The 144,179-nt window shown below is 44.0% G+C and overlaps 2 protein-coding genes and 1 pseudogene across 2 annotated transcripts in view; 1 reads left to right on the top strand and 2 right to left on the bottom strand.

Annotated features, from left to right (window-relative positions):
* Positions 1-23,907: 23,907 nt before the first annotated feature.
* On the top strand, positions 23,908-95,239 carry REPTOR (repressed by TOR). The gene is made up of 9 exons (XM_080283808.1): positions 23,908-24,000; positions 30,102-30,162; positions 54,581-55,706; positions 58,724-58,828; positions 59,517-59,721; positions 76,376-76,466; positions 81,394-81,479; positions 81,801-82,069; positions 93,195-95,239. The coding sequence occupies exons 2-9, from the start codon at positions 30,160-30,162 to the stop codon at positions 93,362-93,364; spliced, it is 2,055 nt and encodes a 684-aa protein (XP_080139934.1). The 5' UTR covers positions 23,908-24,000; positions 30,102-30,159; the 3' UTR covers positions 93,365-95,239.
* LOC145414284 (5S ribosomal RNA) lies at positions 90,140-90,258 on the bottom strand (annotated as a pseudogene).
* A 46,354-nt stretch (positions 95,240-141,593) lies between the features above and the next one.
* LOC145414002 (general transcription factor II-I repeat domain-containing protein 2B-like) overlaps positions 141,594-144,179 on the bottom strand; it is a 19,339-nt gene continuing 16,753 nt past the window's right edge. Inside the window, exons 5-7 of the mRNA XM_080283571.1 lie at positions 143,598-144,179; positions 142,512-143,269; positions 141,594-141,801 (exon numbers count right to left, since the gene is read on the bottom strand). The exon at positions 143,598-144,179 is cut by the window's right edge and continues 254 nt beyond it. Of these exons, the coding sequence (XP_080139697.1) occupies positions 141,594-141,801; positions 142,512-143,269; positions 143,598-144,179 (1,548 nt within the window). The remainder of the gene's footprint in view (positions 141,802-142,511; positions 143,270-143,597) is intronic.

Here is a 144,179-nt window from a genome sequence, read left to right as displayed (position 1 = left end):
TCACGGAATCGATGGCAACAAGGTAGTTACACGACAATCAGTAGATATGTTTGTAATGAATTATTTAATAAAATTCAAGTCATTTTTGTGCCTTCAAACTGTGGGTGCCCTCTAAGATGCAGAGGCCCTAACACCACAACTGCACCTACCACCACCACGACCACCACCCCGCCTCGCCACCTCATCATCTTACACAATATTGCATCATATTATACACCATTCTTTATAAGTTTTATCCTTTCAGATGATATTAAAACGGTAGTAGATTATTAGCTAGCACTACTAGTGTCATTATAGATTTTATTTTAAATGAATCTGTCGGACATGTTAAACGAATCATCTAAGTTTTCATAAAAAGCATTATCCGAAAGATCCATAATACTGGTATAGCATTGATGTCAGATTAATCATCTGTCTATATAACATATCATCATTTTGTCTGTTTACATAACTCCTCCTCGCAGCATTACGAAACAAGGCGTAACAGCGTGGAATCATATGACAAAACCCTGCATGCTAACTCAACTTTATATAAGTTGGCTACAGAGGATACAAGAAACCATAGAGTAAGAGTCAGTGACCTACGATTCCATTGACTCAGAGCTTTATGTAAGAAGGGTGACAGAGAACACAAGAGTATAGCGCATCGAAGAGCAAGCTTTAGCTTTATGCTAGAAAGGTACCACAAGTGCACAGACATCCATGGCACTGGAGTAGGGTTATAACACTTCCCACTCAAGTATATATCTTATTCCGCCTCACTATTCTCTTAAAGGCTAATTATATTTTTTTTCACAGACGTAGATTTCTTAAAAATAAACAAGAGAATATTAATGTGACATATGGAGAAATAAGCGAGTAAGGAAGAGGTGCTGGAGAACCTTTTAAGCTGACGAGCATACCTGCCTGACTCAAGCTTTATGCAAGAAGGATAGCAAATTACACGGAAGTCAGCAGCCGTAGTGAACTGTAAAGCAAGGTTAAGAGGACTGGGATAATGCTGACTTGTAAGATGATGTTAAGGTGTAATATGCTGAATAAATCGCTAAGAAGCAAGCACTACGAAGTTACCCATGCCACTTAGAATGCAGCACCCTCAAAACTTTGAAGAACATAATTGACAGTACTAAAACCCATGACTCATTTTGTGTGTGTGTGTGTGTGTGTGTGTGTGTGTGTGTGTGTGTGTGTGTGTGTGTGTGCATGAAGGCGGTGGGTGTGAGTAAGTGTTTGTAAGTTTATTAGAATATGCGTGTGTATGTGTGTGTGTGGTAGAGAAAGGGAGAGTGTGAGTAAGTGTTTGTATGTTTATTAGAATGTGTGTGTGTGTGTGTGTGTGTGTGTGTGTGTGTGTGTGTGTGTGTGTGTGTGTGTGTCAAGGGAGGGGTGACACGAAGTGTTTGTTTATTAGAATATGTGTGTGTGTGTGTGTGTGTCTGTGTGTCTGTGTCTGTGTGTGAAGGGAAGGGTGTCAGGAAGTGTTTGTTAATTAGAATGTGTGTGTGTGTGTGTGTGTGTGTGTGTGTGTGTGTGTGTGTGTGTGTGTGTGTGTGTGTGTGTGTGTGGTGGGGCCTCAGCACGTCACAGCCAACCCTGTCCCCACACCACGTGACAAGTGAGTTACATAGCCCTGCATACTTTACCTCGTTATTTATATTGGCCTATTGGCATCACAAGAGCGTCACATCACGAGACAAGCACCACAGCCCAAACGTCACATTACAACACCACTCAGTAGATCACAACACTACATACATCCAGAGCTCCGTACAACACCACGACACACCACCAACTTCAGTACATTGTAACACCACACAACACCACAACTTAGTACATCACATCTACACATCACCAGAGCCCAGTACAGCATATCTTAGCTCAGTACATCACAACACCACAGCTTAGAACATCACAACACCATATATCACCAGAGCCCAGTACGGTATAGCACGTTTCAGTTCAGTACATCACACCACAGCACAGCATATCACAGCACCACAGCTCAACACATCACAGCGCCACAGGTCAGCACATCACTAGCCACAGCTCAGCACATCACAGCACCACAGCTCATTGCATGATATTACAATACCACATCCACATCATCACAAACACGACAGCAGCACAACGCAGTGAATCTCAAACTCACAACAGCACATCACGGCAGCTCATAATGGTAGGCCTCACAGCATCACACATCACGCCTGACCTTGAAATACAATACAGCTGAACACGACACCACACCACCGGATTAACCACTTCTGCCCCGAGACGCGTTTTGTATTGTATCCTCGCTATCTCCGGACGAGTTTATGGAGATTTTTTTTTTTTTCTGGAATGGTCAGATAGTCTTCATTAAGCCCCCCACTGCTAGGGAATTCTCTAGGTTGAATAAGTCGTCCGTAAGTAACAAGAACAAATAAATCGAGTCCTCTGATTGAAGGGGTTAACATTGACTTCTGAACCCCGCTACACCTTATGACTGCATCAAAGCGAACCCTTTAGCCCCGCCACAACACCACAGAACAACATCAAAACAAAACTCCCCAACCCACACGCTACCACAGAACAACATGAAAACAAACCCCCCCCAACCCCACCACACCACGGCCCCACTGACCCACTGCACCACACCGCCACATCAAAACAAACCCCAGTGCCACCACATGACCGTCGTGCGCAAGCCAGCCGCCACAGTACATGCCACACGACCACACCACCACATCAGAACAAACTTTCACTACATGGAGACAAAACCCCAGCCCACCACATAGCATCACCAAGAAGCATCACACACACTCGCAGGGGGGCGATGTGTGGTGGATGGGGGGTAACGGGGGTGAAGGGCGAGGAAGGGAAAGGAAGGTGGGGGGGCAGGCAAGCAAGCAGGGGTAGCGTGTATTGATCTGGTGTGACCTTCCCGCGCCCCCCTCCCCCCTAAAGTCCCCCCGTGCGCCTCAAGGGCACACGGGCAAGCACTGACACGTGGCTCAAACCTGTAAACATTAATACTGCACCGCTGCCCTGGCGTCTACAAGGAGATGAGAAGGCATGATATCTTTATTTTTGCGTTAGATATAGCCTACGCATCATTTTTCTCTATAATTACGCATATGAAATAAGATCATTACATGTTTTGCTAATCCTGAAATGGAAGACAGTATGGTGGCTTAAAAATGAAAGGCCTTGCAAATGAAATACAGTGTTATAATATAAACTAACTCTTTACATGTTACCTTAAAATGATCTGTTATTGTTAAGGAAAGTACATTATCGCATCTCACTGAAGCCTTTACTAATATTTCGAAAGCCTGAGTGATGAGTTAATGTATGCAGAAAGCCTTTTAAAAGGGGAAACAAAGGAAAATAAGCCTTTCAGTAGTATTTCGAAGATCTGAATGATGAGTTAGTGGATGCAGAAAGACTAAAAAAATCCGAAGAAAAACTAAGAAAAACATAAAGAAAACAGCAAGTAGAAAGAAGTACAATATAGTGTCAGTGAATATTATTGCGGTGTTGTATTACTGCACTAATCCCGTATTCACCATCATACTTAAAATGATCTCACTGTCGTCACTCTGTTTTGCCTTTACAGGACGAACAGGAGATATGGAAGGATTTGGCTTTCCCGTTTCTTTGTCCTTCCTAGAAAACGATTCTTGGAGGAAAACTTGCGTAACTGAAATTATTTTTGCAGGGAGAACTAGGAAAGGGAAGTGCATAATCTGCCCGTCATTTATTCCTCCTACTAAAGCATATCTTCAGTGAGTCAGCCTTATGACAACAAACACTTCATTGCTGTCATCACTGAGCCGAAAATCTCTAGGTATTAACTTCTATCCCATGACGTAGTTTTTCTTATTACTGTTGTCTCCAGGCGATTTTACTCAGTTGAAGTGAGACTTTTCTAACTGGTGAAATGAAAAACAGGCTCCATTGATATATATATATATATATATATATATATATATATATATATATATATATATATATATATATATATATATGACGTTCTCTAACTGAAGGTTTTAAATGTGGTTCAAATAAAGTGTAGAAGCCTTCCATGTCAAGGCGTGTGAAACAGCAGCTACCGTTCGTAAACAAGGCTAATGGAATAACAAACAATAGAAACCCAAACAAAATCGAATACCTAAATTCTCCAGAAAAGCCGTTAATCTATGAAAACGACTCACACCCGCTGAAGTCAACAGAATTATATCGTTGACACCACTACACACTGAGAATAGTACTGCGTTGCCCCCGTATATAAAAAGCCTTCAGTGCATCAACTTAAAATTACCGAAAAACGAAAAACTTACCATTTACAGTCGTGGTATGCTTAAGGTTTAAATAGATGAAGAAAGCCTAATATGTGACGGTCATTTAATGAACGCCTGTCCTTATGAGATTAGCCAGCATCCCGGAGGACAAAGTGCAGGTGACAACACAACAGGCAGGTCAGGCACGTTATAGCGCTGTCATGAGCATCAGAAAATATTGTGCCATCCCCGTCGTGATTGAAATTATAAACATACTGCCATTATCAAGGCAGTTCAGCATCATTTCAGATTAACACTAACAACATGAGGAGACGAAATCAACTTATGTAGCAAATAATTCAGAAAAAAATAGGATTGCCTGTAAGTATATCAAAAACAAGACTGTGTTTACAGATCTTAATACAGTCGACCAGTTATAGTGAAGGAAAAATAAAGAAAAATGGAAGACTTTTTTGTGAACATGAACAACTCAAAAAAATAATAATAATAACAAAACACTTAAAGCTTCAGCGCAGTACTAGCGTCACACAAAAGTAAAATGAAAAAAACTAGGCAGATTGTCAGAAGAATGGGAGATTATACAGCCAGTACTTAAAAAAAAAAAAAACGAAAATAATCAAATAAAAACGAACATGACAATCTTCAGCACACACACACACACACACACACACACACACACACACACACACACACACACACACACACACACACACACACACACACACACTTGAGTGGACTAGCAGGAAATACTTCAAAAGACTAAGAAGTTCCCATTAGGCAACCAGGATACTCTTAAAACAATTAATGTGGCGGCTGATAACAGGGAGGAAAGAGGCGTGTGTGTGTGTGTGTGTGTGTGTGTGTGTGTGTGTGTGTTTCTTTTATGTGTTCTGTGTGTGTGTGTGTGTGCGGAGGGTGTGTTTGTTTCTTTCTCTTATATGTTTTGTGTGTGTGTGTGTGTGTGTGTGTGTGTGGAGAGAGAGAGGGGGGGAGGACGTTATGCAAGAGCTGGGGAGATGAGGGGAGAGGGAGGCTGGTAAAGTGTTAGGCTTCCTCACTCCTTCCCTCCCTCCACAGCGCTCTCTTTCCACTCTCTCTCTCTCTCTCTCTCTCTCTCTCTCTCTCTCTCTCTCTCTCTCTCATCCCGTTTCCATTCCTCAGCCTCTGTCCCCCCCACCTTCTCTTTTCAACCTTCTCCCCACCTCTTACCTCTCATTACCCCTCCCATCACCTTACCTCGCTTTCCTTCCCCTTCTTTCCTGTCCCCTCCCTATTCTCACACACCCCTCCCCTCCCTTCCCCTCCTCTTCCCTTTACTCCCTCCCCTCCCCTCCCCTATCTGTTGGTCACGTGCAAGAATGGACTAAATTTATCACTCTTTCCCCTCCCCTTCCCTCCTCTCCCTTCTTCCCCTCCCCTCATCCTCTCCACCACGACACCCCTCTCCTCCCTTCTTTTATCCACTCATTCCTCCCCCCTCTCCTGCTCCTCATCCCTTCCCCTCTTCCGCCCCTTCTCGACACCTCTCTTTCCTCCCATCTCTACCCCACCCGTTCTTCCTCCCTACCCTTCTCCCCCCTCTTACATATCATAACAGGGCATAGCATGAGAGAGAGAGAGAGAGTGAGAGAGAGAGAGAGAGAGGTTGTGTGTGTGTGTGTGTGTGTGTGTGTGTGTCGATTTGACCTGAAATGCCTAGACAGACTCTTATGTAACTGCTAATATTGTTAAACGCACAAAAACATGCTCAGTTGTAAACAATGCCTCTTTGTAAGATACTGTATATTTATTGAGAGAAAGAGAGAAGGGAGCTGGAGGAGATGTAATGGAGAACAGATTGTTACAGGAATATTTCATGTGATGTAGATGGAAAAGAAGTCGTTACACTTTATAGGTGAATGGAAAATGAAAAGAAAGATGGACAACCTAGAGGTATAAAATGGCAGAACATGGTGACATGGGGAGAAAAGCTGACAGTATAAATGCAAATCTACTCCTTCCGAACAGTAGCAAATAGCCGGGTGGAAAAAGTGAGAAGGATTGCCGGATGCCTTAAAAGTACTGTCTTGGATGTGAAACAAGGAAGCATGAAAGTATACTGGCTTTATGACAGAAGTAAAGTAGCATAAACTGCGTTGCGGTCTTAGGCCTTTGTGAGATGCGGAGGGAAGGGTTGAGAATAAGTGAAGAAGGAGGGTAAATGGCGAGAGAAAAGAGGGTGAGAAGGATAGACACCGGCCACAGGACACCCCGGCGCCAGTCATGGGGGTTGGCGCCACCCACCCCACCCCAAACCACACCATACCACACCACACCATACCACACCACACCACACCACACCACACCACACCACACCATACCACGCTGTACCACACCACGCCACTCTACGACTATACCACACCACACCATCCTCTACCACCCCACCCTAAACCACACCGTACCTCCTCACACCATCCAGCACCACACCACAACATACTACACCACACCATACCACACTGCATCACCTCACATCATATCACACCACATTACCCCACCTCACACCATACCAAAACAAACCGCCCAACTTACACCCCAGCACCCCACCCAGCGTCAGTGCCTAACCCCTATCCTACCTCATTGAATTCAGGCCTTGATAAAACCACATTCTTGTCCAACCACAGCCCCCCACACTCACCCTCCCAACCCCACACCCTCAGTCACACCCACCCCACCCACTCTTCAGCCAAATCTATCTACGTACTGTCTCATTTAACCCATCCTCCCACCCACCTAACCTACTGTTTCGCTTAATTCATCTTCCCACCCATCCCACACAGTGTCCCATTCAATCTGTGCACCCATCTACCCCACCCACAGTCACCCTCAACCCATCTTCCCACCCACGCCATCCATTGTCTCACCCACTTCCAATCTGGCCCACCCACAGCCTCACCTTGCCCGCCCTGTCATCCCACATCACACATCCTATGCACCCCACCAGCTAACTGTCCAATCTCGCCCCGACCCACCCACCTTACCGCCTATTCTGTCTCATGCCTCACTACACCTACTTTTTTTTTTTTTCCTGGTATATCATTTCCTGGTATCATCTGCCCACCACATCCATCCTCACACTGTCCCATCCAGTCTCATATCACCACACCCATTCTAACACCACTACACCCAAACTCATACTACCATTCCCATCCTTACACCACACTTGTTCTTACACCACCACACACATCCTACCCATCCTTACACCACCACACCACATCACCACACCCTTCCTCACACCACACCACACCACACCCTTCCTCACACCACACCACACCCTTCCTCACACCACCACGCCCATCCTAACACCACCACGCCCATCCTCACACCACAACGCCCATCCTCACACCACCACACACATCCTCACACCACCACACCACACCCTTCTTCACACCACCACACCACACCCTTCCTCACACCACCACACTACACCCATCCTCACATCACACCCTTCCTCACACCACCACACTACACCCATCCTCACATCACACCCTTCCTTACACTACCACGCCCTTCCTCACACCGCCACACCCATCCTCAAACCACCACACTCGTCCTTACACCACCACACCCAGCCTCATACCACCACCCATCGTCGCACCACCCCAGCACACTCCAGCTCCCACAACCACACCACACCCATCCTCACACCCCCACACCCAACCTCATACGACCACACCCATCGTCACACCAACACAGCACACCCATCTTCACACCACACCCAGACACAATCACATCACCACACCACACCGATTCTCACACTACCACACCACACCCATCCCTGTCACCACAACACACCCATTTTTACACCACCACCACACCACAACACCCTCACACCGCCACACCACACGCACCTTTACACCACTACTCACTATCGATATGACTGGCCGGTGGAACTGCCCAGTTTTTCAAACGTCGCTCAGTCCCCTCATCCCTTGAATGAGGATGGAGGCTGCGAAAGAAGGGTACCTCTGGCCTGCAGTCTACCGGGTTTACGTTCAGATGAGCCTCCTCCTCCTCCTCCTCCTCCTCCTCCTACTACTACTACTACTACTACTACTACTACTACTACTACTAATAATAATAATAATAATAATAATAATAATAATACAACTACTACTACTACTACTACTACTACCAGCACCACTCATTACCACAACTCGTCTCACTTGCTCGTCACCAGTGTACCAAACTCACTGGGCAGCTTTCTCTACCATTCAGCATATTAACTCCCCACACCCTTTGGCGTGGGAAATTTGAGAAGAATTCGTCCTCCAGGGCTGTCATGGCCAGAGGATTTCGTTTTGCTGGGTGCCAGACCATGTCGGACTGCAAGGGATGAATGTGCGGATGAGACAGCAAGGACACAGCTACCTTTGATGCCTCTATCAGACCTCTTGCCTACAGGAATTACTTCCCTGTGATTAAGGCTGCCATCCGGGCCTCTTGGTAACGTTCATGAGATGCACTTCCTACTCCTACGGCAGGTGACAGCGGTAGTTATCTATGGGCCTCGTCACCGGGAAGTCGCCGTGACTCGCGTACTGATCGGTCATACACTCCTGACGTATTGTCATTTGCTGGAGGGAAGACCCCCTCTTTATTGTGATGACCGTCTTATCCGACCAACTGTCCGGCACTTGTTGCTTTAGTGTCCAATTCTGGGGAATGCCTACTGATGGGTCTTACCTGAGGTGTGTATGGTGGGAGGAGTCACCTTCTCGTTTGTTGAAGAAACAAGCTTCCTCAGTCAGCTTTAGTTGTTTAATGCATAGCTGCTAAATTTAACTGTTTTATGCATAGAGTTTTATGGTGTCATTCACATTTTACATGGATTTTAATGTGTGAGGATTATTTTTGTTTGTTTTATTTACTGTATTGTTATATATATATGTGTATTTATGTAAATATTTCATTCATATTCTGATTTTGGTCGTGCTTTACGGCGACAGTGGCCTCTGGTGTTACGCTACCGAGGTCCTTTATTTGTAATCAGTCACTCAACTCATTTACACCCCTGGCCACTAGTGATTGTGGGAATTTAATCATGGCAACATAACATCAGCTACCACCATCATATCTACCACCATCACAACACCACCACCATCACAACACCACCACCATCACAACACCACCACCATCACAACAACACCACCATCACAACAACACCACCATCACAACAACACCACCATCACAACACCACCACCATCACAACAACACCACCATCACAACACCACCACCATCACAACAACAACACCATCACAACAACACCATCACAACAACACCACCATCACAACAACACCACCATCACAACAACACCACCATCACAACACCACCACCATCACAACAACACCACCATCACAACAACACCACCATCACAACACCACCACCATCACAACAACACCACCATCACAACAACACCACCATCACAACAACACCACCATCACAACACCACCACCATCACAACAACACCACCATCACAACAACACCACCCCTACCACAACCATCGTCACCGATTCAACAATTGCCACCACCACATCCATAACCACTGCCACACCACAGCTACCAATACGACCACACCAACGAAAGTCTTTCTACACACACACACACACACACACATACACACACACACACACACACACACACACACACACACACACAATATATGAACAAGTCTCTCTCTCTCTCTCTCTCTCTCTCTCTCTCTCTCTCTCACACACACACACACACACACACACACACACACACACACACACACACACACACACACACACACACACACGCACACACACAACCGTATTAAGGTAATCAGGAAAATCACCTCGAAATCACCTCAACCGTTCACACACACACCAACCCAAACAACAACAAAAGTGCGTTGAGATTAACAGAAGATAAGATAAGAGATAGGGTAAAAACAGTGGAAAAAAGCAACAGCCACACAAGATAAGCCTAAACAGTGTGAACAACGAAACACAGATGTTCAACACACCTGGCTCATTCGATCCAGGTGTGTGTGTGTGTGTGTGTGTGTGTGTGAGAGAGAGAGAGAGAGAGAGAGAGAGAGAGAGAGGCGTTTGACTGATAAGTGGAAAGCAAGGAGAGAGCAGAGAGCGAGGGAGTGGAGTAGAGATGAAGGGGAGATGGGAGGGGACGAGGTACAAAGGGGGAAAGGGCGAGTAGGGACTGACGTGTCCAGAGTAAACCGGTTACCGTACCTCGGGTGGGAGGGACGTGGATGGAATGAGGAAGAAAGATTATATATATATATATATATATATATATATATATATATATATATATTTCATCCATCCATCCATCATCCAGTCCTACGTTGCTCCATGAGGAGCGTAGGAGCCCGGGGCTAGGCAGTTGGTCCGGACATTTAAGATGAGAGTGACCAGCCTCACTCATCCCTGAGTGACATTACATGAGCACTCAACCCCTACCACCCCTTGGATATAAACCTTCACCAGCTCAATCCGATTGGAGCGCAATAATTACCCACTAAACCACCAGGCGCCAAAATTTGATTATATGGCTACCACCCAGCGTAGTAAATGATTTCCTGGTGCACAGGAAACCATTTGGCTTGTCACTCAGTGTAGAGTCACCCATAGGCAGAAGGAAGAGGAAAGAATGCAGGAAAGAAAGAAACAGAAGAGGGAGTGTAAAGTCACCCACAGGCAGAAGGACAAGGAAAAAATGAAGGAAAGCAAGACAGAAGAGGATGGAAGGAAAGAAGGATGGAGGAGAGGAAAGGGTAGACACCCGACAGCAGCACTACATTGAGTGAGTGGATGGTGAACGCCCCCACCTACCGCAATAGAAGGCAGTTTTAATCATACTAATATACGACATTTTGTTTATTGTGGAGATTCAAGAGTTGAGGCCCAACGTGGATCCTCTTCAGTATAAGTTTTACTATTTGTACCATTCACGACTGAACTCGAGCCAAAAAGGGAGACTGGAGAGGAAGCATAGGGTTACTGTAAATAGGCTATCATCCGACTAGGAAGTGGTATCAAGCGAGGTCTTAAGGATATTTTCATGAGCTTCTGTTATTTCTTGTGTAGGTTACTTCTCTTTTTTGACGCCTTGGTGCATGATGGAAGATGCTTCAGGTTGGAGCAGACTCTGCGCTGACGCGCCACGGTTCAAATTCAAGAGAAGGTCGGAGGTTTTTGTGTAACATAAACGCTGCCAAGGACGTAGGGTTTCTGTGGACCATGAGAACCTAACTTTGGACCCACCTACCCCTGGCCCTACAGGCTCCGAAAGCATCAGTAATAACTGGCTGACTGCTGCATACATTTGTATTAATAACCGAGATTATGAGTTGCCTAAGACACCAAACCCTAAACCGCTATAAATAGATTCGAGTACACGGGGGGATCTGGATAAATTATTCAAGCAATTAGATAACTGGCAGTCGACGTATGAGATTTAATGTGGAGAAATCAAAACTACCCAGCATGGGTAGATTTGTTGGAGATGATAAGATATAAATTAAGACATCGGTAGTTTTGACCGTGAAGAGGGTGTTAGTGTTATGGTTAATAAGACCAGAAAGCTTCTGCAGAAGTTCATTACTGTAATAACAAAACAAGCAGGATTCCTGGGTGCAACACTGTAGTGTTATTAATACGACAGCCTGTGTGATTACTTAACTTTAACATGGGCTGATCAGACCACATTTGCACTGTGCTGTACAGTTTTGATCACCAGACTGTTAGATGGATATAAAATCTGTTGATAATGTTTAGAGAAGATTGGCGAAGATATTCTCCACATATTACACTGCTTCAAGTTTACACGTGGGGGATCGGAGACAGAGTTTTATAAAATGAGAAACATACCAAGCCTCTCTCAGCTTGGAAAAGTTAGCCAGCAGAGTGTAGTGTAAAGCATTATAGATGTGATGGAATATGAGACAGACTAATGTCCCTGACAATACATGGCATTATAAATCAACCTTACGAGGAGAGGCCTCAGCTATTCATTCTGCAGTCACTGAAGAGATGAAAATTCGGGGGAGTCTTGATAAATACCTTACCCCTTTGAATCAGGTGACTTATATTATGTGGATTTTTTCATGATGCCCCAAGAAGATTCATCTCAGTGCTGGATCCAGCAGTTTGAGGAAAAGAAATGGGTGGAGAGGGGGGACGAGTCCTAGCAGAATTACTACTTGGTGCATGTAATTAGTAATAAAGTAAAACTGCTTAAGTATTTGCTTGTTTTAATCATAGGCGTACAGCGATATTGGCAGTTGCAAATGCAGTAAGAAAATGATTGCATGTATTTTAGTAAATAACACTTTTCATTTATTATACGTAATCAATGGTCTGCCGATAATGGGGCGGTACACCCCACGCTCCTCCACCCTATATCCGTGCCAGCATCTTAGGGGAGACCTGTTGTAGTAAAAGGGTCAGTGAAGAGGTCTAATTCACCATTGTTCGAAACTCTCCTGAAATGTTTAAAATTGTCTGGCTTTAGGAAGAAAAAGACAAGGAATACGTCATCGGACTGAAGAGGCTGAATGTTTGAAGGGAGTAAGTAAAAAAAAATAATAATAATAGTAATTTGGTTTACGCCAAGTAAAGGGGATATTATTAGTCCTGACCATGTGTTGCCTGGTCGGGAGGCGTACTCACTGGCCCAGGTACACACAAAAATATAATCAATTTCCTGTCGTAACTGACATTTGTTTTCGCAGGAAGGACAAGGAAAACTGAGTGCAGAAACTACTCGTGTTTCATGTTCGTGTTTCAAAAAACTTATTCTCGTCATGGCAGTGAACTGATTAGAAGTTTGTGAATCTGCTCCACGAATATAAAAATGAGGTAACTTCAGTTCTAGAAAGCAAAAAAAAAAAAAAAAAAAAACTAGTTAAGCTGTGGTTATGACAAGTTTAGTGAAATAATGGAATAATCAACCTACATGCACATGAGGATCTATCCACGTTGAATGCTTTGCGATTAAGCTTGATAAATAAAGGAGTAATAAGTGCTGGTCGTAAAGTTTCGGTTCTACCCATGGTCAGGCTGTTAAATCGAAACCTCCAATAACATAAAAGATTTATAGCTGATTACTGTCAGTCGCTCCACCTATCAGGTTACTTCAGTAATAGATCTTCAGTTTCATTCTTTCCTGCAGTAATATCCACGTTTGTATTTTTGTAAAATATAGTGGTCTCGTCTGCACGGTGTGAGAGGTGACAGGTGTTTGCTTTGCTATACTTTTCCTCTTCATGTAGTTAGTTCCTCATCTTTATTTTTAGTAACAGACAGTGGCGGTTAGGGGAGAGGGGCACCTGGGTACGTGCCCCTCCGAGGTGATGATGATGATGGTCTATCTATCTATCTATCTATATCTATTGCCAGACGCCTTAATCCCTTACGGGGTGGCCACAAACAAATCGCCTCCACGTCGCCATGTCCCCCGCCATTTCGCTGCCCTGCTCCCAACTCACACCCCCCTCTGTCATATACCTCTCCACTCCATCTCTCCACCTCATCCTCGGCCTCCCCCTCCCTCCCCCCCCCCTCCACCTCACTCACATACACTCCTCGTCAGTCTCTCACCCTCCATCCTCTCCACATGGCCAAACCACCTCAGTGTGTTCCTCCTAACGCTTCGTCTCACATCCACACCACAACGCTCCTTTATATCCTCATTTGTCAGCCTGTCTCTCCATGTGACTCCACAGGCTCCTCTTGAATAACTCATTTCCACTGCTCTCACTCTTGACTTCTGTCCTTCCAACAACGTCCAAGCTTCACTTCCATAAGTGAGAGTTGGTATCACAATGCTGTCATATAGTAACTTTTTCACTTCCATGCTCACTTCCCTGTTCCTTATCACTGCTTTCAATGGACAAGCAACCTTCTTCCTTGTTGTACCCTTTCAAGCACTTCATCCTCCAAACTATCCATCCTTACTCATCACACTACCCAAGTACTTAAACGTACTCACATTTTCCATTTCCTCACCATCCAACCTCACTGTCCATTCACTGACTTCATCTTTCTCAAAGACCATCACTTTACTTTTCCCTACATTCACCTTTAGATTTCGTTTCTTACACACTCTCCCGAACTCATCCACCAAGCCTTGCAGCATGGTGGATGATGATGATGATGATGACGATGATGATATGGTGATGATGAGGATGTGGTGGTTGTTGTAATTTGTTATTATTGCTGCTGCTGTTGTTGTTACCATTAATAATAATAATAATATTATTATTATTATTATTATTATTATTATTATTATTTTATTATTATTGTTGTTGTTTTTATCATTATTACTAGTATTAGTATTATTAGTATCAGTATTATAACAACAAGAAGCGCCATGCGTGCAATGCCTGCACCCACCAACTTTTCTTAAGGCTGAATCTTTGACCATGCTTTGTGAATTGTGACCCTGATGTGCGACATATTACTTTCAAAATCGAATTACTTCATTCTTGCCTAAACCTCAACACTTCCACCAAATTTGGTTCAAATCAGTTCAAAACTGTTTGAATGGACTTTGCCTGGTGACCTTGACTTTACACCTTTCCCTGTGGTCTTGACTACTCATTGATTCTTCTCAAAATCTAATCTACTTGTCCTTGTATTGGCCTGAACCGTTCCACGAAGTTTAGTTGACATTGGATAAAAACTGTTTAAGTTGGCCATGCCATGTGACCTAGACCTTTGATCCACTGTTCTCAAAACCAAAATATCACGCTCTTGGCTGACCTGAACTCATCCACCAAGTTTGAATCAGATCAGTTCAAAACTGTTTTAGTTGTTTTGTTCATACTAAGACACACTGGCCAGACTTTGTCCTGCGACTCTGACCTTTGACTTCCAGGTTCTCAAAACCGAATCCCTTCTTTCTTGCTTGATTCTTGATCCACCAAGTTTGAGCCTTAAATTTGACCCTGGCTTTTGACCTTGCCTGTGACCTTGACCTGTGACTGTTCCAAAATCGAATACTTTTATTCTTGTCTCATTAACTCTTGCACCAAGACTGGCCGAAGGTGGTAAAAACCATTTAAGTCGACCTTTGTCCGGTAACACTGACCTCTGACCTATTGTTAGTCAAAAAAGAAAAAAAAAAGTGGCTGATCCCCTGCATTTCCAACAAGTTTTATTAAAATCGGATCAAAACTGAGTTATATTGTCAAGAACCAGACACAAACGTCGAACTTTGACCTTACCCAATAACCTTGACCTTTCCTTAAAACTGAATCACTTCATTCTCGCCATGTCCTCAGCCCTTCTTCCAAGTTTGGTGTATGTCACCGTTTGACTCAGCCCTGTGACATTGACGTATGACCTACTTTTTTTATTTTTTACGTAGGTTTTCTCAATGGCTGACCCTCCGTCTTTCCACTAGCTTTGATTAGAATCTTTAAAAGCTTTTTGCTATTATGTTCACACACGCACAGACAGACAGACACGTCGATCATAATTAAACACTCGCCGTTGCTTCCCAAGTGCGACTGCAAGTAGTAGTAGTAGCAGAAGTAAATACAAGATCATCATATGGCTAATAATAGTATAGTTTCCCCGTATTTCATAGAGAACAAAACTGCACGGCATGGTATATAATGTGAAATATCTCTGATAGGTGCCCCCCCCCTTTCCTCAAACAAAAAAATCTAAATCCAGCACAGGTGACAGGAGCTTCCTCGTGTGATCCAACAAGACTACTGTTGTTATCGTTTCATTTGCCCCGGTGGATATGTTCTTACGTCGTGTCTGGATTCTACGGTGTTGATTATTACAGTGGGAGAGTTATACTTGCATATTGATATTATGTCTGTTTTGAAGGTACAGAGGTTTTACATTCATTGGACACATTTTCAGTGTGTGATTTTGGAGGTAAATGGGGGTGCATGCCATCCATTCACTCGATGAATTGTATTGCTACCTTTGGATACCAGTAATTCTTCGTGGAGTGACAAACCAAAAGGTTTCCTGTAACCCAGGAAGCCAATTATCGTTTTGATGGTAACCACATAACCATATAGACGTCTGGTGGCCTAGTGGGTTTAGGATCTTCATATGTATGGGACCCGATGAGTTTACATGCGAGAGGTGCTTGAGGTTTATTCCTTCCGTAGTAGCAGTGAGGAGCGAGGGAGCAAGGTCAACCTAGCCTTAAATGTCGGGACTGAGTAATAAAAAATTAGGTAGATAAATACGTAGGTAAGGAGAGAGGGAGAGAGAGAGAGAGAGAGAGAGAGAATCTTCCATTATGATTTTAGGAAAAAGAATGGGAGGAGACGAAAGGTGAGGAAGAGGGAGAAAAGAGAATGAAGGAGAAGGGTAACGGAGAGAGAGAGAGAAGTGGAGAAAAGAGAAGGGAATGGAGGGAGAGGGGAGGGGGGGGGACATGCGGCAAGAACAGAGGGAGAGGAAGGGCTAGTACGAGAGAGAAAGGTGGTTTAGAGGAAGAGTAGAGGAGAGATGAAAGGGTAAGGCGGGGGGAAGAGGATAGAGATAGAAAGGGAGAAAAGGAGGAAGGAAGGGGGGTAAGGGGGAGGGGAGATGGAAGAGGTAGGAAGGAGTGAGAGAATGGTAACGGGGGGGGGGAGAGGTTCTGAAAATAAATCGTGAAAAAAACGCGATAGATGGATAAGATAGAGAGAGATGGTGGCAGGTGGACAGAGCCTGATAATGACAGATATGATGGATTGACGGGAAAATTATTATATATAGTGGGAAAGAGATCTACACTGATAATAAACAAATTCAGAGAGAGAGAGAGAGAGAGAGATAAGAAATGGGAATAAATATAAAGGCCAGTGCTGAGGTATATATATTTGATTCAGTTCGACTCTAATGTGATATATATTCGTGTAGTAAGGCCATTATTCTGTTCTGACATTTTTTCATCTTGTTTTATATCCCTAATGCTAAGACAACACGGCATTCTTTTATAACCCTTTGCTGATGCCTAAACGTCTCAAGGCTTAAACGTTGTCCACCCAAAAGGATTGTGGCCGAACAGTACCAAACTCGTCCACAAGGCAGCGTCCGTGGAATAAGTGTGTGTGTGTGTGTGTGAGAGAGAGAGAGAGAGAGAGAGAGAGAGAGAGAGAGAGAGAGAGAGAGAATATTACAACACACACACACACACACACACACACACACACATACAGATAGGGAGGGAGTGAGCGCGAGTGTCAGTAGTCACGTGGCAAGTCTCTCTCTCTCTCTCTCTCTCTCTTTACTTTTTTCCAGTCGTCTTCGTCTCTCTCCATTTTTTCCATCATTCTTTCCTTCCCTTACTTTACCACCGTCTTTCTCTCCCTTATTCCTCGTTCTTTCCCTTCCTTCCTCCATCCCTACCTTTTTCGCTCTCTTGTCCTCATCCTTTCTTTGTTGCTTCATTAGCCCCCCCCCCCCCGCGTCCTTACTTCATTATCATATTTTCTTTCCTTTCCTCTTCTTTCATCCCACCTTCTTCCTTCCTGCATTTTCCTTTACTTCCATCCCTCTTTTTCGCGTCCTTAATCATATTTCTCCTCTTTATCCTCCATCCTTCATCCCATCCTTTCCTTCTTTCCCTCCTTCCTTCCCTTCCTTCCTTTCTGTCAGCAGTTTTCTTTGTACTTCCTCCCTCCCTATTTCCTCCTCCCTCCCTCACCTGCACTCCCTACCATTCCCGCTCCTTCCTCCCCTCGCCTCCCCTTATCCCTCCCTCTCGCCACTGAAGTTCAGTAGCCTCATGTTTGTATCCTCTCTCTCTCTCTCTCTCTCTCTCTCTCTCTCTCTCTCTCTCTCCATTTGAAAGAGAGTTTAGTAACCTCTTGGTGTACCTAATACTGTAACTCACTTCATTCTTTCTCTCACATTTTCGTTATCAACTTTTCTCTATTGACGTTTTTCTTCTTTTAAGTTTTCAGCTTGTGTTTATGTTGTTCTATTATGCGTGTTTTGTGTGTGTGTGTGTGTGTGTGTGAAATAATGAGTATATATATACATTATATGTATAAATGTGTGTATGTTAGTGTGTGTGTGTGTGTGTGTGTGGTTCTTTGTTTTGGTATAGTGGCGTGAAGCAGGCGCGCTGCCCCCTCTCTAACCCCCTCCTTCCCTCGCTCCCTCCCCTCTCTTAAGCCCCTCCCTTCACATCCTTTGTCCCACCCTCCTCTCTTTCTCCTTCCTCCTTCTCTTCTTCCTCTCTTTCCTTGTCCCTCTCCCTCTTCTTTATCTTTTTCTTTATCACTTCATATTTTTTCAGTCATTTTTTTGTCACTATTCCTCTTCTTTTTCTCCCTTTGCCACCATCTTTTCCATTTGTCTCCTCCTCCTCCTCCTCCTCCTCCTCCTCCTCTCATTCCCTTAAATTTTCATCCTTTCTTCCCCTTCCCTTCTTTCTCTTCCTTCTCCCCTTTTCGTTCTTTCAACATCTCTCACTTGCTTTCTGCTTTTCTTATTCAGTTTGTCAATTCTCTGTTACTCCTTTCCATTCCCCTCTCACTTTTCCATCCTTTCTCCCTCTCACCCTTTTCTCTTCCTTTCCTTTTCCTTCCTTTTCCCTCCCTCCCTCCCTGCTGCCTTCCTTTCTTACTTCCTTTCGTCCATCCCTCCTTTTTTTCTGCCTTATTTTTTTCCTTTTCTTCTTCCTTCCTTTCTCCCTCCCTCCCCATCCCTTCCCATCCCTCCCCATCCCTTCCCTTCCCTTCCCTTCCCTTCCCTTCCCTCTTTCCCTCCTTTCTTGCTTTCTTCCATCCTTCTTTCTTCTCTTCCTTTTTAATTCACTGTCATTCTCCTTCCTTCCTCCTCCTACATCCTCACTCTTGCTACTCTCTCCTCACCTGTGTCTTATCTCGCAGCCTTGTATCTCCCCCCCCTCCCCCCCGCCTCATATTTATCCTCCTCCTCCTCCAGCACATATTCCCCCCTCTCCTCTCCCTTCCAGCCTCCCTTTTCTGTGTGTGTGTGTGTGTGTGTGTGTGTGTGTGTGTGTGTGCGCGCGCGCGTCCTTCCACATCTCCCCCTTCCACCCCCTCCCCTCCCCTCCCCTTGTGATTCTTTCTTCCTCCCCTCTCTCTTCCTCACTTTGCACTCTTTCTCTGCATCCTGTTTCTCTTTGCTCTTCCATCTTAAAGGATTTGTATTCACTTTCCGTCTTTCCTTTATCCTGTTTCTCGTCACCCTCCCATCTCCACCCTCTTAATCTTGCTGTCCCCCCACTCCCACTCATCCCTCTCATATTCTCTCTCTCTCTCTCTCTCTCTCTCTCTCTCTCTCTCTCTCACACACACACACACACACACACACACACACACACACACACACATTGCTTGCACTCCAGAAGACCGGTTTCCACAAGTTCTCGCTTCCGCAACCGTGATATCAGTGTCCTTTGTTCATTTTTGTTTTTTCCTAACACTTCGCTCTCTCCACATTAACTTCTCTTGATGGATCTGTTTATTTCTTCTGCCACGCGCCTTCCTTGATTCCTACTTGCCTTTATTTTTTGTCGATTCGTGTTAACTCTTTCGGTATTTCCAGCTTTTTTCATCTGGGGTTTTCCGGAAATGTTGTTTGCCCTGCTTAGTTTGGGGTTCGTTTTTTTTTTTATTTTTTTTACTTCATCCCAACTTCCTTGCATCCCTCCCTCTCTCCCTCCCTTTCTCCTTCCTTCCTCCTTTCCTTCCCTCCTTCCTTCCTTCTATCACTCTTGCTAACATCTTTCATCTGCTGCTGTTCGCCTCCCATCTCCATCAGTCCCTCTACGAGTATATGTGTGTGTCGCCCTTGAAGGGTTGTTGACCCTCACGTGCCATGAGAGAGAGAGAGAGAGAGAGAGAGAGAGTAGCTTCTTCTAGCTACGATGTAAACAGAAAGAGGAATTAACATTGTTGTTTCTTGTCTTCTGTCAGAAATCTCTCTCTCTCTCTCTCTCTCTCTCTCTCTCTCTCTCTCTCACACACACACACACACACACACACACACACACACACACACACACACACACACACACACACACACACACACACACACACTTGGAGACATCGACCCCACATACTCTTCACCTCCCCCATCCCGAATACTTTAGTGTTTGGAACATCATAAACATCAACAGGAACAATGCATGGAGCGCCACAGACAACATCGATATGAACAACGTAAACAGCACCACGAAGTACGCAAATAGCAACAACCATTTGAACTACAGGAACAGTGCAAACAACAGCTCGAACAATGACAGAAACTAAAAACATAAACAGCCTGGCGCATTTTTAACATACAGATTAAACAAATAGTAAAGAAAGAGACAGGGAACTTTTGAAAATAATGAGAGAAATGAAAAAAGCGAGGAACTATATCCCCAGTACGGTATTTTCTTTCTCTTAACATACCAGTACTGTAAAATTCTGAGACCAATTGGCACAGTATCACCCCTTCTTTTCCCATTCCTCTCTCTCTCTCTCTCTCTCATACCTGTATTCACGTAAGGTTTGGTGTCTACAGGAAGTGGTTGTAGTTGTGTTTACGGGATGTGCGTGATTATACTCGGGTATTCATAGGGTGTGGGTGTGTTTATGTTTTGGTGTTTAGAGAGATATGGGTGTGTTTATACTCTGGTTTTTAAAGGATGTGGTTGTAGTGTTTGTTCTCTGGTGTTTAGAGGATGTGGGTGTAGTGTTTGTTCTCTGGTGTTTGTAGATGTGAGTGTATTTATAATTATATGTTTACAAGAGGTGGTTGTGTTTTTACGTTGGTGTTTACAGGCTGTTGGTGAAGCGTTTATGCTTTTATATTTTCAGGATGTGGTCGTGGTGTTTATGATTTGGTGTTTACAAGTTGTGGTTGTGTTTACCCATTGGTGTTTTCAGGATGTGGGTTTATTTTCCACTGGTGTTTACAAGATGTGATTGTAGTGTTTATACTTTCATGTTTAAAGGCTGTAGCTTTAGTGTTTACATTTTTATAAACTGGTGTTTACAAAATCTGCGTGTAGTCTCACGTGTTTATTGGCTACTTTGGTGTTTACCAAGTGTACTTGTAGTGTTTACGAGTTTATTATTTGGTGCTGTTGGTGTTTGTGACATGTAGTGTGTTGTTGTTGATGTCATGGTGAAGCACGTGACCTTGTACTGGGGACCTCCACGTGGGCGTTGTGGCGTCATCGTTGCCATGGTTACCACGCCCTCCTCACCCCACCTGCCCACCCACCCTTACTCTCCTTTCATGTGTGATGTACGTCTCTCTTTCTCTCTCTCTCTCTCTCTCTCTCTCTCATTGTTCGAGCCATTACCGTTCTCTTTCTGCTGTGTATTCCTTTCTCTTCTCTACCCTTTACCATTCAGACTTTCTCAGTTGTCCTTTTATCGTCCCCCCCCCCCGTGTTTGTTTATTTTGTTACATTTTTTTCCCTAAATTTTTCCCCTTTCTGTACCCTTACTCACCCTGTATTCTTTGTTATGCCACTCCCTTTTTTTTTCCCTTTCATTCCTGGTTTTCTAGATGTCAACCTCATTCTGTCTTTAAGTGGGAAAAAAGTTCGTGATGATGATGATATGCCGTCTCGATTCTTTTTATTCCACTTTCATATTTTACTTGTTTTTGTTGCTTGTGGAAAAGTTAATAATGATGTTTTCTTTTCCTTTTTCTGCTGTCCTTTCCTTTGTTTGCTGTTTTGTTCCATTCTCGTTTCATTGTTAGTGTTCATCCCTTCATTATTATTTTAATTTCTTTACATTTATGGAGAGAGAGAGCAGTGGAAATGAGTTATTTAAGAGGAGCCTGTGGAGTCACATGGAGAGACAAGCTGACGAATGAAGATATAAAGGAGCGTTGTGGTGTGGATGTGGATGTGATAGGAAGCGTTATGTGGAACACGCTGAGGTGGTTTGGCCATGTAGAGAGGATGGAGGGTGAAAGACTGACGAAAAGAGTGTATGTGAGTGAGGTGGAGGGGGGAAGAGGGAGGGGGAGGCCGAGGATGAGATGGAGGGATGGGATGGAGAGGTATATGAGAGAGAGGGGTGTGAGTTGGGAGCAGGGCAATGCGGGGGACAAGGCGACTTGGAGGTGATTTGTTTGTGGCCACCTCAAACGGGATTGAGGCGTCTGGCAATAGATAGACGTGTGTGTGTGTGTTTGTGTGTGTGTGTGTGAGAGAGAGAGAGTATGAATGAAAGTCAGAAAATGGAATACCCTATGACAGTGACGCTAACTTACAGAAAATATAAAGGCAGTCCGTTTGGCAGCAGTATATAAAAAAAAAAATGGATGAGAATCAGAAGGTGGAGAGTTAGAAGAATGACAGCAAGAGAAAAGAAAATGGTTTAAAAGGGATGCAGGAAATAGTAATGAATGAAGGAATATGACACAGAAATACAAACAGTATAGTATCGCCAATGAGGAGATACATAGTCGTCGAAGATATGAAGGTTGAAGCAAAAGGGATGGCTATGAATGGTAAAAGAATTGAGGAATGGAAAAACTCCAGGTATAAGAGGACGAGAGAGAAAGGAAGAATATAAGCAGATATAAGATGGAGATAAGGCATTTCTCAGAACACTCACTACATCGCTTCAAGACTCTCTCTCTCTCTCTCTCTCTCTCTCTCTCTCCAGTATGACACTTGCTGTTTCCAATACTTGTTGATTTTCTCAGTCTTCTCGTTTTATGTGTCTCATTGCTGGTCTTTGCTATATTATTATGTGTAGCCTACTACTCACCGTTTTGTCTTTCCCATCCATTAGCATGATACATCGCAGCGCACCATTTCACCATACATGGAGTACTCTTGAACTTGTTATGATAACTTTCTCGGAAGAGATAGTTTATTGTATACAAGGAGGATAACGTGAGGGGTGTAAGGTGGGGGGTTGTTTATGCTGCAGTGCTTGTGTTTTTGTGGGCTACACGTGCCTCGGTCTGTGTTGTGGTCCAAGCTGATGCAATCCAGTTCGGCGGTGGTGTCAAATATACCTTGTAACATTACATGAATGCCATTTTATTCCGTCTTGATCAACGAAGAAGAGCTTCAGGTAGGTGTAGATGTAACGCCTATTTATACATTTTTCCATATGTGGATATTAGTTAGTTGAAATCTTTTAGATCTTTACAGGAATGACAGAGGGTAGGTTTGGCACCACAGCTCCCATGATTGTGTGTTCGTTTGTCCGGTGTAGGTGGCATTCTTGGAAGAGGGAATATTGAGTGGAGAACTTTACTTCATCTTTGTTTCTTTTCTGTCCGCCAGAGTTAATATTAAACGTTATAAATAAGTGCTGTCTTATTTTGCAATCAGCTTACTTTGGTATCGTTCAGCCGAAGTTAATAGGATGGCAAGAAAAAAATTTTAAACCTTACTCGTGTCTGCAGTTCGCACGTAAACACAACACACCCCCGTCAGCTGTGGTGTGATTGGCTCTTGGGATAGTGCGTCAGCGCCAGCCAATGGGAGCCCTCCTTGTTGCTTACGTCATGACCACCCGAGTCTCATGATCAAAACAAGAATTCGGAGTTGGTAGTGAAAGACAAACCTTGGTCGTAGTGGGTGTAGTGTAACGCCGCAGAAACCAGTGTACTTTATTGTATGCTTGATAGTTATACTGACACACGAAAACAATACCAGCGTTGCTTTGTGACTTGGATGGTGTATAGACTCTGAACGGATTTATATCTAGTCTCCAATCAGGAAATTGAATAAGGTGAGTAAGCGCAATGTGTTTAGATTGCCCAAGATGCGGTCGAACAGCTTGACTGCCAGCCGTATGAGTGGTTAGCACCGTAACGATATGTTTTTGTGCAGCAGCATTATGTATTGCTTTATTTTGTATTATGAGGGTGACGGAAATGTTTGTGCTCCGATTTTCGTATTCCCTCAGATGCACTTTGCGTTAGAATACAGCGGCCCTGACGCTGCAACCACTCCAGGAGTCACAGACCAGTTTTTCTGGTCTGAAGGAGAATGGAGGTGTGTGTGTGCGTGTGTGTGTTTTGGCGGAGGGGGGGGGGAGGTAGTAGTAGGTGCCTGTAAGAGGGAGGGGAACGAAGGAGGAAGATGTTATTAACTTGCCGGTATATCAGTCTTGGTGAAGGAGGGAGTGTGGGAGGAAATGCAAGGATTTTATGAAGGAAACAGTAACAGTGCAGTCAGCTATAATTGAAAACCAGAATGTACTCAGATTTATGAAAGGCACATGCGAATTTTCTGGAAATATTTAACCACCAAAAGTTTTTGCTGGTAGTAGAACGAATAATGCCTGGCAGATCTTAGCAGTGTGGAGAGGGTGTGCTTAACTAGGAGTGTATGTGAGTGAGGTGGAGGGGGGGAGATGGAGGAATGGAGTAGAGAAATATATGATAGGGGTTGGTGTAAGCTGTGGGGAGAGCAACGAAATGGCAGGGGACAGGTTGACATGGAGGCGATTTGTTGGTGGCCACCCCTTACGGGATTAAGGCGTTTGGCTATTGGTAGATTTTACCAAATGGAAGCGATTGGAGATGTCTTTCATGTTTTTATCATCTCCTGATGAATATAGACAGCTTAGGATAATTTTCAAACTGGATGGGTAGAAACAGCAATAATAGACCTCTTCAGTACCAGAGGCTTTTCCTAAACTGCAGTAATCATTATGTGGTTTGAGCAAGAATAAACTAAAAATGATATCACCCAGATTCAAGGGTTAACTGAAAACTTATTATTCCCTTGTTATGGTAATGCCCTTTCATGCCAAGATCTGATGCTCGTAGAACACACAGGTTCTGATTTTGGACATGGAAATTTGGAAGATACACCATCTCAGGATTACAAACAATAGATTAGGTAAGGAATTGACAGTGCCAGCCCAAATCCACTCCCAGCTCGTTGAACACACATTGTGATACTCCTAACAATAGTGCATTAAAGTGCTTCTTACATCACTAATGGATGTTCATATCCACAAACAGTACCTGTATAATACCAGCTAGACCTCTGAGTAAAATCATCCAGAGATAGTTCTGAAATACAGCAGAAAAAGTTTAGCTGGATGGATTTAGCTATGCAGTACTGCTGTGGACACCTCTGAGCCCTGTTGCCATACAGATTAAATAACCAAGATAACATGATCCATAGATTCTGTTCATTCTTATCCCTATCAGTGGCTAAAAGCAAGACATGACCAGGGTTTCACAGTGTTGTTGGTTCAGAACTTTTCTAGACTTCGTGAGTAACGTTGTCATTGTAAATTGTACTCCAACATTGTGTAGAGTAGCAAAGCTTCAAACCACCACTTCAGTACCAGATAACACACAGCAAGTCTTTGTTCAGTGTGAAAGCATGGCTATGACTCCTTTTACTTGGGGTAGGAGGAGATGGTGTGCAGAAGATGTGGCTCATGAGTATACATAGTAAGCACCCTACATCATACAACAGTGCCCATGTCTCAGGTCATCTCAGTGACTGGATCATGCAGTTATCCAATAACTGCTATGTAGAACTCTGTCCTTCTGTGTATGTAGGCTATATGTATTAATACTGGTATTAAAAATTGATTGTTATGGCATCAATGAGTGCAGTTTATAATTCCAAGTACAGTTCTGTAGCTACCGTACCGTTAGTTTTTACTTTGGCATTTCCCAAACCTAACCATAAGTACAGTATAAAGCTCATTTATTTCAGACGTAATGTACCTATCAAGGCTGGCATGGGAGAGAGATGAATTGGTTCTGAGTGCAGATAGCAAGGAGGATGCAAGTGAGATTGCCTGAGTCATCCAGTGTTGGAGGTTGCTGTAGAGAATGTAGCTCTTCAGTGTGTTGATGACATTTTATTACTTGGGATATTATTAGCATGGAACGTGCTGCAAGAGATTTTTTTTTTTTTTTATGCGAGGAAGAAGGAACCAAAGGCCATGAGCCCGCAGTAACAGTTCCCTCCAAGAGAAAAACAAAATACAATAGAGAGCCAAATTCAAGATCCGATCATTTTGAGATGCCTGGACACACTGCGTTTGAAAGACTGGAGATCATAGGCAGCAGGAAATACAGACAGAGGGGAGACAGTTCCAGAGCTGACCTGTTGCATAAATGAAAGACTGGGAGTAACGGTTAACTCTTGCATTAGAGAGTTGGACAGAAAAGGGATGAGAGTTTGCTGCCAGATGGGCGCTACGAGCCTGTCGTAGAGGTGGAGGAATGCAAGCAGACAGTTCAGAGGAGCAGTGACCATTAAAGTAGCGATAGAAAAGAGATAAAGATGCAACAGTGCGGCGAAGAGACAGAGGTTGAAGGGAGTCAGTAAGAGGAGGAGAGTTAATGAGACGAAAAGCCTTTGACTCCACCCTATTGAGAAGAGCTGTGTGTGGGGAGCCCCCCACACATGAGACTTGTACTCCACACAGGGGCGGATAAAACCCCTGTATAGAGTCAACAATTGTGTAGGGGTAAAGAAAGAGCGGAGTTGGCTTAGCACACCCAATCTCTTGGAAGCAGATTGTACAAGAGATGTAATATGATCTTTCCAAGATAAGTCCCGAGTAAATGAAACCCCAAGCATGTTCAAGGATGATGCAGGATTAAGCTGAATATTATTAAACATTAGTGGGTATACCTGTGGAAGATTTTGTCGGGTTGATAGGTGTAAGAACTGAGTCTTAGATGCATTAAAAACAACCATATTATTTTTACTCCAGTCAGAGATACGAGCCAAGTCAGACATTAGGTGTGCCATAGCCTCATCCCTTGTTTGTTGAAGTAACTGTTGAGATGGGCATTGCGGGAACCGAATGGAAAGGTGAAGGGTGGAGTCATCAGCGTATGAGTGGATAGGGTTAGATGTACAGCTTAGAAGATCATTGATGAATAAAAGGAAGAGAGTTGGTGATAGGACAGAGCCCTGAGGAACACCACTGTTGATAGATCTAGAAGAACGATGACCGTCTACAACAGCGGCTATAGAACGACCAGAAAGGAAGCTAGCGATGAAGGCACAGATAGAAGGATTGAAACCGTATGAGGGCAGTTTGGAAATTAAAGATTTATGCCAGACTCGATCGAAAGCCTTTGAGATGTCAAGTGCAATGGCAAAGCTTTCGCCAAAGTCCCGAAAGGAGGATGACCAGGAGTCTGAAAGGTAGGTGAGAAGATCGCCAGTGGAGCGTCCCTGACGGAACCCGTACTGACGATCGGAAAGAAGGTTGTGATAGGAAGGATGCCTTAAAATTTTTTATTGAGAATTGACTCGAAAACTTTTGAAATACAGGATGTTAAAGCAATTGGACGATAGTTGGAGGGTTGGGAGTGGTCACCCTTCATTGGGACTGGCTGAATGAGAGCAAACTTCCAGCAAGAAGGAAAGGTACAAGTTGACAGACAAAGGCAAAAGAGTTTGCCTAGGCAGGGTGTAAGCACAGAAGCAGTTCTTGAGAACAACAGGAGGGACCCCATCAGGCCCATATGCCTTGTTAGTACTGAGGCCAGTGATAGCAGAAAATACATCAACTGAAGAAATTTTAATGTCAGCCATGAGGAAGTCAGAGGGGGGAAGTGATGGAGGAACAGCACTGGAATCGTCTAAGGTGTAATTGGAGAAGAAAGTCTGTGCGAAAAGATCTGCTTTATCAGCTGAAGAAATAGCAACAGAACCATCAGAGTAGAAAAGAGGAGGGAAGGATGATGAGGTAAAGTTGTTAGAAAGATTTTTGGCAAGGTGCCAGAAGGAGCGGGAAGAATTCGAGTTGGAGAGTTGAGAGCATTTAGTATGGATGAAATTATTTTTAGTAGAGCGAAGAACAGACTTAGCACGATTCTGGGCAGAAACGTAAAGATGATGTGATTCAGGGGTGAGTTGGCTCCGGTACCTTTTGTAGGCCCTCTCCTTGTTGCGGACAGCATTAGAACAAGTGTGATTAAACCAAGGCTTTCTTGCATTAGTCAAAGGATATGAGAAAGGAATGTATGCTTCCATGCCCGAGAGAATAACCTCCGTAATGCGCAAGGCACACTCGGATGGCTCCCGGCCATGGAAGCAATAATCATTCCAGGGAAAATCATAGAAGTACTGCCTGAGGGCCTCCCAGTCCACGGCTCCAAAATGCCACAGACGACGTTTCCCTGGAGGGTCCACAGGCCGTACCGGAGTGATAGGACAGGTTAAGGTAATAAGGTTGTGATCGGAGGAGTCCAACGGAGAGAAAAGATTAACAGAGTAAGCAGAAGGATTAGTTGTGAGGAAGAGGTCAAGTATGTTGGAGCTCTCTCCAAGGCGGTCAGGGATACGGGTAGGGTGCTGTACAAGCTGCTCTAGGTCATTAAAGATAGAAAAGATGTAGGCTTGTTCAAAGATAGAAAAGATGTAGGCTTGTTCACCAGGTGGATCCGTGAAAGGAGAGGAGAGCCAAAGGTGGTGGTGAACATTGAAATCTCCTAGAATGGAGATTTCAGAGAAAGGAGAAATGGATAGAATGTGTTCCATCGTAGAAGTAAGATAGTCGAAGAATTTTTGATAGTAGAAATAGGGGATAAGTAAACAGCACAGATATATTTAGTCAGAGAATGACAGGAAAGCCGAAGCCAGAGTGTAGAGAATTCAGAAGAATCGAGTTCAGGAACACGAGAGCAAGATAAGTCGTTGCGTATATATACACAACAGCCACCTTTGGCTTTGAAATGAGTATAGAGAAAGTAGGAGGATACAGAAAAGGGTTTGCTGTCAGTTGCCTCTGACAGCTGAGTCTCCGTTAGAAAAAGAAGGTGAGGTTTAGAGGAGGAGAGGTGGTGCTCAACAGAGCGAAAGTTAGAGGAAAGGCCGCGAATGTTGCAGAAATGAAGAAGAGAGTCAGACAGTGGTTCCAGGCACCTCGAGTCATCACCGGGAGAGGGGCGGATGGTATGGGCATTTATGGTCCCCCCCCCCCCTGGGGACTCCGAGGCTTGGTGAAGAGACGCCATTTTAGTTAAATTTTGAATAGGAAATGTAGTGTGTACTGTGCATGTAGTTTGGTGTAGATAGTTAGAGAAATTTGTACTGGAGAGCATGCTGGCCTACTCTCTGTGTAACTGAGGCACTGAAAAAGTTCAGCAAAGGGGGATGGTCAGGAACTAGTCCTGAGGGCTGATGAAACGGGAGCTCCAGCACTCCCTGTCATCGGCTTTCCATCCACCTCGGGAGTACTGCCCTGCTCGACTGGTGCTACAGTCTACTCCCCATTACAGCCAGAAGTGCCTGCAAGTAGTATATATATATATATATATATATATATATATATATATATATATATATATATATTAAGTACTGTGTGTTTGAGAATGTGGCAGTGAAATGTAAATGTGGACAGTAAAGGAGGAAAGTGTTTTTAGATTGAGTATTCTGAAATTAGATACTGTAATGTGTACTGCCACACTGAGGGTCAGAACTATGCATTCTAATGCATATGAGAGGATGTTTATCCAAGAATATTAGTGAGGTCTTGCACTCGTGTAGGCCTACAGTGGTACAGTATATGCTATTTACTTTAGCATAGGGTGTGCTGCACTTTGGACTGGGACACCTTCCTGTGGTGATAACTGTAACTGGGTGGCTGTGTTACACGGTTACACAGTACTGTACTCTACAAATGCCCCTCATATTCTTTACCCTCTGAAAGGAAGATGTTGGGCAACAGAAGGGCAACTTCAGCCTGTATTCCACTGGGTTTGCATCCTAATGAGCTTAGGGTGCAACTACCTACTGCTGCTACTACTACTACACTGGTTTCTTTTTTACTAAATATAAGAGATTAGTTCAGGTATTTAACATGTTAGTTATTGAATATTGTTTTCTTTTCAGACTGCAAGATTGATAAGCATTCGACCATTTATCGGTACTGGTACATCACAGATTCAAAATGGTACGTATTTCTGTAATAAAATATAATATTAATACATTACTGTACTTTCACCATACTTGTACCATATCACTTAACTGATGTTGCCATATCTGGGTGAGGGTGTGATTAAGAGGGATAGGAATGGACAACCAACTGTCAGATCATGAAAGTGATCCCTTCCCGAGTAGAAACTCTGACAGAAGATTTGAAGTAAAGTAAGTGTTACTGGTGTTCATGGGCACACCAGGCAATACTGTACTTTACTCTCGAGGTACTGTTAATCAAAAGCTCAAGATAGGCAACTCAGTTGCCCTCAAAGCACTTAATGCCAGGTTGCCTTTCAAGGAAGGCTTCATATATATATATATATATATATATATATATATAAAATATATATATAAAATATATATATATATATATATATATATATATATATATATATAAAATATATATATAAAACATATATATATATATATATATATATATATATATATATATATATATACATATATATATATACAGTATATATATATATACAGTACCAGTATATATATATATATATATATATATATATCATGGTGCTTGAAGCCCTTTCATGTGACTTTAGAAACAGACTCCCGTGGGAATTGTTGTATGCTGATGATTTGGTGTTGATTGCAGAGAATGAAAGGGAGGCGGAGGAAAGGTTTAGGAAGTGGAGAGATGGTATGGGGCAAAGGGGTTTAAGGGTAAATGCAGATAAAACAAAAGTGATGATATCTAGGGTTGGTGGCGGTACTGTCAAAGATGAGGGAGAGTGGCCATGTGCAGTTTGCCACAAGGGCGTTGGGAGTAATTCCATCTTGTGCGGTGTGTGTGATAAATGGGTGCATAAGAGATGTAGTGGTATCAGAGGTAGACTGCGAGATAATGCTGATTTTATGTGTACGGCGTGCCGGGGTGAGCAGGTGGAGATTGTCAGACGTGAAAGGATTGAACTTGCTGGTGAATCTCTTGAGTGTGTGGAAGAGTTTTGTTATTTGGGAGACATGTTGTGTGCTGGAGGTGGGGCTGGAGCTAGCTCTGTGGCTAGGGTGAGAAGTGGTTGGAAGAAGTTCAGGGAGCTCTTGCCTCTCCTGACATTGAGAGGGCTCTCCCTACGTGCTAAGGGGTCTTTGTATGCAGTATGTGTTAGGAGTGTAATGCTGTATGGCAGTGAGACCCGGGCAGTGAAGGAGGAAGATATTCGCTGGCTCAGACGTACAGAAATGACAATGATTAGGTGGATGTGCAGTGCGTCCCTGCGTCCAAGGCCTGGAGGGGCTGGGTTTACAATGGAAGAGTTGAGAGGTAGGATGGGACTGGAGTGTATTGGTGTTGTGATGAGGAGAGGTAGATTGAGGTGGTTTGGACATGTGGAGAGGATGGGGGATGATAATTGGGTGAGGAAGGTGAGAAGTGTTAATATTGGGGGTGGGGTTATGAGGGGTAGACCGAGAAAGACATGGGACGAGGTCATTAAGTGTGACCTTAGGGTTAAGGGACTGAACAGGGAGGCTGCAATGGATCGTGCAGCATGGAGAGCCGCCATTAGGTGACCAAGGCCGACACATGCAAGCATGTTGGAGCCTTTAAAAACGAAAACGAATATATATACAGTACAGTAAGCCCTTAATTCACTCGAGGGTTACGTTCCCAGACCCTTCGCGTATGTGGTAAATTCGCGTATATGTTCTGCCCTTGTGTGCACATAATTACGCATGTCTGCTAAGTATATTACATCTGAATAATACTGTTTATGCCCTACATACACCTTACAAACTAGCATAAAGTATGAAAAACAACAAAAATGTAAGAAATTTAACACTGACACCTGACAAGCACAGGCGTAGATGGAGACACTTCAGCAGTCTGGTGCACAAGCCCTCACTGCGTCCCATATGCTACATTTTGCCTTCTTTATTGTCCAAACAGTTGACTCATTCACCCCAAACACACGGTTCCAAGCCAGTTCACAGGCGTGGGTGGAGACACTTCAGCACAGTCTAGTGCACTAGCCCTTACTGCCTCCTGTATGCTACGTTCTGCCTTCTTTATTGTAAGAACAGTTGACTCACCCCAAACACACGGTTCCAAGACAATTCACCACGAAGTCAATTCACCATCAAAACATGGACGATTTCCTGTCATTCTATAAATATACTTATTACTGATTAATTAATACTTTAATAACTAATTCTCATGGGGAGTTTATAACTCATATAAGTAAAAAACTAGTGTACTGTACTTGCTAAATAAACTGGGTATGTAAATAAATGATGGGGAATCCTCCTGACTGAGAATTGTCGCCGACATTCCTCCCGTAAGTTTGTCCAACACTTTAACTTTCTCTGTCAGCAACATCACTTTACTAGTCCGTTTTGGTGTGTTACCACATGCATCACTAGCACTATGCTTAGGCCCCATGTTAGCAGACAAGGCAAGCAATCACTGGAAGGCAGAAAAATAAGCCACAAATAACGATTCGCAAGTCACGCATGGTTCAACCGTCGGATTCAAACTGACTGTGTGGTGCATGGTAGACTGACCTCGCCCCCCCCCACACACACACACATACATACATATATGTATGCACACGGGCAGCAGGTAGGCATTGTTATATTTTATTTCTCTTGTATATTAAAATTATTTATTTGAATACTATAATTTTATGTTTTAATTATTATACGAAAAATTCGTGGATAACCGAAATCGCGTGAAAAAAGTTCGTGTGAATTAAGGGCTTACCTGTATATATATATATATATATATATATATATATATATATATATCTATATATATATATATATATATATATATATATATATATATATATATATATATATATATATTTAAGAGGAGCCTGAGGAGTCATGTGGAGAGACAGGCTGACGAATGAGGATATAAAGGAGCATTGTGGTGTGGATGTGGATGTGATAGGAAGTGTTATGAGGAACACACTTAGGTGGTTTGGCCATGTGGAGAGGATGGAGGGTGAAAGACTGACGAAGAGAGTGTATGTGAGTGAGGTGGAGGGGGGAAGAGGGAGGGGGAGGCAGAGGATGAGATGGAGGGATGGGGTGGAGAGGTATATGAGAGAGGGGGGTGTGAGTTGGGAGCAGGGCAGTGAAATGGCAGGGGACAGGGCGACTTGGAGGCGATTTGTTTGTGGCCACCCCAAAACGGGATTGAGGCGTCTGGCAATAGATAGATAGATAGATATATATACAGTATATATATATATATATATATATATATACAGTATATATATATATATATATATATATATATATATATATATATACAGTATATATATATACGGTACACACACACACATCCAGTAAAACCTCATTATAACAGACAAATTGGGGCCCAAGCCATTCCAAAAAAAAAAAAGTAAAAATCTGATAAAAGCAACATCTGGACTTCCATTTGCTAATCCAGACTTTCCGATATATCAGACATTAGTCTGGATCGCCCCAGTGACTTTTAAACTTTTGTCACTACCATTGCAGTGCTGTTCTGTATTATACATTCACTACAATAATCAAATGGTATATGTAATAATACTGTACTGTACACCAATAAACATGTCTTTTATTTACCTTATTGTGGTGGGCATAGCAGAAGTGGTCAGGCAGTCCGGACTGCTTCTGGCTTTATTGGCCTTTTTCTGATACAGGTATACCCTGGTTTAACGATGTAATTGGTTAGGTAAAACCTAGGTAAGGCAGGGTACTATATTTTGGGGTACTTGTAATGTGTAAAGTAATGGGAAGCATTTATCAGCCTTGGGTTTCCCCTCCAGCCAAGCCAAAACCAACCCAAATGAGCCCTTAAACATGTTTAAAGCCAATCTAAATGGCCTGACAGCTGTATCAAACACCTCTTATCGCTTACCGGTACTTCTTGTAAGCTCATGTCTGGTCATGGTCATCATCCTTGCTCCCCCCCCCCCCAAGGGTAGGGGACATGTGGTGCTCCCTACCATTCACTCATCCTCCTCAAAGCCCTGAAACCCCATCTCCATGGGAGGGTCAGAGGGGGGGAAGCCAGGCGAGGTGGGGTGGTCATAATGGTAGACTGATGCAATGGCTCTGGGGGCAGCGATGGGGCGCGATGCGATGGCTCAAGCAGTGGCGATGGGGTGCGATGCGATGGCTCTGGGTGTGGCAATGAAGTACGATGCGTTGACAGAGGAGGTGGTGAGGGAGACAGCTACGATGACCAGTGAGGTGGTGAAGGAGACTACTGTGATGAGTGGTGAAGTAGTGATGGAGTTAGATGCAGTGGCTCTCCTCATGGCAGGGGAGACAGAGACAGTGGCCAAAGTGGTGAGGGAGATGGAGGCTGGGACGAGGAAGGCAGCGATGAAGTGGCAGGGTGCATTAGTGGATACACAGGTGACACGGGAGATGGGGACTGGCTGGAGGTTAGGTCCAGCACTAGGGGCAGAGCACATCCTTGGTGGGAGGAGACCCTGGGTGTTTCTCTGCTGGTTGATGGTAGGGGAGATGCTCTACTGGTTGAAGGTTGGGGAGATGCTCTGTTGGTTGAAGGCTGGGGAGCTGCTCTGCTGGTTGAAGGCTGGGGAGATGCTCTGCTTATCGAGGGCTGGGGAGATCCTTTGTGGCTCGTTGGTGTGGTGGGGGCCTGTTTGAAGGAGGCAGTGATTGTAGTCTGCCTGGCCGCCCTCTTCTTTTCCTCCAGCATTTTCCTATGTACCTTCATCCCCTCCTCCAGGTGATTAGCTGTGTCCCTGCTTCGTCCGGGGAGAGGGTCATGTGTACACATCAGCACAATGATCTTGTCCATCTTGGTCAGCATCTCCCTCAGAATTGTAATATTGAGGGCATGCACTCCAGGGACGACCTTCTCCTCCTGTGCCTCCAAGTGCGCCCAGTGAGTCTCCATATTGAGGAGCTCCTCATTGCTGAGCTTCTCCCTGTGACATTCGAGGACCTCCTCCACATCCTCCTTGTCGACCTCCCTAAAGCCCGCCTTGTGCAACAGTTCCACAATTTCCTCCAACACACGCTGCACCAGCTCTCAGGGAAGCCAGTGAAGGTGTGCACGCACTCTGGCCACAGTTTCCACCACACACTGGTCATGGTGGGCTGGTTGACTTCCTACCATGCTGCAGTGATGTTCTCTGTGGCATTGCATATGTTATACCCTTTCCAGAACTTCTACACTGTCGTCATATTGTCGCTGTCACAGGCCCTCACCAACTGCTGCATAGTGCGGCAGAAGTAATACGCTTTAAAAGTAACAGTCACCCCTTGGTCCATGGGTTGCAACAACGATGTGGTGTTGGGGGGGCAGGAACACCACTTCAGTGTTGCTTGCCCATTCCTTCATCGCGGGAGGGTGGCTAGGTTCATTGTCTACCACCACGAGCAATCTGTTTGCCAAACTCTCCCTGGAGTCATACCACTTGAGGACAAGAGAGAGGTAAGAGTGGAAGTATGACGAACAGATGTAAGAAGTCAGCCAGGCCTTCTTTTTGGACTTCCAAATCACCCCAAGATTTTCTTTCACATACCCCACCAGAGCCCTGGGGTTCTCGGAGTGGTAGACAAGGAGTGGTTTCAGCTTGAGGTTGCCCTTGGTGTTGCTCTCCTAGCAGGAGTTTAAGCCAGTCCTTCGAGGCCTTGAATCCTGTTGTAGACTTTTCATTTGTTGTAAGATATGTCTTTGAGGACATTCTCTTCCAAACGAGCCCAGTCTCATCAGAATTCAAGACCTGCCCCGCACTGTAGTCACCCTCCACGATGATGCATTTCAACTCATCAAGAAACGCTGCCGCTGCCACCGTATCCACACACTGCCTCACTGTACATTTTCGCGTGATGGAGATTACCTTGCCTCTTGAAGCAGTCAAACCACCCATGGCTAGCCTTAAAGGTCTCGCAAGCATCAAGATCCTGCCTCACCTTGATTTCTTCCCATAGTGAGAGGGCCTTGGTGCAAAATAATTGCCTGGCTCGTGGGTGCCTTCCTCCTGTTCTGATCTCCACCCATGTGTGGATCATCCGCTCCAGCTCCTTCATCACAGGCTCTCTCTGGCGGGTGATATGGGAAGCAGATAAGTTAGCAACCTCCCCAGCAGCAGCCTTAATGGCCTCCCCGTTCTTGATGATGGTGGAGACAGTCTACTGGAGAGCCAAGGCAATAGCACATGCACCCTTGCCTTTTTCGTGGTGATTAAGAATATCTAGCTTGACTTCTAGAGACAGAGTTATATGCACACACTTCGCGGGAACATCACCAGCACCAACACTAGCACGTTGCTTACCACCTCGACTATGGCCTTCACTAGCATCCTTACCAGACATGATCACATTTATTTGGGCCAAAAATCACACAGAATTGCACTCCACACACATTTGTTTTCACTGCTCAACTCACAGCACTGCTCGTACTCAGTTACGATGCACTACGATAGCGGCTTGCGTAATGTTGGTGATGCAACACAATGTGTAGTGGGTGAGCATAAGAGAGGTCCTCACTCTGAGATGGCTGGTGCAAGAAGAACGATATGGGTGAGCACAGGGTGAGCGATGGCTGTGGGGGCTGCACAAGCATTTCTGCTCATCCTGGGAGGCGGGTGGGCTCAGCTGGCCATGGGAACGCGCATGATTCAAAATTTTGGCCTATTGCCTGTGGATGCAACGTAAGAGGGCTCATTAAACCAGGGCACGGCCATCTTCTAGTAGGGTGTAGTGGTATTTGTACCGCCATCGCTATGCCAGGGTATCTCATCTAGGGGTATTGTACTATATTTTTTTTTTTTTTTTTTTTTTTTTTTATGTGTCTGACTCTGGGCATAGGCTTCACAGCCTGCTATCAAGGCCCAGCAGTCCTCCTACATACCATACACCTCTACATGTCACCACTTCGGCGCTAACACCCACCGTCCATATTGAATACATGCTAGGGCTGTCTCATACAGGACTGGTGTATTGGTATTAGCGGGGGTATTTTTACGACATGTCGGCGGGTCTTCTGGTAGATCAGTAAAGCATGATTTAATGAAATTCAAATCCTTAAACTGTTCCCTGCCCCAGCCGGGATTCGAACCTGAGTCCGTTAGGACTACAGGCCACCTCTATACCGATTGAGCCACCGCCTCCCCAAGGCAATGCCGTCGGGTGAGAGTCGAACTCACGACCTTGAGATTATTCTCATGCGCTGCCAACTCCGCTACCGAGACGTTATATATCGGGGTATACCTGTATATATTATACATATATATATATATATATATATATATATATATATATATATACGGTATATATATATATATATATATATATATATTGTATGTATACATACATTTATACTGTATATACACTCTACACATAAGAAACTGGCCTCACTGCCTCAAAATACAGTGGCCAGGAGTGGCCTGTTTCATTTGCAGTGCATACCATACTATCAGCTTGATTTCCATCAAGGGACATCTAATCTTGCATTTCTCTAGGCATGCTTCAAGCACACTCTGTGTTTAAGCCTAATTCATTCACCCACTAGCTGAGCTGTGGGGATAGTACTGTAGATTTCACTCTAGCCAAAACCCTTGGATATTACTTCCTGTCGTATTTGATGTTGGTGGTGGCGACCATCATCCACTCACTTGATGTAGTCTTGCCTACTTCTTCCTTAACCTTTGACATTATTTTTCTGTACCTGCCCTCCTCTCTTCCTATTTCTCCTATCTTTCCTGTCACTTCTTATTGCTTTTCTTTCCCTTACAGGTGGCTTTACATTGAGCAACAAGCCAAATGGTTTCCTGTAAACCAAGATACCATTTACAGTGCTGGGTGGTAACCATATAACCACCATACATGCTCCCTACGTGTCAGCAAGTGGGTTGGTGGAGAGTTAGTGCCCCTTCCCGTAAAACAAATAACCCAAAGTCAAATGGCCACCCCTTACAGGATTATGGCGTTTGGCAATAGATAGATGGATAGTATTTGATGTTTTTGTGTGCACTCAAGTGGTTAGATATGGATGTTTCCAAACTAACTTATGAGGAAAAGGCTTGTGTTCTTGCCTGGAAGCAGGAGAACATCCCTACCAAAGAAACAGCACAACAGACTGGACTGGATGGTCAGAGCAGTTGGTAAGGAGAGTGCCTATGGCCTCCTGCCAAGAAAACCTCATCCAGAATGACAGTGAAGGCTACAGTCTCTTAGGGCATGAAGTACTTAAAACTCCTGATATTATGGCTGCGCATCTTGCATTTAATCATCCCATGCTCCTACAAGGTGTCTACCCACACCATCCAACACCAGCTGCAAAAGGAACTGAACCTGACATTACGTGCCAGTCAATAAATCACTTCTGATCAAACATGTGACTTTGCAAGAAAATACAAACATTGGACTTCAGAAGACTGGAAGAAGGTGATATTCTCAGATGAGAGCACCTACATGTGTTTTTGTCCTTATTTTATGTGGGCAAGGTGGCCTCGCAACGCTAGTCTAGCACAGTGGTAGCGTATTGGTATAGGGTTGTTTGAGTTGGGAAGTGGGCAGGGGAGGCCTCTACTTCCTTTTAAAAACACAAGGATGAATGTGTACTGTGGTATATCCAGGTGCGGACAACCTTCTCTTGCAATTTATTACATTCATGGTTGCACACATTTCATGCAGGACTCTGCTCAATGTCACAAGGCAAAAAGGGCTATGAAATTCCTCTTGGATCACAACATTGAATTGATGGATTATCCAGGTAACACCAGATTTGATTTCCATTGTAAATGCATAGAAGTACATGAAGGACAGGCATACAACATGCTAGATGTCATTGCCTCACCATATGAATGAGATTTAAAACATGTTACTCGTGAAGATGACAGCAGAATACTTCCAAAATTTAGCAAATAGCATGCCCAAATGCCCAAATTGTAATTGAGACCAAGGGCAAACATGACCAAGTTTTAGGATGCAGTTATGTTGTATAGTTTTGTCTATATCGTTAATTTATTCCCTGGAATATGGTTTTTGTTTTCATTAAGTCCTGTTTGAGTTCTTTTTCGAAATCTGTATAGCCTATACACATTTGCACCTGTATCCATACTGCCTTCTCCACCCCCCTTAAACACACACACACACACGCACGCTCGCACGCACCACGCACACGCGCACGCGCACACACACCCACACACACACACACACACACACACACACACACACACACACACACACACACACACACACACACACACACACACACCTGGTGGTGTAGTTGAGGATGTGACTCCCAGTCTAAGTGACCTGAGTTCAGGCCACGTAGCTTGCACGAGTGTGGTGAGCTCTCTCCTGTCAAGTGTAGCTCAAGGCGCACCATAGTGGAAGACCTACAAGGGTTCAAAACTCAGTGGGGTAAAGATTAGATGGTCTCTTTCGTTTTGCTTACGCTGCACTCCAGCCTTGGTAAGGCTTGGTCTTGTGTCCATGCTCGTAAAGGAGCATCCTGAGCCAGCCTGTTGACCCTTTTAGGTTAGGATACTTGACTAAGGACCTGTATATTTTCAGTCACTGGCTGCAATGAATAAGTAACTGAAAAATATATATATATCTATCTGTAGCCAGATGCCTTAATCCCATTAACGGTCGTCTCAGACAAATCACCTCCACTTTGCCCTGTCCCCTGCCATTTTGCTGCCCTCTCCCCAGCTCACACTCCCTCTGTCATATACCTCTCCACTCCATCTCACTTCTTATCCACGGTCTCCCCCTCCCTCAATCCCCGTCCACCTCACCCACATTCTCCTTGTTATTATTATCAGCAAATTTGATGGTATCTCGGGTTGCCACCACTGGCAGGGTAGGGCTGGCAACACAGGGTCCTCCTGGTCGCAATCAGGCAACCGTGCCAACAGTGGTTGTTGCAAACGCTGTTCTCTCATCATCTGAGAGGTGCAGGTTCAGCCTCATAGTTTACGGTCCTAACATCTGTGGTCTTAGTACCAGTCTGAATTCCTTTCACATTTTCCTCCAGTCAGTATCTCCTCTAGCCCTGTTCCTCACAGAATGCCAAATCTCACTCTCTGCTGACACATCCCCATTTTATTTTCGTGGTTACCCTCTTCTCACAAATTTCAGTAACAAGGGTGGCACCTGTTATTATATCAGATTTGAATTTGCACTTGACACTGTTTTGAACTTCTCTTCAGATAATTTTGATTTCACTTCCCCCCCCCCCCCCAATAAGGGCTAAGGCATTGCCTCTGGGTAGAGGACTCACGTTTGGAGCGTGTAGCATTTTACAACCTGATGTCTACCAATGACCTTTGGGTGGACTCAAACCTCCGACCCATTGGCCTGAGCAGAGCGCTCTAATCAATCGAGCCACGGCTGCTACACTGTATAAACTAAATTATCTAAACATTACCAAAAATATCTGTCTAGTTTATTGCTCCTCCAATGCTTCTTCAGAACCCTGCATATTTGCCTCTATATCCACACAGTTGACTTAACTGTAACCTCATCCTTACCACTGAAATTACCATTTTGGGAGATTTGTACATAATGTAGAATTGTTATTGCATTCTGCCAGGAATGACGATACTGGTCTAGTATGCCAACTGTGTGCAGAATCGTTTAATCTCACAGTTGGTAAAACAGTCAACCAAAATACCAGATAATCCTAACCATAATGCCTATCTCTTGGACCTATTCCTGACAAATAATCTAGGTCAGTGCAGGATAGAAGTACTGTCACCACTTGAATCCTCCAACCTCAATCTCATCAAAGCCTCATTGGTCAGTTCCCCCAAACTTCCCCATTCTGAACCTGTCAGAGTGACCAGATGGCACTTTGATAGGGCAAGCTGGGATGGATTTAGAAATTACCTTGCTGCTGTTCCATGGCAATCTTTCTTCTCCAGTGACATCAACTCTACCCAGTCCCACATCAGTGACCTAATACAAGCTGGTATGGAATTGTTCATACCCAGTCAACAGTTCACTGAAAGATTGGACTCCCCTGAATGGTTTGACAGCAGTTGTGCCAAAGACCCAAAAGTCCATGGCATATAACTTTTACTTAAAATAAAAAACATCTGAATTGCATAGTCAATTTAAAATTGCTAGGAAGCATGCAAAAAGAGTAATAAATCTCGCCTAATCAAACTTTCTTCACAACCAAGCATCCAAACCATTAAATAATCCTAGACAATAGAATATTCTTTTCAGTTGTCATTTCTTTCAATATTAACTTCAACAAGTCATCACCCATTCCCCCACTAAGGTGTAAGATGACCCGCATGGTAAAGCAAACATTCTTGCTAGTACATTTGCCACAAATTCTGCCTTAGAGGAAGTCAGCCAGAGTGTACCTGTACTATATCTTGACTCTCCCGAAAATGCTCCACTTGAGATACAGACTAGATACGTAAAATGCATGCTAGACAATTTACCAACCAACAGAGGTCCAGGTCCAGATGGAATTTTTCCTGTTGTTTGGAAAAAGTGTTCCCCAGAACTTGCTCCTGTTCTAGCAAAATTATTCAGACTATGCATACATACTTCATCATTCCCTAATTCTTGGAAAGAGGCCAGTATCCACCCAATTCTGTAGTAAGGAAGTTCCTCTGACCCCTCTGATTACAGACCAATAGCTGTCACATCTTCTCTTGGTAAAGTATTTGAAATTGTAATTAAGCACATACATTAGTCAAACATCTCAAATTCAACAACTTAATTGGTGATAGACAGTACGGTATGATTTTTGCCACAAAACATCCACTGTTGATATAGTGAATATCCTGACGCATACCATCCATCAGTAAAATGACCAATATGGAGATGCTCATGCAGCAGCCCTTGATATTTCTAAAGCTTTTGACAGTGTGGCACCGTTCCTTGCTCTCCAAACTCCCTTGTCATCGCCTATCATCTTCTGTTCCTCTGATTTCCTCTTATCTCTGTGACAAAAAGATAAAAGTAGATGATGTATACTCCACTTTCCACTCTGTTGATCAGTTCTGGCTCCTACCCAACTCCTAATTCATATTAACCCTTCGTTAGTCAGGTGGGGTGTTTTGGTACCCCCTATTTTTTTAGAAGCTCATATTTCCTAGCCGATAATTCGAATATTTCTCTCCGTTCTAGTACTGTCTTGATTCATTGAGGAGAGGAAGCATGTGGATTGGTTTAGTCCTGCCTCCGCTGTAATGAGGGACAGTTTTTCCTCCCCCCTGGGGTGTCCAGTCACTCAATCAAACTAACCATTTAGATCATATTGTGATATAGATTGTTTTTTTTTATCTTATTTTTGCATATTGTTTAAGGAATTGTTGACCATAGAGGATGGAAGTAATGCGAGTATAAGTGGCTGGGGCATGGCTGGGAGAAGGAGGGAGGTGAGAAGACGGGAAGAAATCAGTAGGATGGAAGTTGTGGAAGCAATGAAGAAAGTTAAATTGGGGAAAGCCCCAGGAATTGATGGAGTGTGTGGTGAAATGCTGAAGTATGGGGGAGAGATAGTAGTAGAATGGATGTGGAAAATGTGCAGATTGGCCTGGGAGGAAGGTAGAGTCCCGGAGGATTGGAAGTCAGGTATAATTATTCCCTTGTACAAAGGAAAAGGGGAAAAAGAAGTGTGTGGTAATCATAGGGGCATCTGTCGTCTTAATATAATAGGAAAAGTGTATGGTAGGATACTTATTGACAGAGTTAGAGAAAGAACAGAGGAATTAGTTGGAGAAGAACAGGGAGGCTTTAGGAAGGGAAGAGGTTGTGTAGATCAGATATTCATTCTTAGATCTTTAGTGGAAAAGTTTCTAGAGAAGGGAAAGAAGTTGTATGCGGCTTTCATGGATTTGGAGAAAGCATATGACAGGGTGGATAGACAAGGAAAAAGAATATATGGAGTAGATGGGAAGTTGTTGAATGCTGTGAAGAGTATGTATGATGGTGCTAAGGCTGCAGTGCGTGTGGATGGTGAACTGAGTGAATTTTTCTCTTTGAAGGTTAGGTTGAAACAGAGATGTGTCATGTCTCCATGGTTGTTCAATCTGTACATGGATGGAGTAATAAAAGAGGTACAAGGTAGGGTAGTGGATGTTGGAGTGGCCCTGATGAGAGAGGGAAGTGTTTGGAAACTCCTTGTACTGTTGTTTGCAGATGATACTGTGTTGTTGAGTGAAGACGAAGGAGAGCTGCAAGGCTTGGTGGATGAGTTTGGGAGAGTGTGTAAGAAACGGAATCTAAAGGTGAATGTAGGGAAGAGTAAAGTGATGGTCTTTGAGAGAGGTGATATTAGTGAATGTACATCGAGGTTGGATGGTGTGGAATTGGAAAATGTGAGTACGTTAAGTACTTGGGTAGTGTGATGAGTAAAGATGGAGGTTTGGAGGGTGAAATGCTTGAAAGGGTACAGCAGGGAAGAAAGGTTGCTGGTTCCTTGAAAGCAGTGATAAGAAGCAGGGAAGTGAGCATGGAAGTGAAAAGGTTACTACATGACAGTATTGTGATACCAACTTTAATGTATGGAAGTGAAGCTTGGACGTTGGTGGAAGGACACAAGTCAAAAGTGAGAGCAGTGGAAATTAGTTATTTAAGAGGAGCCTGTGGAGTTACATGGAGAGACAGGCTGACAAATGAGGATATAAAGGAGCATTGTGGTGTGGATGTGGATGTGATAGGAAGCATTAGGAGGAATACACTGAGGTGGTTTGGCCATGTGGAGAGGATGGAGGGTGAAAGACTGACGAAGAGAATGTACGTGAGTGAGGTGGATTGGGGAAGATGGAGGGGGAGGCCGAGGATGAGATGGAGTGATGGGGTGGAGAGGTATATGAGAGAGGGGGATGTGAGTTGGGAGCGGAGCAGTGAAATGGTGGGGGACAGGGCGACGTGGAGGCGATTTGTTTGTGGCCACCCCGAACGGGATTGAGATGTCTGGCAATAGATAGATAGACTAATTGAGAGAATTACCAGATTCCTACATTACCTTCAGTGTTACTAATATTCCCATCCCCAAAAGTATTGAAATTCTTGGCGTCTCAACAACGCCTACAGCTGGACCTCTCATGTTAGATCACTCACTAAAACAGCCTCAAAGAAACTTGGATTATTGTTCAGAGTCCGTAACTTCTTCACTGACGAGCAGTTAGCTATAATTTATTGGAGTCATGTGCTGTCTCAGCTTGAATATTGCTCACCCTTGTGGAATGGATGTGGAGAGGTTGCATTAAAACAACTAGACAAAACTCAGAACAAAGCTGATAGAATTATTCACAACCCTGCCATTACAAATAAACTACCTCCTCTACAAGTAAGAAGGAATGTTGCCTCCTTTGCATTATTTTACAGATATTTTTATGGCAATTGCTCAGACGAACTTGCGTCCATGGTGCCACCTCTCCATGCCTTCCCTCGTGCTACACGGGCATCTGGTTGCGCTTATGACTGGAATATCACTCAGCAATATTGCAAAACTTCTGCCCATCAGAATTCTTTCATTCCCTGTATTGGATCTCTCTGGAACTCACTTCCTCAGAGTTGTTTCCCTCCAAACTTCATCCTACAGCTGTTCAAGTCTAACTGTCTATCTATCTATCTATCTATCTATTGCCAGACGCCATAATGCCATAAGGGGTGGCCACTTGACTTTGAGTTACCTGTTTTACGGTGAGGGGCACTAACCCTCCACCAACCCACTTGTTGACACGTAGGGAGCACGTATGGGTTGGTTATATGGTAACCACCCAGCGTTGTAAATGGTTTCTTGGCTTTCAGGAAACCATTTGGCTTGTCACTCAATGTAAAGCCACCTGTGAAGGAAAGAAAAGCAATAAGAAGTGACAGGAAAGATCTAACTGTTACAGATATTTTATGAACAGAGGACACCAGTAATCTGGTGTATGGATTATTGTTATTTTTTTTTATTCATTTGTTTTTCCTTCCTGTGTTCTCTTATTAAAAAAAAAAAAAAAAAAAAACTATAGGATCTCGCGTGATGTAAGCTCTTGCCATATATTGGAAAAAGTCCAGAAAAGCCAGAAGCAGTCCAAACTGCTTGACCACTTCAGCTATGTTCACCACAGTAGGGTATATAAAATACATGTTTATCAGTGAACAGTACAGTAATATTATATATATTATACCATTTGATTATTGTAGTGAATGTATAATACAGTACAGTACTGCAATGGTAGTGAAAACAGTTTAAAAACCGTAGGTGCGATCCGGACTAATGTCTGATACAGTATATTGGAAAAAGTCTGAGTTAGCAGGGGGAAGTGCGGATGTCGCTTTTTTCGAAATGGCTTGGGCCCCAATTAGTCCATTATAATGAGGTTCATCTGTATTCCTGTTCCTGTGCTGGATGTTGCCTAATTTTGCCAGATGTTATATTAACCCCTTAACTGCAGGGCGTCACTTTCGTGACGCTCGGGTGCAATGGGTCATACCGCGGGGCGTCACTTTTGCGATTCTGTGTTATTTTGAATTCACCTGGGCTTTGAAGTGGTTGCTTGTATCATCTGTCAGTACTGCCAGTGTCTAACAATAGTCAGTGCTGCTATTGTTATCTGTACTCCCATCCATTGTTGACAAGTTAGCCATTTCTCCCCGTTCTTGACTTTCCTCCCTACCTCCCCACCATTACCCTCTCCTCCTGCCTGCCCCAGCTGTGCCGCGCTAGGCAAATCTTGCTTGGATTTTTCCACTCATTTCATCCATTGGAATGAGCCCTGTGCCTCATTCTCATACAAAATAATATATATAAAAAAGAAAAAAGGTAATTGATAGTGCCATACACCTGGAATTGGCTTATTATCACCTGGCAACAACCCACGTGCACTTGCTCGCAAATTTTCCCTGTTTATTTCTCCTTGAAATATGCTGTATGATCTGTTCTCATAATAAAAATATATATAAGAAAGGAAGGGAGAAGCCTAAGTGATATTTACATTCACCTGGAAAATTTCCTGCCAATCATTTCACAGCATATAAATTAGCAGCGGTCACCTCGCTGACGTTGTCAACCCTTGGCGGCCCCTTATCCGCCTCGTCATTCAGTTCAATGTTGTCTCTTGAGATGAAAGCACGCGGCCCTCCATTTCCACCGCTTCTAGAGGGCCCTGTGACCTCTACCCCTACTAAACCACGTGTGGGAAGGGGTAAAGGACTAAATGACTCTGCTGTGGAGTGTCAACTGGCTAATTTATCCATGATAATGATGGACAGTGACTACAATCTTTCTGGTGAATCGTGTGATGAGCCACTGGAGGAAATGGTGATAAACTACGAGTGCTTCAGTGTCCCAAGTTCATCCTGGCTCCAAGGGAAAGGAGCCCTTAGTTACTGGAAGTGACAGTGTGTAACATAGTGTAAATAAAATGGAAATGTAAATAATTACTAATATAAGAATATGAGTACAAATATTTGGAGTAATAACAGTGAAAGCTTTGCTCGCTACGCTAGTTTACTGAACGAGAAAGTTAATGCCTGGAGTGAAGATAAACTACTATTACTGAAGGAAACTTATGGATAAATACTGTATATTATATAAGTGTAATAAAGTAATAGGAATATAAAGTGTGAGTGTGTTTATGAATAATAAATGACAAAATACCAGTGGGGAACAAACGCAAGTGGGAAGCTCATATGCGCTCGTAATTTTCATTTGGCCATGTGGAGAGGATGGGGGGTGAAAGACTGACGAAGAGAGTGTATGTGAGTGAGGTGGAGGGGGGAAGAGGGAGAGGGAGGCTGAGGATGAGATGGAGGGATGGGGTGGAGAGGTATATGAGAGAGGGGGGTGTGAGTTGGGAGCAGGGCAGTGAAATGGCGGGGGACAGGGCGATTTGTTTGTGGCCACCCCAAACGGGATTGAGGCGTCTGGCAATAGATAGATAGATAGAATTTTCATTGCTTTCACGGTGTTTTTTTTTTTTTTGGTGTATGGATTCCAAACTATTTGAAAATCATAGAATAGTGTTTCTAGTGATAATATCAGGCTGTGGTAATCATATTACGGGGTGTCGGGAAGTGTAAAGTGGAGACTTTGTTACCCAACTTCAGAAGTCTCCACAAGTCCTACGGTAGTCGACAAAGGCTCAACAAACATCCCACGAGAAAGCTGAAGGTATGTACCATATGCATAAGTTCTGGACAAATGTAGAAGTGTGCATGGAAAAGTTTGGAAGGAATGATAGAGTGTTTTTGATTGGTGATATGAATGGTAAAGTTGGGAAAATGAAGGTGGATGGAATAGTTGGTGAGTGGGGTGTGCCTGCTGAGATAGATGAGAATGGGAGTGCGTTAGTGGACATTTGTGCTGGGAGGGGGTTGGTGATAGCCAATACCCTCTTCAGGCATAAAATGATCCACAGGTATACATGGCGAGTGATGAGAAGGGTGGGTGGTGAATTGAGTGAAAGGAAGGCAATGATTGATTATGTGTGTGTGGATGAAAGGATGCGAAGATGTATATTGGATGCAAGAGTTTATAGAGGTTGGGGGAGTGGACTTTCTGACCACTACTTGGTGGTGGCCAGAGTTAAAGTTCAAGTAAGATGGAGGAATAGAAGAAGGGAAAGACGAGAGGAAGGAGTAGTTGCAAGGAGAGTGGAAAGGTTACAAGAGGATGAGAAAAAGGCAGAGTATAAGAGAGAAGTGGAGGAACGATTGGGCAAATATGAGTTGGAGCAGATGGGGGACGTAGAAGGTGTGTGTAGAATATTTACAGAAGAAATATGTGCAGCATGTGATGTGGTGTGTGGAAGGAAGAGAAGACAGAGGGGGGTGCAAGGAACAGCGTGGTGGACTGAAGAGGTGAAACGGGCTGTGGCACAAAAGAAGAAAGCATACAATGAATGGATGAGAAATAGGGGCGGGGAAGAAGTTGAGAGGCGGAAGAGAGAGTTATATGTAGAAAGAAAGAGAGAGGTGAAAAGATTAGTAAGAGAGAGTAAGAAGAGAGTGGATGAGGAATTTGCAAGGAATTTGAGTGTAAAGTGGAGGGACTGTAAGAAAATGTTCTGGAAAGAGGTGAAAAGAGTAAGACAGGGTGGAAGTGGAGTTAGCAGGGGAGTGAAAGATAAAAATGGTAGATTACTAGTGGAGAAGGGAGAAAAAGTGAGCAGATGGAGAGAACACTTTAAGGAATTGTTGAACGTGGAGGATGGAAGTAATGCGAGTATAAATGGCTGGGGAATGGCTGGAAGAAGGAGGGAGGTGAGAAGACAGGAAGAAATCAGTAGGATAGAAGTTGTGGAAGCAATGAAGAAAGTTAAATCAGGGAAAGCCCCAGGAATTGATGGAGTGTGTGGTGAAATGCTGAAGCATGGGGGAGAGATAGTAGTAGAATGGATGTGGAAGATGTGCAGATTGGCCTGGGAGGAAGGTAGAGTCCCGGAGGATTGGAAGTCAGGTATAATTATTCCCTTGTACAAAGGAAAAGGGGAAAAAGAAGTGTGTGGTAATCATAGGGGCATTTGTCTTCTTAGTATAATAGGAAAAGTATATGGTAGGATACTTATTGACGGAGTTAGAGAAAGAACAGAGAAATTAGTTGGAGAAGAACAGGGAGGCTTTAGGAAGGGAAGAGGTTGTGTAGATCAGATATTCATTCTCAGATCTTTAGTGGAAAAGTTTCTAGAGAAGGGAAAGAAGTTGTATGCGGCTTTCATGGATTTGGAGAAAGCATATGACAGGGTGGATAGACTAGGATTGTGGAAAGTGTTAAGAATATATGGAATAGATGGGAAGTTGTTGAATGCTGTGAAGAGTATGTACGATGGTGCAAAGGCTGCAGTGCGTGTGGATGGTGAACTAAGTGAATTTTTCTCTTTGAAAGTTGGGTTGAAACAGGGATGTGTCATGTCTCCATGGTTGTTCAATCTGTACATGGATGGGGTAATAAAAGAGGTACAAGGTAGGGTAGTGGATGTTGGAGTGGCCCTGGTGAGAGAGGATAGTGTTTGGAAACTCCCTGTACTGTTGTTTGCAGATGATACCGTGTTGTTGAGTGAAGATGAAGGGGAGCTGCAAGGCTTGGTGGATGAGTTTGAGAGAGTGTGTAAGAAACGGAATCTAAAGGTGAATGTAGGGAAGAGTAAAGTGATGGTCTTTGAGAGAGGTGAAGTCAGTGAATGTACAGCGAGGTTGGATGGTGAGGAATTGGAAAATGTGAGTACGTTTAAGTACTTGGGTAGTGTGATGAGTAAGGATGGAGGTTTGGAGGGTGAAGTGCTTGAAAGGGTACAGCAGGGAAGAAAGGTTGCTGGTTCTTTGAAAGCAGTGATAAGAAACAGGGAAGTGAGCATGGAAGTGAAAAAGTTACTACATGACAGTATTGTGATACCAACTCTAACGTACGGAAGTGAAGCTTGGACGTTGTTGGAAAGACACAAGTCAAGAGTGAGAGCCGTGGAAATGAGTTATTTAAGAGGAGCCTGTGGAGTCACATGGAGAGACAGGCTGACGAATGAGGATATAAAGGAGCGTTGTGGTGTTGATGTGGATGTGATAGGAAGCGTTATGAGGAACACACTGAGGTGGTTTGGCCATGTGGAGAGGATGGAGGGTCAAAGACTGACGAAGAGAGTGTATGTGAGTGAGGTGGTGGGGGAAAGAGGGAGGGGGAGGCCGAGGATGAGATGGAGAGATGGGGTGGAGAGGTATATGAGAGAGGGGGGTGTGAGTTGGGAGCAGGGGAGTGAAATGGCGGGGGACAGGGCGACTTGGAGGCGATTTGTTTGTGGCCACCCCAAACGGGATTGAGGCGTCTGGCAATAGATAGATAGATAGATAGATGATATTATTCTAGGACTAATAACTGATTTTTGGCAAATATTTTTAAAAAGTCAGTCGGAGTGTGAATATCCCCGCATGAGGTGCACGGATCGCCTCTGACATGCCCGCGCTTGAGGGGTTAATAGATCCAAGCAAAAAGTGCCTAATATTGCATCGGACTGGATATTGCGACGACGGATAATTGAAAGTTTACATTTAATTAATTAAAACACACAGTTACTGAAATCAAGTACAGTATGGGATACAACTGTCATATCATACATACCAGTAGTTATATCATGCATTAAAATTTAACAGCAATATGATGCATTAAATAAGGTACCGTAGTCATCATTTCCTTCTCTGACATCTTGATTCTCTGGGGGAATGCTTTTATAAGAACCTCTCAGATGGGTCCTTAGCTGCACAAAATTCTCATTTTTGTCACCTCTTTATTTTTCTGTCTCTTGAATCTGCTGTTTGTCTAATATCATCCAAACCACATACAGTATAAACATCATTTTCCATCCATCATCCAATCCTACGTTGCCCCATGAGGAGTGTAGGATCCCGGGGCTAGGCAAGTTGGTCTTGACAATCATTTTCCACATCTTCCAGTATTACCTTCACTTTCACTTACCAGTACTTCCTGATGTATTGTGTCTGCATTTGTTTTTATTCATTTAGCACTATCATATTTTACATCTGTTTACTTCTATTCCAGATCTCTCATAATTTCTCCCTGTTGCTACAGTACTGGTAATGTTATTGTGGTGGTGGGTGGTGGCAACCAGCAGCTGCTAACCTGACCTAGTGCTGCCTACTTCTTCTTTCACATCTATCATTCTATTTTTGTGGCTGCCCTCCTCTATTCCTATTTTTCCCCTATCATCCTGTCACATTTTATTACTCTTCTTTATACATCATGTGGCTCTATACTGAATGACAAGCCTAATGGTTACATGTAACCCAGGAAACCAGTTATAACTGTGGGTGGTAACCATACAACAAGATATTAAAGTGATGTGGAGCCTGCTTTCGTGCTCCTACTAACTGGATGGAGTGACACAAATGCAGCATCCATCCAGGAGCCAGATTTCTTCACTTTTCCCCACACCTTGCTGTTGGGGGGCATTGTCAGCCACAAGGGAACATCAGTTCACCACACAGGACAGCCCTGCAGCGGCATTTACATGCCTGTGGTTAATGGGTCTGCTCAGCCAGACAGGCTGGGGGTGATCAGCGGCAACAACCAATGTTACCACTGTTGCCTGCAAAGCAGTTTCATCTCTTCTGAAAGTCATTTCTGCTGCTTGTAGTGGTAGAATTAGTATCGGTATCATTATTGCCTACCAGGTACTGCCATGGTTTCATTCCCATATGAGTGTATCTGTAGCAAACATTTGGTCCCCACATAGGCCTACCTTGGCAGTATGGTACTCAATTCTTTATCAAGAGAATCACAAAAGCCAATAGATTATGGAGTTGATTCATGGTAGTGATTATTAATAATGTGAATGAAAAAACTCACAGTTGTAGGTTTGTTATTATTATTATTATTTTTTTAATAAGCATGCTTTGTAGACCAGTCATGACAGATCACCATCCTCCTGTCATCTGTCACTCACTTGTCTCCCTCTTTTCTTCCCTTACTTTTCTTTCTTGTCCCCCTCATTCCCGTACTCATCTCCATTCATCACAAGTAGGATGCTGATACCAGCATGGTATCTGTAATTATTTCATTGTGGATCAGTCTCTCATCCTTTGCCATAGAAACACTACCATGTAGCAAGGACAACCCATGTGACCAAATTGTAAGAAATTGTTTTTTAATTTCTTGAAAGTAAGTGTTCTTGCATGATTTCAATTCCTTGTAAAGTGCAGTTGTGATTACAGCCTCACACTTTAACCCTTTCAGTCCATTGACATCTTTTTGTGGTGGTCCATTATTCTTGCTTATTCCATATGCTTTCATTTGGCTTGGGAAATGCCTTTCATATTGAACTAGTTAATAAAGGCTACCAAACCCTGGCACTTTGATGAATCTCTCTTAAGCTGAATAAAATTTTCATGAAACAGCAAGAATCAAAATACTGTAGCCTACTAGACATCACCTGAGGAAGGTCCCTCAATCATCCAATCCTTTATTGTCCTGTCAAGAGCAAAGAGGCCCAAGACAAAGATACTTATTCAGGCATGTAAGGCAAAACTGACCAGTCATCTTTCCCTGAGTGGTATAGTCTGTGTAAGCAACCTACTAGACCACCAGGCCTTCATTTGGATATTTGGTTACCACTCAGTGTGATAAATAGTTTTCTGAGCTACAAGAAACCATTTGGCTTGTCAGTTAGTGTTGAGTCACCTGAAAATAGCTGCATTTCCCTTGTTTGGTGCTGAACAAAAATGTGTAAGGATATGCTCCAAAAGTTAAACTCCTTCATCATTTGTACATAAAAAGTAGAATTCCAGTATTGTACTTAAATGATGTACATTTTAATGCAGAAATTGTTTACTTTTTCTGATCCTTGTGAAATCAGCATAGCTACCAAGTACTTCAATACCCTGTTTACCAAATTGTGTTTTCTTGAACTTTTGTGGTTTAGATCTCGGTTATCCTACTTGTGTTTGTGCCACAACTTAATACAGTATGGTCTTGTGTTCTTTTTATGGCACACATCCTGCACCGGGTAGCAAATTATTGACTTGAATACATTTTTTACTGCAAGTTGTATACTAGTATGGAATGCAGGACAGATACTATCAGTAACTTGTACCAGTACAGATTATTTAGGCTGTACAGCTGAGTAATATTTGTGAGGATTATAAGTATTCATGTACATTACATGTTATTTGTGGGATGATACTCCTCTTAGTGTAGCCATCTATGGCATGGGATAGTGCATACCAGTACAGGTATGTGCCACTTCCTAGCCAAGTTGAGGAGGATGTGTTTCACTTATCATTTGTTATCAGATGCTAGTAATGAGTTTTATCAGTGTTCCATCACCTCATGCAACCCTTCCCACCTTATCACCTCTTTATTTTACCCCATCATAGCCAGAATTTGTGCATAGACCTACCAGGTATCTCAAGGTTTAGATCTCAAATTGCAATAGTGATACATGGTAATGATGCTGGTTATATCAAGCCATTGTTACATATTCCATACTGTCAGGTTTTGTTTGCAGTGTACTGCTTATTATTCCATAATATGCATAGGTTCTTACTTTTCTTGTTTATGTAATTGAAGTTAATGAACCATTGTAAGTTTGAGTACCAGCTAACATTTAGCCAAATTATTATTATATGGGATTATTAACCAGCTATACTTCTGTATGATGAAAGTTTCGGAGGGTAACTTCTAGGGTGTTGTATAATGTGTGCTGTAGTGATGCAGTACATGTCAGCATTGTAAGTACCAGTGCGCACACACAAGACATTTACTTCAGGACTGAGTTCGTTTAAGCTGTTTTAAATTTGCATGTGTCACAAATTTATGTTGGACATCTGCATTAGTCCTAATGATTGATTCCTGCACCAGTTACACTGTTTTTCATCAGTATTCAGAATGTATGGTACTGCACTAGATCAGTGGCTCAACCTTTGTCAACTTCATTCTTGCCATGGGAAACCTTAAAGTCAGTGGGTATCCCCTTCCCCTTTGCCCTGTAAAAATAACTAATAGAAATACTGTAGCTAGTAGCACAATGCAGTACAGTATTAAACTACTGTACGGTATATCCATCAGAAATAAACAGCATCCTTACAGTTCAGTACAGTATCTGTGACGTACACACTAATTATTGTAGTGACATATCAGTGGCGTTAATGCCCATAATCAAGTACTGTAACTTCAATCTTATCTCAGGAGCAATATGACTGACAAGAAAGAAAGGCAGTGAGCTCTGCTGTTCAGTGGGAATGGTGGCTTTACATCTGGAAATATTCAGTGGTAATTATTAAATTGGCTGCGGTATCAGTTATAAAAGTATCTTTTGATTATTGTTTCACAAACTGCCTTTAAAATTTTTTCAGAGCCTGCCATGGACCCGTAAAATCCTTGTTGTGGATCTCAGGTTTTGAACCACTGTGCTAGACAATGGTAGTACAGTAGATGCATGCTATAATGGAATACTTGGAGGAAAGCCAGGTCTGTTAAAGTTGGTGGTTGTTATATCTGAGGGTCACCCCCCCCTCCCTGAGGTGGAATTTCAAGCACATGTTTGAAAATAAATTAGAACAATAACACATTCTAGTGCATTATTAAAAATATATATAAACTCTACCCAGTTTACACTAACTTGGTCCATAATTTTGCCCTTTTGCAGCTTATTTCACATCCTGGTTATAGCACTTCTTAATGACTAGTACAGTATTACTGTAATCTGTTATTACAACTCAGGAGTCACAATGGGAAGAGGAAAATTTCAGACCAAGTTGGAGTTAAAAGAGTAGGAAACACATGTATTGCTACCCATCGCACCCCATTTAATGTACCTTGTTCATTATAACCTATGAAAGTTCAACGGGCTTCATGGCATCCGTTAAATCTGGTATCCGCTATACTAGAGTCCGTTATAGTGAAGGTCTGCTCTGTGTGAAACTTTTGTTTCATGAATATGTTATCTGTGTTTAATTGAGTATCATTTGTATGTTCCCAGAGTGACTTCTTCCTGGAGTTCTGTGATGGTATGGGTATGGATACTGGTAAGGGTGGTGGGATGCCAATACCACGTGGACCCAGCACCAGGGGAGTGGTTGGTCATCACTTCCCAGATCTGTCAACCATGGCCCTGCAGATGGAGGACCACAGCCCCCTGCCTGGCCAGCAGTGTGACAACAGGGAAGTTGGCATGACTTCTAACACTATGTATCAAGACACCAGCTGTGGCTTGTCTCCCATGGGCCCTAACTCCCCTTCCTTGTGGCCACCCCAGACTATGGACCTTGATATTGACATTAAGATGGAGCCGCTGGATGACCTGCTGTCGGTGGAAGACCTCTTGCCATCAAACACACTGGGTTTGAATTCTACTGACAGTGTCCTACTGGATGATGTTAGCTTGGATGACCTTCTTATGCCAGAACAGTTCTCTAGTCCTGTCATGGATCAGCCTCAGTCTCCACATACCATGCTGGCTGTTCACCCTGATGAGGTACTGGCTGCTGCTAAGTCTTACCCAACTCCTTCCACTTTCCAACCTCAGCCCTCCACTATGCAATCTGCCAAGGTGGAATCTGTAACCCAGCCCATCAAAGCAGAGAGCAATTCCCTGTACTCCTTGCTGGCTTCCTCCTTTCCACCACAGGGAGGAGGTTGGCGTGATCCACTTCTCACATCCTCATCCCTTCCCGGTCACCAGGCTCCTACACAGCTTGGCAGTATCGAGGAAAATCCAGTTGGGGATCAGATGCAGCACATGCAGCCTCAGCCACACCAGCAAAATACACACACCATGACGCAAGTTACAGGCTCAACCTCAGCCCTTCAAGAACTACTGCTCCGGTCACCCTCAGCCCCACTCTCCCCCCATAGTGTGTCATCACCTCAGGGAGCTCCATCGCCCCTGCCATCACCCCAGGAACCCCCTATGGGGCAGTCAGTGCCCCGGCCCACTTCTCTGTCAGCTGCCAATCCGCTACTATCTGCTCGTTTGTCGTCTTCGGCCCCAACCAGGAACTTCTCCCTGGAGCAGGCCTGGCAGCGCCGTGAGCCTCGTCAGCACCTCCTCTCCACTGGCTCACTGGCAGAGGAACTTGGTGGATCAACATCATCACTTAGCACGGGTGAGAGGACAAGTGCATTTTGAATTAGATTATATTTTATGGTCACATGAAGCTCATGTAGCTGTATTCTGAAAGATTCTCTATTGGATCCTGATTCCAGTTGTTTATACCATGTTACCTGATTAATAGGTCTGTATAGTACATGAATAGATTTAAATAAGGTGTATGAATAGAACTGTATAGTACATGAATAGATTTAAATAAGGTGTATGAAGTTAGATATATTATTTCTACTTTATATTGTAGAGTACAGTATTTTTGTTCATTTGTATTAGTTAAAATATGTCATCAGTTTTGGTGCAGTGGCCTGACTGTGATTACTTTCAAGGCTTATTTTGTGCGATATACGGTGGAATCTCCTATATCATGGCTGTGTGGGACTGAGAACACATCGCAATTTTAGAATTCCATGAGTTGGAAACAAGTACGGTAATCTTATGGGGAAAATTACTTATGTGCCTTTAATCTAGGAAAAGTTGTCCCCCTTTTCCCCCAAACCTACATCAAACTGGTCACCAGTGAACACTGACTGCCTGGAAAAGAAATTAGGAAAGCATATATAATGGGAATGAACAATATTGTAAAATTCTTACACGACTGTGACTGACAACGTTGCTTGACTGGACACTGGAAGAGGGAAGGGTTCTAAGGCTTGTGGCAGACTGTGGCCTCTCAGCACGAGGCGACTGTGCTGCTGCCTCGTGCTGCCACCTCTGTCCCGCTTCTTCCTCATCAACCTTCCATGGGAACCCCTCAAAGTCCAGTGTGCAGAAAACGGAAGTGGTGTTGTTTTCGCCCATAGCTGCCTCTGTGTCATTGTAAGAGTCGTCAGTTTGTTGAAATTAATTCTGTACCAAATGGGTGCGGCCTTTCCATAATTTCTATTGAAATGATTCTTTCACAGGTTACCGGTTATTATTCCTGGATTACCACAGTAACTGGGTATTTTTACAAACTTGCCTCTGAAAGCTATAAATGAGGATTTAGAATGCGTAATGCACTAATGCGTCCAGTTGGAGTGGTCGTTGGTAGACAATGCTGTGAGTTGGTGAGATCATCAGCAAACATTGCTGCGGGCAATCTGCCTGCTTCCATAAATACCCCCAAATAGGTATATTTTGTTTTTTTCCACTCACTTCTTGCAGTCACAATTCAGCATTTAACTATCTGTGTTGCATATATACCAGAATTACTTGACATAAGTTTTTATAATGTAACTGGCATTGCCATGCCTGTTTGATAAAGAATTACAGTACAGTACCTCATTGAGCCCATAATAGTGGGCAACTTTGGCTTTCTTCTCACCGCTGTCAATCCTCCCGATTACATCTAACTTTTGGGTGTAAGTTAACATTGCCTTCTTCTTCCTCTCCATCGAAGAAGTTGTAGACTTGGGAGAGTTATGATCGGCCATGGTAACACTGGGCAGGCAGAGGAAGCACGGGGGGGGGGGGATCCTCATAAACCACACGAAAACCATATGCTAACAACGGAGGAGACAGTGCACAGAACCAAGCACCGAGGCATCAAGCGTGCATGTCCTTCATGCTTGGCATGGGAGGGAAGCGCTGTGTTTGGCTTATAGTACGTGCTATGCTTGAATATGATTGGTTTAATAAATGCCGTGCTTGACAACAATTGGTTTATGCCCGGTTAGATGTGTGGGCTTGAGGTAATGGTGGCATGCATCGCATGAGGCCCTGGAATAGCATCACATTTGAGGCTGCATTCGTGAATTTTGTGTGATTTCTGCTAGTTACTGATAATGCAAACTGTTGCATGATGTTGCCATGTATTATGAATCTGCTATTTAGGATCGCGCGATTTAGGAGATTCCACTGTACTTACCATTGGTACAACTCTTCTGTATATGGCAGATTATGCAGTAATTTGTGTTTGAATTGAATGTTGAGAGAAAATGACAGCATTTCTGCATTTATGGTCAGATTTATGATTGATGTATGTAGATGATATATACCGTAGTACTGCTTGCAAACAGGAGACGAGCTTGATAGACTGGTGCAGAGCTTTGTAGATGTTTGTGAGTATTGTACCCTGAAAATAAATGTAGTTAAGAGTAATGTGATCATTGTTGAGAGAGGTGATTCCCAGTGAGATGTTATGGTGAATGAGAGATATTGGAATTGTTGAGAGAGTTTAAGTACCTTTGTGCAGTGATAGAAAAGAGGGTAAATGTGTAAAATAAGTGGAAAGTAGAGTGGTACAGAGAAGGAAAGTTGCTGGTGCTATGAAAACCTTGATAAGAAGGAGAGATCTGAGTAGGGCAGCTGCAAGAGGCTGGCATGCAGGAGTTTTAATGCCTATTCTAACATACAGGTGTGAGGCTATGGTGTGGCAAGAAAATGAAAAAAAAGTCAGGAGTAAGAGCAGTGGAAAAGGGACTGTTGAATGTGTGTGGAAAGTGGATAGGATAAAGAATAATGTGATTTGTGAAAGATGGGAAGTAATGAGGTCTGTGGACACCAGAGTTGAAAAGAGTATGCATAGAGGGTATGAGCATGTGGAGAGAATGGGTGTTAATAGGGCAGTGAAAAGGGTATATCAGTGAATTTGAAGGCGGGAGGAGGTGTGGTGGGCCTAGAAGGTGGATATGATAAATGAGTGTGTGAGGAAGAGAGGTACCAGTATAAGATCTAACAAAGCTAGGGAACTGACAAGCCATTTAGCTGGCCCAATTTTGTGAGAAGTGTATGACCAGAGTTTGGCACCCCATTCTAACTTGAAAACTGTTGGAGTGACTCTGTCAGATAGGTGAATGTGAAGCCATGTGTGGAAGGTTTTTAGTAATTTATTTAATTTTTCCTGTTAGGTAAGTCAGGATTCCAGGGTCATGAATGGGAGTGTAGCTCATTCAGTTGGGCTAACCTGTTTTTGTCTCATTTTATCAGCTTCTTTTCTCAAGCTCTCTGGACCTTATCTCAGTCCACCTTGGAGTGGGAAAGGAGGTCTGGATGATGGTGATGGTGTTGGTGATGATGATTTTCTCATTTTTTCAGTTGGTGGCATTTTGTCACCAAGTGGCCATGATCTCTCCATAGATGAAGGCATTGACTCAGAAGATGAATCAGACAATGAACATTATGATTCTGACTCAGATAACGGTAAGACCTGTTTTAGTACAGCGGTGAATTGTATGGGTATTGTCATGCAATATTATAGATTTATTGTAGGAAGTTGAATCCCTGTTTTATGTTTTTACTTTACAGTTCTGCTTACAAACTCTGTAATGACTAATATTGTGTGATCTCTAGATAATGGAATATTACATGATGAAATACCTTTCCATTCAGTAATGTAGGTTTGCATACATGCAGCACATGCACACACACAACAGCCCTTGCACTGCACATTTTCATACTGATCCCTAACTTGCATTCCACATTTTCCTTTTAAACTTCTGCTGACATGCAGTCATCCTCTGACACTGTCACTAACTTCCGAACTGACTTGTATCCACTACCACTTCAGTCTTACTACTGTTTTATAATTTTGTGACAGACATTTATTTAGCAGAGGTATCTTCAAGGGCAATACAGTACAGTAAAAATAGTGAATAAATATAAAAAGAAACATCTCTTGAAGTTGATAGTAGAGCATACAAGAAAAACAAGCAACTAAGCAATTGTGCATGACAGAAATGCATGTTGAAGGGAGTCAGGTGACTCATATTGAAAAATACATAAATTACACACATTCTGCCACTTCTAATCATTATTCCATGAAATCTGTGTCTTTACAGTCTCAAACTGGCAGATATTGATAGATAATTCCATAAATCCATATCTACAGATTCCATAGTGAGTGAGGACACTGGAAGCCTCTCTGGCTCTCTTGGCAAGAAGGAGCGTTACTTCTGGCAGTATAATGTACAAGCTAAAGGTCCCAAGGGTCAGCGTGTCACCATCAACCAACAGCAGCGTGATCCTTACAGTCTGCCCTCAATTATGGATCCTGTCTTCTCACCTCTGTGTTCAATCCAGGGCATCAAGCATAGGTAGTGTTTATTGCTTTGATCATCTGTCATGTGTTATATATGCTTAATGCTCCGATCATTTCCATGATGTGCTTGTATGGCATAACTATAGAAAGGTCACTTCATGTAAAAGTACTGGTATGTCGAGACAGTTGTTAACGAAATTTATTTCCCTAGAATAAATATTGTACAGCCTTATTTGAAGAAATGCATGACACTCAAACAGTAATGTATGTTAAACTCAATTATCCAGCATATATCAGCCAAAGAGATGACAGGTGACATACTGACAAAAATTGATCTGATACCCTCCCCAAATGCCCTCAGAGGGGATCTAACGCCCAATAAGACCTCATAACTGTACTGTATAACTGTTCAAACATAGAAGTACACCTTTGAGTACCGTAATTCCCCATTTACCCAACATAACAGAACCAGTGGCATGTCTGGAAAATGGATCTGTCCGGATAATGGACTTAGCCCCTGGCCGTCCTTTGTACTTCTAACCTTGAAAGCCATTGTAAAAGGCCACTACAGTACCTTGTACAACTCATGTTCCTGTTGTTTACACTGCTCTATCTGGTCAAGCAGACCTATAAATCACAGCCAAGCACTTACCATGGTCAAACAGACCCATCGAATGGTCGACATCGGCATGCCAGGGGAAGCCTATAGGCTTCTGTTCAGCACTGCATCTGTCTGATTCACATCCGGACTTCTAAAGGAAGCGAAGTGAAACACTTGGGGCTTGGTGACAGTTATGTCCACCCATCTTAATCCTCTCTCTCTCTCTCTCTCTCTCTCTCTTATGCAGACATATACATGAAACATGCTCATATGTACACATACACAATCTTTTCCTCACTTATAAATACACACACATACGTACATACACACGTGTACACATGCTGTGAATGGCAGAGGGGGTCTCTAGCGGATGCTGGGTGAACTACTGAGCCAGACAGCACAGCAAAACTGGGCTATTCCCACCTGGTTGGGCAAAAATGTTCGTATGGCCATAATTTCCACCTGGACACAAGCATTTTCTCTGGATAAAATGGAAAAATGTACATATAATGGCTTAACCCCTCCGTGGCCGTAGGTCTGGAATTTTACATGCGCCCCTGGCTGAAGCCGGGGCCTTTTTCTGAAGTTTCGAAAATAGATTTTTTTTTTTTTTTTTTTTTTTTTTTTTTTTTTGCCATATTGAAGAGGAAGTTCCGATGCACCTGGCAGTGCACATTTCAGCTTCCTAAACCCATCCCATGATGTGCAATTGAACATGGAAATTGCGTAAATTTAGGCAGCTAACACTTGTTACACGTAGGTACAGTAGAGTTACAATTTAAGACCAAACGAAACACTGTCCTTGCAATAACACGGGCATTTAATTTCTCCCATAGTTACATAATAACATGGTAATACCACTCAGTTGTGCTAGAGAAACTGTGGGAAATGGATGTTTTGGTATTGGATTTCCAGATACGTACAACTCTAGTGTTATGCTTTTGTCGGTCACCGATTGGCTTCCTCGACCCGACCCACGTGACCCCATACCACCTGCCAGAGCCTGCTTAGCCCTGCTGCCTACTTCAGTGTTGTGTGAACGGTCGCTGTGATGAGAAGTTTATTTGCTCATTTCCTTGCTCCTCGTTTCCTCTCAGAACTCTGAGCACTTGGTTCCAAACTAGGTTTAGTTATGCCTAAGCTCCCTGCAAGTGCCATGAACACAAGAAGAGCATTTATTCTAAACGAAAATGTAAAATTGTTGAATGAAGTAGCGTGTGGTGTTGGAGGTTAAATGCAAGTGATCAGACAGATAAAATGAGTTGGGATGTTTACGATGTGGATATTTTTTTTTTGTTGGGGGAAAAAAATAAAAAGGTAATGATGAAGGAGCAATAAAATTCATGAATTCACCTTTAGTGCAATGAATGTGAAAAAAAAAAAGAAAGAAAAAAAAAAAGGGCTTTATGCTCAGTCTTGTTATGAACTGATGATCTTTGGTCAAGTAAATTCAGATCTTACAATACGTGAAGACACTATGTATTGACATAAATAGTTAGGTGAGGTGATTATGTGACTTCATTTCTTGTGAATTATACTGTCATGCAAATTATTCTGCTTGGCTGACTTGCTTATTTTTCACGATTGCTGCATTCGTGTGTATCTGAAAAGTGAGATATGCAATCACTCCATGCTGACGACTTCTTTCTGCTGTAGTTTTCTTCCTTTATTGTTGATGATTAATGGCTTTCAGAAAGTTTCGCGTTGCATTTTTTTTTTTTTTTTTTTTTTTTTTTAATGATTGCCAAAAGTGATTCGTGACGAAATATGCGTGATGCTGGGCAGCCATTATTCACGAGTTGTTTAGGTCAAGTTTTTGCTTGATTTCTAATGAGGACTGTCAAGAGGCTTAGTGGCAATCCTTAGTGATTAAAATTTTTATGGGGAGTATTAGGGGGCAAAGCTAATCGGTTATGTTAGGTTAGAATGCAGTAGCTATGCACTGATGTGTCCAGTCGGTGAGGTCATATGTAAACACACTCTCTTTGGCAGTGGTGGGCAGCGCAAATGAAGAAGGACCTTGCGCAAGTGCAAAGCACAATCCACAGTTCACTACCTTGCGCAAGCGCAAATGCGCAATCTGACAAATACAGTATTTAGCTTGCGCAATGTCGCAAAGTGCAAGCGCAAACCATTTGCATACATTTTTGGGAATTACTGAAGAATATTGGGATATTTAAATAAAGCAGCATACCTACTTACTTTTATGTATTATTACAGTAGAACCTCTTTGGTCCGGACCCCTTTGATCCAGATTTCTGTTAATTCGGACAAAATTTAAAAATAATAAGCTCCAAAAATATGCTGAAAGTAATTCTAAAGTCATTTTCAGTATCGGCGCGGAAAGCGATCGTCATTCATTTAGTCTCGGATCACGCTAGGTCGCAACATGGGTGCCTGTTTAAACACACGCTAGCATTCGTTCCATCAACTAGTTCACCAACCATTTATATTTTTATGCTGTATTTCAAAAGTTAATCCTCCTTACCATGCCCCTTAATGCAAGTGTAGCTTCTGCAATGATTAAAGGTGTTAAAAGGAGGAGTTTGCTTACACAAAAATGGGTCAGAATATTCTGCAGTGTTTAATGATTACTATAGGTTATTTTTTGTACTTAAATGTGCTTTACTTGTACATCAAACATTAGCTTCTTGCCCATATGGGCATTATCAGTATGCCAAAGATGACAATGTATTTTTTGCCTACATAAGTTTTATTTTTATTCCAAATATTACAGTTAATTAATTAATTAATTTTTTTGCCTACACGGGCCTTAGTCACTTACTACAATTTAAAATGTAGGCTAGTTTCTTGTCATGGCCCTACCCGTAAATTATGCATTACAAAACTATCGTACATGATTAGTTTGGTTATTTTAGTATCCTTTCATCTTTTGCAGTTACGTAGGGTTGACATATGCCACATATGTTAATAATTAACAAACATACCATATGTAGATAGTTTTTGGTATGAATTAGAGATTACCCTGATGGTGCGGACAATCTGCTAATTCGGACAACCCTTCCCCCCATATAGTCCGAATGAGAGAGGTTCTACTGTATTATTTTCTATTATTTGTAATTTGCGCAAGTGCGCAATCTAATATTTAGCTTGTGCAATGTCGCAAAGCGCTAGCACAAATCATTTGCATACATTTGTGGGAATTACTGTAAAATATATATGGGTATAATTAAATAAATTACTAAATTAGCAACCTCCCCACAACCCTCGGTGACTGAGGTACAGTAGGTCATTGTCCAGGAAAAACAGCCTATAATTACCAAGGCATTGGCAAAGATCACATGATTACTGTATCATCAACTCTCTCGCTCTCTCTCTCTCCCCGACAGAGGAGGGAGGGAATGGAGAATAAGAGAGAGAGGAGGGAAGGAATGGAGAATAAGAGAGAGAAGAGGGATGAAGTTTATGCCTTATCTCCTCACTCAAAGGGACGCTCCTTTGCCATTCCCGTATTCTCTCTCTCTCTCTCTCTCTCTCTCGTCATGTCAAGACTATTTATCTATCTATCTATTGCCAGACGCCTCAATCCCGTTTGGGGTGGCCACAAACAAATCGCCTCCAAGTCGCCCTGTCCCCCGCCATTTCACTGCCCTGCTCCCAACTCACACCCCCCTCTCTCATATACCTCTCCACCCCATCCCTCCATCTCATCCTCGGCCTCCCCCTCCCTCTTCCTCCCTCCACCTCACTCACATACACTCTCTTCGTCAGTCTTTCACCCTCCATCCTCTCCACATGGCCAAACCACCTCAGTGTGTTCCTCATAACGCTTCCTATCACATCCACATCCACACCACAGCGCTCCTTTATATCCTCATTCGTCAGCCTGTCTCTCCATGTGACTCCACAGGCTCCTCTTAAATAACTCATTTCCACTGCTCTCACTCTCGACTTGTGTCCTTCCAACAATGTCCAAGCTTCACTTCCGTAGGTTAGAGTTGGTATCACAATACTGTCATGTAGTAACTTTTTCACTTCCATGCTCACTTCCCTGTTTCTTATCACTGCTTTCAAGACAGTTTATTTAATAATTCAATAGAGATATACAATAACATATGTATTTCGTTCCAAAAAAAAAAATAATGAAAACAGTATTTAAATCAAATATCCACAGCCTAATAAATTATTAGGCTGTGGATATTTGATTTAAATAATATGTTTTAATGGTTTTTGTAAGGAATTGCATATGCTAATCTTAATAAATAATGTATATTTATTATTATTTACTAATGATAATAATTTAAAAAATATTAAAAATACATGGTTGTTCAATCTGTACATGGATGGGGTAATAAAAGAGGTACAAGTTAGGGTAGTGGATGTTAGAGTGGCCCTGTTGAGAGAGGGTAGTGTGTGCAAACTCCCTGTACTGTTGTTTGCTGATGATACTGTGTTATTGAGTGAAGACGAAGGAGAGCTGCAAGGCTTGGTGCATGAGTTTGGGAGAGTGTGTACGAAACAGAATCTAAAGGTGAATGTAGGGAAGAGTAAAGTGATGGTCTTTGAGAGAGGTGAAGTCAGTGAATGTACAGCAAGATTGGATGGTGAGGAATTGGAAAATGTGAGTACGTTTAAGTACTTGAGTAGTGTGATGAGTAAGGATGGAGGTTTGGAGTGTGAAGTGCTTGAAAGGGTACAGCAGGGAAGAAAGGTTGCTGGTTCCTTGAAAGCAGTGATAAGAAGCAGGGAAGTGAGCATGGAAGTGAACAAGTTACTACATGACAGTATTGTGATACCAACTCTAACGTATGATAGTGAAGCTTGGACGTTGCTGGAAGGACACAAGTCAAGAGTGAGAGCAGTGGAAATGAGTTATTTAAGAGGAGCCTGTGGAGGCACATGGAGAGACAGGCTGACGAATGAGGATATAAAGGAGTGTTGTGATGTGGATGTGGATGTGATAGGAAGCATTAGGAGGAATACACTGAGGTGGTTTGACCATGTGGAGAGGATGGAGGGTGAGAGACTGATGAAGAGAGTGTATGTGAGTGAGGTGGAGGGGGGAAGAGGGAGGGGGAGGCCGAGGATGAGGTGGAGGGATGGGATGGAGAGGTATATGAGGTAGGGGGGTGTGAGTTGGGAGCAGGGCAGTGAAATGGCGGCGGACAGAGCGACGTGGAGGGGATTTGTTTGTGGCCACCCGAACGGGATTGAGGCATCTGGCAATAGATAGCTAGATAGACATTATCTCTGTTGAAGCATATTAAAAAATGCTGCTACCCCCTTCCCTCCCGCCTCCCCCCACCAACCAACCCACCCTCGTGACCCGCCCCAGCCTCCCCCATCCATTGTCCAGCCATGCGGGAAGCTCCCAAGACCACGTGTCCCCTGGAAGACCATGTGTCCTTTGGATTGTGTAGTGCTCAATCCACAGGGCAGGTGCGCAAGGAAGGTGCGCAAGTGCAAATTTAGTTGTGCAAACGCAACTAAGTTTGCACTTGCGCACCTGCCTTTTCACGTGTGCAAGCGCAAAATTGCGCATGGTCTCGTGCGTTGTGCAATGCGCAAACGATATCACTGGAGCACAAGGGTGCGCAATTGCGCTTTGCGCAAGTGTTTGCCCACCTGCCCATCACTGCTCTTCGTTGTCTTAAGGCAGACATATTTGTAATAATCTATCTTTAAATATATTTTTAACGAAAATGTGAGGCTTGTAGAACCAAACCCCCTATTTTACATGTAAATATATGTCACATTTTAGCACGAAATCGATTTTGCACGAGGTTCTGCATAACCTATCTCGTGTTGTATGAAGACTTTACTTTTCAGTGACGCAACATGCACTTTTTTTTTTTTAATCAAAAGACTTTGTCAGTGGTGCTGAAAAGGTGTGAAATAACTAGATATGCATATTTTGAAGTTTTACAGTACATAATATGCGAGGTTTGAATTTAAAACATTATATTATGAATTTATTTTGCATTTTCCAGTGTTTATTGTGTTTATGGTAGTATCAACTTATTTTGTAGTCTGGGTGGTGGGATTTGTTGAAAAAGGGAGGCTAGAGTTTCTGTTTTCAGACCCAAGTGAGATAATCGTCATCCCTTTAGCGTACAGGCTGGACAGTGAGGGTTGAAATGCGAGACGACGTGCCATTTGCACTTCACATGAACTGATTAGCAGGAAGGGAAGGTAGGCCTTTCCACCCACGAAAGCATCACGTGAACATGGATAACATTCCTGCTATGCTTGTAAAAGGCAAAGAATATGTAAAATGATTCAGAACAGTACAACGAACTAGGGCATATAAGTAAAGATACCAAACAAAAATTAACTTTTTTATTTTCGTGTCTTTTTTGTTTATGCCTGTGTGTACTTATAATCGTACACAGGGTGGTTGTGTGTTTCGCAAGGGAGGAGAAAGATATATTTTCTGTCTGGGTCAAGATAATATATATAACTATGTGTGTTTAGGCACGGCCTCAAGCAAAAAAATTGTACATCTACTCATCACGGCAGCAGGTTGTGAATTGACAAATAAGGTGTGAGAGCATGAAATGAAGATCAGTCTCGTGTCCCAGATGTTCGTTCACTTCCCAAAAGTTTCACAGTTTTCTTCAAGTTGCAATGCATCGAATGATCCAAACCAGTACAACAAACCTGACCAATTGGGTAAAGATACCAAGACAAAAATGTATTTTTCTTTTATTATCATGTCTTTTTTGTTTATGCCTGTGCTTACATATACAGTAATCCCTGTAATAACTGGACGCCCAATTCCCGGACACCCCAATATCTGGACATTTTTGGCCCAGGCTCTCAGAACCCCCCCTCCCAAAATCGACTTTTTTTTTTTTAAACCGTACTTTCAACTTGGCGCTTTGTACCGAACAGCTGTGTTTTCGCACATAGTTGGGTGGCCCCCTGCTTCCTCCCCTCCCCAGTTCCAGCCTAACTACCGTCCTGACTAGACGTTCATCGCAGTGGCTGCCGCACGTGGTTGTTTTTGTGAATAAATTGCAATACCTTGCCACTAGACCACATGGGAATTTACAGTGTTGTGCAGTGTTAAGGAATTAGAATTCAAAATGCAGAGCACGAACTGGCTTGGCGCAAGCAAGAACAGAATGTGCAGTGTTAAACAGTTATGATTCACAGTGCAAAGGATTAAATGTAGCACAACACTGGATTACTGTGCTTGATTCAAGAGCATTTTCACCACTGCCAGAGCCTTAGAGGAGGTGGTTAATCTTCGTATCAGCCACGGACGTGTTGTAAGGTCTCTGTACATTGCTAAATATTTTCCATGCTCACTTCTAATTCCTCATTCTCTGGTTCCTTTTCATTTATTTCATGTTTTCTGTCCCTTATTTGTATGAATAGGGTCTTAAATAGGTGCATTGCATGTCTGGTAGTGAGTTATGTAGGTGATTTTCTGAGTTAGGCTGGTTTAGGGTCCATAAGTACCTGTCCAGGAGGCATTTTCCCAATTTCTAGACATGCCTTTGGCTCTGTTACATTGGTTATTGGAGGGATTACTGTAATCGTAAACAGGGTGTTTGTGTGTGTTTCGCAAGGGAGGAGAAAGATTATATTTTCTGTCTAGGTCGATGTAATGGATATAACTATATGTGTTTAGGCATGGCCACGAGCGAAAAAATTGTACATCCATTCATCATGGGAGCAGATGGTGAACTGACAAATTTTTTTTTTTTTTTTTTTTTTTTTTTTTTATGCGAGGAAGAAGGAACCAAAGGCCATGAGCCCGCAGTAACAGTTCCCTCCAAGAGAAAAACAAAATACAATAGAGAGCCAAATTCAAGATCCGATCATTTTGAGATGCCTGGACACACTACGTTTGAAAGACTGGGGATCATAGGCAGGAGGAAATACAGACAGAGGGAGACAGTTCCAGAGCTGACCTGTTGCATAAATGAAAGACTGGGAGTAAGGTTAACTCTTGCATTAGAGAGTTGGACAGAAAAGGGATGAGAGTTTGCTGCCAGACGGGTGCTACGCGCCCGTCGTAGAGGTGGAGGAATGCAAGCAGACAGTTCAGAGGAGCAGTGACCATTAAAGTAGCGATAGAAAAGAGATAAAGATGCAACAGTGCGGCGAAGAGACAGAGGTTGAAGGGAGTCAGTAAGAGGAGGAGAGTTAATGAGACGAAAAGCCTTTGACTCCACCCTATTGAGAAGCGTTGTATGTGGGGAGCCTCCCCACACATGAGAGTTGTACTCCACACAGGGGCGGATAAAACCCCTGTATAGAGTCAACAATTGTGCAGGGGTAAAGAAAGAGCGGAGTCGGCTTAGCACACCCAATCTCTTGGAAGCAGATTTTACAAGAGATGTAATATGATCTTTCCAAGATAAGTCCCGAGTAAATGAAACCCCAAGCATGTTCAAGGATGATGCAGGATTCATCTGAATATTATTAAACATTAGTGGGTATACCTGTGGAAGATTTTGTCGGGTTGATAGGTGTAAGAACTGAGTCTTAGATGCATTAAAGACAACCATATTTTTACCCCAGTCAGAGATATGAGCCAAGTCAGACATTAGGTGTGCCATAGCCTCATCCCTTGTTTCTTGAAGTATCTGTTGAGATGGGCGTTGCGGGAACCGAATGGAAAGATGAAGGGTGGAGTCATCAGCGTATGAGTGGATAGGGTTAGATGTACAGCTTAGAAGATCATTGATGAATAAAAGGAAGAGAGTTGGTGATAGGACAGAGCCCTGAGGAACACCACTGTTGATAGATCTAGGAGAAGAACGATGGCCGTCTACGACAGCGGCTATAGAACGACCAGGAAGGAAGCTAGCGATGAAGGCACAGATAGAAGGATAGAAACTGTAGGAGGGCAGTTTGGAAATTAAAGATTTATGCCAGACTCGATCGAAAGCCTTTGAGATGTCAAGTGCAATGGCAAAGCTTTCGCCAAAGTCCCGAAAGGAGGATGACCAGGAGTCTGAAAGGTAGGTGAGAAGATCGCCAGTGGAGCGTCCCTGACGGAACCCATACTGACGATCGGAAAGAAGGTTGTGATAGGAAAGATGCCTTAAAATTTTTTTATTAAGAATTGACTCGAAAACTTTTGAAATACAGGACGTTAAAGCAATTGGACGATAGTTGGAGGGTTGGGAGTGGTCACCCTTCTTTGGGACTGGCTGAATGAAAGCAAACTTCCAGCAAGAAGGAAAGGTACAAGTTGACAGACATAGGCGAAATAGTTTGCCTAGGTAGGGTGTAAGCACAGAAGCACAGTTTATGAGAACAACAGGAGGGACTACATCAGGCCCATATGCCTTGTTAGTACTGAGGCCAGTAATGGCAGAAAATACATCAACTGAAGAAATTTTAATGTCAGCCATGAGGAAGTCAGAGGGGGGAAGTGATGGAGGAACAGCACCGGAATCGTCTAAGGTGGAATTGGAGGAGAAAGTCTGTGCGAAGAGATCTGCTTTATCAGTAGAAGAAATAGCTACAGAACCATCAGAGTAGAAAAGAGGAGGGAAGGATGATGAGGTAAAGTTGTTAGAAAGATTTTTGGCAAGGTGCCAGAAGGAGGGAGAAGAATTCGAGTTGGAGAGTTGAGAGCATTTAGTATGGATGAAATTATTTTTAGTAGAGCGAAGAACAGACTTAGCACGATTCCAGGCAGAAACGTAAAGATTATGTGATTCAGGGGTGGGTTGGCTCCGGTACCTTTTGTAGGCCCTCTCCTTGTTGCGGACAGCATTAGAACAAGCGTGATTAAACCAAGGCTTTCTTGCGTTAGTCAAAGGATATGAGAAAGGAATGTATGCTTCCATGCCCGAGAGAATAACCTCCGTAATGCGCAAGGCACACTCAGATGGCTCACGGCCATGGAAGCAATAATCATTCCAGGGAAAATCAAAGAAGTACTGCCTGAGGGCCTCCCAGTCCGCAGCTCCAAAATGCCAGAGACGACGTTTCCCTGGAGGGTCCGCAGGCCGTACTGGAGCGATAGGACAGGTTAAGGTAATAAGGTTGTGATCGGAGGAGCCCAACGGAGAGAAAAGATTAACAGAGTAAGCAGAAGGATTGGTTGTGAGGAAGAGGTCAAGTATGTTGGAGCTCTCTCCAAGGCGGTCAGGGATACGGGTAGGGTGCTGTACAAGCTGCTCTAGGTCATTAAGGATAGAAAAGATGTAGGCTTGTTCACCAGGTGGATCCGTGAAAGGAGAGGAGAGCCAAAGGTGGTGGTGAACATTGAAATCTCCAAGAATGGAGATTTCAGAGAAAGGAGAAATGGACAGAATGTGTTCCATCGTAGAAGTAAGATAGTCGAAGAATTTTTGATAGTCAGTAGAATTAGGGGATAAGTAAACAGCACAGATATATTTAGTCAGAGAATGACAGGAAAGCCGAAGCCAGAGAGTGGAGAATTCAGAAGAATCAAGTTCAGGAACACGAGAGCAAGATAAGTCGTTGCGTATGTATACACAACAGCCACCTTTGGCTTTGAAATGAGTATAGAGAAAGTAGGAGGATACAGAAAAGGGTTTGCTGTCAGTTGCCTCAGACAGCTGAGTCTCCGTTAGAAAAAGAAGGTGAGGTTTAGAGGAGGAGAGGTGGTGCTCAACAGAGCGAAAGTTAGATGAAAGGCCGCGAATGTTGCAGAAATGAAGAAGAAGAGAGTCAGACAGTGGTTCCAGGCACCTCGAGTCGTCACCGGGAGAGGGGCAGATGGCGGGGGCATTTATGGTCCCCCCCCCTGGGGACTCCGAGGCTGGGTGAATCAACGCCATTTTTGGTTAATTTTGAATAGGAAGTGTAGTGTGTACTGTGCATGTAGTTTGGTGAAGATAGATAGAGAAATTTGTACTGGAGAGCATGCTGGCCTACTCTCTGTGTAACTGAGACACTGAAAAAGTTCAGCAAAGGGGGATGGTCAGGAACTAGTCCTGAGGGCTGATGAAACGGGAGCTCCAGCACTCCCTGTCATCAGCTTTCCATCCACCTCGGGAGTACTGCCCTGCTCGACTGGTGCTACAGTTAAATGAAGATCAGTCTCATGTTCCAGATGTTCGTTCACTTCCAAAAGTTTTCACAGTTTTCTACAAGTCGCACTGCATCGAATGATCCAAACCAGTACAACAAACCTGAGCAAATAGGTAAAGATACCAAGACAAATATGTATTTTTCTCTTATTATCACGTCTTTTTGTTTATGCATGTATTTATTCATAATCATAAACAGAGTGGTTGTGTGTGTTTCGCAAGGGAGGACAAAGATGATATTTTCTGTCTTGGTTGAGATAATGGGTGTAGTTGTGCTTGTTAACCCCTAAAACGCGGATCGTCGCGTTTGCGACGCTCGGCCATAAGGGCAGGACGGTGGGTCGTCGCATTTGCGATTTTAGTAAATTTTGAATAACCGCGGGCAAGCATGCTCCAGCTGGTATTGTCTATCAGTACCACCACCCTCTAGCTACAACTAGCATACTTTACCTTTGTACTACTGACCTCAGTTGTTGCCAAATATCGCGTTTTCCCCCCGGCCCCCCCCCCCACCACGGCCCGGCCAGCCTGGCTGTGATACATGGCAGTGCTCTGAGCGCTCAGAACTGTAAATCTGCGATCTCCTCTCACAAGCAGTTTATGCTACTAGGAAACGCTTGTTTCCCCAGTTGTAACACTAGCTTTTTTTCTCACGGTTTGCCTCTGTTTAGCGTCAGTTTACTGCAGGCTTTCAAAGTGAGATTATGGCGAGTTCTAGCTCTTCCCAGTCAGTGCAAGCGGCCGACAGGAACGAGAATAAAGTGGCGGACGTAAGGCAGAATAAAAAGCGCGCCGTGGTGATCTTTTGGGAAGTAATATGATTGAAAATAATGTAGTATACATGTTTTTAGCTGTGAAAATGGAAATGTTTGTTGAGTGACGGTAAGACCGCCGCCACAGTGCATGTCGGCCGTACGCTCCGTTGATTTTAGCCTTATTTTCAGTGCTTATTGTACAAATACGGATTCCTAACTACCTTTACGTTGTAGTATAAAGTTTACTGTGACAGAATGAGGCTGTGGTAGAGGGGAAACCGGGTTGCTGGAGGTGTGAGTGTGAAGATTTGGTTACCCAACTTTGCAAGTCTCCACAAGTCCTTGGGTAGTCCACGAAGGCTCAACACCTGTCTCTGGAGAAAGCTGAATGTAAGTACTGTACTATCTGCCATACCAAGTATAATGTTCTAGGGTTAATCTCTGATTTTTGGCGAATATTTTCCTACAGGTACTCAGACCGCGATACAACCCCGCCACTCGGGGGGGATCGACTGTAAACAGCCGCGTTTTAGGGGTTAATGCATGGCCACGAGCAAAAAAATCGAAAATCCACTCATCACAGGAGCAGGCTCTGAACTGCCTGATGGGATGTATGGGGGTGTAGTGTAGGTCAGTCTGAAGACGTTCGGAATTTTCGCCGTATTTTATAGGCTGTGGTCAAATGACGCCTGTGGCCATTTATCGGCTAAACATCATTCAGTGCCAGCAGTCACGGAGGGATTAATACAGCCAGATTACAGCATCCGGGTTATGGATCACACGAATAATGGACATCTGGATAAATGGGGGACTATTGTACCATAATAAACATGATCATATGCAATTGTACTGTACTGTACACTCATGGTACACCCAACACCCGGAGGCAGGGTTAGGCAGGTTAGCAGGGCAGACAGGAGGAGGACAGGCAGACCTAACCAAGCATGAGGAGAGAAAGAGAAGCATGAGGCATGAGTGACAGACATAAAACAGAAGACATTAGGGGAAAAACTCATTAGAGAGTTGCAGGAGAATTTCTTAATACATTAAATCTCATGTGGCTTAATGCAATAAATCCCATGTGGCTAGTGGCAGTTATGGCCAGGTGTCGAGGAAACTCCACCGTTGCATCCTTGAGGTTCAACGTCCACACCGTGACACCACTGATCCATTGCTGGTGATACCACTTCAACACTGCCTGGTCTAAATACTTGTGCATGGGTCTGGCCAGCATTGTCCTTTCAAGACCTCAGGATGTCTGGTCATATTCAGTCTCGTGCCTTCTTGATGTTCTGAAGGGTTGTATGAGGGTCACCCAAAAACTCAGCCTGGCAGCCACCCAGCTCACTGTCCATCCATCATCTAGTTTTCTAATAATCTCCTGCTTCTTTTTGAGAGGTAGGACCTTCCTGGGGCGTTTGGCAGGTGAAGGTGTCATAGTGAAACATGCTAGCAGAAGGCATGACGCTGGTGTGACAAGCAGAAAGACAGGAATGATGAAAAATTTATAAGTTTATCTGCTACATGGCATTGTAGTACCGGAGAGTGCTGAGTGGCAGCCTTGGGGGAAGGGGGGGAGGGACTGACATGCTGCCATCCATTTTGGGACGAGATACACAAGGAAAATGGCTGTGAAATGTATTGACGAGGAGGGATATATATACAGTAGGTGTGTGTAAAACTGAACATGAGAAGAAGACAAAAGATAGGGGCATAAAGGTAAAGAAAATTACTGTAGAAAGAAACTTGCCAAATTTAGTAACATTAGAAGCAATGTTAGGTGACAAGACTCACAGCAGTGTTTTGATGGCAAGACTCAGTACACTGAATTGGTTGCAAGACTCCCAACTAATGACACAAATTTCAGTTTGGGGGCATCCCATGGAATTTGCAAAGTTCAGCCCCATTTGTTGTGATGATAATGATGTCTGCCAGATGATACCCTGACAAATAATTTAGAGTTTGCTGTACTTTACTTTGGTGTAACACCAAGTGGTAGTGATTGTAAGGCACCTCTTGGAGGCAACTGGAGGCTTAGCAGTCACGTAATGCTATCAAGGATGTAGACCTATCATCGTTTTTCAACATCTTTTACTACAGTAACCTAGCTTAAGGTCCCAACACCTCAGAGGAGTGAACATTTATCACTAAAATCATGTTGAACCTTATTAGTAGTATATTGATACTATTGTTTTTTGATGACTAGGTGTATTGTTAACATTTAACACCTCAAGACCGATGCCGCACGATCGTGCTTTTGTGTAGTTTGACATGCCAGCCTATCCCGCACGATCGCTAAAGACACACAAAAAACTGGGGGAGGGTAACTCCGCCCCTTTGATGACGTATATGGGATCAGACTAATGTGAGCTAGAGTGTCTTGGGTGGTATGGTGTGATTGGCCCCCTAAGGTGGGGGAGAAGGAACCCCCCCCCCATCACCACTCTGTCTATACCACCCTCATCCCCACTGTGTCATCTCCACATTGTCCCCTCGCAACCAACCATACCCCAACATATCCCCTACAGCGGTGTATGTGCATAGCATCCTTTCTCCCCTCTCTCTCCTCCCCCTCCCCCCTCCCTTCCCTATCCCTCCATCCTTCCCCCCCCCCCACTCCAGCCATACACACTCCACCTCCACTTTTTGCCTGGCATATTTTGTTGCTGTGGGTGTATGCCACACTGACAGCTTGTCCTACCAACTTTTTTTTCATTCATTGCCAGACGCCATGTATCCCAAACAGGGTGGTCAAGGGCTTAGAGTTAATTGTTTTACGGGGAGAGGCACTAATCCTCCACCAACCCCACTTAACACGTAGGGAGTTATGCCAACAGCATCTGGTGTTCCCAGGTGGTCACCCATCCAAGTACTAACCAGACTTCATTTTGATATTAGTTATGTATATTTAATTATTTACAGTAAATAATGCATTTTCTGTACATTTTCTATTTTTGCCCATGGGGGATCGGTAACTTTTTTGCATCTTTGACGGGCGATTGCGTGATAACTGTTTGGTCAGTCTTGATGAAACATACATTTTCAGGTGTGTAAATTCAGTCTCTTGAAATGTGGAAGAAAATTTTTTGCCTTGGTGAAAGTTGAAAAATCGACTCTGTTTTGCGGCTGTGGGGGACAGACCTGCTGAGCGAATTGTGTACTTTAGGGGTTAATCAGTTAACTACTCTTTGTATCCTTTAACCCAGGGCATCCAGCATTTATTTCCGCCAACCCTTCTCCAGCCAGGGATTTCTGGAAAATCACTTTTTTTTTTTTTTTTTTTTTAATCATAATATTTCAGCTAATACTTGGCCAAAAATAAAAAACTAAGTGTCATAATACTCACCAATTCTTCGACTTTAAGCTGATGGCCTCAGATTGTCCTGGCCAAAAATAAAAAACTAAGTGTCATAATACTCACCAATTCTTCGACTTTAAGCTGATGGCCTCAGATTGTCCAGGTAGTGCACAGACTCAAAGAGAGAGCCTTTGGAACTGGGGTAATGTTTCGTGTTTTTTGTGGACCTCCACAATACTGCAATCAACCACAAACACCATTTTTGTTTAGGGTTTGAGAAGTGTGGTGTGAGTGTCCTGTGATAGAGCAGGGGAATGCAGTCACTATGGCAATGACGTTGAGGTAGGCTGGCTGACATCTCACCGGACACAGAAAATTTTTGCATATGTCTATCCATGATGGAGGTACACAGGTACAAGTAAGGCTTATACTAGCCCTCCACAATAAAATAACACTTTCAGAATACTGCAATCAACCACAAACACCATTTCTGTTTAGGCTTTTAGAAGTGTGGTGTGAGTGTGCTATGGTGTGGGCAGGGAAGTGCAGTCACAATGACAACGACCTTGAGGTAGGCTGGCTGACATCTCACCAGATACGGGAAATTTTTGCGTAGGTTTATTCATGATAGAGGTACACAGGTAACTGAAGCGTGACTGGGATGCGTGCAGGAGAGTTGCCAGTGTTTGCCTGTGGTGGTAATTACCCACGAAATATTCAAGCAATGCCGTGAAACACTAGATCACTTATAGATGCTACCTGGACGTCTCCAGGCGGTCATCTATACGTGACACCCGGATGCCATGGGTTAACTCCCAGAGTTAATTTAAGAGACATCTGAACTGAAAAGAATCATCATCAGAATGAAATTTAACAGTTATGGAAATGAGTACCTTATTGCTGGCCTGTAACCCCTTAAATTGAGGAGATCTTTCCAAGTTTGATTAAAGTGTTCAGCAGTTGCCAGAAGGGTACAGACAAGGTAAAACTGTTGTAAAGGAATTAAGATATACAGTATTTATTATATATCGGTTTGTTATATAGTGTAATATATAACTCCTTTTCAGTGGAAAGGCTCGACGTGGAGATGGCAACGACCTTACTCCTAATCCACGCAAGTTGGTCAGCATTGGACGTGAACTAGAGAAACTTAACAAGGTAAGGTTGCTTGGTTGTATGTAAAGGGCAATAGTGTAGTTTGTCAAATGAACATATATCTCTCTGGAAAGGGCATATTGTGTGGACTGAATAACTGGTGGGAGGATAATTATTATGCCAAAGATTTTGAATGGCTGTAGTGACAGTGTTTGTGTATGTATGTGTGTAGTGTAATGTTAGCTTTATAGTTTGAAGGAGTCTAACTAAGGCAAAAAATACTGTCTACATGGGAAGTTTCATTCTATTTTTTACTTTTAATGCAAAATATAAAATCAATCAATCAATCATTTCCTGTGGCACCCCACGGGATGCATAGGGCCTCAATGAACTCTCTCCACCAATATTTGTCCCTTGCCATCTCCTTCAGGTCCCACCAACACTCCTCTCCTGCTTCTTTTTTCATTGTCCTCAACCAGGTTTCCCTCGGCCTACCTCTACCTCTTCTTCCTCTAGCAGTCCACTCTGGCACATCCTGTATTAAACTACCTTCTTTTCTGTATGTGTGCCTCAGCCACTTCCAGCAAGACAGTCTCACATATTCATTAACTGGTTCCACTCTCGTAATATCCCTTATTCTTGCATTTGTAACTCTGTCTTGCCACTTTACCCCAAGAATCCTTCTCAGTATTTTATTCTCAAATCCTAATACTTTCTGATCTGTTGCAATTGTACTTTACCATGACTCATGCCCGTAAATTAAAATTGGTCTAACCATGGAATGGTAAATTTTCACTTTAGTATGTACCAAAAGCATATTATTATTCCAAACAGATTTCAACATTCCAACATCTCGCCAAGCCTGTCTAATCCTCTCCTCAATTTCATTGTTTAATGATCCATTAGATGATACAATCGTTCCCAGATATTTAAAGTTTTCGACATTCTTCACCACATTATTCCCATTTACACAATCGATTTGGTTCTCCACGTTCATATTAATAATTTCAGTCTTTCCACAGTTTACTACCAATCCCACTTTTACTCCTTCCTCCACCATACAATTAAGCACCCTCTGCATCTCGTAAATACTTCCGCAAATCAGTACAATATCATCAGCATAGTCCAAATCCATCAGCTTCTTATTTTCTTTCCAGTTAATTCCTGCACCTGTTCTCCTTACAACCTTTTTCATAACATAATCCATAATCAAAACAAACAACAATGGCGAAAGAACTCCTCCTTGAATCACTCCTGACCTAACTTGAAATGGATCACTCAAAGAACCATCCACCATTACCCTACAAAAAGTACCTTCATGCAGGCTTCTAATAATATTTACAAACTTTTCTGTTGTACCATAGAATCTCATAATTTTCAACATAGCTCCACGTGAAACACTATCAAACGCCTTTTCAAAATCCACAAAACACATACTAAGTGGCATTTTCACCTCATTAGCTTGTTGCATTAGATGCCTTACAATAAAATTCTGATCATTACAACCTCGACCCTTTCTAAATCCCGCTTGTTCTTCTCTTAAAATTTTATCAATTACTGGCTCTTTTCTGTTCAACAAGATTTTGGAAAAGACTTTTGCAACTACGGGTGTCAAAGTTATCCCCCTCCAATTGCCACACACACTTAAATCTCCCTTTTTTGGTATTTTTATAATCACTCTATTTTTCCACTCTTCTGGAATTCCACCATTATCCCAAGCCACATTAAAAAGTTTCAAAAGCACATTCATCAACTCGTCATTTTCCACCTTAAGCATTTCAGGGAATATTCCATCCTCTCCTGGGGCCTTAAAATTCTTTAACTCCTTTATAGATTTTGCTATCTCTTTCAAAGTTATATTCCCTGTTTCTGTCTGCAAATCTCTCTCAGCTGGCAAAATATCCTCTTCAGCTGGGATTGGTCTATTTGGAACAGATTCAAAGTGCTCTTTCCACCTTCCTTTTATATCCAAATCTTTAGTCATCAAATTACCATTTCTATCTCATACAGGTATTTCCTTCCTTCTGTTTTCAGTCCCAGTTAACTCCTTTATGGCCTGATACGCTGCTTTTGTGCTCTGACCGTCATTTTTACTTAATTTATTTTCTGTCTCTGTTGCCTTTTCATCACATAGTCTCCTGTTATCACATCTAACGAGTCTTTTTACTTCAGAATGTAAACTCCAGTACTTTGCTCTAAGTACTTCAACTACCGGGCCACAACATGTTCTTCACTTCTTAACTTAGCCTCTTTCCTTTTCTGAATTGCATTCCATGTTTCATCTGACATCCACTTTTTCCTTCTCGCTTTTCCCTTTTTCTTAATAGTAACCTTAGCACTCGCATGCAAAACCTCTTTTACCTCTCTCCACATTTGATTAATATCATTGTCTTCATATTCCATCAAATCTGCAGGACTAGAAACCTGTTTCTACATTCCCACCGAAACTTTTCCCTCGTGCTCTCATCACTTCTCAGCTCATCAAAATCATAATTATTACCTCCTATACAATTACCATTAACGTTTCTCTTAAGTTTTATTTTAATCTTTGACACAACAAGTTGATGATCACTACCTATATCTGCCCCCCTCCTTATGCAAACATCTTGCAAATAACTCCTATGCCTTCTGCTAATTACAATGTGGTCAATCTGGTTACAATATTTACCACATGGTGAAATGCAAGTAGTCTTATGTATTTTTCTATGCTCAAAGATAGTCCCACCAATTATGAGGTCATTTGCCAAACAAAAGCGTCCAAGTCGCACCCCATTTTCGTTTCTTACACCAACACCCTCCTTACCCATACAGTCCTGTCAAGATTTCAGTCCTACTGTGTGAATGCATCCCTCTCTAGCAGTTAGAGTGAGATAATGTTGTACAAAAAGTCAAAGTAAGAACAGCAAATGCGATGGTGAGCAGTTAGGATGGAAGTGTATGAAGAATTTTAACTTGCCCTTATGCCATTGCTGATGCATTATTAGCAGAGTCAGAAGCAACTTCAGATGCTGATAAATGAAACTGATGTGCACATGTACAATGCTGTAATAGATCTTCAGCTACCATTGTTCGTGGGAGGTACTACCTTAGGAGTGAACTGAGACCACAAGCTTGGTAATGAACCATATAATCATGTCTTAGGTAGAAAACTCTCAGCCATAGCTACGCACAGTCAAAATCCAGGCTAAGCCTTACTCAGCACAAGTCTTATTACAAATTAGTAACACGCTCAGTCAAATGACAATTTGTTCTGGAGATTTTAATCAGCTTTAGTATAGTGTTTGTTTATGTTATTTTATTTTTTTTTACATCGTTAGATACAGCCTTCATTAAGAATTTTGGTATGAGAGGAGTTTCCATGGGGGAATAAAATTGTTTGGTGACAGCAAGAATAATTATACAGGGATATGTTTTTGGTTTGAAAGAGTTAAATTTTTTTCACTGCAATCTCCAGTAACAATTAGGAAGTATGTTAGCTGGTTTTGCACTGGGTGAAGCTTGTAGCCCATAGAAAACCTTAGTTGTACCATTGCCAACCCAAGTATGAGAGTGGCTTGGAGGAAGCATAGTGCATTTAGATTATGAAATGAGTGATATCAAATTGTAGTTTGGTCATATGAAGAGGATGGAGAATGAGAGATTGGCTAGGAAAGTGTATGTGAGTGAAGTCAAAGGGAAGAACAAGAAGGGGAGACCTAGGATGAGGTAGTTGGATGAGGCTAGTGATGGTAATATGAGCTGGAGGGAGGACAGCCTGATGGCAGAGAACAGGATGATATGGAGGCAAACTGTGGCCACCCTTCCAGGATAAGGACATTTGGCTGTAGATAGAGGATGTAAAGTACTAAAAGAGAATTGTATGAACTGCAGAATCAGAATGGGAAATTAGTTAAGGTTTGCAAGTCTAAAGTGCTGTGATGTTCATATATGGAAGAGTGGATGATTTGGGAAGAAGACTGAATAGGGAACTGAATGCTACCTTTGAAGATAAATCTACTAACCATTTCTTACAGGTTTGTAATTTATCCATTGAGGAAAGGAGAAATACTTTTAAGTGTGCAGCTGAGTTAAGAGTAGCACTGAGGACAAGAATTAGAGATGAACTATGCAGTAGTATGTTACGTTGAAGATTTAAAATGAAGGAAAGAGCAGGAGGTGTGTGATATGGTGTAATAGAGTTGATGAAGTGAAGCACACTACTGTATGTACATATGAATGAGTACAGGACAGTGAGAGTATCTGAAAGTGAAGTACACAAGTCTTCATGATAATAGCAATGTTTCATTTTTTCATTATTATCATTTTTTTCCCTCTTAAAGTTGCAGTAAGTTAAAGAAAAATTGCTGTTAAAGTTCCAGTGTCACCTATGAAGCTGATTGGCAAGTTCCCTCATTTTACAGTTGCAGTTATATGGGAAAAGTGATATTTTGGAAAACCTTCCTGATTTGAAATGGAGATTACCTGTAAGTGGTAAAATTGCATGGGGGACTGGCATTGGAGGAAGTGCACTTAAAAGAGGAATAAGTGCAGAAATGTTTAGGACAGAACAGTCTGGAGACTTCCAGTATGGCAACCCCAGTTGGGGAAAGTCTAGGAAGAATGAACTATGACACTGGATATCTTACAGTACAAGAATAGATTGAGACTGTTGTTTAACATCTAGGATGCATGCAAGTAAACACTGGTTCAAGTGAATCAGCAGCTTAGTAATACATTTGCTTATGACATATGATCATGGTACAGCATGAACTGAAAACTGAATTGTAATTAAGGCCAACTTTGTGTTGATTCACGATCAGTTTAAATGGCAAATTGATCTAAATTCTTCAGCAGCCAGATAATGAAGCAGTTTAATGTAGTATATGACAAAGGTTAATTAAACTGAGAAGTACAGTAGTTATTTAGTAATTTGGTCTTATGAATAGAGAAGAAGTCAGAATATTAAGTTGCACTTTTATATTCTTGACATCCACTCTCCACTCTTTTTCAGACTATAAACGACATGACTCCAGTATCTGAGCTGCCCTTCAACATCAGGCCCAAGTCTCGCAAGGAGAAGAACAAATTGGCCTCACGGTATGTTTTACTGTATGTAGTTTTTAGATGAAAGTCCAAAATCCAAGAATGTAAAATACTCCTATATCATCCATTTTAAAGGTATGCAAGACAGAAAGTTATAATATTAGGGATTCATATGCAGTCTACAAAGGAGTAAGGCTGGCAGTATGATATGGTTACATATGCAAACATCAAGAAGGCCTTTAAAAGATGTAAATGGATGTATGTTGATTCTAGGTCAAACAAAATGAAGATTTCTATATTGTGTCAAGTTATATGTTTCCATTTTATCACTACATTAACCAAGCATAGTCTTGATAATTGTTGCACTTACCCTAGGGCTTGTCGGCTGAAGAAAAAAGCCCAGCATGAGGCTAACAAGATTAAACTGTATGGGCTGGAACAAGAACATAAGGGCATGCTGTCTGTCATTGAGGAAGCACGCCGAGTCATTATAACCAAAATGGAAGCTAGAGGAAGTGGTGCCCCTACTCCTCCTCTGCCCACACAGTCACAGCACCACCACATGAAGTCTGGTCCCACCACATCACCTGCATCCACTGCACAGCTCACATTGAATTTGGAGAAGCTGTGCAAGATGAAGAGCAGTGAGTATACTGTATATTTGTTCCCTTTTAATAGCACAGGGTTCAGTAGTGTCAGTGCAGTACAGTAAAAGTCCTGTTATTCAGTAGATCCGACATTTTGGCAGTTTTGAGAAATAGTCCCATTTACGAAAATCTTTGATTGTTCGGCAGATATCCGGAATCATCTCGGCAGTCCAGGAAGTGTTATCTGTGACTTGTAGGCCTAATGTTTCATTACACTCCTGTATGTTCACTAATTTCTATATTTTTTCAGACTCAGGTATAGTATTGTATTGATTACAATATTGGATAGTATCATACAGTACAGTAACCACCCCCTCCAAATTAGCGACGGTTACGTTCCAAGCCCCCTCGCTAATTCTTGAAATTCGTTCATTCTTGACGCCTTCCTGAAAGTGACATTTACTGGTAATTGCGTAGCCCTTGAACCACTGATACTGTAATGCATTACCCATAAATAAATGTTGCTTGTTAAATCAGTTTCCCCGTTGTTTTTAGCTGTACTACTGTGACAGCTCTAGTGTTTTTATTCCTCAACTTAATAGTGGAAGGGACTGTCCTGTTTAACTAAACCTAACCTAATCGAGTTTAACTGTACCTAATAATTTAACCAAACCTAACCTAACCTAAAGTCAGAAAAATACTTAAAAATAAAGTGGAGGAATATGAATTGCTAAGGTCTTTCTGATGAAAGTTAAACGTACATTTAGCGCTCATTCTTTTGTTCGTTTTTGTGTTTAATGTGAAAGAGAGAGTATTGATGCAAACAGTAATATATCCCATTAACCACTTAATAACCTCCAGCACTGAACGACCCTTACAGTACCGATGTCAGTGATATCAAGTTAGTGTGAGCTATAAAGAAAATTGAACAATTATGGGAAGGGAACGAAGGTCACTGGTACGTTTACACAACTCTACGCTACGATTCCAAGCAATCAGGCTGTCAGTTAATCTCAGATGTTTTCGCCCATTTAGTAAATGTCCCTCAGCTTTATAAATTTTTCCGTGACTCATAGCAAATCATAGCATGAGTTTAGGAAGCTAAATAACACATTGCAAGGTGAGCCAGATGATTATCTTCACATCTTCAAGAAAAACAAATTGATTTCAGAAGAATGGAAGAAACTTACTCTACGTACTCAGAGAGGGATTAAATTTCTTCCATTTTCTTAAAGATGTGAAGATAATTGTCTGGCGCACCTAACAATGTGTTATTTAGCTTCCTAAACCCATGCTATGATTCACGGGAGAAGTTACAAAGTTACGGTGCACTTACCAACTGGGCGAAAACATCTGAGATTAACCGACCCTCTGACTGATTGGAATCCTATCGTAGAGTTGTGTAAACATACCAGTGACCTTCGTTCCCTTCCCATAATTGTTCACAGTGTTTTGCTGTAAAGTGTTTTCAATGCCGGAGGTTATTAAGGGGTTTATGGAATACATTACTGTTTCCATCAATACTCTCCCTTTCACATGTAAACAAAAAAAACGGACAAAAGAATGATTGCTAAATGTACGTTTAACTTTCATCAGAAAGACCTTACCAATTCATATTCCTTCACTTTATTTTATGCAATTTTCCGACTATTTTATTTTGTTTGGAAAAAGTACTGTATACAGCACTCACTCCAAACATATTTGTAATAATATAAGTAGTGATGAGTTCACCAATACTAGTGATGTACTGAGCTGGTAGGTAATATTACGTATCATTTCGTCCATCCAGGAAGTGTTATCTGACTTGTATGCCTACTGTGTCATTACACTTGTATGTGTTCACTAATTTATATATGTATTTCAGATACAAGTATAGTACTGTATTGATTGCAGTATTGTACAGTACACAGTACTCTCTCCAAACAGTTGTAATACCATAAGTGGTGATGACAGTGTTCACCAATATATCTAAGGTACTGAGTGGGTAGGTTTTTGATTATTTGGTAAATCCAATATCTCGGCATCATCCCGGTCCCATAGATGCCGAATAATGGGACTTTTACTGTATTATTCTTCCTCTTCTGTCTTTCTTTCCTTCATTCTTTCCTCTTCCTTCTGCCAGTGGGTGACTTTACACTCCCTCTTCTGTCTTTCTTTCCTTCATTCTTTCCTCTTCCTTTTGCCTGTGGGTGATTCTACACTGAGTGACAAGCCAAATGGTTTTTGGTACACCAGGATACCGTTTACAATGCTGGGTGGTAACCATATAACCAAATTATGGCACCTGGTGGTTTAACGGATAGCTAAGACACTCCAATCGGATTGAGCCTGTGTAGGTTTATATTCAAGGGGTGGTTGGGGTTTATTGCTCATATAATGCCACTCCGGGATGAGTGAGGCTTGTCACTCTCATCTTAAATATCAGGACCAACTTGCCTAGCCCCAAGCTCCTATGCTTCTCATGGAGCACCATAGGTTTAGATGATGGATGGATGGATTATTAATTGAGATTCTTTATCAGTTTTATGTTCCAAAGGAGATCAGAACTATGATTGAGACTCCCAGTAACTTATGCACAAGGAAATAGGGTTAGAATGACATTGGTGGCAACTTCGTGAATGCTACATAGCGTACTGTACCGCAGTGAATGTTCACATATCAGTAATGATGTAGAGTAGACTGCATGCCATTGACCAAGAGGCTGAGACCATAATCCCACCCAAGAACTGGAACTGGACACCATGAAGAATATTCAGTTGTAGACTGCTAAATGCTCTAACAGAGTCCTTCAAAGAGGAGCAGTACCATAACAGCTCAAGTATGTCATATAAACACCTCCTCCCATGTCCACAAGGGCATAGTGATCAAGGAACATTGCAGTGGCTGAAATAACACAGGGATTAACCCTTGCAAAGGCACAGTTCTCTGCATGAGTCAAACTGCAAGCCATATATGAGGTATTTTACACTGGTTATAAAACAATGACCCAGGAGAGGTAAACTACATTGCAAAGGTGTAGCTTTTGGCAGAGGTTAATGACGTAAAGAAAACGTAGGTTGTGTATGCATACTTTAAGAATATTCTGAACTGAACACATTTCTACCTCTCAGACACAAGCTTTTATTTACCAAACCAATATTCTTGAAACAGAATACTTACTGATAATGGTAAATTTATCTATCTGTCTATCTATTGCCAGACGCCTCAATCCCATTTGGGGTAGCCACAAACAAATCGCCTCCAAGTCGCCCTGTCCCCCGCCATTTCACTACCCTGCTCCCAACTCACACCCCCCTTTCTCATATACCTCTCCACCCCATCCCTCCATCTCATCCTCGGCCTCCCCCTCCCTCTTCCCCCCTCCACCTCACTCACATACACTCTCTTCGTCAGTCTTTCACCCTCCATCCTCTCCACATGGCCAAACCACCTCAGTGTGTTCCTCATAATGCTTCCTATCACATCCACATCCACACCACAACGCTCCTTTATATTCTCATTCGTCAGCCTGTCTCTCCATGTGACTCCACAGGCTCCTCTTAACCCCTTAACCGCAGGGCGTCACTTTCGTGACGCTTGGGAGCAAGGGATCATACCGCGGGGCGTCACTTTTGTGATTCTGTGTTATTTTGAATTCACCCGGGCTTCCAAGTGAGGGCTTTATCATCTATCAGTACTGCCAGTGTCCAACACTAGTCAGCACTCCTAATCTCATCTGTACTCTCATCCATTGTTGACAATTTAGCCATTTCTCCCCGTTCTTGACTCCCCTCCCTACCCCCCCCTCCATTACCCTATCCTCTCGCCTGCTCGGCCGTGCTACGCTAAGTAAATCTTCCCTGGAATTTTTCACTGATTTCATCCATTGAAATAAGCCCTATGCCCTATTCTTATACCAAATAATATATACAAGAAAGAAATAAGGTAAGTAAGAGTGCCATACACCTGGAATTGGCTAATTATCACCTGACAACACCTCACGTGCACTCGTTCGCTAATTTTCGCTGTTTATTTCCCCTTGAAATATGCCGTATAATCTATTTTCGTAATAAATATACATATAAGGAGGGAAGGGAGAAGCCCAAGTGATATTTACATTCACCTGGAACTACCTAATTTATAATGTATTGTCTAGATTTCCTGCCAATCATTTCACTGCTATAAATTAGCTGTGTCAAGAGGCTAATGTTGGTAGTAATGAATTTCCCTAGGTAGGCCACCACCCCGGCCCACCCTTATTAGTTCACTCTCATCTTCCGAAGTGGAGGTACGTCTGTTCGCTCTTGCTAGCTTCAGGGACTTTTCACCCCCATGCAAAGGGCCCTGTGACCTTTACCCCCTACTAAACCTCGTGTGGAAAGAGATAAAGGGCTGACAATTGATAAAAGAGTGACTACGATCTTTCTATTGAGTAAAACAGTGCAAGTGGAATTGTAAATAATGTGTAAACAGCAAGTGAAAGTAATGAATGTAAATATACGTGAACAGTGGAAAATAGTTTTATAAGTTACTTCAAGTGACAGTGCATAACACAGTATAAATAAAATAGAAATGTAAATAACGTAAATAAAATAGGGAACGTAAATAGAAATGTAAATGAGTAGTATTATAAGAATACGAATACAGTATATACCCTAGGAGTAATGAAAATGAAAGTTTCACTCTAGCATGTCAGAATACTATGAGTTATGAGAGTGAAGGTGAAAGTGACATTCACTCTCAATGCTAGTATACAGGACGAGAAAGTGAATGCTACGTATTTTACTGAAAGAAATTGAATCCCTACAGTGACAATAAACTAATAATACTGAAGGAAACTTATAGATAAAGACTGTAGATATATATAAGTGTTATATACTGTAATTCAAGTTTATTGGGAGAGAGTGCAATATTTGCAAAAAATAATTATATGGGTAGGTAGGGTAATCTTCAATAAGTCCTATTAAAAAGAACTGGGATTTTTTAACCCTGCAAAACTTTGTTCGCACAGAACAAACAGTTTCAATTGTAAGAACGTGATTAGTACGATTATATGTGGAAAAGTGTTGTAAGCACTGGGCAGTAAACTATTTTAAAATTTATACAAGCATAATCTTGCTCTGACTGTTTTAATGAATATTTCTTTATTTTACAAAGTAAATTCCTAAATTTGGACAGAGATTACTAGAAAAATACAGACTGTATGTGTGTGTGTGTGTGTGTGTTTTACAAGCACAGGCCTATTAGGAAAGTGTGTGTGTGTGTGTGTGTGTGTGTGTGTGTGTGTGTGTGTGTGTTTTACAAGCACAGGCCTATTAGGAAAGTGTGTGTGTGTGTGTGTGTTCTTACCTAATTGTTCTTACCAAATTGTATCTTTACAGGAATGAGTCAAGCTCGTCCTGTCCTGTGTCTTAAACCATATTTATCGTACATATCCTTAAATTTGTGAATTGTTTTGGCACACTGTTTCATTCAGTAGTGCATTCCACTGATCAATTGCTCTATTTGGGAAACTAAATATCCTTACGTCTTTATCACCTCTCTTTTTATGCATTTTTTTGCAGTGTCCTCTTGCTGATACTTCCCCATACATTAAGTAATCATTTACAGTATGCCTGTTTTCTCCTTCCCTGATATGCATTTATATAGCATAATCATGTCACCTCTTTTCCTTCTCTCCTCTAGCGTTGGTAGATTCAGTTTATTTAGTCTTTCTTCGTAGCTTAGATCCCTTAAGCTTTTACCCATCTTGTAGCGGCCCTTTGAACTTTTCAGTCTTGTTTATGTCTTTTTTGAAATGAGGACTCCAGACTACTGATGCATACTCCAGGGTTGGTCTGATGAATGATGTTATTATCTTTATTAACATGTCTTCATTTATGTATGTAAACGCTATTTTCATATTGGCAAGCAGTGTATATATGTACCGTACCTTCCCACTAATGTGGTCAGCAGGAGATAGTCTGTTATTGACAATCACACCTAGGTCTCTCTCTCTTTCTGATGTGTGTAGGGTTTTATTTCCTAATGTACAATCCCAATGAGGTCTTTTTCCACTTTTACCAAACTTGATTACATGACACTTGTCCACATTGAATTCCATTTGCCATGTATTACTCCATTCATGAAGTTTATTTAATTCTTCTTGTAGTTCTTTACAAGAGTCTGTGTTAGTAATTCTCCTTTGTATTTTTGCATCATCTGGAAACATATTTAGATAGCTTTAATTTCCAGTGTTACTGTCTGTATCATTTATATACACTAAAAACATGATTGGTGCCAGCACTGAGCCCTGTTGTACTCCACTAGTCACTTCTTTCCATGATGAGTAATTTCCCCTTAGTACTGTTCTCATTTTTCTTTTCATGAGAAAATCTTGCATCCAACAATACAGTTCGCCTTGAATTCCTCCTTGATGGTACAGTTTCCATAAAAGCCTTTGGTGTGGTACTGTGTCAAATGCTTTCTTGAAATCTAAATAGATACTGTCCACCCATCCTTCTCTTCCCTGTAATGTGTCTGTTACTCTGTCATAGTAGCTCAACAGATTAATAACACATGAATTTCCTTTTCTGAAACCAAACTGTCTTTCTGTTATTATACTGTGTTCTTCTAGGTGATTTACCCAAGGTTTTCTTATAAGCTTTTCTAATACCTTGCTTACAGCACTGGTTAGTGATACTGGTCGGTAGTTTAGTGGATTTTGTCTATTCCCTTTCTTGAATAAGGGAACATTGTTTGCTTTCTTCCAAATATCAGGTAGTTTACCTTGACTCAAGGATTTCTTGAAAATAAAAAATAATGGTTTACTTAACTCCTTTGCACATTCACGTAGCACCCAACATGAAATTTCATCAGCACCACTTGCTTATCCTTTGTCTAATTTACTTAGCTCCTCCTGTATTTCTTTTTCTGATGTTTGTATGTCTGGTAGTATTTGTTGGCATGCATGTTACACATAATCCCTCTCAAAATTTTTTTCCTCTGTAAAAACTGATTGGAAATTCTTGTTTAGTGCTTCACAAATATCCTTCTCTTGTGTATAAGTGATTCCATCGTCCGTAATGGATTGTATTTTATCTTTTACCTTGGTTTTGCATCTGATGTAGCTGTAAAATAGCTTTGGTTGATCACCGCTTTTATTTATGATATCCTTCTCAAACTGTTTTTGGGCTTCCCTCCCTATCCTTGTATAATTGTTTCTTGCCTGTTTGTAATTATTATATGCCCTTTCACAATTGTGTCTTCTGTATCTATTCCACAACAAATCTCTTTTTTCTTTTGATTTTTTACATTCTGTATTGAACCATTTCTTTATTTTCTTTTCTGCTTCTTTGTGCTGTGGGATGGACATCTGGACTCCTATTTCATAAAGTTCACAGAATTTTTCATATATGGCATTTAAATCTTGTCCTTTAAGCTCCTTTTCCCAAGCAGTTTCTAAGAAGTACTTCTTTAGGTCATGATACTTTCCCTTTTTATAGTTTAGGCTCTTTTTGTAACTTTCATTGCTGTTATCTATGTCATATGCAATCCTGAAATTGCAATTTAGTACTGCATAGTCACTTTTGCAGAATGAAGGGTGATATATTAAATTGTCAGCATCGTTTTCTTGCCTAGTAAATATGAGATCTAGCATTGAGGGCACATCGAGTCCTCTTTTTCTGGTGCTTTCCCTTACATGTTGCGTTAGGAAAAACTCTTGCACAAGATCCAGGAGCTTTTGGTCCCAACAGCTTTCTTTGCTTATTTTATCTAGAGTATTCCAGTTTATATTTGTATTAAAATCTCCAGTTAGTATAATTCTTTTTTATTTCTCTTCCATTTTCTGTAGTAATGCACTTAAACTCTGAATTGTACTTTCTGCCAGGTCCTCATATTTGTCTCTTTCCCATGTGTTTGATCTGGGTGGCATGTACAAATTGGCTACAATTACTTTCCCTTCAGATGTATTTATCTCTACTGCAATCAGTTCTACTTGTGTGGGTATATCTAATTCTATTTCTTTGACTTTTAGATTTTTCTTAGTTCATTTCATCATTCATTGCCAGACGCCTGTATCTCAAATGGGGTGGCCAAAGGCTTAGAGTTAATTGTTTTACAGGGAGGGGCACTAATCCTCCACCAACCCCACTTGACACGTAGGGATGCCAACAGCATCTGGTGTTCCCAGGCGGTCACCCATCCAAATACTAACCAGACCCAACGTTGCTTAACTTTGCTGATCGGACGGGAAGCGGTGTACTCAACGTGGCATCTTAGTTAATATTATAATTCCTCCTCCTTTTTTTAAGTTCCTGTCTCATCTCCATATATTATATTCCCCTAAGTTTAGGATGTCATTCGATATCCTTGGTGTTAATTTTGTTTCAGTTAGGCATATTATATGTGGTTCATTTTCTCTGACATAATCATTCATCTCTAATAATTTAGATACCATTCCATCCACATTTGAGTACATCAACTTAATCATCTTGTTTATATACTTATAATGATTTGGTTCTACTACCTTCCTCCTTTTTATTTCCTCCTGTTTATGTACCACTTTCGTACCTGCAATCCTATTACTTTGTAAAAAATGTATTCTTCTCCTCCTCTGATCTTCCCTCAATTTTTGTTTTGCTTCCTCCCTCTTCTCTTTCAGTAATTCTAGTTCCTCTTGTGTTTGGCATCTTTTTATCCATACATTTTTGAACTCCTCTTTTTCCATAAGGTTCTTTGCATTTTTTAGTATCTCGTTCACGGTGTTTACACTCTGGAAAGTTACCTTTAGGGGTCTTGACTTGCTTTTCTCGTATTTCCCTAACCTTTTGTGTTCCTTTATGTCTTTACTACAGATTTCCTCTGATACTTCTTTCAATATGCCCATTACATTTGCCATCTCCTTTTTGTCTCTTGAGATCTTGTTTTTTACTTCTTCCTCATCTATACCAGTGATTACTATAGATTTGTTAATATCTACTGAATCTCTGACTAACTTAGGATTGTTTTGGATTATTCTTTTCACTTCCTTTTCAATGCTTTTTTCTTCCACCCTTGTTTCCAAGTCTTTCTTTACTTTCACCATTTCAGCATAAGTGGTTTCCACATCATTTTTGTAGCTTTGCACAGCTTCATTCACCTGTGTTATCTTCTCCTCAATATCACTGCTCTGATCTATCAGACTGCTTACTTGCCTCTGTATCATTTTTGAACTCTTCAATAATACTCTCGTGGTTGACTACTGTACTTGCCATTTCACTAATTTTCCTCCTAAGTGTAGCCACTTCAGCTGTTAGCTCATTTATGGTTGTGTCTTTCTTGTTGACTTCCTTTCATAATTTTTCTATTTCTTCCTTTTGCAAGTGCATCAGTTTCTTAATTTCATCAATCTCATTCTGAAAAGCCATCTCTGACCTATTTACTCTTTCAACCAGTTTGTTGTGAGTCTCCATTTCAACCAGTTCGTGGTAGAAATCATCATCCTGGTTTCTACCTTTATCCCTTTTCTTTTCCAAATTTGCTTTACTAAAGTATGTGGTCATTTTGCAGTACTAAAAGCACATATAGTACTTACATTCCCTGGGGCAGATTGTAGACTAAACAACAATCAGCTGATTGTGCGCATTCATGCGCTGCTTGTTTATTTTTCTGTTTGACCAAGTCTTACATAAAACTTTTTTTTTTTTTTTTTTTTTTTTTTTTTTTAAATTTTTTTTAGAACACCATTAGTCTAACCTTGTACAAAGCTTGACTCATATAAAGATACTTATTTAGGTAATGCCGCTGGCCAAGTTGGCCAGGTATTGAGCGGTGTCGACGTACGTCTGCTCTCTCTCGGTTCCTCGGTGTGTGTGTGTGTGTGTTTGTGTAATTCACCAGGTCGGTTAAGATCACTTGATGGTTGTGATCGCCAGCTTTTACCCTCCCAGAAGGGAGCTGAGAGCTCATATAGTCCAATCTAAGGGCAAGGCTATGACCTTCGCACACGCACATTCCCGTTCCCTTGCTCAAGGGGAACAGTAACCATCCACTTCGTCAGTGAAACTTTTCGCAACCTGAGCGAGGCACGAACTCCCGTCCACCAGTTGGCAAGTGAGAACGTTACCACTGCGCCAGCGAGCAGTGTGTGTGTGTGTGTGTGTGTGTTTACAACCACAGGCCTATTTAGGATGTTTGTTTCTGTGTGTGTGTGTGTGTGTATAAGACCAAAGTGTGTAGCTCGCTAATACATTCCATGGTGCCTTCATAACATGTGCCTGTATGTGCTCGTGTCTCTTGATTTGTGTGCTTGTTAGTGGGGGTGTGGGTGTCATTAGAACCAGTAAGAAGTGTTTATATTATTTCAGTATGCATTTGTTGAGTCAGTGAGGTAGCTGCTTGATAATTAAGTGAAGTTTTGTTTAGGAATAAGAGGTCAGTTCCCCTTACGGTTTGGAATATACAGTATGCAATGCATTTTTATATAATTTTATCGTCTGAAAGAGTTTCTGAATAGTTCTTAGTTATATTTATGGCCAGAATACCTCACTACAATGTGATATGATGCATCTTAATGTGATCTCAATTTATGAGCACAAAAAAGAAGATATTTTTGGCTATTTCTCTTTATATATGTATAACTTGGGCCACGAGTGCCCAATATTTTTTTTTTTACATTTTTTAAAAACTTCTAAAGTGTCCGATGTTTGGACAGTGTGACAAGAGACAGTTGCTATTAGCCATTCTTATGTTTAAATGGCAAATACATGGATGTCCGAAGTTTGGAAGAGCTGTCCGAAGTTAGGAACAAATTTCCTAACTTCGGACACTTGAAAAAAATAAAATAAAAATAAAAATAAAAAAATAAAAAAAATACGAGTTTAGCGTGGCTAATTTTTTTAATTATATGGATTCAGTAGGTACTGTCCCTGGCTACCACATTACACCAACAGGGATAAAATTGCACCACTTTACACAGACTTATTCATTAAAACACATAAATGTCTAAAGTTTGGGTGTTTTATGGTGCCAGAGATTCAACTTGATTCAGGCTGAATATTGTAACAGTGCTATAAGTGGTTGTCGCCTGATTTGACACATGAGTGTCCTTGGTGTTACATTAGAGCCAAGAACTTTTATGTGGATAGTAAACTAGGAAAGAGATTATTTACAATATCCAGTCACTCTTCATCGGTAATTTGTATAAAAGCAGTCGCACATAGTTTCTCTTTTTTTTTTTCAGAGCACAGGATTGCAGGCCACACAACCGACTTTGTCAACAAAGTAATTGAGAATTGCCAAAATGGAAACTCCAGTGGTGGCTTGGATGAATTGACAAAAATCTTTGGGAGCACCAACTTGGCCACCAGCCCCCCATCCAACTCAGGTGGAGGTGGGTTCTCACCCCACTGAGCCCTCCTCTGCCACCACCACATCAGTTAAGACAGCAGTCTTGGTCAATAATTCTTCTTGCATTCTTCACAACTCCAAAGTGGATACTACAGCCCATTGTAGAGGATGAAGCAGTGTATCAGCAGTTCAGTATCCTAGGTTTGTGGAGTAACCATGGATCCTGATAATAACACTTCCAGTGCGACTCTCACATCACCACACGAGCCCTGGTGCAGACAGAGGTGCTCATTAGTGACCATTTAGCCTGGCTAGTTATTGACACTGTATTGTACATCTTGATTACATTACATTAGTCCATGACCCTTCAGTGTTCAGTGTAGCATAAGTATTTCAGCACATATTATTCAGTCATAAATAAAGCATGGGCTACAGTTTTCATGGTTTGGCAGAAACTAACTCAGAAGAGGAAAGGTGTCTGTGATGATATTGCTCCTGAACATTTTAAATGTTTAAAGTGACTCCCAGCAAGATTAGAGTTAGCCAGCATGAGCTTTGTGTAGGAGACGTAGGCTGTGACTGTCAGAGGAACGAGAATTGCCACAAAACAATATTTGTGTTGTTGGTTCTCTTTATATTTCGGTAAAATCATAAGGGCAGCAGTGTGTAGAAGACAATCTGAGTATATGTGTCAACTTACTATTGTAAAATTTCAGCTCATGCTTGAAGACAGTTCTTCCCATTTTATACATCTGAAGTTCTCAAAAATGAAAGACATTTGTATGGTAATGTCCTAAAAGGTTTAGGAATATGTTTAAATTTTACCTTATTTACCCAGTAAATTGTGTATATATTACCTTTTTTTTTAAATCAGATAAATAGCATTCTGCTTTTGCAAACAAGTCAGTAAAGTACTGACACAGATGACTCTCTGAATCATGTTTTATTCCGAAGTCATTGTCAGCCACACACAGTACTGTACAGTACTACAGAAGTAGTAAGTTGACTGTGACTTTACAGCACAGCTGTACAAGCATTCAACATGAGCTCTTGATCAATGAATAATATCATATGTTTTTTTTCTTACTGCCCTGATGTTCACCTTTGCTTGTTCATACTAATTCTGTTGCCATTTTCTTAGTAGTGTACATAGTTAGTGATAAGAGTAGGTTACTCCTACACTGCATATACTGTATAGTTTTTGTTGCAGCTTTTATGTTATCAGTGTAGTATACAACTAAGCTTGTAAGGAAATGGAAAAGTGGTTTGTAGCATTCCTGCTGGTTGGTATTTATGTAGTAAGTAATGTTAAGGTAATATTAGTTTTTTTGTAAGATGGTAACAGTAGGTTTATCATGCTAGTGCTGGACTTGCCGTAAACCCATTTGCAGAGAAACCAGTGTAAAACTTCAGTGACAGTCTGTAAACCATACTGATATGTTACACAATCAAGAAAGCCAGCAATGAGGAAGGCAGAGTTGTTAGAGCTCTTAGTGCATACACAATTGTGATAGCACTTCTTTCGTACATAGCTGTACAGTCCTTTTGAAGAAAATTGTTATGGAATGGCATAATTTGTTATTAGCCAGGAGCCTTCCTAAATGAACAGGAATCTCTCAGGTAGGATGTTGTACCTATTGTGGAGGCTTATGTCTGCAGTGGGCTTCAGGAAATCATGATTAAAGACTTTTCAACCTTCAGATGCTTGGTGCTAAAATGTACTGTTGAAGTACAGTTACAGATCATTGTCAAATTTATGCTCAAAATTGTTTTTATGGTTGATATGACTTTTATGTGCAGTTTTTGTATTTTATTTGATTTGTTTTTATTTTTTATGTACGTAATGTGATAGAAAGCGTTAGGAGAAATACACTGAGGTGGTTTGGCCATGTGGAGAAGATGGAGAGTGAGAGACTAATGAGGAGAGTGTATATGAGTGAGGTGAAAGGGGGGAGAGGGGAGTAGAGGATGAGGTGGAGGGGGGGGAGAGGGAAGGGGAGGCTGAGGATGAGATGGAGGGGGGGAGAGGGAAGGGGAGGCTGAGGATGAGGTGGAGGGGGGGGGAGTGGAGAGGTATATGAGAGAGGGGGGTGTGGGCTGGAGGGAGAGCAGTGAAATAGCAGGAAACAGGGCAACATAGGGACAATTTATTTTTGGCTACCCCTTACGGGATTGAGGGGCGTCTGGCAATAGATAGATGTTTTTTTTTTTTTCCCCCTCCTGAGTTCGTCGAATCAGTGCAGGTGGCTGTTTAGGAAGTGGGACATGTTATGGCAAGTCGAGACCGGCACATTTTGGATGAGTTTGTGTACCTGATAATGTAGGTTAGGTTGCTTGGTGCATGTCTAGTCGCACTAAATTGACAGCAGTTGTAGACATAGGAAGGGTACTCTGATGTAATCTCTGATTATTAGTGAACTTATACATGTGGAACATTTCACAGCTCAAGTAACTCAAGAAGTTGCTCGTCTGCCGTTGCAGAATAATCAAGTTTGTAACAAGTTCCTCGTATTACAGGTTCTAAGCAAGAATGCAGTAGGTTGTTATGTATCTGATGAATATAAACCATAATAAACTATTTTTACATGGCAGATTGCCATTGGGTACAGAGATGTTTCAAGATCATTTAATAAGTTTGCTGTATGTGGTAACTATTAATCCCAAGATAATGGGCTACTGATCAGTCTGCTGCAGTTTGTGTACAGAGCACATCCAGGTTATATCTTACGTGAATATTAATGAATATGGAAGTGCTTCGTTTTACAAGATAAGACATGCAAGTTCCTTATTTATATTTATCTCAGCTTTGAAGATCATACTGTTGGAAAAACAATCATTTTGCAAAGCTTACAAATTAAGGGCATTTTTCAGAGTGAAATTTACTATTCAGCATACAGTATATGTAACAATGAAAGTTACTACAGTGAAATTCCCATGATGTGGTCTCGATTTTGTCAGCTGCTGTATCCGGTTAAATAAATCAGGAAAGGGCAGTCAGGGTTAACCTTACCTCTTAGGTGGAAATTAAAATTGTGGTGATGATAAAATCTAATTTAAACATAAATTTGTATGGTGTGCCAGAGGTTTAGATATTCAAAATGATATACAGTATTCTAAATGACTCATCATATTGCATTACAGTAAAGTCATGCAGATTTTAAACACATGACAATAATGCAAGTTTGCATAAAGTATTTAACCAGTAACAAGGCCAAGACATTACTGGACAGCTTTTATTCATTAGTAATCTGAATTTACAGGTTGTTCTCTGCTCAAGGAAAACAAGTACAGTGGAATCTCCTAAATCACAGCTTTATGGGACAGAGCACATATCGCGATCTGAGAATTCCGCGAGTTAGAAATAACTAATCTCGTGGAGAAAATTACTTATGGGCCTGTCACCTCAAAAAAGTTGTCCCCCTTACCCCCAAACCTACATCACTCTGGTTACCAGTGAACACTAACAACCTGGATTGGAAATTAGTGAAGCATATTTGATGGGAATGGACAATATTGTAAGATTCTTACCTTACTGACAACATTGCTTGAATGGACAGGGGAGGGGGGAGGGGTTCCGAGGCTTGAGGTGGACTACAGCCTCTCAGCATGAGATGAGCATGCTGCTGCCTCTCTGCCACCTCCTCCTCATCAACCTCCCCCAGGAACCCCTCAAAATTCAATGTGGAGACAACAGAAGCAGTGATGTCATTGCCCTCAACTGCCTCCATGTCATCACAGAGACATTGAGTCGCGGAGATTACTGTAATTCTTTACCTAACTGGAGCATCCTTTCCATATTTTCTAATGAAATGAGTCTTTCACATGCTACTTGTTATTATTCCTGGATTATCATAGCTTTTTCCTCTGAAAAATATAAATGGGGATTTAGAATGCGTGATACACTGACGCTTCTAGTTGCAGCGGTGATTGGTAAACAACACAGCTGATTGAGAGATCATCAGTAAACACTGAGGCGGGTGACCTGCTTGCTTTCATTAATACCCCAAAACAGGTATATCTATCTATCTATCTATATATATAATATATATATATATATATAAATATATATATATATATATATATATATATATATATATATATATATATATATTTCATCATCCAATCCTACGTTGCCCCATGAGGAGTGTAGGAGCCCGGGACTAGGCAGTTGATCCTGACATTTAAGATGAGAGTGACCAACCTCACTCATCCCTAAGTGGCATTATGTGAGCAATAAAACCCAACCACCCCTTGGATATAAACCTTCACCGGCTCAATCCGATTGGAGCACAATAATTACCCACTAAACCACCAGGTGCCAAAATTTGGTTATATGGTTACCATATATATAATATATATATATATATATATATATATATATATATATGTATTTTTTTTTCTACTCACTTCTTGCAATCACAATTTAATAGTTAACTATTTGTACTGCATATGTAACAGAATTACTTAACCTGAGATCATGAGTTTGTTATAATATAGGTGGAATCTCCATGCCCATTTGATAAATAATTAACCTTGTTGAGTCTGTAATGGTGGGCAGCTTTGGCTTACTTCTCACTGCCGTCAATCCTCCTTATTACACCTAACTTTTGGGTGTAAGTTAATGTTGGCTTCCTCTTCTTCCCCTTCCGTGAAGAAGTTGTAGGCTTAGGAGGGTTCCAATCAGCCAAGGTAACACTGGGTAGGTGGAGGAAGCCTGGGGAGAAAAAAAAAAAATCCTCTTGTAAACCACACTGGAACCACAGACTAACAGCAGAGAGGAGACAGTGCACTTAGCTGGCCCCATGGCGTCAAATGTGTGCATCCTTCATGCTTGACGTGGGAGGGAAGTGCTATGACTGGCTTATAGTAGGTGCTATGATTGAATATGATTGATTTAGTAATCACCATGCTTGACTATGATTGGTTTACGCCCAGCGAGACATACAGGCTATTGCATGAGACATCGGAAAAGTGTCACTTTTGAGGCTGCATTAACGAATTTCATTTATTTTCCGTGAGTTCCTAATATTGGAAACTGTTGCATGATGTTGCCGTGTATTATGAATTCGTTATTTAAGATCACACGATTTAAGAGATTCCACTGTGCTATTGTGGATTGTGTTGTCAACAGTTCTAAACCTCTGAGTCTACCTAAAGTGTACATTAAAATTTTCCACTATTTTTGTATGTTTATATTGGGAATGTTTTTCCTAGTAACTGATTATTCATGGTAGGTTCATCTTAGTTATAAAACTTAATGTTAGTATTGTAAACAGTTTATTTGTATAGATAGGATTTATCAAGTTCATAAACTTACTTAAAGGGTACTAATAGTTGTCAACCCTCTCTTCCCATCATGATGTATATACACATAATGACATATCCCTGCTGCTTGCCATTTCAGAGATTTGTGGTGATGTTGAAAAGAGTAGGACAAATTTTTTACCCCACCCCACTAATCTGTGGTCATTTCCATGCATCTCTCCCAACCGCTACACCACCACCACCGTAGAGTGTAACACATACACACACACACACACACACACAAAACGCTCTCTGGCTCAGTGGTTACGCTTTCATCTAGCATCTGCTAAGACGGGGGTTCGAGCCTTGCTCGGGATGTGAAAAGTTTCACTGACGAATTGGGTGGGTACCGACCCCCTTGAGCAAGGGGATGGGTGTCTGCGTGTGTGAAGGTCAAGGCTTTGCCCTTAGATCGGACTATATGAGCTCTCAGCTCTCTTCCAGGAGAGTAAAAAGCTGATGATTACAACCCTGATGTGATCATGACCGACTTGGTGAATTACACACACACACACACACACACACACACACACACACACACACACACATTGTTCATTACTCCCCATTAAGAGTGGCATAAAGACCCAGAATCTGTTTGTATTAAAACTGCCTTTCATCAGGGCACAGGAGATCTGCTAAACCTTGAGAACCCTTGTGCAGCTTGGTTAAGAGAGTGAGGACCCTTTATGAAAATTACGAGTAGTTATCACTCCCATCAGGGAGTGAAATTTACATTAGCCATTAACCCCTTCATTCCCATGCCATATTATGTACTTTGTTCTGTCTATGTTCAGATGAATTTATTCACCTTATAATAAGAGGTTAAAGATTGCCATCTGCTACCCCTTCACTGCAAGACATCATGCTTACTCTGAATAACATTATCTAGTGGTGGTAGTAGAAATAGTGTTATAATTTTTAATAGTATGCCCTTGGAGTGTAGGGGTTAATGAAAACAGCATCCCTCATATCAGGTTTCATTACTAAAGTATGATAAATTGAATTTGTCATAATTATTGAGTTCTTCCTCAAAACATTTGTAAAGATGAATGTTGTCATTTGAAAGTCACTCACTAAAGCATCTGATTGATTCAAAACAAAGCCACACACTTTCCTCTCCATCAGCCTCATCTGTCTACTGTTAGTCATTTACAGATCAATTATCTGTGATATAATTCAGGTTTATTGTATGTCCATACTAAAAAAACTAAAACAAAAAAATTACAAAAAAATATATATATAACAAAAGTTAAGGGACGAAGGTTAATGGTCCACTGTGGATGAAGAAATAGCTTACAAAATAAACAAAATCTTAGGCTTTTGATGTTGTGTTGTGAAATGACCACACATTTATAACTGTAAAGTAAATACCACTGATATTGTAGAGTATAAGCTATTCCTATTATCTGTATTTTACCAAACATATATATGTATACCCAGTGATTATCAGCCTGTCATATAGCTGACTGAGAAGGTAATACAATTTTTTGCAAGAAGGCTCTGATTCTGTGTTAGCCTTTCAAATGAGAAAAATATGGTATCTAAGCATTTTATTTATTTATTTATTTTTTTCATATAGGTACAAAACTGGTGCTGCGGTTTGAATTTTTGTTGCAGTTTTGAAATGTAGAGAAAACTTTGTATAACAGGAAATGGATTTCATAGACGCTTCCCAGTTTGTGTTGGTCAGCAATGAAGACACTGTCCAGAATATGTAATATCTCTCAAGTCTTCAGTGTATTATTTTGTATTTTTTACCGAATTCTACAGTAATATAATAAAAATATGTATATATGAACATTATTTTTGTATTGCTTTCACTTCAGAGCCTCTTGAAAATACTGAGTGCATAGCATAATTTAGGTAAGGGATTATAATTATATTAAACTTGGATGGCTTGGTTCTATATGACCAACCAGATCACTGTTTATTTTTCAGTATTGTAAACAGTTACTTTAGGAGTACAGTTATTCCTCCATTAACATTACTTGCAATATCATCAGTTACATTAATAAACTATTCTCATTATGCTTTCTCTAGGATTTCATAATAGCAGTGGAGCAGAACCAACTATAATTGCTATTATTCAGTATACTTTTCATTCACAAGAGGTTATCACAAGCATTAACCTCTGTGTTAATGGAGGAATCACTGTACCTGACACCTCACAGAGGTGGCCACAACAGGACATTCAGTTTCACCCAGCACAGGTACAGTAGCTTCAGTAGAAAAGTTGTCATTATTGTTAGTTGATCTTCAATGTGACTGCCACAGCTTTGTATTCTTGGGCTAATGTAATCTCAGAAGAGCCAAGGCAAAACTAGCCTATATGACTGAAACAAGTGAAAATACATTAGTTTGCTTTCATATATATTGACTACTGTGCACAGAATTACACATCTGAATAAATAAGTATATTACAGTATTGCTTTTCTCTTTCTAGACCTTAATGAAATATTGCTGTCTCAGTATTTACCATGAAAGTGATAAGGAAACTGAAGTCACTGTTTTAGTATTTGGAGCACACATCATAGCAAAACAAAGTAGTTACTACTACTGTTGTTAATGTGGCTTCAGGCACATCTGGTTGTGAACCTGTGGTCAGTTGGCTGAACTTGCCCTTTTACTGCAGTCCGCTACCCTCCTGTGGGAGGAAAGAGATAAGTTTTGGGCTCAGTTGCCTGTTATATCACTGCCACCACGACACTGTCACTCTTCAACACCAATACCTCTTTAATTTCACTCTAACCCTCATGCACATGATACAACCTTGGCATCATTACTGGTCCAGACTTAACAATGAATATGGTGAACATTACAACAGACCATTGACAAAATGTATTTTCACCTTCACTGTGTATGTGAAGAAACACAAAATGCCAGGCAATCTCCGCTTAGTATGACTGTGGTCAGTAATTCATAGTTTACCTAGGCAGGAGTGTAAACAGCCTTGTCAGTAATTCATAGTTTACCTAGGCAGGAGTGTAAACAGCCTTGTCAGTAATTCATAGTTTACCTAGGCAGGAGTGTAAACAGCCTTGTCAGTAATTCATAGTTTACCTAGGCAGGAGTGTAAACAGCCTTGTCAGTAATTCATAGTTTACCTAGGCAGGAGTGTAAACAGCCTTGCCCATTATTGACAGCAGTCACTGGTCAGACCATGACAACAGCACATAAATGGAGCAAATTAATTTCAGTCAAAATGTGACAAAGGACTGGGAAGGATGGTAGCTATCAATGTAAGCTAATAAAACTGCTGATGGAAGGGTAGGCAGTGGCTCAGCTCTTTAGTTCTCAACCAACATGTAATTATCCACTAGCATGTAATTTCAGTGTTCTATGGGTAATGGTGTGGATTAAGTAACTACACTGAGACATAATGGAGAAAACCTGCAAAAAGGAGTGGTAGACATTTATGAATCCAGAATAAGGGTATAAGATAAAGGCTAGGTGAAAAGCTGTTGAGTGTCACTAAGAGTTTCAATGATGGTAGTTGAAATACCCACCGTAGCAGCAGAGCACCACTGGGGCATGGCGACACCCCCCCTAGGAGGAGATCACGAAGGGGCTCTGAGGGCGTGCACGTTACCCAGGTTGTGCGGGCCTATGTCCCCTACTACCTTGCTTCCTTATTCCCCAGAACAGACCCAGCGAGGACTATGCAGTCCAGGTGCATTACCCTCCAGCAGGATCAGCCCTCACCAGGTTCAGGATGGGGCTGATTCTTCAGAACCAAGCAGCACCCAAGTGATGGCCATCAGCCGCACAAAACCCGTGATGGCCATCAAACGCGCAAGACCCATGACAGCCACCAGCCGCACAAACCCCAAGATGGCCATCAGCCGCTCAACCGCTGCAACCCCATCCTCCTCTGCAGAAACTGGTGACGGCCATCAGCTGCACCTCGACTGCCATCCACTCCCCTCACAGGACACCAGTGACTGCCATCAGCTGCACCTGTGGACAGGTGACGGCCATCAGCCGTACCTGTGGACAGGTGACGGCCATCAGCCGTACCTGTGGACAGGTGACGGCCATCAGCTGCACCTGTGGACAGGTGATGGCCATCAGCCGCACCACGCCCACAGTCCTGACCAAAAGTCAGGCCCCGGTGACGGCCATCAGCCGCACCTGCAGGAAAGGGACGGCCGTCAGCCGTGCCAGGGAGAGACACCTCTCCAATCATCTCTCACCCCCTGTGACTTCCCCTTTGGAGGACGTCCCTTGCTTAGCTCAACCCTCCTGTGGCCAAGCGGGATGCCCTTCCGTTTCTCCCCACAGAGGCATCCCCCTGGAGGAACTTCTCTGTCTGGAGGAGGTTTAGCGAGGCCCCGTAGTGACCCCGGGAGTGTGTGCAGTCCAGACAGTGCCCAGGTGAGACAACCAGCTGATGGACTCCCACCGGAGGCAACGCAGCAGACTACTCTTGATGGAGGCCCCGACGGGAGGGAGACTGCAGCCACCGGACTCCCAGAGGTGCCCCTGTGACCCCAGGGCATGACCTCCCCAGTCCCAGACAACGACAACCTCCTTCCCAGGGAGAGCGCAGGCAAGTGTACCTACTCTCCATGTTTGGCCCTAGTCTAGAGGACCAGACCCCTCATTGAGGCCCCACGTGAGAAGGACCTCTCACCACGCCACCCAGCAGCCCACAGAAGATGACGTCGCCCCTGAGGGTTGTCCCTTTTTGCTTGAGAGAAGGAACACCTGAAGGGACCCCTCCTACACCTGGCCAATACCTGGAGCTCAAGACCTCAGCAGCCCAGTCGGAGCCCTCTAATCTACCTAGTGCCTTTGTGACTGAATAGTGTACTGTTTTGTATTTGTATTCATATCGTATACAGTGGTGTAAACTAAGATAATACTCGTGTAAGGTTGTTGGCCAGAGTTTTTATGCCCTGTTCCTAGCATAACAGTAGTGAAGCCTGTGTAAGGGCAGGTGAGCATCTAAGTAAATGGTTGAGTATCAGTCAGTGATGGTTAGTGAAATATCCACCTGGTGGAGTGAGCCCAACACCATTACCCCAGGAGAAGGACATAGGGAGGTAGCCCCCACCCCACTAGGAAATGATGGAGATGTACTTCCGCATTCCGTGTAGGAGGGACATATCTCCCCGGTGACCCGATGCCCCTCTTCCCCCCAGCCGGACCACCAGGCAGTACTCAGATTGAGTGCACTACCCTCTGACAGAGAGAGCACTTGCCAGAATTGGGGTGGGACTTGCATTCGCAAAGTCCTAAGTAGGCCCTCAGATGCAGAGCCCACTGGACCTGCCTCTAAAAGAGGATGAGCCACTCCTAGAGCTCAAAAGCCTACTTCACCCCAGGGGAGCAGCGGCACAGTAGCATCCACCAGATCTACCGTAGGAGGAGCGTCCACTGGATCTCGTCCTTATGCCACCCACCTCTGGGAGCTGGCGTGTCAGACTGTCGCACAGATGACCTTTGCAAGGGCTCCCCAGGAGGGCGGCAGGCCCCTTGGTGGTATCCACTGGATCTGCCACAGGGGGAGAGACCACCTGTCATCCCCTAGCTGCACCATCCTCCAACGGCAGGGGGGCAGCAGAGTCCACCAGACCTGCAGCAACTGCATGAAGGCCCCACAGGACTTCTCCGGCCATCCCCAGGATGAGTGGTCCCCCAGAAGCGTCCACTGGTCCTGTCAAGGAGCATCCACCGGATCTCCCATGACCACCGTGGGAGGAAGCCTAGGCAGTGTCTTCCAGCCCGGCCCGGCCGAAGAAGTGTCCTCTGGACCTTCTTCTTACACCCCGGTCCGGAGTTTTGGCAGCAATCACCAGGCCCACCAAGCCGGGGAACAGACCACCAGTCGTTCCCCTTCCATGACCCCAGAGGCTTCCTGTGAGGGTGACGCCTCTTGCTCAGCCCATCCATCCTGTGGCCGAGTGAGGCACCCCTCCCACCTCCCCTCCTGCACGGAGAGTGGAGACTGCTCCCCCACAAGACCCCAGCCAGAGAGTGCCCAGGACGAGACCCCTGCAGCCAAGTATCCTGTCGCTGCGGCACAGCCCCCGATGCCCACAGCAGCTGACAAACTCCCCCAGAGCGAATGGCCACAGATCACCCCTGACAGTCTCCTCCAGGCGAGACCGCAGCCCCCAGGCAACAGCAAGCCACCACTGATGCCCCCAGCAGCTGCCAGATCCCCCTAGTACAGACAGCAGCAGCCAACTCCTGACGGCCGCCTCTTCCAGGCGAGACCGCAGCCCCAGGGAGGTGACGAGTGTCCAGCAGCTGACCCTTGGCTCGGTCCAGCCCAGGTCCATCCCCAGGACTCCCACCACTAAGAAGGGCAGGTGCCGTGCTGAGCGCCTCCTAGCCCTGTTTGGTCCTAGACCAGAGGGCCGCCATACCCCCAGGGCCCCCACCAGAGAAGGGCCGCCCATCACTCCACCCTTCAGCTCGACCTGGACCCCATACTACGCTGCCAGAGACTCGCACCAGGAACACACCCCAGACGGCCCTACTCCCGCACCTGGCTGCCGGCATAGTGGCCACAGGTGCGCCCCTCGCGTCCACCGATGACCAACTACGCCTTGAATGTAGTGCTACAGACTTTGTGTTTATTCCCCTTCCCCAGTCCCTAAGACATCGTGCCCCTGTGTGTGTCCCCCCCACTATTCACACCAACCCCCCCTCTTGTTGTGCTGGTGTACACCCTTGTGAGAAGTTCTTCCGCTGCCCCAAGTGACATCCCCTCCTTATACGTCCCTGCGCAGCACCCTGACTCCCCCCCCGTGAGCCCTAGGCCCTAACAGTGATAATATACCGTGATTCGGCACCGTAGCAGTACATCCCGGTATAGTGTAATTATTCTCATGCCCTCCAGTGTGTCGTTCCTTTCCCCCGTGCAATACACACCCGACCTGACTCCATATCCCAATCTAGTGTCTAAATATTCTGTACAGAGGTGTTTTGTGCTGTAATATACCGTGCCAGGTCTCGTCTATGTGACGCGCGTGTGGTATATTGTGATATTTCGCATCCCACGAAGTATTGCGTCCATATCACGCGTGTGTTTTCATACTGTGATATACTGTATCATAAGCTATATTCTGTACAAATCCCTCTGTGTGTTATATTGAAATATATCTAGTGTCATATGTCATAGTGTATTCAGGCTCCCCTGTGTGTATTGTATCGTGATATATTTAGTGTAAGTGTATATCATATTGTGTCATCAAGTATACTTATATTTTGTATAGGTTTGCCCATGTACTTGTGTGTGAATTGTTGTACTTTGTTTGGTAATATACTGTTGCCGGTGTTTGAGCCCTATCCCCTTATCTGTAAACTCTGGCCCCGTCAAGAATAAAGAACCCAAAGCCCGCACCGTATCTGAACCAAAGAAGTTGGACACAGAATATGCTGCATAACAGTAAGGTCGTGTGATGTCCCCATGGCCGATAATTCAGTATATGAATGGGGTTCCAAGAGGTAATGCAAAAAGGGATGAGCACAGTAATGAATGGGGAAGGATGGAGTATCTAACCTGACAAATGATGATGATGCTATGTTCATCATTTTCATCACTCAGTTTTACATTTTTTTTTTTTTTTTTTTTTTTGATAAATCAGAGGGGTTCACCTGAGAGTACTCCTCCCCCCTTTGCTCTGTCCGTGTCAGGTCTTTAAGTAATAACTCTAAGTCTAACGTCGGTGTTATGCACCGTATTCTGCACCCAACTTCTTGGGTTCAGATACGGCGCGGGCCTTGGGTTCTCTTTTCTTGACCAGGCCAGAGTATACACACAAGGGGATAGGACTCAAACACAGGCTAACCAGATCTACAAGTATATTATCAAACAGAGTACAACAATTCACACACAGGTACATTTTCAATCCTATATAAAATATAAGTATATTATATGACACAGTACAATGTAAAGCACACTTATACTAAATACAATACACGCTGGGGGGGGCCTGAATACAAAATGACACACGACACTATTTTTTATAGATATATCACAACATAAGACACATAGAGTTATAAACACAATATAACCTATGACACGGTATATCACATTATAAATATACATAAAAGCAATACCTCGTACGATACGAGATGTCACTTTACACCAGACGCATGTGACATGGACGCGATATTAACAACAGGCACGGTATATTGCAATATAATATGCCTATGTGGTACAAGCACAACACTAGATACTAGACGGGAATATAGAGTCCGGTCGGGTATGTATTGCACGGGGAGGGAACAACACACTTGTCGTGGATTTTGGGTTTGAATATTCCCGCCCACGACAGCGCATATCTTGTAAATAAATTATTGTGTTGCAAAGTTAGGGTAAGATATTATTTATCACTAGAGATAAATCTGGTCATGGAGAAAGCAACGTATTTAGTTGTATAGTTGTTCAGTGATGTTGGGTTTCATTTGATTTACTTTGTGCACGAAGCTGCTCGAAGCTCTCTACTCCCAAAGAGTTCAGTTCTCAACCTGCCACCAAACAGTAAACGGAAGTGCCTCAAACTCTCTACAACGATCAGCCATCTCTGCTATCAATACCGTCAACACCACAGCTAAGTACTCAGCATATTTATTAGGCCTAGAATATTTATATTGAGTACTGATCAAAACGCCATATTCACATACCGTATACTTCCGAGACAGGCTGGTCAGTGGGAAACCGGATCTTGCACAAGAAGAGAAACACCAAAGCAGCAACGAACAGCATCTACCAACGTTTCGGCACAGAGACTATGCCATTTTCAAGGTTTACTGAAAGTAAACCAACATTCTCGGAACTTTGCATTAGTTATTTTAGTTATTGTTGTCATATATTCAAGATAAACGCCATCAAAACCTTGCTATATAGAGCTTACGGTCTAACTTCAACCTATGACAGATTTCGCAATGAAATAAAATTTTTAAAATCTTTTTTCTTAACGAATGGCTTTCCGACACATGTTTTTGATAATTTAGTCTGCAAATTTCTGGATATGAGGTACCAGCAAAAGCCTGTGGTTCATACGGTTCCGAAGCAATCTATGTTCTTTAAACTGCCCTATTTATAGGCGATGCGTCCTCGGAGATGAAACATCGCCTATGTAATAAATTAAGTTCTTTCTACCCTCAGATTGACTTTAAATTTGTATTTGTCAATAATTTTAGAATAGGTACATTTTTTAAATTAAAGGACCGCCTGCCGACAGACCTAAGGTCATCTGTCATTTATAAGTTCACCTGCCCCAGTTGCCAGACGGGGTATACAGTATAGGCAGCACCGTGCGAACCTATAAAAGCAGGACAGATGAACACTTGGACCAGGACTTTTATGGAGGGACTTTGATGCATGGTCGCGGAGAGTGTGAACGTGTTTTCATCTGCTCTCCCCTCTAGTTTTCAGGGCTGCCTCACCGGCATTAGTTTTTTTTTTTTTTTTTTTCTCTCACCCTTCCGGTGACGTGTAGGATTAGCTAGATCTCAAATACCTCCCCTCCCTGTTAGTTTTGAACAGTAGGTGTCTGTTCTAATAAACTGAGTTTACCTTTGCTTATTGCCCCACGGAGGGTCCCCCTCACTGATCGCTTTGGGGCGTGAATTGACACTGTCGGGCCTCCCTGGAGTGGTTTGAGAGGGCAGCCTCAGACTTAGGTGTGTGGTCCCCGGTTGTTTGTCCCTTGATCGTCTTTTCTCCTTCTTCCCACTTCCCCCGTTGGGGGGGGGGGTTACTATGACGGACACCCCTGCTGCCTCCCCTCCCCCTTCAGGGGGGGAGGTAATCCTGACGACAATAGGCATGACCAGACTGACCACCCCCAGACGGACGAACGCCAGACTCGTGCCCCGCTTGACGTCCCAGTAGACAATGCCACCTTTGTCACTCTCCATGCGCTAGGTTCTACTCCCCTGTCCAGTCTCAATCTCTTCCTTATCAAGAAGGTCATTGACCACTGTGCAGGAGAGGTCGAACAGGTAAAAAAACTTGCGAACGGAGATCTCCTGATTAAAACTGTTAATTCATCACAAGTGAAAGATTTGCTGAAACTGCGTAAATTCCACTGTTACAATGTCGAAGCCAAAATCCCAGTCTCCATGAATTCTTGCAAGGGTGTTGTCACTTGCAGGGATCTCATGGTTATGAGTGAGGACGAAATCGTAAGTGAATTGGCGCACCAAGACGTAATTGAGGCTAAATTTATTACTCGCTACTCAGAAGGCATAAGGACGAAGACGGCAACCATTGCCTTGACATTTGCCAAAGTGTCTCTTCCAAGTTCAGTCAAAGTTGGATACGAAATTGTTCATGTTCGGCCTTACATCCCTAACCCTTTGCGTTGCCTGAAATGCCAGCTGTATGGGCATGGTGCAAAGACTTGTCGGGCTTCCCAGCCAGTGTGTGGCAAGTGTGCAAGCCAGGGTCATGATGCGGACCTTTGTACATCTGATACGGTATGTTGCCTTCACTGCAAGGGCACTCACTCCACTTCCTCTAGAGACTGTCCCAAGTGGAAGGAGGAGAAGGAGGTCTGCGCGGTGAAGGCAACTGAGGGCATTTCCTATTACGAAGCTAGGAAAAAGGTGAAGGAGTTGCATGCAACTCCCACGCCAAATAGGTCCTATGCTTCGGCGGTAATGTCCCGTTCTGTGATGTGCTCTGTAGAGACGCAGACTGATCTTGTCCTTCTCCGTTCTGCCACTCACAGCACCTCTCTATCTCGGCCTCCCGTCCGCTCCAACTCTCCACTGACATCCCTAAGGTTTCAGCCTATTCTCAGGCTGCTGCAGCCTCTCCATCAGTACGGCCTAAAGCGAAGCCCGACAAGTCCAGTAAAAGTAACATGACCACCCTCACAAAACAGTCTCGTCCTCATGTTCTTCCAGTTCCCACTCCAGCGAGGGAGAGGAAGGTTAGCTCTTCCTCGGGGGAGTCAGGGAACCTAGTAATTGACGACAATATGGAGGTTTCAGTGAACAAGCACTGGGATGGCGACAGAAAAAGACAAAGCACACTTGCCCCCAATGTAAATCTTAAGCCGCCGCATTCACTATGTTACAGTGGAATTGTAGAGGTATTGGGAATAAATTACAAGACATAGCAATCTTGCTTTCTATACACAGGCCAGACGTTGTTTGTTTACAGGAGACGCGCCTGGAGGATCATCCTGATCCTCCACAGTTAAAACACTACCATCCCTATAGAAGATATGGTCACGGAGTAGCCATATACACCCACAAATCACACCCACAAACGGAAGTGATTCTGAATTCTACTCTGGAAGCGGTCGCGTGCAGAGTAAAATGTAATAACACGTATCTGTCTATTTGCTCGCTGTACTGTCCTCCACATGGCCTCATTGATAGTGACGCTTTATATTCACTATTTGAACATCTGCCTGAGAATAAGTTAGTGTTGGGCGATTTTAACGCCCATCACTATCACTGGGGTAGCTTGAGGATTGATGGTTGTGGGGAGCAAGTAGCCAACCTAATACTACAGTCCAACCTCTGTCTTCTGAACGATGGTAGAGCGACTAGTGTAGATGATCGAACTGGTAACTTTTCGGCCATTGACTTATCTCTGGCCTCCCCTGGTATACATCAAGATTTTTCATGGTACCCCTACGACGACTCCTTGGGAAGTGATCATTTACCCATCTGTCTTTCTTATACACGCGACATCATTTCGGACCCTCCACCTCCAAAATTTAACTATAAGAAAGCAGATTGGAGATCCTTCTCAAGGATCGCCAATTTAGATATAGCTGGGGAGACCATAGATGTTAAGGTCGAAAATATAACCCAATCCATATCACACGCTGCTGAGGCTGCTATTCCCAAGACTTCTACAGTTCATGCGAAGCATAGAGCACATTGGTGGACGCCGGATTGCCGACAAGCATTAAGAAAACGCAATAGGAGATACAGGATTTTTGATAGTCAGCCCACTGAGATCAATTTTATTGCATACAAACAGGCACGGGCTGAGGCAAGGAGAATAATAAGAAGGGCCAAACGTGACTCCTGGCGGTCCTTTGTGTCCACGGTGACTCGTACAACATCATTAAGTAAACTCTGGTCCACTATTAGAATATTAAATAATAAAGGCCCAAAAATCGCTGTGACCACCCTTCAGGTATATAATAACATCTATGACGAGCCCGTGGACGTTGCTAACATCCTCGCCAGGAGTTTTGCTCATGTAAGTAGCTCAGCCAATTATGATCCGCGTTTTCAGCACCATAAACGCACGGCTGAGCTACAGATTATTGACTTTGCCACAGAAGACGTAGACTTCCCGTACAACCAAGAGTTTACGCTAGATGGACTGCTCCTTGCCCTTAAATCCTGTAAAGACACCAGCCCTGGACCAGACACCATCACGTATGGTATGATCCAGCATCTTAATCAGGACAACCTGATTAAGATGTTAGCATTGTACAATGAGATTTGGGCATCTCGAACGTTCCCAAACTCATGGCACTTTGCGTACGTCATACTGATACCCAAAGAGGCTGGTCATCTTATGAATCCCACTTCATTTCGTCCTATTGTGTTGACTTTTTGTCTATGTAAGGTCATGGAACGTATGGTAAACAATAGACTTCTTTTTGTTTTAGAGTCGAAGAATTTGTTAAATGATCAACAATGTGGCTTCCATAAATACAGAAATTCACTAGATCATTTAATGAATTTGGAGCATTGTATTGCAGAGGCATTTGCCAATAAAGAATTTATGATAGGGGTGTTCTTGGACATCCATAAAGCCTATGACATGACATTGCGACACGGTATACTAATGAAGCTCTATGCTTATGATTTAAGAGGAAATTTGCCTATTTTTATTTCAAATTTCTTAAGGGACAGGACTTTCTCTGTCAAATTGCCCCGTAACGTAACATCGGATATATTTATCCAGGAAAACTGGGTGCCGCAGGGAAGTGTGCTTAGTCCTACTTTATTTAGTATTATGATCAATGATAGTCTGTCATCAGCTCCCATCCCGAGGAACCTTAAATACTCGCTCTACGTTGACGATTGTGCATTATGGCACTCTTCCCGTAATGCACAATTTTCGGCTGGGCGGATTCAAGCAGCCCTTGACTCCGTCCACCTATGGGCCTTGTAGTGGGGATTTAAGTTTTCCGTCCGTAAGTGTGCTGCTGTAGTCTTCACTAATTGTAACGTACCTAATTTGTGCTTAACTCTGGATAATCAGGCGGTACCTTTTCAAAATTCTGTAAAATTTTTAGGAATACATTTTGATCGTAGAATGAATTTTAAACTTCACGTTAATACTTTGCTTGCTCGTTTTGATAAACCGTTAGATGTCCTCAGGTACCTAGCGGGTACTACCGGGGGTGCCGACAGAAAATCTTTATTAATGATGTATAAGTCCCTTATTCGATCGAAGCTAGACTATGGCACAGGTGTATGGCTCGGCATCCGCTGCCACGCTGAAAGGTTTGGATGTGCTACAGAATAAATGTTTGCAAATGTGTCTTGGAGCCGTCCGGTGTACCCGTGTGGTTCGTATGGAAGTGGAGGCGAATGTGCCTCCCCTCCGTATTCGCCGTGACCACCTGGCCTTGCCCTACGGTGTAAGGACATTTAGGAAAAGTAATATTGGCTATGTGGCCTGTACTCCCCTGCGTCAATACCACCACCTTCTGCGGGGGGTGCGTCGGCCACTTGCCGTTCGCCTCCACTTACTGACTCAGGAGCTTGGTGTGGACCCCAGTGACTGTGACAAGTTGGTGTTAAAAAATATAGGGCCTTGGGAGCCACCTGGCTTTACAGTTGATGTTACATGGCTCCCAGCACCAAAGGTCAAGGCGCCGAAGGCGGAGGTCCACCACTTGTTTCGTAACATCATCATTCGTCACTTGGGGTCCCACCACTTGTACACCGACGGCTCCAAGTCGAGTGCATGTGTGGGGGCAAGTGTGTGGTCGACTGAATGTGCCCTCAGGTATTGGTTGCCGACTCATACGTCTGTGTTTACCTCAGAACTTTTCGCTATTGACAAAGCCATAGACTATGCTCTCAATTCTTGGCATGACTCATTTGTCATATTTTCAGATTCAAAATCAGCCCTTCAGGCAATTGCATCTTGCACTACGGACTCCCAGGAGATCCAGGGGCGCATCGTTAATAAGTTGCATTCATGCAACAAGTCATTCACGCTGATCTGGGTGCCTGGTCATTGTCGTATCTACGGCAATGAGCAGGCTGACTTACTTGCAAAGTCGGCTGTAGAGCTCGAGGAGACTTGGGACGTTCCTCGTGATCTTCGGTCGAGTCTCTCTCTCGGAAAGAAATCAATAAATCTTCTGTGGTAAGGTCAGTGGACCAGACTAATATTCCAACCTGTAAGCCGTACCTGGGTGACTGGGATACTGCCAACCGTCCCAGTCGCCTAGAAGAAAAAGTGTTGGCTCGTTTACGGCTTAATGCCACCATATTAACACATTTGAAACCTTATATGGAAAAACGATTCCCGCCGCACTGTGACATCTGTGATGCGGCGTTATCTATCAGTTATATCATCCTGCGCTGTCGGCGATTTATTCGTGAACGTGCTTCACTTATAAATTACTGCGGCGCAGTAGACGTCCCCTTCACCCTTTCCACCATCCGGGGTGATGGGAACATTGTTATGACTGATGAATTGATGGCTTTCTTGAGAGAGACAGGACTGATCAGAGTGATGTGACTTTTTTACTGTGTGGTTATGGTTTTTATCAACGGTAAATATGTATATATTGCTATATTAATTAGGGTTGACAGTTGACATATTTGAAATAGTTCCTCCTCCCACTGATCTATTTCTAATATAGATGTCCCCTACATTAAGCCAAGTTCCTCGCCTGACAGTCACCAGCTGATGAGTGCAAGTGTCCAATATAGGAAGGTATTGGACACTTGGAGTCGATGGTGGTCTCCTGGGCGAGATTCTTCACTTTTTGTACAAATTATGTAAATACATTATACCATCTTGCTTAAGTTATTCTAATTAGGGACGACAGCTGACGTATATGGAAATGTTCCTGACTCGTCTGGTTCTCTTTCATATATTGATGTCCCCTATATTAGGTTGTGCCTCGACTGACAGTCATCAGGTGATGAGTGCAGGTATGTAATGTAGAAAGGCATTACATATCTGCAGTCGATGGTGTTCTCTTGGTAGAGGCTTTTTTACCATTAGTGTAGGTCTAGTTATTTGTCTCTTAGGATTTAGTATAGGTTAGCGATTTGTCTGTTAGGTGGTTAGTTTTAGGTTATTTAGATTAGGTATTTTTGATTATAAGTAATATAAGGTTAAAATATAAAAAATATAAAAAATAAAAATAAAAATACAAAAAATAATAAAATAAAAATGATTATATACATATGTACGTGTGCATGAAAGTGTGTATGTTCATATGCATGGATATATATATATATATATATATATATATATATATATATATATATATATATATATATATATATATATATGTGTGTGTGTGTGTCAATGTATATACATATATATATTTTTGCCTTAATGACCAGGGGCTTCGGCCTCAATGGTCGATAGGAAAAAAAAAAAAACGGGCCAGTCGAGCAGGACCGGTGGACCTCTGCTAGTCCCTCCTCACTCTGCAGTATGGGAACACTTGTTTTACCTCCAAAAAAAGATTATTTTAATATCTTGGATTCATGTTGCAGTGCCGACATTAGGATTTTAGTCACTTTACATCAAGAAATATGCCCCCAAATTAAATAATAATGCATCAGCCTGCCCATTGTACATAGCATAAATTTTCAGTGTTTTAATAATTTATATAATATGTTTTTTATTCTGTGTTACACACTTTTCTTAACTTTCAGTAAACCTTGAAAATGACATAGTCTCTGTGTTGAAACGTTGATACTACAAATAAAGATGCTGTTCGTTGCTGCTTTGGTGTTTCTCTTCTTGTGCACATACCGTATATTATAATGGTGAGTTGTTTCGCTTTATGTTAGTCAATAATTAAGACCCCCTACAGTGATAATAGCTAACATAAATTGGTGCCGTGACCAGGATTATATCTAGTGATAAATAATAGGGAATTGCGGGTGTGAGAGCGGGAACAGTGTTTGTTGCTGCGTCGGCGATAAACCACATGTTGCGTGGTGCATTAATATGTCCAGAGTTTCCCGCTAGCTCGTCCGATGCAGTTTCCAGATTGTGCTCCAGCCTTTTATGTCCGCAAGTTTGGCGTGCCTGGATGCACCAGGCATCAAAAGGGTGTTGGATGGCCGTCTGAAAAGAGCGTGTTGCTTTCTTGGGCAACAAGCTCCTTGTGAAAGTTGTGGGGGAGTTTAGGGTTTGATCTCCTGGACTGCCTAGCATACTACCGGTACCCTCACAGGAGCTTGACAAAATTATTTGTCAAAACTTTAATATTGAAATTTGGCTTAATTTTAATTCATTTTATTTTTATTTTGATTCTTCCCAAGAAAGACTACATTTAACTTAAAATCTGCACTTGCTGTCATCTTCCTTCACTTAATTGCCTATATAATAAAAATGGATAAAATAAAATAATTAAAGAGGCTTAGAGCTGCCAAAAAGGGAGACATTACTAAACTGACCACTAACTTGGAATTTATAGAACATGCCGCAACCTTAGGCCTATATGATATCTAAGGAATGAAAGTGACGGTTAAGAAAATCCTTTCTGAGATCGAGTCTTACAATCAGGAGTTGTATGAATTATATCCTGATGAAGACCTAGAAGAAGTGGTCAGTGATATGGAATATATTAGTAGTGTCAACAGACACTTGATTGAATTAGAGAGTGCTCTAGAATTACCTGCCAAGGACTCGGTAGTAAAAGAACAGGCAGAGAGTAAGAAAGCAACGGGAATTAAATTTCCGTCTCTGAAACTGCCGATATTTGATGGTGATCCGATTCAGTGGCTGGGTTTTTGGGAGCTATTTGACTGTAGTGTGCACTCCCGAACAGATCTGACAGACATTCAGAAATTTACATATTTTAAGGGACAATTAAGTGGTGAAGCGCTCCGAATTATTAGTGGATTCAGTTTAGTAGCAGCTAGTTATGAATCAGCAGTCACAGTTTTAAAGAATACCTACGGTCAAGAAGATCGCATTAAGCTGCGCACATTGCAAAATTATTTAATTTACCTCCTCCAGCTCATGAAATGAATGAACTAACAGACTTTTCTGCATCATTTGAATGTGCGTTAGAATCACTACGTGCGATGGGAGTGATCGTGAGCGAAATTTGTGCTGTTTTGCTCCATAATAAACTCCGTAGTACACTTTCAGAAGTGATCAAACGTGAACTAAAAGAGAAGCGGTTGGATGTAGATGATTACGTTCGTGTGCTAAAGACTGAGGTATGTAATATCGAAAGTAGACAGAATCTCATGGAACATTTGGGTGCGACCGCTACGGCAGCATATGCAGTGAAGCAAGTGAGACGCTGAACCAATGCAGAGGAATGGATGTAAATTGTGTTTTAAACCAGGACATTTTTGGGCTAAGTGTACAAAGTATAAAACAAAGAAGGCAAAATTAAAGACAGCAAAGCATTTGAAGCTGTGTGTCGGATGTTTGTCGGCAGATCATGGTAGTCAGGGTTGTACAGATCCAAAAGTAAGGCCATGTCGATATTGCTAGCAGAAACACTACAACTATTTGTGTCCAACTGCTCGTTCTGAACCCCATGAACAAACAGTAACCCAAGAACCAACAGTGACAATGGCTGTGGCTTGGAGTCGTTATGCAGTGTTGTTGCCAACGATTCAGATTCCATTGGTTACTCAAACGGGCCAGCAGAGCAAGGTTAGGGCTCTATTAGATCAATGGCCACAACTTACCTTTGTTCTAAGATCAAGTTTAGCGAACTTGAAAGTTAACAAGATGAGAAAGGAACGTTTACAACTACAAGGATTTACTGGCTTTATGGGTAGTGATGAGTATGAGGTAGTGGGGTTGTTTTACCGCCATCGTAGAAAGGTGCGCAAGTTGACGGCGGTGGTTGTAGACGAACTACCTAACTATAAGCCAGAGAAGGGGCTGCAACATAATGTGCGGGATCTGAAGGCTCGGGGCTACAAGTTAGTAGATCCAAGTGTCACTAGTGGGGATATGGTCGAACTGCTGATTGGGGCAGACCTTTATTATCACTTTGTACACGCTGGTTATATAAGGGAAAGAGGCATAATTCTGTTACCCCCAATTTATGGATATACACTGAGTGGCACTTATCGATCAGAAGAAGATACTCATACAGAGCTGGTAACTGTTCTGAAACTGGCAATAGATCCGATAATGGAGTTAGCAAATAATGATGGCAGGAATACTACTCAAAAAATCAAGGATCTGACAGCTCTATGGGACTTAGATCACATAGGTATTAGTCCCAATGAGACCGATAAGAAGGGAGAGAAGGTATTAGGTAACTTCTATGAAACGGTGCAATATTCCAAAGAACAGGGACAATATGTTGTAGAATTACCGTGGAAAGAAAACGTTGATAAGTTGCCTGATAATTTTAAGGTAGCCTTGGGCAGATTGAGGTTTGCAGCATAAATTCATAAAGGATCCCAACTATTCCAAACAGTATAGTAAAGTCATCCAAGATCAGCTAGAAAGAGCATTCATAGAAAAGGTGGAGGACAAGAGTCTGGTAGGACATCCTGTACACTATCTAGCTCATCATGGTTTCAGTAAAGATAGCTTAACAACACCAATTAGAGTAGTGTTTGATTGTTCAGCTAGAGAGCATGAGAGGGCATAGGCCTATAGTCTGAATGACTCGACCTTACATGCAGGCCCATATTTGATTAATGACCTCACACATATTGTTGCGCTTTCGGTGTCATCGTTTTGCCTGGGTGAGTGACATCGAGATGGCATTTCTTATGGTGGGGTTATCTGAAACGGATAGGGATGCCACTAGATTTCTCTGGCCTGCTGAACCTTTAAATCTAAATAACCCTTACATGATATATAGGTTCAAGGCAGTGTTGTTTGGAGCCACTTGTTCCCAATTCCTCTTGAATGCCACCATCCAAAAACATTTATCAGTGGTTCAGGAGGATAAAGCCTTGATTGATAAATTAAGGAAAGGGTTGTATATTGACAATTTGCAAGGAACCAAGGAAGATGAGGATGCTTTACAACAATTGTGTTGGGATGCTCTGAGAGTATTTTCAAGTGCCAATTTAATTGTCCCTAAAAGAGTGAGTAACAAGTGTGAACTTACGGAAGCTACTCCTCCTAAAAGGTTCGGCTTCTGAAGTTCAGGACAAGGTAAAAGTACTTGGCATTAATTGGCTGATATGGATGTTATGCGGGGTGTTTTTAGCTCGACTTCTCGGACTAAAAACGCCCGCGACTAAGCGGGGTCCTCTTTCCGGACCGGAAATAAAACACTCACAAAGGAACAGGGCATAAAAACTAGGCAGCACACCTTAACACATCTATTGGCTTATTTCAATACACTGTTAAAATACAAACAAAGAGTTACAGGATATGATGGAGACAGGTTTACAGAGTTAGCTTCCCAATAATATGTATCACTCACAGCACAGGCAGAGAGTAGAGTTCTGCAATTATATCTCGATGGTGAGTTGTAAGTTCTATATACCCGTATTTTGTCTATAGGCAGAATTAGTATTTAATAGTCTCAACCAGATGCACTATGGGTAGAGAGGGCCTGGGGTCGAGAGAATGAATATTACTATAATTGATCAGAGCGCGAGTTGCGACACTCGAGATAGTTACTTAGTCGCGGAGAAACTGTTCAATTCACAGAGTTTTGGTTTTTCCTCGCGCTTGTGCCGTTTTCATATGGCTCTATGTCCGTGTTCACTAGTCTTTTTCTATTCTGCCTGGGTATTTGTCTTACGGTGTGTTACTTATATTATTCTGGCCTTACTCTTTCACTGTCACTGCTCACTCCCGTCTGTGGTTTTCCAAGGCACACGAGATACATTTCAGTCACTGTTTGCCCTTGTTTCCTGGGCTTAACACAAGAGGCGCCCAGGCGTGGGAGGGGGCTCTACTGGGGAGCCCTCCTGCAGGAGCTAGTGGACTACCCGTAGGGGTGTCACTGCCTGGGCTGTCTTCGTCAGGGGGGTGCAGGGAGGCTTTACCCCTGGACAGTTGTCAACTTTATACACGGGTTTTATTCGCCCCTGTGTAGAATACAACTCTCATGTGTGGGGACGCTCCCCACATACAGCGCTTCTCAATAGGGTGGAGTCAAAGGCCTTGTGTCTCATTAACTCTCCTTCTCTTACTAGCTCCCTTCTACCTCTGTCTCTGCCGTACTGTTGCCTCTTTATCTCTTTTTTTTTTGTTTTTATCGCTGCATCCATGGTCACTGCTCCTCTGAACTGTCTGCTTGCATCCCTCCACCTCTACGACAGTGTCACGAATCAATTCGCGACATTTCCTTTTTGTGAGAAGCCACGAACTATTAGTGGAAAACTCACTGTGTATCGCTCAGTTAACCGTTTCTCTCTCCATTTCGGGGTATATTTTTCAAATCATTCGTCACCGTTTTCAGGGGTGACCGATTTGATGCACGTCACTAAGTGCGCTACTGAGCGATACTATTGTTTCTTTATCGTTCGCCTCTACTTCCCTCAACCGTTAGCCACGCCTTGCGTCCTGCCCATACAATGTATTTGAATTCAGTCTAGTGGTGGCTTTGACGGAGAGAGGTCCTGTGCTCAGAAGTGAAGAGAGGTCAGCTAGCATCCCAAGCTCCACAGAGTATCAGTTTCTTCAAACTCCCACCCCCTGGGTGATACAAAGTATTCATCGACTGGTATTTCCTTTGTGTATTTCCTAGTTTTAAGAGCTTAGTTAAGGTGTTTTTCCTAGGCGTAAGTATTTAGCTTTTGTGCGAGTGAGTGAGTGCGTCTCATTTAATTGATTTGAATTGTAACGTTAAATTTATTTTTTTGTAATTAATAAATTTAACAGTTCTTTTCTTTGAGCTTAATGTAGAGTAAAAATCTTGTTTCATTTCTCCATAATTAAGCTTATTTTCCATACAGCTCCTAGCTTGCATAAACGTTTGCTTTCATAACTGGTACTTAGACCAGTCTTGTATTAACTTAAAATCCGTTGTGCCAGGAGTTAATGCATCAGCAAGAACCTGATGTTATTATTATTAGTATTAGTTATTTATTGTCAGGGGTGATGTAACTTTCTCCAGAGGCTAACAGTACAGTAAGTCAGCAATTGTGAGTAATTAGTCTCTGCTGTGTACTGTTGAGGAAGTTTATAAATTCTCGTTCTCAGAGAATCGTGCTAAGCCAACGTAAAGTAATCGTTGCTTGATGTAGCAAGACAACCATTGTCTCTGCTCTTCAATATTATTGAATATTATCAATTTAAATAATATTTAAGCATATATTTCAAAATTACCGTGATATTATAAAAACCCCGTGACAATTGGCGACCTCATTCCAGGATATTAACTCCTAGCTCTAAAGCTATTCACGAGATAGTGCTCACTCATTCATATTTAGGTATTTATCATTAAAGTTTATAGGCACAAGCTTACTGGTGTTTACCCTTAATTTAGCAAGTGAATTTTGCTTTATCAATCCATAGAGTACTTAACTCTAGTTTATTCTTGGTAACGCCAGACGATTTTATTCGCTCCTGGGAAGTCGCCGTACCATTCTGTTTATTATTGAGTCTTCCCAGTCATTTACATTTTGATTTATTCTTTGCCAGTTAACTAGATAAGACTGGTCACCACTAGCTTGTGTCTGTACTCTTTACTTTTGTTTATTAGTATTCGTCGCTAAGCAGTCAGTACTCAATTTCGGTTTGCTTAATAAATTAGCGCCATGGCTACTACTGTATTTTACAGGAAGCCAAAGATATGGGTCTTTCGGACCCAACCGAAATTAAAGAGTATATACTCTCACGGCATAATCAGGAACAGCAGCGCGAGAATGATGCCCGTGAAGAGCGTAAGATTCAGCGCGAATGCGAGCGAGAACAGCGCGAATACGAGCGTGAACAGCGAGACAAAGAACGAGAACACGAACGTGCCGAGCGAGAAGCACGAGAAAAACATGAACTTGAAGTGCTGAAGCTCAAGCGAGATTCCTTGGCTTCAGACACGTCTGCTGCAGTTGGTCCAAGCTCCACGAGCTTTCTCCCTGCACATGTCCTGGCGACCCCACGCATCAAGCTTTCTTCATACAAGGAAAGCGAGCGAATCGAGCCGTACATAGCTCGTTTTGAGGACATGGCAGACATGTATCAACTGGATGAGGAAGCTAAGCGGATCCAATTTCTTAGTTTATTTGAGGGCCCTGCCCTCGATATTCTCCACAGAATTCGTGGAGACAATCTCACATATGAGATGATGAAAGCTGCACTCATTAAGGCGTATGGTCTCACAGTAGACGACGCCAAAGTTCAGTTCATGCGAGCTCGTCTCCAAGACAAGGAGACAGCTGTTCAGTTCCTTGATCGTCTCACAGCTTATTTAAATGAGTGGATGGAGAAAGATGAAACTCCTTCCACGCGTGAGGGGATAATTGACCTTATGCTGCGTACACAGCTAGAGAGGTCGTGGCCTGCTGAGCTCATAGCACAGCTTAAGATCTGCCAGGTGAAAGATGCCAGCCAAATGGCAGAGAAGGCTGACGCATTCTTTACTGCATACGGGTATCAAGCTCGTAAGCAAAACACCTGGAGCAGAAAAGAGACTGCCAAGTCTGGGAAGCCGTCTCAGACTGAATCCCAGCACCAAGGCCGTTCTCAGAGTAATGGTCAAGGTCCAAGCAAACCGCAGTGGAAGGACCAGGGGCAAAACACTCAGAAACCTGAGTGGAAGAGGTACAACAAGTACCCTAACCAGCAGCAGTATCAGCCACGCAATCGACCGTCGGGACAAACTTCACCACCAGCTCAAAAGAGGCAGGAAGCAAATGCAGCCTTCATTCCTCAGCAGCAGCCTGGTGGTCACGTCCCTACCAGTGTGGGTACTTCCCCACAGTTCACTAGTCCCACAGTGACAGTGAACCCCCCTCCACAGATGGCCAATGTTCCATCTTATAACTCTCAAGGCACAATGTTTGCCACATCAATTCAGCAGCCTCATGAGTGGCTAGCTGCTTCCTCCACAGGCCCTCCCACAGGTGACAGTACCTTCTTTGTTCAGCCAGGGTTTGTGGGAGGCATTCCTGTGAAGGTCCTGAGAGACAGTGGTTCCTCAGGTTGCTCTGTCAAGCAGAGTTTAGTTCGGCCTGAGCAGTATACAGGTCGACAGATCCATGCAAAGCTTATTGATGGATCAGTGAGATTGTTCCCTGAGGCATGTATCCAGGTGGCATCTCCATTTTATACACTGTACGACACTTGCAGTTGTCATGCCAGAGCCTCTATTTGACTTAATAGTAGGCAACATTCAAGGAGTCAAGGATAGTTGCTCCGATGATGACGCTACTCAGACTTCGGCTGCTGCGGTAACACGAGCCATGGCTGAGGCTCCAGATTGTGTCACCCCAGTGATCATTGAATCGCCGCAAGATCTGATGTGTAGTCAACTTGTTGTACAAGAACAACATTCTGACCCGACACTTGATACCGTGCGGAACAAACAAAAGGGTCGAGTGATAAAGTATTCACGGGAGGTCGAGCCAAGTTCCTTCGTAAACAAGGACGGCTCTACCGTGAGTCACGAACACCCGAGGGCGAGGTTCGACTGCAGTTTGTCGTTCCCGCCAAGTACCGCCTAGCAGTGTTACAATGGGGTCATTGTTCAGTCTCAGGAGGTCACATGGGCAAAAGGAAGACCCAGGGCCGTATCCGAGCTGACTTTTTCTGGCCAGGGATGGGACGGGACATAAATAGTTTTGTCCGTTCCTGCAGTGTGTGTCAAAGTAACACCACTAATCAGGGTCATGTCCTTCCTGTGCCATTCATAACCACACCTGTAATCTCTGAGTCAGTTGAGAGACAGGGTAGTGGTGAAGTGGGTGCAGGCCTGACGTCTCGCCCATTGGCCCCATAGGACACATTATGTCCGGGGCCTGTACATACATATTATGTACCGTAAGTTAAGGGGGAAAGTTGAGAGGCGACTCGAGGCTATGGAAGACCCGAGTTTGCACAAGGATTCTCAGCTTCCCGGTACTAATATATGTACCGTAGGTTAAGGGGGAAGTTGAGGGGCGACTTGAGGCTATGGAAGACCCAAGTTTGCACAAAGGATTCTCAGCTTCCCGATACTAATATAAGTATTGTAGGTTAAGGGGGAAGTTCGAGAGAGAACTCCGCAGAGGCGACTTGAGGCTATGGAAGACCCAAGTTTGCACAAGGATTCTCAGCTTTCCGGTACTAATATAAGTATTGTATTGTAGGTTAAGGGGAGAGAGAACTCGCAGAGGCGACTTGAGGCTATGGAAGACCCAAGTTTGCACAAGGATTCTCAGCTTGCCGGTACTCATATAAGTATTGTATTGTAGGTTAAGGGGGAGAGAGAACTCCGCAGGCGACTTGAGGCTATGGAAGACCCAAGTTTGCACGAGGATTCTCAGCTTTCCGGTACTAATATAAGTATTGTATTGTAGGTTAAGGGGGAAGTGAGAACTCTGCAGAGGCGACTTGAGGCTATGGAAGACCCAAGTTTGCACAAGGTTTCTCAGCTCTCCGATATTCATATAAGTACTGTAGGTTGAGGCACAGGTTGAGGACCCGTGTGCAGTTCGAGGCTATGGAAGACCCGAGTTTGCACAGGGATTCTCAACTTGCCGACCATAATCGTGTGCTAAAATTAATGGCGACCTCGAGCGTACTTTTCATAGCATGTACTGACTGCTAGCCAGAGAGAGTAATTGTAACATAATAAGAATTTTGTCCCATTGACACTTTTGATGCTCCACCTCAATTGGTTTTGCAGGTTCAGCAATGGGTGTAGCAGTTTTGCTGTGCGGGCCAGCCGATCGTCTGCCGCACGCTGCCACCTCTTCTCCTCTGCCTTCGTCATCGCCATATATTATTTACTGTGTCATTTTACACGTAGGTACAGTTACACTGCAACTGTCACACCTACACTGTGTATTACATACATCACACTACACAACAATTAGTTGTCAGTGTAAATGTAGCGACACTTTTCGCTCAGTTTGACCTGAGTACAGGATTTTCACCGTCGTCCACGGAGTTTTTCCCTCAAGCTTGCTTCTATTAACGTAAATACGAGGTTTTTTCGCTCACTGACGACTGCGACTTTCTCCTGTAGCAGGATAGCACACACACCACAGTGTGAATCTTGTGTGACTGAGTTAGGATTTATATGTATGTATATTGAAATCTTTCTTCTGAAGGAAGAAAGATTTAATTTTCATGGGGCGTAATGTCACGAATCAATTCGCGACATTTCCTTTTTGTGAGAAGCCACGAACTATTAGTGGAAAACTCACTGTGTATCGCTCAGTTAACCGTTTCTCTCTCCATTTCGGGGTATATTTTTCAAATCATTCGTCACCGTTTTCAGGGTGACCGATTTGATGCGTCACTAAGTGCGCTACTGAGCGATACTATTGTTTCTTTATCGTTCGCCTCTACTTCCCTCAACCATTAGCCACGCCTTGCGTCCTGCCCATACAATGTATTTGAATTCAGTCTAGTGGTGGCTTTGACGGAGAGGTCATATGCTCAGAAGTGAAGAGAGGTCAGCTAGCATCCCAAGCTCCACAGAGTATCAGTTTCTTTCAAACTCCACTCCCTGGGTGATACAAAGTATTCATCGACTGGTATTTCCTTTGTGTATTTCCTAGTTTTAAGAGCTTAGTTAAGGTGTTTTTCCTAGGCGTAAGTATTTAGCTTTTTGTGCGAGTGAGTGAGTGCGTCTCATTTAATTGATTTGAATTGTAACGTTAAATTTATTTTTTGTAATTAATAAATTTAACAGTTCTTTCCTTGAGCTTAATGTAGAGTAAAATCTTGTTTCATTTCTCCATAATTAAGCTTATTTTCCATACAGCTCCTAGCTTGCATAAACGTTTGCTTTCATAACTGGTACTTAGACCAGTCTTGTATTAACTTAAAATCCGTTGTGCCAGGAGTTAATGCATCAGCAAGAACCTGATGTTATTATTATTAGTATTAGTTATTTATTGTCAGGGGTGATGTAACTTTCTCCAGAGGCTAACAGTACAGTAAGTCAGCAATTGTGAGTAATTAGTCTCTGCTGTGTACTGTTGAGGAAGTTTATAAATTCTCGTTCTCAGAGAATCGTGCTAAGCCAACGTAAAGTAATCGTTGCTTGATGTAGCAAGACAACCATTGTCTCTGCTCTTCAATATTATTGAATATTATCAATTTAAATAATATTTAACCATTTATATCAAAATTACCGAGCTATTTTAAAAACCCCGTGACAGACAGGCACGTAGCACCCGTCTAGCAACAAACTCTCATCCCTTTCTGTCCAGCTTTCTAATGCATGGGTAACCGTTACTCTCAGCCCTTCATTTATGCAACAGGTCAACCCGGGAACTGTCTCTTTCTGTATTTCCCACTTCCTATGATCTCCAGTCTTTCAAACGCAATGTGTCCAGGCATCTCGAAATGGACATATCTTGAATTTGTCTCACTTTTGTATTTTTTTTTTTCTTGGTTCCTTATTACTCGCATAAGAAAAAAAAATGGTTTTAGGCCGCTACACTCCACAAACATTTTTACAGACCTTTCACAGAGAGTATTTGATGGCATCAATTCAGCTAACAGGCATTTTTGCACATGCAGCATTTGCCGGTCAGTCATTAAACATCAGAAACTTCACAAACGGTGTTCCCCAAGGATCTGTTTTGTCCCCTACTCTCTTTAACCTATACAAGCACAACATACCCACACCACAAATACTCATAGCTTCCTATGCGTATGACATAACACACGTACACACCAAAATGCAAACACAGCTGCACACATTCTCCACCCTTACCTCAACACACTATACGAATGGTTCACCACAAACAGGTTCAAAATAGCCCCGTCTCACAAACAGGACAGCGGGACACAGTCACATTCCACACCGCATCATCAACAACACTCCCCTACCCCCCTACACAAAAAATCCTTGGTGTAACATACATTAATGTCATTCAAACAACTCATCACAAACATTAAAGGTAAAGTAACACCAAGACTCAATGCCTTAAGTTCACTTGCTCATACAACATTTGGACACAACGAAGAAACCACCACCACAGTATACAATATATATGTTAAGTGATGAGTTATGCAAGCCCTGCTTGGGCTTCCAACATCACTAAAACACACTACAACACTCTTCAGACCATACAGAACAAGACCCTAAAAATAATCACAGACTGCACAGCTACTACACCCACAAACCACCTACACCAAGAAACCAAAGTCCTCAAAGTCAAGGATCATCTAGACACGAGGAGCACACAAATTCTCGCTGCTGACTCCACAAACCCACACCATCCACTACACTACATGGCAGCTCATCCACACACACCAAGGAACATCAAAACGACCCAGCACATGATATCAGACACAAATACTGTCATCTCTCCCCTCTCGTCCGCCTCAACCCAGCTTCCAGAAGCATATCCATACTCAAATCACTCACCGCTCCATTCAGTCATTTAAAGACAACGCAGCTGCATGCATGACCTCCTGATATCCACCCTCTTGAATCCTATCTCCCTTGTGAGGACAGAGTCCAAGCCAGGCTGAGATGTGGGCATCATCCAGTCCTCTTGAGTTATCAGAAGATGCTGGATGACTCCGGTGCTGACACCTGTCCAGGATGTAACACAGTACCCCATGTGAATCTTGAGCTTGTAATATTTTTATCTTGAGATTTGGTTCTAGTTATCGTGTAGTCAAAGTTAGGAGAAGTTAAAGTTGGATACTGGGAGTTGATCGTAGTTTATTATCTTCAAGGAAGAGTTAGAGTTGAGCAGTGTATGTATTACACAGGAACGTAATTTATTAGCCAAGTCTCGTCGGACCCCTCTTCTCTCTTCCTCTCTCCACAACCTTTCGGTTCTATGGCTAGCCCCTTTCTGCTCTCTAACTCTTTCATCCTTCCCTAGGAGGGCTAGTGTCACGTGTGCAAGACACATGTGAATGTTCGAGAAGCCCGTGTATCTGTGTGTATGTAGCATTTCCAGTGACACAGTGCATGCCTGGCATTCCTTACAGAAATGCAGACACATTTCCATTGGTTGACTCTCGTTGACACATATATCCTATTTCCACACCTTGGCTGGTGCTTGTATCTATCTATCTATCTATCCATCATGCTATCTGTTATGATTTGCATTTATATGGAGTCCTGACATCGCTCAGTAATGCCAGCTGGCGCTCCTCCGACAGCATTATCAGTGACACACACTAATCTATTAATACATAATATTGATTATAATATTGTATAGACATAATATTCATGATGATATTGTACTGATCTTAAAATGCCGGGAATAGCGACTGAGGGCAACACAACACCCCCAGGAGGAGTCTATGGAGAGGCAGGCACAGCGCGACCCGACCTCAGGTGACAGGGACATAAGTCCGCCCGGGCTGTGTGCCCCTATGACCCAGAACTCGCCCACCGCCGCCATAGCAGGAAAAGGAGACTACCTTGCAGGCGAGCTGACCCTCAATAGGATCGGGGTGGAGCTATTACTTTAGCTCCAGGCAGCACCCCAGTGACGGCCGGTAGCCGCGCCATTCTTGAGACTGCCTGCAGCCGCTCACCCCTTCTTCAGGAGACGGCCGGTAGTCACTCCCGCCTTCATATTGAGATGGCCGGTAGCTGCTCCGAAGGTGCCCTTGAGATGGCCTGTAGCCGCTCACCCCTTCTTCAGGAGACGGCCGGTAGCCACTCACCCCTCCTTTAGGAGACGGCTGGTAGCCACTCCTGCCTTTGTCAGGAGATGGCTGGTAGCCTCTCCGAAGATGCCCTTGAAACGGCCAGTAGCCGCTCACCCCTCCTTCAGGAGATGGCCAGTAGCCACTCCCTCCTTCATCTTGAGATGGTCAGTAGCCGCTCTGAAGGTGCCCTTAGGACGGCCAGTAGCCGCTTACCCTCTCAATTGAAGCCATCACACCCTCTCTATGAAAAGTAGTGGCACTATCCCAGTTGGATAGCTTGACATACGATGGCAATCTTGATGATACTTTAATCCAGGCCAGACGCCTGGTTACTGCTGCCTACCTGTAGGCGGATGACACAACCTGGGAGCAACACACCTTCAACACCCTCCTCAGAGTCCTCTCCAGCATGGTCAAGGAGCACTTCATGATCCACAACCCAACAGGAGACCTGGACAGGGACATCCAACTTATACGACTCCTTCTGACCTCCTGCTCTACCCCCCCAACAAATCAACATGGTGAATAAGTTCCCCACCAACAAACCTGCACCTCCAGTCAAGCCTCGTCTGTCTATGCTGCACACCAGCCCCACTCCAATTCCCAGGGTGCACCCCACCCACAGATGACCCAGCCACAAGGAGAACCCTAACCTCTTCCTGATTAATCCCTGGGAGTTCTCAGCGTGCAGTTCCAGGTTCCCACTCCATGATATCAGGGGCCACTTAAGGCTGCTAGACACAAGCCATTCACCCTAGGCCGACGTAAAGTATCGAAACGAGGAAACCAGCTGACGAACCCGCACCCACGGAAGAAACTGAACCCGGGGAGATGGAACCAGAAGAGGAAGAAGGCGGTCCTCAGCAGTAGAATTTTTAGGACCGCCCCTGCACCTCCCCACGGTGGCGGGGGCCACTTGTCCCGAACACTGCCCCCCCTTTCTGCAACAAGATGAGGCTGAACTGGGTGAAAGCCAGATTTCTGGTCGACACAGGGGCGGCCAGATCCTGCTTGTATAGTTATCTTTGCTCCCATCACAAGTCAACCTTTGGCCCGCTTTTCCCGACGTCAACCCATTTTGTAGACACGGGGGATGGCCCCCCGCCTATCCATGGGGAAACTCGGGCCCTTTGTGTCGACACACACCAACCGGCATTGACAACACAAATTCATCATATTCGACTCCACCTGTTGCAACTATGATGGATTCCTAGGGCTGGACCTGTTACAAAAATTAGGAACTACCATCAATTGCCACAACAGACAGCTCCAGTTCCAGAAGTCCCCTGACCCTCCTCCCCCCCAGCAGTGTGCACTTGCATGCCCCAACCCCAGCCAATTCCCCCCCCCTTCTCTCCCTCTCCCCCTCCCCTCCAACATTTCCCGCCATCACCACCACAGTAACGATTCCCCCCCCACCACGAAACCTGGTTGCCCCTGAACAGGACCACGGGCACGTCCGTCCTGTTCTCCCCCCACCTGCCAACCGGGACCCTCCCGGCCTTCCTTTTGCCCCCCACTTTTCTCCCTCCTCATGTCATGGCAGTCCAGATTGCTAACCTCGTTCCCTCCCCCCTAACACTACCCAAAGGGCTCGTAATAGGAGAGATGGAAGAAGCCGAGCCTTGCCCCTCCCCCCTGCCCCCCATCCCCGACCATCTCCCCCCCCCCATTCCGACACCCTCTGCCACCGTCTCCTGGACTTCCAGGACCTGTTCGTCGCAGGACCCACTGACATTGGACATACCACTTACCTTGCTCACGAGATTCATACGACAGGTCCGCTGATCCGCCAGCCATCCCAACGAAAGAATCCCAAGCAACAAGAGGAAGAAAACCGCCAGGTCCAGGAAATGATCGAGGCTGGAGTCGTTTCCCCTTCCACCTGCCCCTGGTCCTTCCCCGTCGTGCTCGTGAAGAAGAAGGATGGCACCATGTGGTTCTGCATCGATTATCGCCGGCTCAGTGATGCCACCATGAAGGATGCCACCCCACTCCCTAAGATAGACAACTCCCTTGACTCCTTGTACGGCACCTCCTGGTTCTCCACCCTAGATCTCCAATCAGGGTACTGGCAGATACCAGTGTGGCCAGAAGACAGAGGCAAAACCGCTTTCTCTACCAGCAATGGAAAGCACTATGAGTTCAATGTCGTGCCCTTCGGCCTCTGTAATGCACCTACCACCTTCTCACGATTGATTGAGTCTGTCCTCAGTGGCCTCACCTGGGAGATCTGTTTAGTCTAGTTAGTTGACGTTATTGTGTTGAGCAGGACCTGGGCCGACCACCCCCAGTGCCTCCAAAAAGTCTTTTCCCGCTTCCGACAAGCCAGCCTCAAACTACAGCCCTCTAAGTGCGTCCTAGCCGCCAGAACTGTCCCCTTCCTGGGGCATGTCATCTCCCCCGACCCAGACAAGCTCTGCACCATCGCAGACATTCCCCCTCCACAAGACGTCCACGGAGTCCGAGACCTCCTTGGCCTGACCTCCTACCACTGACGCTTAGTGAAGGGATTCACCCACATTGCCAAGCCACTCCACGACCTTACCCGGAAGGGAGAACCTTTCCTCTAGATGGATGAGAGACGAGCCGCCTTCCAACAACTAAAGGAAAAACTTGTCTCTGCTACGAATGTGGCCTTCCCCGACTACTCCCTTCCATTCTGTCTCTACACTGACGTCTCCTTGATAGCAATAGGTGCTGTGCTGGCCCAAGTCCAAGAGGGCCGCAAACACATCATCGCCTGTGCCAGCCACACCCTCAATCAGGAGGAGAACTACACCACCATGAAGAGGGAATGCCTGGGTATCGTCTGGGCTTTGGACCACTTCCGGGCATACCTGTTGGGGACCCAAGTTACCATAATTACTGACCACCAATCCCTCCAATGGCTGCGGCAGTCTGACACCCACAACACCCAGCTCATCAGATGGCGTGAAACATTGGAAGAATTTAACTACGAGAACTCCTACCACCCCGGCAAACTTTGCACATTCGCAGATGCTCTCTCCCGGCTTCCCATCAATTCCTTACAGCCCAAGCCCGATCTTCTCCGACAGTGGCAGTATTAGGAAAGACCCCCTTGGATCCCCCAGCACCTCTTCCAAAAATTACACCGCCAGGGCGATCACCTATTTACCCCGTCGGGGCACATCGTCCTCACCCCCAACACCACTCTCAATGCCCTCCGACACCTACACACCAACAACGGGATCCACCTGGGAACGAAGAAGCTCCTGCAGGCTTTCACTGACGCATATTGGACTCCCAACCCATCCACTGTAGCCAAGGATATTGTCCAATCCTGCCATGCGTGCGCCTTAGGAAAAGACATCACCTGCACTGCCGGCCCATAAGGCCACATCACTGCCCACAAACCTTGGCAGTTACTATCCATTGACATAGTGGGGCCCCTGCCACTGAAATCAGGTTATCGGTATGTCATCACTTTTGTTGATACTGAAAATTCCTCATCACCTGCCCAGCAAAGGAACATCATGCCATTGCAGTTGCTGACACAATGATCTGTCATGTTTTCCCATATATTGGCATCCCAAAGGGTATCCACTCAGACAATGCCCCAGAGTTCACCAGTAAAATCTGGCAGGACTTAGCTCCAATCTTCGGTTATCACATCTCCCACTCGTCCCCCTACTGGCCACAGGGCAACGCCATTTGCGTACAAAGCCATCGCACCTTAATGAACCAGCACCACACCCGGATATAAGAAACAAAGAACGACAACTGGCCCGCACACGTCAAGATCGTACAATGGGGCATAAACTCTTGTCCACGAGAAGATGGCATATCGCTCTGCGAACGTGTGTTTGGGGAAGCGCCTCTCCTTCTACCAATGTGGCGACACCTACAACCCCCTGCAACCTCCCCCACATCTGACCCCCTTCACCATCTCAAAAGGCAGCTTTCTCACCTGCATAGTAGCCTGGACCTCCAACCTGACACCGCCACCACCCCGTACAAGCTGGGTGACACCGTCATGATAGCATTGCTCCCTACACCCCACAAGCTTGCACCTCGCATCACAGGACCCTACACTATCACCAACGTCCCCAACCCCTACCAAGTGACGGATGATCATAACACACCCTACACACTCAGGAATCGCCATGTGCACCCATTCCGTGCCCCTGCTCCCCCAAACCCCACCCCACGCCCCACGCCACCTTCCAGTCCTGCCCCACCTCCCCCTACCTCATACGACTGCTAGATATCCCCCTCCCCGTCCTCTACCACCCCTCCCCCCATCATGCCGCATCACACCTCACCTGAAGACTCAGACGCCGAAAATTCCTGACCTTTCCACCACCCTTTCCCCGCCGTCCTCCCCATCCCTCACATCCGCCACCACCTGTCCTGCCCATGCGCCAACCTCTCCGCCCACCCAGCCTTCACCCCACCCACCACCCATCCCCACCCCCAGCCCAATTGCTGCCCCTCCACCCTCACACTCCCCACCTGCCTTCCCATCCCCCATGCCCATCACCATGTCCCGCCCACGGACCACCCTATCCTCCACCTACCCTCAATGCACCCCGCCCACTGCCCATCACCACTCCCAGCTCTGCCACCACACCACTGCCCCCACACAAAACGCCTACCTCCCCACCACCCTCAACTCCACCACACCGCCCACACACACCCAACTTGCCACCCACACCCACCCTAAAAACCACCATCACACACTCTGGCTGCCTTTCCCTCCCACGCACCCCTACACCACCCACCTCACCACAACACCACACTCCCCCTCCTAACACAGTCGTGCTACACCAGGCCCAAATCCCAGCCACCACCACTTCCCATAGACATCACGCCGCATTGCCCCATCATAAAACCCCATCCTCCACAGCGATCTCCAGCATTCAACACGGCTCACTGCAGGAGACAAGACCTTTTGACATGAGAATCCGACGAGCCACATGGGCGCCGCCCTCCGGATACCACCCTCGCGTCCGTGGCCCCCTCCACCTCCTGCAACTCTGCAACACCACCGACGCGTCCACCCTTTTCGTCACCTGCGACACCCAGATGCAAGAAAACCCAGCCACCACAGCATGAGCGCCCTCCTTAACCCCTAATGCGCGGCCATCGACAGCCGACCCCCCCCCCGGGTGGCGGCGTTCGATCGCGGTCTGAGTACCTGTAGGAAAATATTAGCCAAAATTCAGAGATTAATCCTAGAACATTATACTTGGTATGGCAGATAGTACTTACATTCAGCTTTCTCCAGAGACAGGTGTTGATCCTTCGTGAACTACCCAAGGACTTGTGGAGACTTGCAAAATTGGGTAACAAAATCTTCACTCTCACACCTCCAGCAACCCGGTTTCCCCTCTACCACAACCTTATTCTGTCACAGTAAACTTTATACTACAACATACAGGTAGTTTGGAATCCGTATTTGTACAATAAGCATTGAAAATAGGGCTAAAATCAACGAAGCGTACGGCCGACATGCAGCGCGGCGGCGGTCTTCCCGTCACTCAACAAACATTTCCATTTTCACCGCTAAAAACACGTATACTACATTATTTTCAATCATATTACTTCCCAAAAGATCACCGCACCGCGCTTTTTATTCTGCCTTACGCTCGTCACTTTATTCTCGTTCCTGTCGGCTGCTCGCACTGACTCGTAAGAGCTAGAACTCGCCATAATGTCACTTTGAAAGCCTGCGGTAAACTGACGCTAAACAGGGGCAAACCGTGCGGAAAAAAAGCTGGGGAAACAAGCATTTCCTATTAGCATAAACTGCTTGTGAGAGGAGAGCGCAGATTTACAGTTCTGAGCAGTCAGAGCGTTGCCATGTATCACAGCCAGGCTAGCCGGGCCATGGTGGGGGGGGAGGGGGGGAAAACGTGATACTTGGCAACAACGGAGGTCAGTAGTACAAAGGTAAAGTATGCTAATTGTAGCTAAAAGGTGGTGGTACTGATAGACAATACCAGCTGGAACATCCTTGCCCGCGTTCATTCAAAATTAACTCGAATCGCAAACGCGACGCTCCGCCGTTAGGTCCTTTTCGGCGAGCATCGCAAACGCGATGCCCCGCATTTTAGGAGTCAAACATCTCCAACCTGTGCACCACACCAACACCACCAAAACCTATCACCTCCAGTCACGGGGACATGAGTTTCTCACTGACAACGGTGGTAAAATGCTGGGAATAGCAGAAGGCAACATGACACCCCCAGGAGGAGGCTATGGAGAGGCAGACAGAGTGCAACCTGACCCCAGGCGACAGGGACATAAGTCCGCTTGGGCCGCATGCCCCTATGACCCGGAACTCGCCAGCCGCTGCCATAGCAGGAAAAGGAGACTACCTTGTGTGTGAGCTGACCCTCGACAGGATCGGGGTACAGCTATTACTCTAGCTCCAGGAAGCACCTCAGCAATGGACGGTAGCCGTGCCCTTCTTGAGCCGGCCTGCAGCCACTCACCCTTTCTTCAGGAGACGGCTGGTAGCCACTCTGAAGGTGCCCTTGAGATGGCCAGTAACCGCTCACCTCTCCTTCAGGAGGCGGCCAGTAGCCGTTCCCGCCTTCGTATTGAGACGGCTGGTAGCTGCTCCGAAGATGCCCTTAGACGACCAGTAGCCACTCATCCTTCCTTCAGGAGACAGCCGGTAGCCGCTCCTGCCTTCATCTTGAGACAGCCGGTAGCCCTTCCGAAGGTGCCCTTGAGACGGCCAGTAGCCACTCACCCCTCCTTCAGGAGACGACTGGTAGCCACTCTGACACACAGGCCACGGCCAGTAACCAGGCCCCTAAAAGGCCACGGCCAGTAGCTGGGCCCTATGGCAGGAGGTGGCCAGCAGCCGCTCCTCCATCAGGTGCTGCCACATCCCCAAGACGTGATATCCTCCAGCAGGAGGGTCCCAGTCCCGAGGACCTGTGGAGAGGCCCTGTGCCGTTTCCAGGGTTGTGCTCCACCCAGCCGGCTCCAGAGGGACCCTACCTGATGGACTCCAACGATGACAGAAGCCACAGCTCACTCCTGACGGCGTCCCTGACGTCAGGAGGCCGCAGTCACTGGGCCCCTGCGGCCACCCCTAGGACCCCCAGGCGAGGCCTTTCCTCATCCCGACGCCGATGACCTTTGTTTTCCATCAAGCGCCTGAGTGTGTGTTTCAGGGAGCTGTTCGGCCCCAGCCCTGAGGGCCGTACTCCAACCCCCCAGCCCTGACAATGCAGGGCCCTTTGTCACCCCTAGCCCTGGATGATGAGAGAGGACGCCCTTTCGACTGATTCCGTGGCCGCTGGATACAGAGGCCACAGGCGGGACTCAGCCCCCATCAGAAGTCGGGCTGTGAGTCCTCCTGCCGCTTCACTAACCACAATGCTGCCCCACCGACAGTGAGTGACAGTAAATAGTGCAGTGACAGTGTGACAGTGACTAGACTATCGGGCAGGTGATAACCAATAGAATATAAGTCCAAGGCCTAGTAATACGTGCTAATCAAGATCCGGGCAAACAGTGACACAGTGAGAGTAAGAAGAGAGATTTAATATGGGTCCAGTGATTTCAGTATACTTCAGAGTCGGCCTAAATAAGTGTAATTCCCCTGCACTGCAAGACCAGTGTAATACTTGCCCAGCCTAAGTACAGCTTCTATTACCCTCCAAGTGACAGTAAGCGATTCCCCCTGCCCGAAATACCACGAATACTATTTGTTGTGCCAGTCACCTGCTATCCTGAACTATTGACCAAATAGTATCCTGCACGATACTAAGATACCAGTATATGACTTACAATTACCCAGATTCCTGTTGTTGTGACATCTACCTGTTCCACAAATAGAATTAGTCAATACACATGTAAGGTTGTTGCCTTGAGTTTTTGTGTCCTGCCTCTCTCTTATTTGTCTAAGCTCCGGTCTTTTCTAGACTGGAGCTTAGACAAATAAGAGAGAAGCAGGACACAAAAACTCAAGGCAACAACCTTGCACGTGTATTGCTAAACTCCACAAGTGGAACGGGTAGATGTCACAAGAGAAATTATACTGAACAATTATAAATCTTAGGCCTAGATTGTGGGTGTTAGTATCACGCAGGACACTACTCGGGACAAGATCGACTAAAGTGAATAGCACTATAATCAGGAGTCCTAGGGCAGTGGGACCAAATACTATCACTTAGGGGGCATATAGGTTTTATCTATTGGGTGGAGTTCTGTTCACTAGGGCCGTGGCACTGTTTTCACTGCTGGCAGTCTAATGTGTTTGTCTGTCGTGTCGTTAATTATTGTTCTTGCACTGGAGCCTCTGTATGAACTTAGTGTGAGGCTATATCACTAGATGATCGCATGTTCACTCAGAATGACACTTACTCCACTGCACTGCCGTATTCGTTGTCTCACTGTTACTTTATTTATTCCATCTTTCTTGTACGCTAACACTGATGCTTTTAATTCTCTGACTTCTTGTATTCTGATGATTCACTGTTCTGCCCTTGCTTCACTGCATCACTTTCACTGTCACTCACTTTCAGGACTGGGCGTAATGGCGGTCAGGTACAAGGGCAGTGGGAACAACTCAGCCTAACTACTGACGGGGCTGAGTTCCGCTGGGGGCCTCCATATTCAGGGGCCTGGGGTCACGCGTAGGGGCGTCCTCTCTCGTCCGGGGCTGCTGGTGGTGAAGGGTCCCGTGCTCTTGGGGCTCGGGACAGGAGTCTGGTCCTCTGGGCTGGGGCCGAACAGCTGCCTGAACCTCTCGCTCAGGCACCTGATGGAGGACGAGGGTCTCCAGCGTCGAGTTGTAGGGATGTCTTGCCCTGGGGTCCTGGGGGCGGTCTGGAGGTCCCATGGGCTGTGGTCTCTGGTGGTTGAGGACGCCGTCAGGTGTGGGCTGCGGCGTCGGCCTGCGTCAGGGTCCATCAGGCGAGTCCTCTCAGGAACCGGCTACAGTGAGAAGAGCCCGGTGGTGGTTACGGGGCCTCTCCAGTAGTCCTCCAGGCTGGGGCCCCCCCTCTGTGTCGTAGTCTCGTGTAGGGGAGTCAGCTTCTGACGGAGGAGCGGCTACCAGCAGTCTCCTGGTTACCTCTGGAGCGGCTACCAGCCATCTCCTGCAGGAGGGTCAATCGGCTACAGGCCATCTCTGTTAGGGCACCTTCGGAGTGGCTACCGGCCGCCTCCTGATGAAGGCAGGAGTGGCTACTAGCCATCACCTTATTACCTTTAGAGCAGCTGCAGGCCGTCTCCTGTAGGAAGGTTGAGCGGCTACCAGCCGTCTCAGGGGTGCTGACTGGAGCTAGAGTAATAGCCCCACCCCGTGGTTATCGGTGGTCGGCTCGCCCAGAAGGTGTCTCGCTTTCCTGCTATGGTGGCGGCGGGCATGCTCTGGGTCATAGGGGTGCGCGGCCTGGGCAAACTTATGTCCCTGTCACCTGGAGTCAGGTCGCACTCTATTTGCCCCTCCGTAGACTCCTTCTGGGGGTTTTGGGCTGTTCTCCGTGAGACTATACTGCATTTTACCACTGTCTTCTGGGAAAAAGTCACGTCTCTGTGACTGGAGGTTGTAAACTTTTGTGTCGTAGGTGTGGTAGACTGGCTGTAAGTGTTGGAGGAGGGCGTGCCAGGCTGTGGTGGCGGGATTTTCATCTAGCTGAGCGTCACAGGTGATGAAGAGGGTGAATGGGTCGGTGAAGGAGCGGAGGAGTCGTAGGAGGTAGAGGGGTCCATGGACTCGGTGTTTACATCTGAAGGGCGGCGCCCATATGGCTCAGCGAATCCTTATGGTGGCAGGTGTTGTCTCCTGTGGAGAGCTGTACTGAATGCTGGAGATGGACGTCGAGTGTGGGGTTTTATGCCAGAGTGATGCGGCATGAAGTCTCTGGGGAGTGTAGGTGGCTGGGATTTGGGTCCGGTGTAGCATGAATGTAAGATGATTTAGGGAAGGTAGAGTGTAATTTTGTGGCGAGGTGGGTGGTGTGGGCGTGTTGGTGTATTAGGTGGATGGGCATGAGAGGCGGCCGGAGTGTGTGATGGTTGTTTTAAGGGTGGGTGTGGGTGGTCATGTGGGTGTGCGGTGTCAGCGCGTGTGTGAGGTGCGCAGGGTGTGCAGGGGCAGATGGGAGGCGGTAGGGGTGGGGGTGGCACGGGGTGTCAGGTGGGATGTAGGTCTAGTGGCTGGTGGTGTAGTGGGTGCATGTGCGGCGCAGGTGGGATCTGGTGGGGGGGATGGGGCAGGCAGGGCCGAGGGGGCATGAAAGGGAGGTGGGTGGGGTAATTCGGGGCCGGGGGTGGGCAATGGTTGAAGCGGGGGTGTGGTGCTTGGAAGAGGTGCAGGTGTGTGGGCGGGGCACGTGGTGCTGGGCGTGGGGGATGAGGTGGTTGGTGGCGAGGAGATGGGGGAGAGATACAGACATGGTGGTGTTGGTGAACCTTCAGGTGAGGTGTGAGGTGGCATGGTGGGGGATGAGGTGGAGGCGGCGGGGGAGGGGGAGGGAGAGAGAGACGGGGAGGGAGAGATGTAGCAGTCATAGGAGGTAGAAGGGAGCAGAGCGTGGGTAGCGGGTGGGGTCGGGCGTGGGGCAGGGGCGGGGGACATGGGAGTGTGAAAGGGGCGTACGTGATGGTTTCTGAGAGTGCAAGGAGTGCTGTGCTATTCAACCATCACTTGGTAGGGGTTAGGGACGTGAATAATGGTATGGGGTCCCATGAACCGTGGCGCGAGCTTGTGGGGGGTGGGGAGCTGTGCTATCATGACAGTGTCACCCGGTTTGTAAAGGCTAGAGGCAGTGTCGAGGTGAAGGTCCAGGTTGTTCTGAAGGTGGGATAGCTACTGCTTGAGGTGGTGAAGGGGGTCAGATGTGGAAGGGGTGGGGTGCTGTAAATGTTGTAGCAGGAGTAGGAGGAGAGGTGTTTCCCCAAACACTCGCTTGTACGGTGAAATTCTGTCCTCTCGGGGGCAGGAGTTTATGCCCCATTGCACGATTTTTACATGGGCGGGCCAGTCGTCGTCTTTGGTGGCTTCTATCCGGGTACGGAGTTGATTCATTAACATACGATGGCTTCATTCACAGATAGTGTTTCCTTGGGGCCAGTAAGGGGACGAATGAGAGATATTCTAGCCGAAGATGTGGGCTAGCTCCTCCCAGATTTTGCTGGTGAACTTTGATGCGTTATCGGAGTGGATTGCCTGTGGGATACCAAAGTATGGAAAAACGCACCTAATCAGGGCGTCAGTCACTGCAATAGCATGGTGTTCTTTTGCCGGGCAGGCTATGACGAATTTTGAATACGTATCAACAAATGTGATAACGTACCGATAGCCTGATTTCGGGGGTGAGCTCCCACTACATCGATCGCCAATAACTGCCAAGGTTTGTGGGCAGTAATGTACCCTGATGGGCCGGCACTGCGGGTGATGTCCTTACCCAAGGCACACGCTCGGCAAGATTGGATAATCTCCTTGGCTAGGGTGCAGGAATTGGGCGCCCAGTTGTTGTTGTTAAAGACCTGCAGGAGTTTTTTCAAGCCCAGGTGAATTCCGCTGTTGGTATGCAAATGCTGGAGGGCATCAAGGGCAGTGTCAGGGGCTAGGATGATATGCCTGGTTGGAGTGAGTAGGTGGTCACCCTGATGATATAGCTTTTTGAAGAGATGCTAGGGAATCCAGGGGGGTCGATACTTACAATGCCATTGTTGGAGATCTGGCTCTGACTGGATGGCATTGATGGGGAGTCGGGAGAGAGCATCCGCGTTGGTGTGAAGTTTGCCGGGGCAGTAAGAGATTTCATAGTTGAATTCCTCCAGTGTCTCACATCATCTGATAAGCTGGGCGTTGTGGGTGTCAGACTGCCGCAGCCATTGGAGGGACTGGTGATCAGTAATGATGGTAACTTGGGTCCCTGATAGGTATGCCCGGAAATGCTCTAGGGCCCAAATGATGCCTAGGCAGGCACTCCCTCTTCGTGGCGGCGTAATTTTTTTCCACTTGGTTGAGTGGCCCTCTTGGACATGGACCAGCACGGCGCCGATTGCAATCAAGGAGACGTCAGTGTAGAGTCAGAATGGGAGGGCAAAGTCGGGAAAGGCCACGACCAGGGCGGAAATGAGTTTGTCCTTAAGTTGTTGGAAGGCGGTTCGTTTCTCATCCATCCAGACGAACTGTTCTCCCGGGTCAGGTTATGGAGTGGCTTAGCGATGTGAGTGAATCCCTTCACGAAACGTCGGTAATAGGATGTCAGGCTGAGGAAGGCCCTAATTCCATGAACGTCTTCTGATGGGAGTATGTCCATGATGGTACGGAGCTTGTCTGGGTTGGGAGATATGTCAGCCTGGGAGATGACATGTCCCAAGAATGAGACGGTTCTGGTGGCCAGGATGCACTTGGAGGACCGGAGTTTGAGGCCTGCTTGTCGGATTTGGGTGAAGACCTGGCGAAGGTGCTGAAGGTGGTCGGCCCAGGTCTTGCTAAAGACGATGACGTTATCCAAGTAGGCTAGACAGATCTCCCATGCGAGGCCACTGAGGACAGATTCCATTAGTCTTGAGAAGGTGGCGGGGGCATTACAGAGGCCGAAGGGTAGAACATTAAATTCGCATTTCCTGTTGCTGGTCGAGAAAGCAGCCTTGCCTCTGTCTTCTGGTCGCACCGGGACCTGCCAATACCCCGACTGGAGGTCAAGGGTGGAGAACCAAGAGGTGCCATACAGGGAATCTAGGGAGTTGTCTATGCGAGGGAGTGGAGTAGCATCCTTGATGGTTACGTCATTAAACCGGCAATAATCTACGCAAAACCGCATCGTGCCATCCTTCTTCACGAGGACGACGGGGGAGATCCAGGGGTTGGTGGAGGGGGAGGAGATTCCGGCCTCATTCATCTCTTGAACCTGGCGGTCTTCCTCTTCCTGCTGTTTGGGGTTCTTCCACCAGGATGGCTGCCGGATCGGTGGGCCCGTCGTGTGGATCTCGTGGGCCAGGTAGGTGGTATGTCAAATATTGGAGAGTCCCGCCACGAAAAGGTCCTGGAAATCCAGGAGGTGGCGGCGAAGGGTGTCTGATTGGTGGGTGGAGAGATGGTCGGGAATGGGGGGCAGAGGGGTGGGGGGAGCTGGAGGGAGAGGGGCGCAGGGCTCGGCTTCCTCCATCTCTCCGATTATGAGCCCTTTAGGGAGGGTGAGGGGTGAGGGGGCAAGGTTGGCAATTCGGACTGGCGTGTGATGAGGGGGAAGGAAGGTTGGGGGCAGGAGGCAGGCCAAGAGGGTTCCGGGTAGAACAGGACAGATGTACCTGAGGGCCGGTTGAGGGGCACCTGGACTTCGTGGTGAGGGGGAATGGTGACAGCAGAGGAAATGGTGGTGGGGAGCGAGGGAAGGGGGAAGGGGGTATGGAGTCTACCGGCTGTGGCCGTGGCGTGCAGGTGCAAACGGCCCGAGGGGGAGAGGGGATTGGGGGATTTCTGGAACTGGAGCTGTCTGTTGTGGCAATCAATGGTGACTCCTAATTTCTGTAGCAGGTCCAGCCCCAGATATCCGTCGTAATTGCGACAGGAAGAGTTGAACACAATGAACTCGTGGTGTGTCAGTGCCGGTTGATGGGGGGTCAACACACAGGGCCTGTGTTTCCCCATGGATTGGCAGGGGGCCCGCGTCCACAAGATAAGTAGCCATCGGGAATAGTGGGCTGAAGGTTGACTTATGATGGGAGAAGTAGTGGCTATACAGGCAGGATCTGGCCGCTCCCGTGTCGACCAAAATTCTGGCTTTCACCCCGTTCAGCTTCATCTTGTGGTAAACTGGGGCAGTGGTATTTAGGGGAAGTGGCCCCCGCCACCGTGGGAAGGTGCGGGGACAGTCCTAAAAATCCAACTGCCGGGGGCCTCCTTCTTCTTCCTCCAGCTCTTGCTCCCCGGGTTCGGTATCTTTCGCGGGTGCAGGTTCATCCTGTGGCTCCTCGTTCTCCAAGGAGGAGACTTTAGGTCGGCCTGGGGTGGTGGTCTTTCACCTGGCAGCTTTCAATTGGTCCCTGATATCATGCAGTGGGCACCTGGAGCTGCAAGCAGAGAACTCCCAGGGATTCACCAGGATGAGGTAGGGGTTCTCCTTGTGACTGAGGCGCTGGTGGGTGGGGTGCGCCCTAGGCAGGCTGGGTGCTGGGGTGGGGCATAGGCAGACGTGGCTTGACTAGAGGAGCCGGGATGTTTGTGGGGAACTTTTTCACCACACTGATTTGCTGGGGTGTGGCACAGGAGGTCAGGAGGTGGTGCATGAGTTGGATATCCTTATCCATGTCTCCGGTAAGGTCATGGATTGTAATATGCTCCTTGACCATACTGGGGAGCACTCTGAGGAGAGTATTGAAAGTGTGTTGCTCCCGGGTTTCATCATCTGCCTCCGGGTAGGCAGCAGTGACCAGGCGTTTGGCCTGGATTAGAGTGTCATCCAATTGCCATCAAAAGTTGGGATAGCGCCACCACTTTACCTAGTGATGAGGTGATGGCCTGAATCATGAGTTTCGTGAAATTCCGCCAGGTGAGCCCTGGGATGATCTTGGGTGTGATATTGGCTGCCGCTTTACCCAGTAGCGGGAGTGTAACCGCGATTTTTTGCTTGTCATCTTCGAACCCAATGTCTACCAAAGGTTTAATAATTATTTTGCTGGTATTTCCTGATTTCCTCTCTCGTAAGCCCGGGTCAAGAACCACCGCTGTCCACCAGTGTAACGCTAGGTGTTTTAGGGTCGGCTGCCCGTCCCTCTAATGCCTAGTGCGGGGGTCGGCAACCCTTTGAACAAAGTGTGCCAGTTTATAATTAATGCCATTTTTTTTAATTACCTTGCGTGCCAGGTGTTATTTTTTTCAGCAGTATATAGCCTATGAAAATTGAAATCATAATTATACAGTACGTAGTGACCATTGTAATTAAAGTAAAATGTATTTTCCTGCACATGCATAACAAATGTAACATTTTTGTAGCATTTACTATTCTTTGTAACTAAAAATATATTCTTTTTTTAATTTTAAATTTATGCTCACCATATTAATGCGATCCTTGCCCTTGCTTCCCTTTGGCCAAAGTTGAAATTTCAGGTGAATATCTGGACACCTTGAGCTTCACACAACCCTTAGAATGATCCGTTGTAAGCTTGCTGCGATGGGGGTTGAGGATGTGCTTCATGTGTGAAAATATCTGCTCACATTGATATGTAGATCCAAATGCTGATATCAATGCAAAAGCTACTTTCTTCATGCAATTGAATTTATCAGGCAGTGATGTCCTGGAACTTAATATGGAGGCTGCATGATCATTCGTACTAGTTTCCAATATTTTTCGAAGAGCTTTAAATTTAGCTGACCACAATGATGCGGCCTGAAAGTCAATTAACTGCATTTCCAACTCCTCAGTTTCCATCCACTCAAAGAGAGGCGTGTCCAACTCACTGTATTTAAAGGTGTCTGGTCTGATTAAAAATGAAAACACTGGGCCAATGTGTCGGAAATCTTGAAATCTGCTTGAGAATTCAGACTTCAATTCTTGCATGTACACCTGAAGATCAGTAGTGTTGACAGGATGAATTGCAGATAAGTTCTTCAAGTTTTTGAAGAAACGGAAAGAACCAGTTTTAATATCTGATGAGTAAACTGTAAGCTTTGCAACAAATGCCTTCCAAGTATCATACAAATCCATCACTGTTTTTCCTGCACCTTGCAAGAGAAGACTGAGGTCATTTAGATGTTTGGTGATGTCTGAGAGAAACATAAGTCTCACAAATCCAATCTCTGTCCTCCAATTCAGGATAGTCTTGGCCTTTTTCTGATAAGAAAATCTTGATTTCATCAAAGCATTCCACTAATCTCTCCAATACCATCCCACAACTTAACCACCTAACACTGCTGTGCAAGGGTATATCTTTGTAAGCACTGTCCACCTCTTCAAGGAAAGCTTGAAACTGCCTGTGCGTAAGAGAAGAGTGTGCAACAAGAAAATTCACTACTTTTGTAACAGTAGCCATCACCTTGTTGAGATCAGAGCTCGAGATCTTGGCACATAAATTTTCTTGATGAATTATGCAGTGCAATTTCAGAATGGGGTGCCCAATTTTATCTTCAACCATCTTAGTAAAACCCTTGTTTTTTCCTACCATAGCAGGGGCACCATCCGTTGTAAATGCAAAAATCTTTCTTATGTCAACCCCTCTGTCCTCAAAATGGTCAGTGGATGTCTTCAGTATGTCCTCTTCCTTGGTAGTGCCATACATAGGTTTAAGACTGCACAGCTCCTCGTGTATCTCTGTGTCACTATACCTGGCAAAAACAGCCAAGCGGGGAATGTCATTTATATCCACGCTTTCATCCAGGGCCACACTGAACACAGGTGTAGTTGTTAAAGCAACAGTTTGCTGCACACTTACATTAGCAGCCATTTCAGAAATAAGTCTCTCCACGGTCCGAGCTGAGACAGGCATGTCTTTTATCCTTGAGATGATCATGTGTTTGTTTGGTATGCCATCAAATAACACCTCAGAGCACTCTAGGAAAGCTGCTCGTATAAAATCTCCATCAGTAAAAGGCTTTCCATGCTTAGCAATACACAGAGCTAGTTTGTAACTGGCCTCAGTTGCATTGTTTTTGCTAGCACTCAGGTTCTTAAACACATTACTTTGTTTCTCATAGCGGGATACTGCTTTCTTAATCGCTTCAGCCTTGTCTGCACTGTCCTTGAA

The sequence above is a fragment of the Coenobita brevimanus genome, chromosome 98 (genome assembly GCF_032717465.1).
Source record: "Coenobita brevimanus isolate Jiangsu-jjx chromosome 98, ASM3271746v2, whole genome shotgun sequence".
NCBI classification, from domain to species: domain Eukaryota; kingdom Metazoa; phylum Arthropoda; class Malacostraca; order Decapoda; family Coenobitidae; genus Coenobita; species Coenobita brevimanus.
Note: the sequence above shows the minus strand (reverse complement) of the source record. Positions and strands in the feature narration are given on the sequence as shown.

Bases quoted from the DNA above. Each gene is read 5' to 3' on its own strand.
- REPTOR (XM_080283808.1), top strand. The intron at 59,722-76,375 runs GTAGTGTTTATT...ACTCCTTTTCAG, and splicing joins ATCCAGGGCATCAAGCATAG to TGGAAAGGCTCGACGTGGAG. The intron at 76,467-81,393 runs GTAAGGTTGCTT...ACTCTTTTTCAG, and splicing joins AACTAGAGAAACTTAACAAG to ACTATAAACGACATGACTCC.